The sequence below is a fragment of the Gopherus evgoodei genome, chromosome 3, assembly GCF_007399415.2.
Source record: "Gopherus evgoodei ecotype Sinaloan lineage chromosome 3, rGopEvg1_v1.p, whole genome shotgun sequence".
NCBI classification, from domain to species: Eukaryota; Metazoa; Chordata; order Testudines; family Testudinidae; genus Gopherus; species Gopherus evgoodei.
The window spans coordinates 170,451,858-170,589,976 of record NC_044324.1 but is presented as its reverse complement, the minus strand read 5'-3'; the positions used below and the strand labels follow the sequence as shown (position 1 = coordinate 170,589,976).

At 43.9% G+C, this 138,119-nt stretch overlaps 2 protein-coding genes across 4 annotated transcripts; one reads left to right on the top strand and one right to left on the bottom strand.

Annotated features, from left to right (window-relative positions):
* The first annotated feature begins 43,855 nt into the window (after window positions 1–43,855).
* MIXL1 (Mix paired-like homeobox) lies at window positions 43,856–45,241 on the top strand. The gene is made up of 2 exons (XM_030558362.1): window positions 43,856–44,284; window positions 44,618–45,241. Exons 1-2 carry the CDS (start codon window positions 43,856–43,858, stop codon window positions 45,239–45,241), a joined length of 1,053 nt encoding a protein of 350 aa, XP_030414222.1.
* A 9,226-nt stretch (window positions 45,242–54,467) lies between these two features.
* LIN9 (lin-9 DREAM MuvB core complex component) lies at window positions 54,468–128,522 on the bottom strand. 3 transcript variants are annotated; one of them, XR_003999701.1, is made up of 16 exons: window positions 128,406–128,522; window positions 112,654–112,686; window positions 109,488–109,582; window positions 103,822–103,926; window positions 102,533–102,666; window positions 98,817–98,942; window positions 87,363–87,520; window positions 85,975–86,108; window positions 83,978–84,097; window positions 83,698–83,799; window positions 65,044–65,124; window positions 59,765–59,890; window positions 59,255–59,437; window positions 58,963–59,060; window positions 56,421–56,653; window positions 54,468–56,223 (listed from the first exon to the last, which is right to left on the bottom strand). XR_003999701.1 is itself a non-coding variant. In XM_030557387.1 (16 exons), exons 4-16 carry the CDS (start codon window positions 109,488–109,490, stop codon window positions 56,548–56,550), a joined length of 1,476 nt encoding a protein of 491 aa, XP_030413247.1. In that variant the 5' UTR covers window positions 109,491–109,582; window positions 112,332–112,440; window positions 112,654–112,686; window positions 128,406–128,454; the 3' UTR covers window positions 54,468–56,547. The 3 variants fall into 3 exon arrangements, 2 of the variants coding, with proteins under 2 accessions (XP_030413247.1, XP_030413246.1); XM_030557387.1 differs by adding an exon at window positions 112,332–112,440 and having other exon boundaries at window positions 54,468–56,653; window positions 128,406–128,454; XM_030557386.1 differs by having other exon boundaries at window positions 54,468–56,653.
* Between the last annotated feature and the right edge of the window lie 9,597 nt (window positions 128,523–138,119).

The window sequence follows — 138,119 nt, the reverse complement described above, 5'->3', positions numbered from 1 at the left end:
AACACATCCTCAGTGTAAAAGGAACTGAATTTGTGACTGGACTTGTCAGGTTTGCCATGTTTTACTCAAAGGAGAGGAAATACTTATTTGCATTCTTAGATAAGTTTGTTTCCTTGCTCATTTTGGCCTTGTCAGGAAAAAAAAGTTGTGTTCTTACCTCACTGTTAGTTAAAGATGAAGTCCTAGTGAAGACAAAGCGATTTGTAGTTTTCCCACATTAGGTCAAGGTAAAGACTAAAGAAAGCCTAAAATTTACTTGGACCTGTTATGTCATTAAAAGTACAAACTGCCTTGTCTTTGAGTAGGATTTTATCTTGGGTTAGCTGACATGAGGGAAGACGACACCCTTTTTTTCTAGAGAAGATGCACCCTTGTCTCCTTTCTGCAATTTTTAGTAGTTTGTGAACCTCCAACTAGCCACTGAGTGTTTACTGGTCACATTGGGTTAATGCCCCTTTGTTTCAAGCTGCTAAATTACATTAAAGAAAGTAAAGGTACATTGAGGAATTATTAATGTTACACTTCCATGTGAACAATTGCTGTGGGTGTCCCACTGATGTTATGCAATTGCAACTGTGTGACCAGGGGATCTGCCCAATTATAAAGAGAAGGAAAAGTGTCCATGCAATATGGTATTAAGCTGCAGATTCACATTATGAAAGAGTTTAGGAAGCTACTGGCACTAGAAAATTGGTGAGAATATTCTCCAGAGGTGAATTTTTCAATTTGTGGACATGCACATTTTTTGCTAAAAAAAACCCCCAAAATTCTAATAGTTAAGTGACATTAGACAGTCAGGGAATATAAACCTGCCAGGAGAGCTATGTATCCAGTCAGCCATAAATAATACAACTCAAATTTCATATACCAAGCACTTACAATTAATACGTTTGCCATAAATATTTGACAAAATAATTCCAAATAGTTTATACATTTGAAGAAATGATTAGCAATTGGTGACTAATTCACAAATAGCATAGAAAGGCTATATCCACCAAATATATTATGCCCTCAGCTCTAGTAATCATTGATCCTGGAGAGGAAAAGAAATGCAGAAGAGGTCAGAATCTCTGAGAGGTCTGGGGGCAACAGCAGGGGCATCCATAGAAAAGCACAGTCCTGGAAACAAGATGTAACACAAAAGAAGTGATTTAATTATACAAACAGAGATAATAGATAAAGGCTCACTAGGTGCTTTATATCAAGGGACCAGCCCCTCCCCCCCCATCCCAAGATCCCATCAAATACTTTCGTACAAGACTGCCTCACTCCACCAAATGACTCTCCTAACAGTGGGATTGGGGGAAGGCAGAAGAAAGCCCTGTATTTAAAGGTAAAAGGCCCCTCCTCCCAAAGCAGTCAGAGTGAACACCCTGGCTCCTCCACCAGTCTGTACCTTCCTACAAGGAAGGGGGTTATGTTCCACCCATCCAGCAATGTCTAACAGAGGAGGAGTCTAGACCTCCTCTTACCCCACAAGAAGTGACATGAAGTACTCCTGTAATTTAATATGTCAGCTCTGCTAGAGCAAACTACGTATCTTTAGGGTTGCCAACTCTCCAGGATTGGCTTGGAGTCTCCTGGAATTGGCATTAATCTCCCAGGGACTATTGAAAGCAATCCAAGAGATTTTAATAGGATATTTTAAGAAAATGACATTATGTCATGTTGGGGGAAAAAATCTCCGGAATAGCTTCAGTCAGAGTTGACAACCCTAAGTATTTTTATTATCTCAACAGCGCATCTCTGAACAGCAAGCCTCTGCTGCAGGCTCAGAACAGTAAGAGGTTGAGGCAGTCAGTCAGTCAGTCATTCACAGAGGAAATCTGATGCTCAGCTGCTATGGCAGTCATTTGTCCCAGCCTTAGCAAGTGGGACAGCCATGAACACAATGTTCCTAGCAGCACTGGAATTATGCCAGGCCTGAGCTCTAGTAATGCAAGAAGGAAGCTCTAGACTAGTACCTTTTATTACAAGAGATTAAACTGAATGAGAGCGTCCCTGGCCAATCAGAGTGCCCTTCCCTCTCTCCCCCATTATGATAGAAACTCAAACTAAATGAAAGGGGGGAGTTCTGTTAAGCCTGGCAGCTACATTTCACACTTGAGTGGAATTTACCTTCTTCCAGAGCATTACAGTTCTGTCTCTTCCTATAGAATATTTCTGTTTTTCTTTGTTTCTTTTTTGTTTAGTTTGTTTGTCCCTGAGGGTTATGTTTTGTGAGCGCAATCTAAACTAGGAAGAGGAGCCTAAGCTTTTAGATCTTTTATCGACCTGAATTTTATGTGCCCCTTCCCTGCAGGGAATAGATCCCAACTATACTGTAAAATCAACAATGTTGACTATTATAATATGGCAGGCTCCCAAGGCTATTAAAGATGCAAAACAAAGACAAATTGAGTTTGTGCCTAAGCTACTTTATTGTGTATAAACGGTTGTTTTAAGTATTTTTTTTCTGCTTTTTTAAAGAAGAAATTTAGATTTCCCCACTTTGAAAGACTATCATAAGAAAGAGTTCTGCTACTGGAAAACTGCTAGGATTATGACATCACAGCACCAAAGAAGTGAAACTTGATTGAGAGGAATTTAAATCTCTGTTTTTCATAAACACCCATTTAATTCAATAGCCCTACAAATCTTGGGAAGAAAAATAAGTCTGTTAAGATGCAGCATCTCTTACTTCTCAATTAAAGCTGAGAGAATTCCTAATCCACATCTCTGAAACCGCCAACAAGTTCTAATGCAAAACATGGAAAGACCAGATTCAATAATCCTGATTTTACTAAGGTATAAAATAAGCTGCAGCAGGAGGAGGAAAAAAAAAAAAAGAGGGAGGAGCTTCTATGTAGAAGTGTAAAAAGTGCACAGCCCTAATTTCTTTTCATTTGCATGGTTTAGTCTTGCACTGTACACAAGATCAAAGAGTATTTTAATAGCGTCTCTGTATCACACTGCATCTTTGGAGTCTGCAAGGCTGTACTACAGGTCAGAAACCTAATTAAAACATAGTTCAGTCCCTTCTGGGTTCTAGGGAGGAAATTCAAGCAAAAAATTTCCACTAGTGCAGCTATTTTGGTGGAAGCACTGTTCAGTCCTACTGTTGCCCTGCTCATGTACTCACTTAGGTCAATGCAAAATGAGTGTAAAGCACTACCAGATAAGCATTTTACATCCACTTTCTAGGGTTACCATATTTCAGGCTCCCCAAAAGAGGACACTATGACAGGAGGGAGGCTGAAGGGGAGAGGAGGAGCTGGAGGAGTATAGGTGAAGGAGCTGGAGGGGATACCTGCAGCAGGGGACTCACTGGAGGTGGGGGGCAGTGTTATTCCCTGTCATGGGGGCATGGCAGCTAGTGCAAGCTCAGGATGCAGTGACAGACAGACAGCCACCAATCAGCACCTACCTGTGGGATCCCCTTGGGAGCTGGGGCCTAGGTGGGTGGGATCCAGTAGCTGTGGCTGCAGGGGAATGGACCAATCAGCCGCCAATTCAGGTGAGGGACTAATCGGGAAGCAGACTAAGCGGGGCTCTTTCTGATCTGCAGCGACTGCTCTGCAAAAATCCAAGACATTTTCTGTTATTTGAAAAATTGCCTGGATGGAGGCTCAAAGAAGAGGCAATGTCTGGGAAAACACAGACATATGGTAACCCTATCACTTTGCTCTAGTGAAAATGGTCTCACAAGGTGCAGAAGAATCACTATTGTTATGTAGATGACATTCAGGCTCTGGCAACAATTTTCAATATCACGTCCATTAACACAGACAGATGGGTAAATTTACACAGTGCAGCATGTGGCTGCTGGAGCTGGAGAACTGTCTACACCAAGGCCTTTCTTAAAAGGACCCTAGTGTAGACACAGTTCTACCAGTAGAAAAATGTCTATTTTTTCATGTACTGTGTATATATACCTGCCTACTGTATTTTCCACTCCATGCATCCGATGAAGTGGATTCTAGCCCGTGAAAGCTTATGCCCAAATACGTTTGTTAGTCTCTAAGGTGCCACAAGTACTTCTTGTCGTTTATACCAGTATAGTTTAGTCTGCTTTGGCCACGTGAAATAAGCTCTACTCTGGCTTTTGCTGGCATAACTAAGTCAGTAAACAACCACACCTGTTACTGACATAGTCATTTTGGTAAAACTTTCCTATGGCCTGATCTGTGCTCTGTGGAGGCAGCGCTTGCTTGACTGAAGTTCTTCTGTCTACCCTAGCTACTATCTGTTGGGAAGGTAGATTACCTTATGCTTGTCATAAACAGATAGCTAAGGGTTAATGTCTCTTTCACCTGAAACACCTGACCAGAGAACCAATCAGGAAACCGGATTTTTTCAACCTTGGGTGGAGGGAAGTGTGTCTCTGAGTCTTTTGTCTGTCTGCCTGTTTCCTCTGAGCTTTGGAGAAGTAGTTCTATTTTCTAGTCTTCTGTTTCTAAGTGTAAGGACAAAGAGATCAGATAGTAAGTTCTATGGTTTCTTTTCTTTGGTATTTGCATGAATGTAAGTGCTGGAATGCTTTGATTTGTATTCTTTTTGAATAAGGCTGTTTATTCAATATTCTTTTAAGCAATTGACCCTGTGTTGTATCATCTTAATACAGAGAGAACATTTGTATTTTTTCTTTCTTTTCTATATAAAGTTTTCTTTTAAGACCTGTTGGAGTTTTTCTTTACTTCAGGGAAATTAAGTCTGTACTCACCAGGGAATTGGTGGGAGGAAGAAATCAAGGGGAGAGCTGTGTGTTGGAGTGCTAGCCTGATTTGGCATTTCCTCTGGGTGAAGAGGAAAGTGCTTGTGTTCCAGGATTGGGAACGGAGAGGGGGAATCACTCTGCGTAGTTTCACAGAGCTTGTGTCTGGGTATCTCTCCAGGAGCATCTGGAGGGGGGAAGGGAAAAAGGATTATTTCCCTTTGTTGTGAGACTCAAGGGATTTGGGTCTTGGGTCCCCAGGGAAGGTTTTTTCAGTGGGACCAGAGTGCCCCAAAACACTCTAATTTTTTGGGTGGTGGCAGCAGTACCAGGTCCAAGCTGGTAACTAAGCTTGGAGGTTTTCATGCTAACCCCCATATTTTGGACGCTAAGGTCCAGAATCTGGGAATAAGGTTATAACATGGTGTGCAGCGGCGGGATATAGACAGAATCCAGAAGCCAGTAGGAATATTATATTTTTCTTTGCTAAGGGCTTTTTAGCAGAGAGAAACAGTTTGGTTTTAAAAGGGAACCAGAGAGAATTTTTTTTTCTGCTCTCTCTAGCAGTTTGTGGTTTGCATATTAAGCGAGAAGACTGTTAAGGGTCTTTTGTCATGCAATAGCCCTCCCATTAGGTGGCAAGTACCAGCACTTATATGCATGCAAATTAAGTGGTTTTTCTGGTTTCCCTTCATTGAACATTAGCTAGAGAGAGAAAAGGAAAAAAGCACTGTTGCTAGGCAGACTTCTGGAGGCAACAGAGCCTGCAGTTCAAAAGAGAAACACCGGAGGGCACCCCAACACAAGAAAACAGGAACCATGTCTACCAGGACAAAAATGGAGGCCGAAGACCAATTAAAAGAAGCTGAACACAGGCGAGAGATGGAAAAAAACAAACAGGAACTAGAAATAAAACAAAAAGAGATGGAGATAAAAGAAAAGGAAGAAAGCCTCAAACTGGCAGCCTTCCAAAGAGAACAGGCAGCCCAAGAGGCAGCACACAAAAGAAAACTAGAAGAAGAAGAGGTGGCCCACCGCCGAGAAATGGAAAAACAACAAAAAGAGAATGAAGAGAAGGAAAAACAGAGAAAACATGAACTGGACTTGGCAAAAGCTGGGCTGCATGTGCCAGCCAACCCTAACAACCCGGCGCCAATTATTGCTCCACAGCACAGGAAATTTCCCACCTACAAGGCAGGTGATGACACCGAGGCCTTCTTGGAAAATTTTGAAAGAGCCTGTCTTGGGTACAGCATCCCCGAAGACCAGTACATGGTAGAATTAAGGCCACACCTCAGTGGACCTTTAGCAGAGGTGGCAGCTGAAATGCCCAAGCCGCAAATGAATGACTATAAACTTTTTCAAACCAAGGCCAGATACAGGATGGGGATAACCCCAGATCATGCCCGTCGGCGCTTCAGAACCCAAAAATGGAAACCAGAGGTGTCATTTCCCAAACACGCCTACTACATTGCAAAAAACTATGAGGCCTGGTTAACAGGAAACAACATTCAAACCTTGGAAGAAGTGAACCTCCTCATACAAATGGAGCAGTTCTTGGATGGTGTTCCTGAAGACATCACACGGTACATACAAGATAGAAATCCCAAAACTATCGCTGAGGCGGGGGAGATTGGAGCCAAATGGATGGAACTGGCAGAAAGCAAAAAAGCTACTGTCAAGGGGAACGATTACCCCAGGGGGCACACAGACCATAAACCCTACAACCGAGGACAGCCAAAGACCCTCCATACCACCCAAGTAAAGCCACAGATACCCTACTCTTCAACCTCACCAGTCTCCAGTAACTCACCTCGGCCCAGTGACCCATCAGATGGAAGATGCTTTAAGTGTAATGAACTGGGACATATCAAGGCCAACTGTCCCAAGAACACCATGCGAGTGCAATTCATTACACCACCATCACCCCAAAGATCCCCAGGCCCAGATGCCTCTCAAATACCCTTGGAGCGAAGGGAAAATTTGAGAGTGGGCGGAAAGAAGGTTACTGCGTGGAGAGACACGGGGGCACAAGTGTCAGCTATCCACCAATCCTTCGTTGACCCCAAATTCATCAACCCAAAGGCCAAAGTTACCATTTACCCCTTCATGTCACAAGCTGTAGACTTGCCTACAGCTGAACTGCCTGTCCAGTACAAAGGCTGGTCAGGAATGTGGACCTTTGCAGTCTATGACAATTATCCTATCCCCATGCTACTGGGGGAAGACTTGGCCAACCAAGTGAAGCGGGCCAAGAGAGTGGGAATGGTTACCCGTAGCCAAACCAGGCAAGCTTCCAGACCCCTTCCTGTTCCTGAGCCATCCACAGAGGCCCCGTCTGTGTTACCAGAGACCCAGACAGAGGTAGTGGACCCGGATTCCATGCCTACCACTGAAACAGCCACAGCATCTCCAGTCCCAGGCCCGGAACTGGAACAGCAACCAGCACCAGCAAGTGCAACCACATCTTCAAACTCAACGCCAGAGGGCGCCAGCGAGCCAGAACTGGCAGAAGCACACGACAGCCATACCCAAAAGGCTCAGCCAGAGCCTGAAATACCCTCAGGTGCACCAGCGGAGAGCGGTTCACCAGCAACGGAAACAACCCCATCACCTACATCGCTTCCAGAGGGACCAAGCCCAAGTCCACAGTCTGAGGAAGAACTGGTGACCCCAGCCTCAAGGGAACAGTTCCAGGCTGAGCAGGAAGCAGATGACAGCCTTCAGAAAGCGTGGGCGGCGGCACGGAGCACCCCACCGCCTCTCAGCTCTTCTAATCGATCCCGGTTTGTTATAGACCAAGGACTTTTATACAAGGAAATTCTTTCTGGTGGACACCGGGAAGAATGGCAGCCGCAAAAACAGTTGGTGGTTCCAACTAAGTACCGGGAGAAGCTCTTAAGCTTAGCCCATGATCATCCCAGTGGCCATGCTGGGGTGAACAGAACCAAGGACCGGTTGGGAAAGTCCTTCCACTGGGAGGGGATGGGCAAGGATGTTGCCAAGTATGTCCGGTCTTGTGAGGTATGCCAAAGAGTGGGTAAGCCTCAAGACCAGGTCAAGGCCCCTCTCCAGCCACTCCCCATAATTGAGGTCCCATTTCAGCGAGTAGCTGTGGATATTCTGGGCCCTTTCCCAAAAAAGACGCCCAGAGGAAAACAGTACGTACTGACTTTAGTGGACTTTGCTACCCGATGGCCAGAAGCAGTAGCTCTAGGCAACACCAGGGCTAACACTGTGTGCCTGGCCCTAACAGACATCTTTGCCAGGGTAGGTTGGCCCTCCGACATCCTTACAGATTCAGGGTCTAATTTCCTGGCAGGGACCATGGAAAAACTGTGGGAAACTCATGGGGTGAATCACTTGGTTGCCACCCCGTACCACCATCAAACCAATGGCCTGGTGGAAAGGTTCAATGGAACTTTGGGGGCCATGATAAGAAAATTCATCAACGAATTCTCCAATAATTGGGACCTAGTGTTGCAGCAGTTGCTGTTTGCCTACAGGGCTGTACCACATCCCAGTTTAGGGTTTTCACCATTTGAACTGGTGTATGGTCACGAGGTTAAGGGGCCATTACAGTTGGTGAAGCAGCAATGGGAGGGGTTTACGCCTTCTCCAGGAACTAACATTCTGGACTTTGTAAGCAACCTACAAAGCACCCTCCGACACTCTTTAGCCCTTGCTAGAGAGAACCTAAAGGATGCTCAAGAAGAGCAAAAGGCCTGGTATGACAGACATGCCAGAGAACGTTCCTTCAAGGTAGGAGACCAGGTTATGGTCTTGAAGGCGCAACAGGCCCATAAGATGGAAGCATCATGGGAAGGGCCATTCACGGTCCAAGAGCGCCTGGGAGCTGTAAACTACCTCATAGCATTTCCCAATTCCTCACTAAAGCCTAAAGTGTACCATGTTAATTCTCTCAAGCCTTTCTATTCCAGAGACTTACAGGTTTGTCAGTTTACAGTCCAGGGAGATGATGCTGAGTGGCCTGACGGTGTCTACTACGACGGGAAAAAAGACGGTGGCGTGGAAGAGGTGAACCTCTCAACCACCCTGGAACGTCTGCAGCGGCAACAAATCAAGGAGCTGTGCACTAGCTTCGCCCCATTGTTCTCAGCCACCCCAGGACGGACTGAACGGGCATACCACTCCATTGATACAGGTAATGCTCACCCAATCAGAACCCCACCCTACCGGGTGTCTCCTCATGCCCAAGCTGCTATAGAACGGGAGATCCAAAACATGCTACAGATGGGTATAATCCGCCCATCTACCAGTGCATGGGCATCTCCAGTGGTTCTGGTACCCAAACCAGATGGGGAAATACGCTTTTGCGTGGACTACCGTAAGCTAAATGCTGTAACTCGTCCGGACAACTATCCAATGCCACGTACCGATGAGCTATTGGAAAAGTTGGGACGTGCCCAGTTCATCTCTACAATAGACTTAACCAAGGGGTACTGGCAAGTACCGCTAGATGAACCTGCCAAGGAGAGGTCAGCATTCGTCACCCATGCGGGGGTGTATGAATTCAATGTCCTTCCTTTCAGCCTTCGAAATGCACCCGCCACCTTCCAGAGGCTGGTAGATGGTCTACTAGCTGGACTGGGAGAATTCGCAGTTGCCTACCTCGATGATGTGGCCATTTTTTCAGACTCCTGGCCCGAACACCTACTCCACCTGGAAAAGGTCTTTGAGCGCATCAGGCAGGCAGGACTAACTGTTAAGGCCAAAAAGTGTCAAATAGGCCAAAACAGAGTAACTTACCTGGGGCACCAGGTGGGTCGAGGAACCATAAACCCCCTACAGGCCAAGGTGGATGCTATCCAAAAGTGGCCTGTCCCAAGGTCAAAGAAACAGGTCCAATCCTTCTTAGGCTTGGCCGGATACTACAGGCGATTTGTACCACACTACAGCCAAATCGCTGCCCCATTAACCGACCTAACCAAAAAGACCCAGCCAAATGCCGTTAAGTGGACTAATGAGTGTCAAGAGGCCTTTACCCAGCTTAAGGCGATGCTCATGTCTGACCCTGTGCTCAGGGCCCCGGACTTTAACAAGCCATTCCTAGTAACCACAGATGCATCTGAGCGTGGTATAGGAGCAGTGCTCATGCAGGAAGCAACAGATCACAACTTCCATCCTGTCGTGTTTCTCAGCAAGAAACTGTCTGAGAGGGAAAGTCACTGGTCAGTCAGTGAAAAGGAATGCTATGCCATTGTGTACGCCCTGGAAAAGCTACGCCCATATGTTTGGGGACGGCGGTTCCAACTACAAACTGACCATGCTGCACTAAAGTGGCTTCATACTGCCAAGGGGAACAACAAGAAACTTCTTCGTTGGAGTTTAGCTCTCCAAGATTTTGATTTTGAAATTCAACACATCACAGGAGCTTCTAACAAAGTTGCTGATGCACTCTCCCGTGAGAGTTTCCCAGAATCCAGTAGTTAAAAAGTGTTCTTAAAATGTAAAAGTCTGTTAGTTATATACATAGTAGTATATGTAAAGGTGCATGTGTTGTATTAATCTGTTTATTTTCAAGTTCTAGAAGGAAATTGCCGCCAGTGAGCTTCCCCACTGTCTGCAATTTGGGGGGCGTGTCATAAACAGATAGCTAAGGGTTAATGTCTCTTTCACCTGAAACACCTGACCAGAGAACCAATCAGGAAACCGGATTTTTTCAACCTTGGGTGGAGGGAAGTGTGTCTCTGAGTCTTTTGTCTGTCTGCCTGTTTCCTCTGAGCTTTGGAGAAGTAGTTCTATTTTCTAGTCTTCTGTTTCTAAGTGTAAGGACAAAGAGATCAGATAGTAAGTTCTATGGTTTCTTTTCTTTGGTATTTGCATGAATGTAAGTGCTGGAATGCTTTGATTTGTATTCTTTTTGAATAAGGCTGTTTATTCAATATTCTTTTAAGCAATTGACCCTGTGTTGTATCATCTTAATACAGAGAGAACATTTGTATTTTTTCTTTCTTTTCTATATAAAGTTTTCTTTTAAGACCTGTTGGAGTTTTTCTTTACTTCAGGGAAATTAAGTCAGTACTCACCAGGGAATTGGTGGGAGGAAGAAATCAAGGGGAGAGCTGTGTGTTGGAGTGCTAGCCTGATTTGGCATTTCCTCTGGGTGAAGAGGAAAGTGCTTGTGTTCCAGGATTGGGAACGGAGAGGGGGAATCACTCTGCGTAGTTTCACAGAGCTTGTGTCTGGGTATCTCTCCAGGAGCATCTGGAGGGGGGAAGGGAAAAAGGATTATTTCCCTTTGTTGTGAGACTCAAGGGATTTGGGTCTTGGGTCCCCAGGGAAGGTTTTTTCAGTGGGACCAGAGTGCCCCAAAACACTCTAATTTTTTGGGTGGTGGCAGCAGTACCAGGTCCAAGCTGGTAACTAAGCTTGGAGGTTTTCATGCTAACCCCCATATTTTGGACGCTAAGGTCCAGAATCTGGGAATAAGGTTATAACAATGCTGACAGAAGAACCCCTCCTGCCAGGTTATGTAGTAGTGTTTACAATGAATTACTACAGTGGCACAGCTGCAGTGGGGAAGCAAGAGCGTGCCTGGGGTGGCATGCCAGTCACTGGGAGAGCAGCAGTCAGGCAGCATTCGGGGGTATGCTTGCGGGAGGTCCGCCAGTCCTGCGGCCTCAGGGTGGCGGGTACGCTGAAGGCGCAGCACCGGCAGATCACCCGCAGAAATGCCGCTGACTCTGTGTCCCCAGCGGACCACCTGCAGGGATGCTGCCAAAGGCCACCTGACTGCCATGCTTGGGGCGGCAAAAAACAGAGCTGCCCCTGGGGGAAGCTGTGCCACTGTAGCGTTTAAAGTAGACAAGCCTAATGTTGCTAGTGCTGGTAGGAAGTTTGCTAAACAAGTACAAGATCAAACAATGTTTTAACCACATTGGGACACTCCTGTAGGGCAAGGAGCTCCTCTGATAGAGTTGACTTTATGGAGTAGCGGGTACTGACATGAATATTGTTCGCAAGTGCATAGTTTGGCTATCTGTCTCAGAAACAACTCTGTGAATCAATAGCCAGGGAAATGGTCTCCACCCTTGAAGTGTTTAGCACCTATAGTTGCTGATTTGAGACACACATTTGTGCTGGCTCAGGGTTAGCTTGAGAAGGGGCGTGACACCTCCACTTGTTTTCATTGACTAACCTGAATTTCATGTTTATGCCCTGAAAGATCTGAATAAATGGCTCTGCTCATAGAGGAGGAGGAGGGACCATCAAGGCAGGGCTTTTACAGCATCCATCAACAGGATTTGAAAAGGGCTGTCAAGAGAACATCTAAAGTGGCTTTGCTGGGACAACACTACTATAATCTTCTTCATGGTAAATGCTGACAGCTCCTCTTTCATTAGGTCCCTGGCTTCCACAGTCTCCTGGGAGATGCTCACTTCTCTGGTGCTGGCCAGGGCTGAAAAGTTTCATAGCCTTTGAGGTCCATTCCTAGATTGCATGGCAACAGGATATTAGTTACTCACTCTGGCGTCTGGGGTCTCCACACAATGCCTGGTACCAGACACAGCAGCTTTCAAACATGTCTTTCCTACTCTTTTCTTTGCACTTGCTTCTTCTTTTCTCCTGTACTCTGTTTCTTTTTAATTAAATTCAGATTATAAACTGTGCAGGGTAGAGACTTTTTCTTCATAGTTGACTGCAAAGCACCATACAAGTGTACGTAATATGGCTGAGTGATAATTTAGTGGCTTCCCCACCCCCAGGGGTGAAAGTACCTTAAAGAACTTACAGGTACGCAGGGCTAGGGTCCCGAGCAAGAGGTGGGGCCTCAGCCAGAAGACTTTAAATCCCTGAGCCTTTCAAATCAAAATTTAAAGGGCCCAGGGTTCCGCCTACAGAAGCAGCAGCCCCAGGCCCATTAAATCACCACCAGAGCCCTGGCCTTTAAATCACTGCTAGAGCCCCATGGTAGCAGTAGCTGCGGAGGTGGCCAGGAGCGCCAGGGCTCTGGTGGCGATTTAAAGGGCCAGGGGCTTCCAGCTACCACCACTACCCTGGAGCTCCGGCCAGGGCCGGCGCTACCATTTAGGCAGCCTAGGCAATCGCCTAGGGTGCCAGAATAATTGGTGGGCGCCATTTTGCTGGAGGGGGCGGCAGGCGGTTCCGGTGGAGCTGCCGCAGTGGTGCCTGCGGAGGGTCCGCTGGTCTGCGGCTCCGGTGGAGCTGCCGCAGTCGTGCCTGCAGGCAGACGGTCAGCTCCTCGCGCGGCTCCGGTGGACCTCCTGCAGGCACAACTGCGGCAGCTCCACCGGAGCCGTGGAGCACCGGACCCTCCACATGCACCACTGCGGTAGCTCCACCAGAGCCGCGGGACCAGCGCACGGGGCGGTGAAATTGCTGTCCATCTAGGGCGCTCAAACCCCTAGCGCCAGTCCTGGCTCCAGCAGTGGGGCTCTGGCAGCAATTTAAAGGGCCCAGGGCTCCAGCTGCTCCTGCCTGGTGCCCAGGGCCCTTTTAAATTGCTGGCCTGGGGAGGCTGCCCCCTGCCAGTATGGTCAGCTGTGTACCAGCTCTTGCCGATATGCTGTACAATACTGTACTGGCTTACTTTCACCTCTGCCCACCCCCTCTCTTGGTAGAGGTTGGGCTATAGTGCTTGATACTATACACCCCGCCCCTCTCTTTCAGGCAAGTAAAAATTAGCAAACATTTCTTAGCTACTCCAGTGAACCTCCCCCTTCTCCTTTGGCTGGGGACCTAACAGCTCTTACCTTTCCAGTAAAATGACTGCAAGGGCATGTGGACTGCTCATTGTTTTCAATGGAGATGGATAGTACAACCAATCCTGGCTCCCATCCATTCAACACTAGTTTTGTTTCTTCTCTATAAACTGAGGCCTGTTCTACACTATAACGTTTTGCTGACATAGCTACGTCAGTGAAGGATGTGAAAAAAGCACACACACACAGACACACACAGACACACGCACACACACAGACACACGCACACACACAGACACAGCTGACATAGCTATGCCGGCAAAACCCCCAGAGTAGACAACTCTGCTGACAGAAAAGTGGTTCTGTTGACATACATTGCATCTCCATTAGGGGGCTCTGCCAACATAGCTATTCCAGCCAAGGCTCTGTAGTACAGACCAGTGGTTCTCAACCTTTCCAGACTACTGTATCCTTTTCAGGAGGCTGATTTGCTTTGTGTATCCCCAGGTTGCACCTCATTTAAAAACAACTTGCTTACAAAATCAAACTTAAAAACATAGAGGTGTCATAGCACCCCCTTACTGACAAACGGCTTACTTTTGACCATATAATTATAAAACAAATCACGGGTTGAGAAACATTGGTGCAGACAAAACCTGAGAAGTGGCTTCACCCAACTAGTTATCCTTCAATTACTGTATTTACATAGTCAAGCTACTAAACATTTTGCTCTCCTCACAGTAGTTTGTCAGCCACAGATGACCATGTTCTCACCAGCAGGAAATAAAAGTGCTTCTCGGCATTACTCCACACACACAGCAAAAAAGCCACACAGACTCTCTGACAATACAAAGATAGGTGGATATTTCAACATCTCGACTGACTGGATTGCCTACCAAATGCTACTCAATAGGCAGGTTAAGCAGACTACCACCAACTAGTCATCACTTAGGCAAATGTCCCCGGATACATCCAGCAATGTAGATCTTACAGCTCCCTTCACCATGGAGAAACTGGACGCTGGCATGAGTTCCCTGAAAATGGGAAAAGAAGTAGGTTTAAATGACATCCAAACCAAACAAATCAAAAATGTGGACCCCTCACACATGGAAGTGGCTCCTAAATATGTTCAATCTCTCTTTCATCCAGCTCAAGATACCGAAAATCTGGTGGCAAACCAAGCTAGCAGCTCTTTTGTAGCCTGGTATGGAACCATCCAGCCCAAAAAAACTTTTGACCCATCTCACTGCTGTGTCATATTTTAAAATTGTCTGAGTGGTTATGGTCATGTTACCTTACACAAGTTATTGAACCACTGCTTATCAGTGAACAGGCTGGCCTTCACCCAGGTCAGTGATGGACTGGACAGCTTCTGAACTTGACACAACATATTGACGCTGGGTTGATTGGGAGCAGTGTTTGTTGATCTCTCAGCCACCTATGATTCAGTCAATCATTGTAAGTTTCTTGCCAAGGTACTAACGGTGACAAAGAACCACCAGTTCATAAACCTAATGCAGACCACACTAGAGAATAGAAAATTCTTCATGAACTTCTGTGGAAAACAGCCGATGACAATGACAGAAGGATGGCCTCTCCCAAAATAGTGTCTTAGCATCTACATTATTTAACATAGACACCAACAACCAGCCAAGCTACACTGGCACAAGGTGCATTATCTCTGCATCACCACACAACACAAGGAGTTTGGTGTGAGAGAGAGTATACTCTGGTGAATGCACATAACATCCTAGAAAGGTATTACGCAGCCAAGCAACAACGTGCAAACCCAGCAAATACACAAGTCAGTGCATTCCAGCCCCAAAACAAAGGCCAAATACAAACTCAGTATCAGCTGGGCTGGGACAGAACTTACTCGCTCCATAAATCCCGAATATCTTGGTGTTACTCTCAACCACATGTTCTCCTTTAAAGCCCACATTGAGAAAGCTAAGGTTAGAATGCAAAACAACACTCTCAGTAAACTGGTTACCCACTCTCTCTGCAATCAACAGCATTAGCACTTTGCTGCTTCTCTGCTGAATACACCTGTGTAGTGTGGGCAGGATCCCCTCACACAAAGAAGCTGGACTCTGTACTTACCACTGCCTGCTGCTATATTACAGGACACCTTAAGTCTATCCACATCAACAGCCTCTATCCTTGCTCCTCCTGATATATGCTGGGAAGTTGCTAATAGAGTTGAGCGCATAAGGCAATGCACAGATCCAAGACATCCGCTATATGATATAACATTGATGCTGAGTTGACAGAAGTCATGACAAAGTTTTCCTGTCACCGTTAAACCCTTCGATTTGTCTCACAAACAGACAAGGGATCAGTTATGACAAACAAGGCCCTGTAGCCTGTGTGATCCAGTTCCCAGTCAAGCATCCACCAACCGGTGCAGACTAGCCCTGGACTATAAGGCATTGCTTTAATTGACTCCACACTGGAGTTGGACAGTCTAGAGACGCAATGATCAAGTGGGCTACTTCATTGGCCCCAATATCTGGAACTGTGGCAAAGTGCCTCAAAAGATGGAGAATCTCCTGCAGTGCCAGCTGCTTGAGTGACTTGGTGGAATGCAATGACCGGGCAATTAAATATGCACAAACATGCTGGAAAGCAGCATGAGGACATGACAAGAAGATCTTGGAGCTAGCAGTAAAATTTTGGAAATGCAGTAGGAGAACTTGAATGAGTCAAGTACCAGATAGTTCCATCACACTGATCAGGCAATTGACACCAACATTTCTTTTTTTACCTCCTCTTCCTCCTCCCCAATTACAGCATTAGTAAGTCCTTTCATTTTCAATTTAAACCAATTTTTACAGAAAAAATCCCAGGTTTTACAAAAAGTATTATTTGTTTTTTTTTTCCGTTTTCACCCTTCTTTTGTATCATTCAAATATATATTAAAAATAACTTGTTTTATTAGGAAAATACAATACATTGTATGAGATATATGTATTCTGATAATACATTAGTCTGTGTGTATATGAAAAGCTGCCTGTTGAAGTAAGGCTATGGATTAGTCTAGAAGATACACACAAAAAACGAACAGACACGCACGCAAGCTCTGAAGTGTGTGCATATCTGAACGTACTGATGAATCTCACACCCATCACCTCACAACTTGAAATGTGTAGTGGATAACTGTTTAAAGATCTGACACACTAAAATGGGAAGAAAATGAAAATCTGTATCAGAATACATTTCAGAACACATGGAAATATTCAAAAAAGTTTTTAAAAAAACAACAACAGGAGAAAAGGATGGAGTTGAGTGTATGCAGTGCAAATGGTATGGCCTAATAATTAAATGTAAATATTTATAGGCTAATAGTTCTAAGTCAGCAATAGTAAACTGTTTATTCAAATGGAAAGTTGTATGTGGGGATTAGAGATATATTGTTTTCTTTAAACGCAGAGGTGTCATTGTGTTTTGAGTCCTGTTTTAGTTCTGTAGCAAACTACATTAATGCTTTGATGAATGGAATTCAATCTATTTAATACTTCCCCCCGTCCTTCCATCCACCAAAATAAACCCCGATATTTACCCAGAAAAATTATGAATGTTTTTCCCCACCAACTTTCATCTATTTTTGTTGTTGCAGTAATAAACACCAATAAATTCCTGGGAAACATTAAATAAAATAAAAATAAAAAATGAAGGGCACTAAGCATTTGACAAGACTCACTTCTTCCTTCTTAAAGGATCATAATTCCCAGCCCATCAAAGAGAACCGACAATAAGGTGGAAAGAGACAACATGCTGCGTGATGAGAGCAGGGAATCAAGAGTCAGATCACCTGAGTTCTGTTCCTGACTCATTGAGTGGCCTTGGCAAGTTAGTTAACCACTCAGTGCTCTCTAGTTTCTCCATCTGTGAAATGGAGATAATGACACCCTATCTCACACAGGTGTTCCGAGATTTAGTGAAATAATGTTTGCAAAGCGATTTGAGAGCCTCCCTTGAAAGATGTGTGGTCACTTCTGTATATGTGTGCACGCTGCTCCATTAACACCACCCTTCACTGGCCAGCAGATGTCCCTCTTTAAGAGAAAACGGCTACCCCTCCCAGCATGGCATTAGAGCAGCAACACATCTACAGTTGAGCAGCAGAGCACATCTGCAGTCTGAACTAGCAGCTCCTGCACAGATTTTTAAAAAACGCTATTAAAACAAAACCCTACACTGTGCACACAATTGTCTCCCTGGGGACTGTAAGCTAGAAAGCATCATAGAATCAAAGGGTCTGACAGGACGGCAAGAGTCGTCTAGTCTAACCCCTTGCCGAGATGCAGGATTTGCTGTTGCTAAACCATCCAAGACCAATGGCTATCCAGCCTGCTTTTGAAAACCTCCAAAAAAGGAGCTTCCACAACCTCCCTAGGCAGCCTGTTCCATTGTCCTACTGCTCCTACAGTTAGGAAGTTTTCCCAGAGATTTAATCTAAATCTTCTAGGCTGTAGTTTGAACCCACTGCAGCTTGCTTTGCCCTTTGTGGCAAGAGAAAACAACTTTTCTCCATCTTTTTTATGGCAGCCTTTCAAGTATTTGAAGACTGCTATCATATTCCCCCCCCCTCCTCCCGCAATCTCCTCTTTTCCAAACTAAACATACCCAGTTCCTTCTGCCTTTACTCGCATGGCTTGTGTTCCATCCCTTTGATCATCTTTGACACTCATCTCTGGATCCTTACCAGTTTCTTCACATCTCTTCTATACACTGGTGACCAAAATTGGACACAGTTCTCCAGCTGAGGCCTATCCAGCGCCGAGTAGAGCGGTACTATCCCCTCCCGTGATTTGCATGCTATGCTTCGGTTAATGCAACCTAAAATTGCATTTGCTTTTTTTGCAACAGCATCACATTTCTGACTCATGTTGAGGTTGTGATCCACCACAACTCCCAGATCCTTCTCAGCAGTGCTGCTGCCGCCAATTTTTCTTCCCTAAGTGTAGCTCCTCACATTTGTCTTTATTGAATTTCATTTTGTTGTGAATGAACCACATCTGACAAATGTTAGGCCAGGTCTACACTACAGACTTCTGCTGCCATAACTATGTTGGTCATGGATGTGATGAGCTGTGATCCCTGGCTGACATAGCTGTGCCAGCAGAGGACCCTAGTATAGATACAGCTATACTGGCAAAACTGTCTGGTTTTGCTCACAGGGGTGGTTTCACTATAGGTACAAAATGCAGCTTTGCTGCTATAGCTGCATCCTTGTCGTATACTGGTACCGTACTCCTAGGATAGACGTGGCCTTTGCCATGTTATTTCACGTGCTATTGGAAGGTGCTCAAGTACTACAGTGATTAGGACAGTTTGAGAGCCTGTACAGAATAGAACAAAACAGGAACAGGTGAAGCCACAAAGCAGCACTGGTAGGATGCTAAAAATAGCAGTGTGGCTGTTGCTGCACCGGTGGTGGCTCGGGCTAGCCACCTGAGCTAGGATCCAGGGGATTGGGTGCACTTGGCCTCATGCCACTAGACCAAGCCACTGCCCATGCCATAATGTCCACAATGCTATTTTTAGCATGATAGTTGAACCCTGTTAGCAGAAGTCTGTCTGCTCGGGCTGGGAGGTACGTTCCCAACTACAGTGTAGACCAGGGGTAGGCAACCCATGGCATGTGTGCCGAAGGCGGCACGCAAGCTGATTTTCAGTGGCACTCACACTGCCCAGGTCCTGGCCACTGGTCCAAGGGGCTCTGCATTTTAATTTATTTTTAAATGAAGCTTCTTAAACATTTTAAAAAACCTTATTTACTTTACATACAACAATAGTTTAGTTATATAATATAGACTTATAGAAAGAGACCTTCTAAAAATGTTAAAATGTTTTACTGGCACACGAAACCTTAAATTACAGTGAATAAATGAAGACTCGGCACACCATCTCTGAAAAGTTGCCGACCCCTGGTGTAGACATACCTGAATAGTGGAGGGACAATTAATCTGACCATCCTTCTGAATCCCCAGTTTACATACAAAGCCTGCATAAGAGCATGGAAAAGGTCAAATAGGTTCCCTGATCAGTGTGGAGGGTCACAGACATGGGATCAGAAGCCAAGGCTTCTGGCATACTGTGGCCATTGTACCAGACAGATATCTTCCCCTTATCACTGCTGCAGAATGTCAATAGAGTTGTCTTCTCTTCTCAGGACAACCAGCCCCCACAGGCAATGATTTACTCGTCACATTTTGAGGAGTGTGGAAGCCATTCTGGTGCCTCAATGCTTGAGACTGAGGTAAATGGAAGAACATCATAGTACTGGGCCCTATTCCTGCCAGATGTGGGACTAGACTGGAGAAAGCTCATCGCTTTGCAGGATGGAGCCCATGTTTATCAGAGGATAATGCCAGCCTCAGACGATCTACAGAAGATGGGAGGATGAGAACAGTCTCTGGCTGAGATGTTATTGAATGCACAAAAACTTATCCCCAGTGTCCTAAAAACAAACAAACAAAAACACCCCCCATGTCCTACAGTTCTATAGCAGCCCAGCTTCCCCTCCCACCCTATTATGTATGGACCACTGGACCCCAGCAATGCACCAGTTCCCCTGAGAGCATGTGGCTACAAACTCAGAGTTTTAACCCAGCACTGTTGACACAGCACACCCTTATTCTTCAGTGTGCGTGTGTGTCCAGATTCTGCCAAACTCTCATGAAAGAGCTTACTATTGGAACTACTGGTAGAATAAATACATCTCAGTGTGAACAAGAGTGTCAGGGTGAGTTCTATGAGGGTCAGTTGCACTTTCATTGCCTTCAGTTTAGACCTTATCTATGCAGGGGTTTTAGCCACTGGTGTAAATCATACATTGTTACAGCCGCACCGGTGGCTAAAACTCCAATGTAGATAAGGCCAACGGGTAACTAAGGAGCCTAAATCCTATTTTCAAAAGTGACTTAGGCACTTCAGAACCTAAATCTCATGGAAAGGCACTGGAACTTAGGCTACTAAATCGTTTAGGGGATTTTGAAAAATTTACTCTAAATCTCATTTACAGGGCTGTGATAACAAGACCCCACTACATAAGACACACTTTTCACTAGCAGCAGTCTGTTGTTTTCTTGGGAACAAAACCTTATCTGCTGTGCAAGGGGTGTAATTGTTCTTTGATAGCAGTACCTTTAGCCCAAGGATCCTAAAGCAACTCCTAAATTATATACATAGAACACCATTGAAATGCAGCCACCTCTGGGGAGGAACACAACTGTCTGCTGCACCATAGTGCAGGAAGGGAGAATGCTGACCAAAGATATTGGTGCAAATCCATGCTATTGCAATATTCAGCCTAGTCTATGCAGTTTTTTGTGCCAATATAACTATTTTGGTCAGCGGTGTACTTTTTTTGCCCAAATAGTGACATGTAGTGTAGATGCAGTTATATTGGTATGACTGTACCTACTCATACTGCTTATTGCCCTTCCCATATGGGAATAGCTATGGGTTCTCAAACTGGGGGTTGCGAGTTACTACATGGAGGGTAATGAGCTGTAAGCCTCCATCCCCAAACCCCGCCTCCCCCTCCAGCATTTACAATAGTGTTAAATACAAAAAAAAGTGTTTTTAATTTATAAAGTGGGGGGTCACACGCCAATGCTTGCTGTGTGAAAAGGGTCAGCAGTACCACTGTGAGAACCACTGGCCAGTACAAAAGCACCCTTTCCCAGTATAATTGTATCCACACTAGAGGGGTTGTACCTCTTTAACTATACCAGCATACTTAAAGCAGAATATCTTTTGTGTGTAGACAAGCCCTTTGTCTGCTCTCATTGACAGTGTTATCGGGGTTTTAACATCCACCTAGAGCAGAACAGAGCTTGGGTTTTAAGCTCTGCAGGTGCATCCACAACATCCAGGATGCTTCTGTTACTCCTATCCCATCAAAGAGCTGAGCCCTGTAGTGCGATACAGAGTTCCAGCAGCCCTGCCTTGACTTTGGTGAGTGTGGCAGTGGTCCGAAAAATGGCTGTGTGAAAATAGCACCTTCCTTGTGTATACTCAGACTCACAGCTGATTAGGGAGTTGGCGCATGCATCAAGAGAACTGTCCAGTAAACCCAGCTTATAACATCTCTGAGCCCGAGAAGGACTCATTTACTGGTGATGGTGCAGGAGGCAGAAAAAACCCAGCTTGGCTCTCAGATCCAGCAGGAGTTTACAGAGATTACAGTGGGGGGCGAGGGAGAAAATTTCTTTACTCTTACACTAAGAACATTGGATCTGAAGATGAACAGAATGCCACAATGCCATTTTAATGGTATGACCAGCATCTTATGTAGAACTATGTTGCCACAGAGCCTAGCTACCCTTTGGACCAACATGGTAGAAAGAAAGGCAGAGCGCTGGGCAAAGAGTCGCTCATTTGAAAAACAGCTCCCTTTGCCCCCTTTAATGCCCATGGTGACCACGCTGAAATGTAACTGCAGGAAGAGGATAACTGTGCTTATATTTTATCCATTCGCCCAGGAATAAGCTTTGCAATAGCCCAGCCCTGCTCTCATGACATTTCCAGCAGGGATAACAAACAGTTCAGAAAAAGGTAAATGATTGTACTGGAGAGATGGAGAGGAGGAATCGACATTTTTCAAATATGAGAGGAAAAATGGTCTTGTGTTAAAGCACTGACCTGAGATGCAGGAGACCTAGGTTCGATTCTGGCTTTACCATAGTCTTCCTATGTGACCTTGTGTAAATTACCTGATCACTCTGCGCCTCAACTTCCCCATCCATTCTTGTGTTAGGCACTCACACACTCTGGCTACAGGAAGGTAAGCACAATAGAAATGCCTACAAGTAAAATAACTACTATTCTAAAGACTTAGGGGGCCAAATTCAGCTATCTCAAGATAATTATTCTGTCACCATTCCATTGATGGAGCAGAGAGCAGAATCTGACTATAGACCACTACCACAGGGCAGTTATACCTCATCCACACCAATGGCACCACTGTGTTGTAAGAGACAGCTTAATAAGCACACACTCCTGTTTAGCACAACCCAAGATGTATTGACTAGGACTAGATGACCTCCTGAGGTCCCTTCCAACCCTGATATTCTGTGTAGCATAGACAGGATCACATCATGTCTGGTCACATTCTGGGTCTCTCTGTTTAGCATAATGATAATTTCTCTCTTTGCCTAACTGCCCCGTCACCTCTGGCTGCTTTAGTATTTGTCACCTGACCATTTCCTCTCAAATGCTGTGAGCATTCCACCACTTTACATGCTGCTTAGACATTGGCAGCACCATATTCCAGCCATGCTCCAAAGGCCCTAGCTACACCGCAAAAAAACAAAAACAACCTGGACACACCAGCATTGTCCTTCAACATGGCTCTGTCTTGCAGGTTCGTCCGTGGCTTTAGCATGATTCGGTCTGTTCTCATTCTGCACTGCACGGTGAGAGAGCGAGCGCTTTATCTAATTCACATGGGTGCTTAGAAAGCAAGTTGATTGGGGCCTTAGGAATGCCTAATATAGACAAACAGGTGACTGATTGGAGATGGACTCCCTCTTTCAACTGCTACAGCATGTTTCTTTGAATCTTGCTTATGGCTGGGGGAGCTGGTGTAAGACTACAGCTCCATCCCCCAAAGGCAAACTGGCTCTGAGGTAGGTCAATCATCTGGCAGTGATCTGGCCAAGTTTGCTGTGCTTCCTAGTTAAATGTGGAGCACAGCATCAGTCAGTCCCCGCCCCCAGGATATTCTCCTGTAAATTTCCTGATCTTTTCAAGATTCCATACCCTCCCTCCTCACATCACAGAGCATAGGAGTGTGTGCACTGGGCATTGGATGGGTTTGCATATCAGGTTACAAACGAAACTTACGGGTTTATCAATATGAACTCATGGGTTTCTCCATCATCTTATTCCTTGCTAATGAGTCGCAGTTTGGAGCCTTTAATCTGGCCAGTAAGTGACTGATAAATGGCATTTCCCAATGGGCTAATTGGAAGCATTTCATCGTAGTTCTCATGCTATTTCTTTTGAAAAACACTTTCCTGCCTCCTCCAAAGAAGCAACAGCTTTACAAAAATATTTGCACATTGTCTGGGCCCCTCCATTTGATTCTGAACTAATCAAATTCCATCATCAAGGAGTTACAGACCCTGTAATGTCAGGACACCAGGCAGTGATGTCTAGTGGCTAGAACAAGCAGCTAGGAGTCAGGACACACGGCTTCTAGTCCTAGCTCTGCCATTGACTTTTTTGTGCAATTTTGGGCAAGTCACTTAAACCCTTTGTGCCTCAGTTTCCCTATATGCAAAATGAGGACAATAATACATAGACAGCTTTGGAAAATGCTTTGAGATCCTCAACTGAAAGCTGCCATATAAGTGAAAAAATTGTTAAGGGACCATCTTAAATCCTGGGGACTAACACCTGGCCAAATGTTTGTTCAGATCTATAAAAGAATGAGCTTTACTACAGCATATAGAGAACTGGGCCTTCTCCAGCTTCATCAGTTAGAGATCAGCCACCTACTCCAGACAAGAATTTGTTTGTGTGTGTGGTATTCACAGCTAGCAGAATTCCAAGTGCATGGAACTAGTATGCTGACTGTAAATTAGTAAGTTCTATTTCAGAAATGAACATGTTCTTCTAAGATCCTGCTACTAGGGAAAGCCTAGGGTTAACCATGACCAGCTAACATTTTAAAACACAACTGTTCTTGTCTACTCTATGGGCAAAATCCTGTTGAACATGTTTGTTAACATGTTTTCTAATATCATGAATTTTCTCCAGTGTAAACAAGACCTAAATGAGTTTATGCTTGTCCAGTATTAACTGTTAGCAAAGCTACAGAAATGATACATTTTCCGGTCTCTATGTTACTACACAGGGATTGCTTATACCAGGGGTAGGCAACCTATGGCACGCGTGCCAGTGGCACTCACAGTGCCTGGGTCCTGGCCACTGGTCTGGGGATGCTCTGCATTTTAATTTAATTTTAGATTAAGCTTCTTAAACATTTAAAAAATCTTATTTACTTTACATACAACAATAGTTTAGTTATATATTATAGACTTACAGAAAGAGACCTTCTAAAAATGTTAAAATGTATTACTGGCACGCGAAACCTTAAATTAGAGTGAATAAATGAAGACTCGGCACACCACTTCTGAAAGGTTGCCGACCCCTGGCTTATACCATGTGCCCAATTCACAGGTAAAATCAGAGGATTTATACAAATCTAGAAGAAATTACTTTTGGATTGACATGATACAGCCTTGGATTCCTGCTTGTCAAAGAGGTGTCTGTGCTCTGAATTCCTTGAGTTATATAATAAGATGACTGCTATAACATTTTCTGTTGGTTGTGTTCACATGAAGTAGGCCTGACTGATAATGCACCAGAGTGTATGTGGAGCAGCAGCTGTTATGCTTTCAAAGAGCATTATTGATCTTTTTCAAGTCTGGCTGCAGATTGACATAACTGATAAATAGATGCAAGTCCTCAAATAAATTCTATCCCCAACATGCAACCTTCATGCATTGCTAGCAGGAAGGAGGTTCATAGGAAGCCTCTGTATGGTGACATAGGCTAGTAAAACTTATGCATTTGTTCCTTTCTCTTCCCCGCACTCAGGATCTGCATCTATTATGATTGGCACTGTGAAAGACTTATCCAGGGAGACTGGTTGCTTCAGGAGTAAAGTATCAGAGGGGTAACTGCATTAGTCTGGATCTGTAAAAGCAGCAAAGAGTCCTGTGGCACCTTATAGACTAAGGGACATTTTGGAGCATGAGTGTTCATGGGTGAATACCCATTTCGTTGGATGCATGTAGTGGAATTTTCCAGGGGCAGGTATATATATGCAAGAAAGAAGCAGTCTAGAGATAATGAGGTTAGATCAGTCAGGGAGGATGAGGATGGCTGTTGCCCAGTCTGTACCTGCCTTGTGGATATGCTCAGTCCATCAGTTTCCAGGATGATCAGGCTGGTATTGTTTACAAACAGGATAGTCACAGTTTAAAAAATGATGATGCTGGGTTTGGGGAAATGCATGTGGGGCCCAGAGGCACTTGGGGTAACGGAATAATTTTCACAGACAGTGAATTCACCACTTTGCAGAGCATCTCCACAAGGCCTGTGCCCCACTTAAGTCCAGAGGGCTTGATTTAGTATTGCCTTGGGGCCCCTTTACACTAGCTTGGGTGGCACAAAGGGGCCACAGACAAGCGCGACACCCCTAATGCCACTCAGATGCAGAATGGCCTCTGCCAGCTCTTCACTACCCCTTCTAGTCACATCCGGGAAGGAGGAGTTGGGGCCAGGGCAGCAGACCTGTCCTCCTACAAAACCCAATAGAGCTAATTGAAGCAGGAGTGTAAGTTAGGGCAGCCTCCTGGATAGAGGAGGCACAAGCTGCTTCCTCCTTGTTCCTGCACCAGAGTGGGGATCAGCCCTGACAGCTCTAGGCTTGGCAGTTCAGCCCTGGCACCTCTGGGCTTGCCGTGTCAGTTATGAAAGTAAAAAAAAAATTTGCTTGAGCCTCAGCACCTCTTTCATTAACAATTAAGCACTGGGGAGGATGTGGTCCACAGGGTTGAAATGGTGCACAGTAATCAAATAGAGTGGGGTGTGGTTTTTTTGGCAATTATACAAATTGTTGCTAACATTTCTTCAAAATCCCATTATAAGAACATAAGAACGGCTGTATTGGGTCAGACCAAAGGTCCATCTAGCCCAGTATCCTGTCTTCCAACAGTGCCCAATGCCAAGTGCCCCACTGGGAATGAACAGAACAGGCAATCACCACTTGATCCATACCCTGTTGCCCATTTCAGTTTCTATCATTTCATTTGCTCGCTGAGAACAGAGACTTAAGAACAACTTTCCCTCTTTTTTAAGTGATTCTCTTCTAGGAGAAAATTCAAGACACCCTCTATTTAGTTCCTTTTATCCCTTGTTTGTGTTATTTTCTGAACAGCACATGCAATAATACAACAATTGGAGCAACAATACAATTGCATCAAGATATCAAGTGTTGCTGAATAAGACATAGAGCAATGATTTAGGCATGCTGGCATTATGTGATCTAGCCTTGACAATATCCCGGCAGAGTGGGGACACCCACACGTTCCCAACAGAGGCGAGCTAGTGGGAGGTGGGGGTGAATGTGTCAAACCTTAGGGGGGCTATAAACATCTGATTAGCTGGCCCCGTCATCAAAAAAAATGGTGTCCAAGGTGTATACATGCCAGACGGTGATGAGCTGGGAAGGTGAGAATATTGCAAATACCTAACAATACTTTGTTGCACAATTCTTGTATAAATGCCTTGGGCTTGTTGAGGTACTTCCCAAGGTGGAAACACGTATCACTCTTCCCTTTTTGAGTTTCTAATCAAAGACCGATCTGTTCTCGGCTACAGTCTGCTTTGAAGTTCTGACACACACCAGAGCAGTGAAAATGCCCAGGTGACACCAGGCTCCCGATGTGCTCTATTTCACGCTCCGGTTTTAAGGCAATGAGGGAGAGCTCTATAACAGTTACAGTACATACTGAAGGACTATGAAGTGTATCCACGCACAGGTGCAGCAGCACCACTGAAAAGTAGCTTTCTATGTGAACTTGTGCTGCAGTGTGGGGAGGAGGAGTTTTGTTTTGGCCCCGACCACTTCTACAAAACGTGCTGCCATTGTCCAAAGACCCTTGAGTTTTAAGATACCATTTCACCGACCTAACCAGTAAACTGCTTTGAACACAGGCGTGTCTATGTTGACAAATGCTTCGCGTTCAAAAAGCTAAACCAACACACAAGTAGCATTATGATAAACATGATTTCGCCCTTTGTTTTGGCAAAGAGAGCACTGTTTAAAGACATGTTAGATGGTTCTGGTTAATGCTGCATGAAACAGGGTAGGCTCAACTGGTTAGTCATTGACTGCTGGAATTGGGGAAAATTCCCACTGTAGACAAGGCCTTTATTCCTGACTAACCATCAGCTTGTTGTGGTTTCTTGGTTTCCTCTCACTTAATTAGTCAGTTTTTTAAAAGTGAATTTCTTGCTGGTGGGACTGATAGGCCTGGAGAGAGAAGTCCTCTCTGCAAGAGCCACAGCAGTGCCGGCATCAGCCAACCCTGCCAATGAGTGTCATTGGTGGTGCTGGGATATGATATACAGACACTTCTCCACTGGGAACTGGACTAAGACCAATCCACTTTCTATACAGACCACTGAACCCCCAGAAAACACTGACAAATTTTGGTCACTGACTATCTTGTGTGGGTTTCGCCCAATGAAAAACTCTGCATCTCATTTCTAAACCCGTAAGCTATTCTTTCTAGTTTATTTTTCCATTGGAAAATGTATGTTACTTTTTCTATAAGAACAATTTTTCAGCTTGTGTGTTTAAGTGACTCATATTTGAACATCTTCCTGCACTTTTTCCAGGCTCTAAATGAAGAAATCTGGACCTTTTTATTACTAGATGAGAGTGGGCTAATAGACCACCATAGTTAAGGGTGAGATTAGTTCACTACTTAACAGCTGTTTTTCCTACATACTCTAAAATCCATATCATTTCTTGTCTTGAAAATTGCTGGGCCTCACGGGAATCAGGGGGAGGTATAGTGATCCATATCTGAGATTGTTTGAGCAGGAGTTCTTGCAATACATCCATACTCTTCCTTAAAAATCATATGATGTCAACATTTTATAGTTATTATATATATTTTTTGTACATACCTGGCTTAGACTAGGACTCTGATCCTCCCAAACTTGAGATCACCTGCTCAGGACTGATCTCAGCGAGTGTCCAGCATCCACTGCCTCTTTTGAAAGACAATATTTAAAAGGTTATTCAGAATAAAATTTGGATGTGCAGTGAGGCTTGAGCGAAGAGGCTGTGCTGGAGAAAGTCATCTGTGCTTAGTGTAGCAGGATTGGGGCCCTATTACAAGCCAGAGTGTTTGCAGGTAACCTGATGTCAGAGTAAGCGGGTGACTCAAGGTGAAATGCTGTCATCACTGAGCACAAGCAGGTCCATGTACCATGGTTCTGAGCCCTACCCTTGGAAGCTTTCTGAGTGTGTGTGTTGTGCACATTAATTGCATTCTGCAAGGGCCCCTTCTGTAATTTTTGCCATGAGACCAAATTTTCAGGTTTATTTCAAGTCCACATACACACTTCAGGTATGCCTACACAGCAGCTAGACACCCACGGCTGGCCCATGCCAGCCAACTAGGCTGGAGCCCGAGCTCTCCATCCTAGAGCCTAGGCCCCAGCTCAAGTGCAGATTTCAACTTTAGCAGTATTGTCAAAGAAAACAGCATTAATTAAATGGAGGGAAGATGAAAGACTCAAGTAAGTATTGCATTTGGGTAATGTAATGTAATCAAGACTGATCGTCTTCATTAAAGCATTTAGGTGGCACAGCTCCATCAGTGCAGCTGTTCCAATGCAGTATTTTGAGTGTAGACCTGCCCTTAAGTTCCCCTCCACTCCCCCTTGCTGCTGGTAGATATGCACCGCATAGCCATATGCACCGTAGCTGGTAGATGCACACCTCATAACTCAGCGACTACCCCATTCCTTTCTCCTTTTGGCCCCTTCAGCCCTACTGGGGGCAAGAAGGGGCCAGGAGGTGGGCAGACCTGGGAATTGAGTGGCAGGGAGGTGTTCCCAGGAATCCTCCTGGTGCCACCTCAGGTGCTCCTCTCACTACTGCTACTTCCTCAGAAAATAAGGGAAATTCACTGCCCATAAAGCCAACACATGACAGAAAATGACACCATTCCTTATGTCTGCTTATTGGAAGGCAGTCCTGGTTGACACTTACAGCTTATCCCAAGTGACTCTAGCCAGCTCCAGGGTGCAGAGCTAAGGTCAGAGTTAGCATGTACCTTAAACCACTGAAAAAGCAGGAAAAAAAGAGTTAAGTATAGGTATATTCAACATTTTGGAACTTTACTAGGCACTGTCAGTCAATCTTAACTCTGCATGAACAAAACCTATGGACAATGTTCCTAAGACAACAGTCTCAGAAACAGATTGCCCCCTTGTAGAAAAATTAAATTTTCAGCAGACAAACATTTTCCAGGAAAGTAGAAAAGAGTTTGAGGGGGAGTTGGAGAAATTTTCAAATATATGTTTGCATTTAAATCTATTTACCTTTCACATTGACCCCTTTGATTATTAAATAGATTTAATTTTAAAAGCTCATGCCTAAAATTCTAGGACAGGGGTAGGCAACCTGTGGCACGCATGCCGAAGGCGGCACGCAAGCTGATTTTCAGTGGCACTCACACTGCCCAGGTCCTGGCCACCAGTCCAGGGGGCTCTTCATTTTAATTTAATTTTAAATGAAGCTTCTTAACATTTTAAAAACCTTATTTACTTTATATACACAATAGTTTAGTTATATATTATGGACTTTTAGAAAAAGACCTTCTAAAAATGTTAAAATGTATTACTGGCACACGAAACCTTAAATTAGAGTGAATAAATGAAGACTCTGCACACCACTTCTGAAAAGTTGCTGACCCCTGTTCTAGGACATTGGGCCGCTTTTATGCTATTAAAGTCACACGTGAGTTACATTGCATCAGTTGCACAAAAGATATACCAAAAATAAGTCTCCCTTTCAACACTCCCTGACTCCTCCCACCCCTTAGGTGTTGCACCTCAATGCTCTGTGATACATTTATGTTATAGCAACACCGAAAGACCCAAGCAAGATCAGGACCCCAAAGTGATGGCACTGTGCAAACACATAGTGAGGGACAGCCCCTGCCCTAACGAGTTTACAGTGAGGGACAGGCAGAGCTAGTAATAGAACTCCCAGTCCACTGTTCTATTAGGCTTTGCTGTAGTGAGCCCCAAGAAACATCTACAGGCAGCTACGTTCCCTGCATCTTAGCTCCTCCCTTCACACTTTTAAGACCAATGACAGTTATTTTGCAGGTGTTTTCAGGCAATTCCGAGGGCCTGGGAAATTTCTGAAATGCTTGAGTCTCAGACAAAATTATGACGATAGGTGAGTATGTGCTTTCTCTGAACACACTGGCAGCAGTACTGAAAAAATATTTTCCCTTGGACTTCTTCTTCGTGATTTGGTTGCATTAGAGTGTGCAGCTATAACACCTAATTTTGCAGGACTTTTAATCGTGTGTGTGCATATATTTAAGAAAAAAAGTTTGCATAATGTGGAAAGTTAAAATAAAGGCAATGCAGATCTACAGAAGTGAAAGAAAATCTATGCAAGAATCTTCTTTTTAGGGCGAAAAAAAGTCATTCACTCTTATATAGTTTGCTCAGAGGGTTCTGCATCTGCTGAATAACATTGACAGCAGTTTAAGCATTAAACCTGTTAAATGTAGTAGAGGTTAGAAAAAGCACCTCAGAAATACCGCCACTGAGTTTCCATTAGCTTTGCATGTCTGCAGTTTTTGCATAGTCCTAAATCAAAACCAGATCTGAAAATAGCTTTCCCAGCTGGCCAGCAATGAAATGGTTATCATTATTAAGAAGGAAGCCCAGTTGTGGAAAGTTTAAGTGTGCCATTAAAATGAATATGATTAGAGTTCACACCTACCTTGGGTCTATTGTTAATATGAGAAGTGAACAAGACCACAGTGCATTGAATTATATAGTATAGGACCTTCTTACAACCTGGGGAGTTTCACCATTAACTTGAATGGGAGCATGATCAAGTCCTTAAACACTGAGGTTGAGTTCTGCAAGTAAACCCTGGAATTATTTTAATTTTCCTCCTGCCTCTACATGAATTTCTGGTGTTTCATCTGATGGGGAAGGCCTAAATGTGAAGATATCTCAGCCAAGGAACAAACACCAGTGGGAAATTCCTCGTTTTCTTACCTTCTCCCTTTGAAGAGCGTGTGTTTTTCCATCCTTGTAATGCAGCAGGGAAGACAGCCTTCGGAAATGCTGTAAAATGAACACCTTGAATGAACTATTTTGGCCCTGAACAAGTCACATGTTACAAAACAGCCAGGTAATATTGCAGCCAACTCATCTGCTATTCAGTTCTGTAGATTCCTGCTACATAACTAGTGACAAGGCCTCTCACATGGCCATTTTAGCCACTAATGGTGTAATCATGGGACCGCCCAGGTGCTAGCAATACTGGACGTGTTAATATGGACAGAGCACTGAGGTTTTTATATCTAACTGACTACCCCCCTCTATTCTGTTTTATCCCACAGCCCTCCCAAAACTGCATTTGGCAGTACTACCACAAAACTATGTTCAACAGGGAGAAGGAGCATTTCAAAGCTAGCTGTAGAAAACAGTTCTTGGGTCTGTATTGGCTCAAGATTTGGGATTGTTATTTTTCTGATTTAGAATAATAAATGCATTTGATGATAATTTGGGCATGTGTCAAGTGGCAGATGAAAACTTGGCGAAAGGGGGAGAAAACTCAGGATTCTTGGTTTCCCCGTGAGGCACACAAAAGGTGGATGGAAGATGGGCTAGCCTTGGTCACACACAAAAGCCAGGGGAAGAATCGGGGGGCGGAGTACTAGAGGGGAATGAGATTATAAATAGTAAACAGAGGGAGAGGGAGATGGAAAACTTTAGACAACAAAGGAGTGGATTAAACTAAAGAGGTGATAATGGTGTTCCTTTGACAAGTCAGGGCTAAAACAGATAACAATTAGCACAACAGAAATAAGAAGAGAAGAGAATGAATAATGGGGAATCATTTGAAATGAGAGGGGGGAATAAAAAGAAGCACTTCAAAGGAATGATCAGAGTTGAAGCATTTTTGTTGTAATTAGCTCCTAATGCTTCCAAGTGGAGAAAACATGACATCTGGATGGGGCACCTGATTCAGTAGGTTGTGTATGGTGGGGAGGTAGCGTAGATGCTACAGACTGGGTGTTTGTGGAGGGGAAGGATCATATTGCTTGTCTGGAGAGATGGAGGTAGGGTGGGAGGAGGGGGTTGCTTTCCTGTGCAAATATGCATGGAACAGATGGAGATATTGCCAGACTTGTACAAAATCATGAGTCAGACTGCAAAAATTATGACAGTGGCTTAAAAGTGTGAGATATTGAAAATAATACAAAACCCATGGTGGGTTTTGTCTGGTTTCTGAACCTTCAGGGTGCACTGACTCCACATGATCAAGTTTCCTCCACAACCAGGATGGCTGCTGGTTGTTTTTGTTTTTGTTTTAAGTGATAGTTGAGCTGCTCCATGCAATCCTTTAATTCCAGCAGCTGTGGCTTTAAGATGGACACCAAATATTGTGAGACTTGTGCTAAAACCACATTGTTTGTCAGATGATGGGAATAGCAGGAAAATGTGGAAGCTGAATGGAAGATCAGTTTCAGATACAGCTGGTTGGGATGGGGGGACAGTGGGTTAGGTTAGCAGTTCTCAACCTGTGGTCCCCAGACACCTGGGGGTTCATAGAGTATGTCTAAGGGGTCTGTGAAAGGTTAGAACAGTGGTTTTCAACCTGTGATCTGCAGACCCCTGGGGGTCCTCGGACTATGTCTAAGATTTCCAAAGGGGTCCACACCCCCATTTGAAATTTTTTAGGGGGTTGCAAATGAAAAAAGGTTGAGGAAGGATTATTAGATCGACTGCATGTGTGTGAGGGTTACATACAGAAGAATATAATTATTTTCTGTAGTAACTCAGAGTTTATCTAGAGTAGGAAAATTTGTACTGGTATAACCATAACAGTGCAAATTCCTACCCCTAAAAAACAATATAAACCAAGACTTGGTGCAGCTCACTTAAAGGCTTTGACTAAGACCGTAAGAATGGCCCATACTAGGTCAGACCAGTGGTCTACCTAGTCCAGTATCCTGTGTTCCAACTATGGATGGTGCCAGCTACTTCAGAGAGAATGAACAGAACAGGACAATAATTGAGTGATCCATCCCCTGTTGTCCAGTCCCAGCATCTGGCAATCAAAGGTTTATGGACACCCAGAGCATAGGCCTGCATCCCATCCCATCTTAACTAATAGCCACTGATGGGCCTATCCTCCATGAATTTATCTAATTTTTTTTTAACCCGGTTTTACTCTTGGCCCTCACTACATGACCTGGCAACGAGTTCCACTGGTTGACTCTCTGTTGTGTGAAGAAATACTTTCTTATATTTGTTTTAAACCTGCTGACTATTAATTTCTTAGGGTGACCCCTGGTTCTTGTGTTATGTGAGGGGGGTAAATAATACTTCCCCATTTGCTTTCTCCTCACAGTTCTTGATTCTAGCATAGACGGTGAATGAATCAGTAAGATTGTGACTTTTCATTCAGATATTTAATTAAAACTGTATTTGATATCTATTGCAAGTTTCAGCAGGAATACAGGGTCTGAGAGCGGCCTTAACCCCCTCAAACTTCCAGATGTGGTCTGAATATTTATTATTTAGTATTCATATTGTGGCAGCCTCTGCACAAAAGCATAGGAAGATGAGATTCTTGTCCCTTTCCTTAGTTCTTCTGTTTTTACTTCCCTTGTAATTCATTTACTGGGACCCAGTTACTTCCCTACCTCACAGGGTATTTGGAGGCTAAACTCATTAAGGACTGTGAGGTGCTTGGGTACTATTGTTACAGGGACCTTATACATATCTTAGATTGATTATTATTACAATAGCCCCTTTTAAAGAAAACACCCATAAAATATGTAACTGGCAAGATCCTGTATTCCATCTGCAAACCATGGTAATGAGCTAAGCAATGTAGTTTATCCATTCTAAGTGGTGGGAGCTGGTTCTCTCAGTTTTGTGTCCTATAAAATTAGAGAGCTGAATCTAGGACTAATACTTAAAAATCACTGTCTCAGGATGGGCTGTGGGTAAACCCACTTTAAGTGCCCAAAGGCCCCAGCCTGCTAACACTGAAGTCAGAGGGATTCTGGCCATAGACTTCACTAGGAATAAGATGGGCCCCAAGTGACTGTCAGTTATGTACGTTCGGTCTTTCCCAAAGCATCTCAAACTTCAAAGCCACAATAAGGTTTAATAGAGCCCAGGTTCACCAAAAATCCCCTTCACTCTAGATAGACTCTTCCCCTTAATGGACCTAATCCCCTTCTACCTCAAGACAGCTTCCTACTAGTTCTCCCCCCACCATACGCTCTGATCTTCCTCCCAAGTGAAGCAGGGAGCCAGCTGCCAGCAATCAGACATACTTTGCTCCTGCCTTCTTGCTCCGTTTGGGTCCCCTCCAAACCTGGGATCTCAAATCTGTCCCTGTTGAGGTTTAGAAAATGCTGCTCCTTGATCTTTTCATATGCATCTCTTGGATTCTTATGCCTCCCCCACTGCTGTTTTTTTTTAAGGTCTTCCTTATGTCTGAAGCTCTTATCAACTCTTTCGAACAGAATACACTATTGGTACTGTGGGAGACTGATGTCATGTCTCACACCTCCTGGGTCCCAGGTCACATCTATTTTCTAAGCAGAAGGCTCAAGTCACAAGATTCTACTTGTTCCTTACTGCTAAGGCCAAAGAACAAAATTAATAAGATTTAGGCATTTATTTTTTTAAAGAGTTTTGAATTATGGATGGAAGCAAGATATAATCAAGCTCTAACCAATGGAGATCAAGTCTCCACCTTTTGGAAAGGGCATGAATACTTGATGCACCGTATTTATTTTAATCTGCATATGTACAGCCCAGTCCTGGCAGCCCTGGACATCACTGGCTGGCAGAATTGTGCCTGTGCTTTGTGAACTGTAACGGTGCTTGACATTGCAACAGGTGCTGATGGCATAGTTTTAGCTCCAAGAAACAACAATTCTTGGCTTTTCTGGAGTGCTCTTTTTCTGTAGCTCTCAAAGCACTTTATAAAGGGCCGGGGGGAAGGGGTATAAACATAATTATTTCCATTTTGCAGCTGGGGTATATGGAGAAGTGACTTGTCCAAGAACATGAAACAGATCAGAGTCAGAGCTGTGCTTTTCATCCAGATAAAGCACCTTATTTATCACAGATGACCAAGTAACAGTATTGCCAACCTCAAATGCTAAAAAATCGTGGGACAGGCTCACCAAAAATCACGAGGTTGGCTTTAAAATCATGCAATTATGTAAAAATAATAGACTTGGTGTTCTTTTTATTTGCCTGTGGCTTTTTGAGCCTTTAGGGTGCACTAGGGTCACATTCTAACTTACAAGAGTTAAAGAAAAAGTAAGTAAAAAGTAAGTAAGTTTCTAAGAATGAAGGCTGGTGACCCACCTCCAAGGATTACAGAGTTAACAGTCCATCAAGATGAACAGAACTGTTCACACCTCTCAGAACTATTGTTTCAGGATGTTTGCAAACTCAGGCAGGTGTCACCCTCTCTGTTATATTTAAGTCACATTTTCAAGCTTTTCTTCTTCACAAGGATGAGGTTCATAATAAATATTTTTAAATGAAAGCTTATAGTTAAAAGCATGACGACATGAGATTCCAGGAGCCAGGACCCTATCTATAAGCCTATTGTACCTATGACTCAATATATAGCCCTACATATGTGTCTCTCTGTTAGGGGAATCTGATAACCAACTGCAAGTATTTGAACATAGTAAGAAGCATTGTTTAGGGTGTTGTATTAGTAGGAGTCATGGGATAGAATTAAGATGAGGAAGTCCTTAGCGTCCAACTGAATCCTTAGGTAGAAGAGAAAAACTAAGGCCAGTTCTACACTAGAAACTTTTCCTGATATAACAATGTTGGTTAGCGGTGTGATTTTTTTATGACATTTTTATGCTGGCGAAAGTCCTGCTATAGGTGCAGTTATACTGGCAAAAGAGATTTTGCTGGTATTGCTAATTTCATTTGGGGAATTGGTATAAACTATACAGGCAAATGGTCTTTTGGCAGTATAAGCTGCATCTACACTAGGAGGGTTTGCCAGTGTTGGGAAATGGCATTGTTATATATATTAAACATAGTAATATATGTAGTTCTCATGTAGCACTTTTTGTCATTAGATCACAACATGCTTTATAAAGGAGGTATCATAATCCTCATTTTATAGAAGGAGAAACTGAGGCACGGAGAAGGGGAGTGACTCACCCAAGGTCCACATCAATTATGTGATACCACTCAGTGCATGTAAGGACTGCTTAGAATTGTATCAGCTGATCACGGTTAAACTGCCTCAACTAGGCTGGAAAGCTCAATCATTTGTAAATGAATTCATCAATGGCTTTACACTAACTGAAGCACAAAATGATTACGTCCATCCACACTCCTCATGCTGTTATCATGATAATGACACTTGCAGTTTTGCCCTGTGCTTGCACTAGTAGTCAGCTAGACCAATTCAGCGGCAATGATTTCGGGCAACCTATACCACTGTTCCCAGCACAGTGCTTTTTGAGAGATATTGACAGACATCGTGGGCTATCTCTGTGGGCCCTGTGAGGAGTCATACACTCACCATTCACAGAACTCACCCGGTGCTGGCACTTGTTTGTGGTACAGTCTTTAGTTACAGGTTCACATGCTATTGCCTTATCCCAGTTGTTTCTACATCCAATAATGTGCGTAGCATTTTGTAGCAATGTACTGTACTCTGGATGCCAGATGGTCCATGAAAGTAATATCTATGAAAATTACACGGTAAACTTTACATGTTAGAATAATATAGGAGAAGAGTGAAAATCTTTTGCATAAGCTAAAGTTCACTAGTTAGTTAACTTCATTGATATTTGCCTCACTCCTTGAATCACACCTAATTATATAGTGCACAGGTGGTGGCAAAAAATAAAGAATTTAAAATACATACCTTTAGGAGAAAAGCACTTACATAAAGAAGGCTGTCAATAAATTCACATTGGACTATTCCTATTAGGACAATAAAATGAATGTAAGTATAAGAGAATGAACAAATATTGCAAGATTACATTGCAGATTTTACATGTGCATCTAGAGTTGTATTAAGAGCGCTCCCTCTCCTCAGACCCATTCAGGATTGCAAAGAAAGCTTCATCAGTTTTTGTTGGTATTCTGCTTTTACAGATCCAGACTAACATGGCTACCCCTCTGATGCTTGCTTATGGGACATCTTTGTAATAAATTGGATACTGCCCCCAAAACAGAAGGAAAAAAATACACTACACTCTTCCAGTGAAATAATGCTACCATAAAAGCTAAATCCCATAGCATTTTCCTGCCCTTCAATATTCCAGTTGTTTTCTCCCTAGCAAAAGCTTCTGGCATTGAGACCACAGTGAAGAATGATTTTAGTGGAAAGCAGCAATGGCTGGAGCAATGGCTGAAGCTAGGTTTATAGAACTGGGATCTAGCAATTAGACAGCACTAGAGGGAAGCATCAGGAACTAGATTTAAATGTGCCTTTCTCCCCTTCCAACTAGATCAATCATGGGCACCACAGCAAAGAAGTGTCCCTTGTGGGAACTGGATTCAAAATCATGAAAGATGAGCAGTGGTGGGTGGCAGGAGAGATGAGTTTTAATGGCCATATTTGTAGTCAGGAAGGAATTTCCCCCCAGCTCTTATTGGCAGAGACCCTGTAGACAAAGCTCATTACAGGATCAGGGCCCAAGTTACTGAGTTGTATGTTATAGGATATTATTAAGATGTGAAAATAGCACTTTATAAAGGAAATGCTGAGTTATTCTTAACCATAGCAGTGATAGCAGCCAAGTAGAATCCAGACTACAAAATGTGCCACACCTAGAATATAAAAGCAGCAGAGTGTCCTGTGGCACCTTATAGACTAACAGACGTTTTGGAGCATGAGCTTTCATGGGTGAATACCCACTTCGTCGGATGCACGTATTCACCTACGAAAGCTCATGCTCCAAAATGTCTGTTAGTCTATAAGGTGCCACAGGACTCTTTGCTGCTATTACAGATACAGACTAACACAGCTACCCCTCTGATACTTAACACCTAGAATATAATGTATTCTGTTCCATCTTTCTTCTATTTGCCTTCCCCTCTTTTTATAGTCTATATAAATATCATCTATGTCTCTTAATTAAAGGTTTGAAGTCTGTGAAGAGTCCCTCATAATTTCATTTTTTAGGAAAAGTATATTAATCATTACACGCTAGTTATTGGAGCTCCTGCTTCTCCCTTTCAATATCAAGATACAGGAAAGTGCAAGAGAACCCATGGAATCTCTGTTGCCCTAAGGATGTCACATAAGTGACAATTTACAAGGGAAGTGCCGAAAGATCAAAGAACTGAGCCCATTTCCAAATCTACAGGTTGGGAATAGGTCCATTATCTCCCAATACTAGCTCTTTCCTGGGTTTGTTTTCAATATACATTGATATAATGTCTGTCTTCATGGGAAGTCTGACCTGGAAAAGGAAGCATGTAGGTCCAAGGTCTGCCTTCAGTTACAGTGGGGCTGGATTGAGGCAAATGGGGATTTAGGCACACCCCCATGTGGGTCCCCCACCACTCTCCCCGCCACACCCTTGTGGCCCTGCCCCTGCTTGCACATTGGCACTCTGGTCCATGACTAGGATTAACAGTGACAAGGGTAAAACTCAAATCTGCTGGCTGGTAGAGAAGCTGGGCCTCCCTCATCTCAAAACTATCACTCCCAGTTACCAGGCAAATTAGTGTCCATCCCAGAGGAAGACTCAGCCCCATCTCTTGACAAGAGCATGATGAGATGGTGGCAGCAAGATGCTTTCCATTTCTCCCAGTCATCTCCCCTTGAGTAGCAGGGTTTGAAGTTAACAACCCATTTAGATGAATGGGGCAGTTAACACCTCTCTGAACAATTGTTTCATGTTCTTTGCAGGTTCAGGCAGAATGTCTTTTAAACAGGAAAATTATTCCAGAATAAGGTAGGATGTGAATTTAAAGTACTCTGGTTATTCCAGAATAACATGTTGTGGGGGCACTCTTATTCTGGAATAAACGGGCCTGCATGAATATATGGGGGAGGTACAAATTGTATATTAAAGATGTAAACAGAATTTAGTCCCTCCTTTATTTTGTATCATTGGGAAAAGGAGTCTTTACAAAACTGCATTGAGGAAACTGAAGTACTGTTTTTAAATTATGTGTTGGTGTCGTCATAAATTCAGAGATGCTAAGGCCAAAAGGGACCATTGTGATCATCTAGTCTGACCTCCTGTATAGAAGAGAACATAGAACATCTCCAAAGTAATTCCTAGAGTATATCTTTTAGAAAAAAAATCCAATCTTGACTTAAAAATTGTCAGTGATGGAGATTTCAAACGGGAACATATGCCAAGAAGGGCTACTAGGATGCATCCAACAAAGTGCGTATTCACCCACGAAAGCTCATGCTCCAATACGTCTGTTAGTCTATAAGATGCCACAGGACTCTTTGCTGCTTTTAGGATGATCAGAGAAATGGAAAACTTACCTTACGAAAGGAGACTTAAAGATCTTGGCTTGTTCAGCCTAAAAAAACAAGTGTTGAGGGAGATATGGTTGGTCTCTATAAATACATCAGAGGGATAAACATCAGCAAGGGACAGGAGTTATTTAAATTAAGACCCAATGTTAGCACAAGAACAAATGGATATAAACTGACCATCATAAATTTAGGTTTGAAATTAGACAAAGGTTACTAACCGTCAGAGGAATGAGGTGCTGGAACAGCTCTCCAAGGGGAGCATTGGGGGAAAAAACCTAACTTGTTTCAGGACTGAGCTTGACAAGTTTATGGAGGGGGTGGTATGATGAGATTTCCTACAATGGCATATGGCCCACCTGTGACTGCTGTCCCTAACAGCCTGAGATGGAGCACTAGATGGGGAGGGCTCTGAGTTACTACAGATGACTCTTTCCCAGGTGTCTGGTTGGTGGATCTTGCCAACATGTTTGGTGGGTCTAACTGATCACCATATTTGTAGTCAGGAAGGAATTTCCCCCCAGGTCCGATTGGCAGAGACCCAGGTTACTGGTTTTTTTGCCTTCCGCTACAGCATGAGACATGGGTGAGGTACTGGTTTGAACTATAGTGAATGGTGGATTCTCTGTAACATTAAGTCTTTAAATCAGTATTTAAGGACTTCAGTATCTCAGCCAGAGCTTACTACAGAAATGGGTGAGAGAGATTCTGTGGCCTGTGATGTGCAGGTCAGATGAGATGATCATGATGGTACCTTCTGGCATGGGTGGAGATTGGGGGGAGCATGTAGGGGTGTCACCCTCCTAACTGTATACCATAGATTTTCACACTGTGGGACATGCCCCCCCAAAGGGGGTGCAGAGGAATGTTCAGAGGGGTGAGCCCTGTTGTGCATGGCTGGCCCATTGCTAGGCATTGTTGTTTGCCCCACTAAGTGTTCCTCCAGGCCCCCACAGTGTGAAAACCTCTGATATACATTCAGGGAGGCAAGTGGCAAAGCGAGGCGGGTTGGGCCAGCCTTATAGGGGAAGAGGGAGGAGAGGCTTGGGTCTGCCCCACACAGGTGGACTTGGGGAAGGAGCACCACCTTCACCCCCGCCTCACTCATTAAGTACACCATAATTTAAGTGCCACTAACAATCAGTAAATCCAAAAGTTAGATTTATACCTATTATTAATAGTATTAAGCTCCTGCCCCAATTATAGAAGTCAAACTATGCCTTGTGGCCTTAAAGTCTGTGAGTCCATGAGAATCCACCACAATGCTTGGTAAATTCTTTCAGTAGTTAATTTCCCTCCAAAATTCATGCCTTATCTCCAGTCTGAATTTGTCTAGCTTCAACTTCCAGCCATTGTTGTACCTTTCTCTGCTAGACTGAGGAGCCTATTATTAAATATTTGTTCCCCACGTAGGTGCTTACAGGCTGTAATCAAGTCACCCCTTAACCTTCTCTTTGTTAAGCTAAATTGATTGAGCTAGAGTCTATCACTATAAGGCATTTTTCTAATCCTTTAATCATTCTTGTGGTTCTTCTCCGAACCCTCTCCAGTTTAATCAACATCTGTCTTAAATTGTGGGCACCAGAACTAGACACAGTATTCCAGCAGCAGTCCCCCTAATGCAGAATACTGAGGTGAAATTAGCTCAGTGAGATTCCCCTATTTATGCATCTCAGGATTGCATTAGCTTTTCTGGACATAGCATCTCAGTGGGAGATCACGTTCAGCTAATTATCCACCACAACCCTCAAATCATTTTCAGAGTCACAGCTTCCGAGGATAAAGTCCCTCATCCTGTAAATATGGCCTACATTCTTTGTTCCCAGACAACTGAGTAAGCAGTATACACCTGAAGCAACTTTCAACATTTTTGGCATTAAATCTGCATTGATCCCCTCCATCTGGGAAGCATTTATCAGACGTCCCTGTCCCTTGTACTCAACTGTGAGGAATTACACCCTTTAGTTGTGAGTGGGTGGGAGTAGGAGAAGAGATGTTTTAGTGACACAGGCCTCTGCTTAATATTTACCTATAGGAATTTCCAGATGTATGTAGCCTATATCTTAAAAACAGAGAACAAATCTTTGCTGCAGCAGGTATGTTATAAACCAACAAGCACAATTTACTGTGAGATACTCCCTAAACAAAACAGGAGAAAAGATCAATAGGAGATAACTTTATTTACCATTTCTCAGTCTGTAAGGTACATAAAGTCCTTCCACACCACTAAAGCATACCTTCAGTGTATATACTCAAGCACTAAAGACTGGTAGGAAAAGAAAAACTACATCCTCTAAGAATTCCAGGAGAATGTTTTGAGAAGGGCTAAGTGCCAAGGTGTCTGGCCTAACAACCTGGACAGGGACTTATTAAAGGCTCAGGCCTGTGAGAACACTGCTTAAGATGCTTGTTTGCATTTGCAGGACTGATCTCACAATGTGGGCATGCATTGTGGTCCATAGAGCTTTAAAATGAAGCCTCTGCTCTGCCCTGCCCTTCTCTCTCTCTAATAACTGCAAAGCAAGAACAAAGCTGATCACCAGCAATGAAACTGCAGTTGAACACACACCTATTACAATGATGCATGGCTCTCTGGCAATTTATCAATGAGGACTTGGGGTTGGGGACATCTGTGCATTAAATCAATTGACTGAATAGATTAACTGATTGCAAAGAAATGCCGGTAATCAATAAGCAAGGAAAGAAAAGGAAAGTTAGGCCAAAAGACAGAGTATAAATGCATCATGCCTGTTAGGGAATAGTGTTTACTTACAATCATTTGAAAACAAGGCACACAGTTTTGCTGGTAAATGTACAGATAGACAAACAATGCTATAAATGGTTATTGATACCTATTTAGCTGGAGCTGTGGTTTAAACAGTTAAAAGCTCAGTAGGGGCATGGCCAGAACTGCAAGATTCAAGGAGGGATGCACCTCCAGAGCAACCCACCAGCTTCACAATCAAGAAGCATCACTGTGTACTTTAATGGGTAAAATACATTGCTCAACAACAGTGCAGTAACAATCAATTTATAAGCCTCCAAGCCCCGAGAACTATTTTATTCAGGAAGTACCCTTCCAAAGGAAGGCAAAGGCATGTCATGTGAACCAAAGGGTCTAAGGAGAATCGTTAACTATTGTTAATTACAACAAACAACACAAGTCAAGTGTTCTGGTGGGTTTTGTGATGACTGCCTTCCCCCACACTTCACCAAACAACCATCAGGTGACTACACTTTCGGGTTACCACTTTTATTTATGATGGATTAAAGCCAGTTTCTTGCAAATGCATATCATTGTCGAAGAGAAAAGTTCCAGCACATCATGATGTAAAGGATGGGACTCCATAAAATACTGATTTGCATCTTCCACCTGAGGATTGTCCAGATTTCTAATGTTTTGTATAGGGCCAGCTCACATGTACAATTCCTTACCCGGAAATCAGAGCTTCCCCTCTGAATTTCCGCCCCAGAGAACTTGGTTTCCAATCATTACTTTTATTAAGAGTGACTGTTTTCGGCACGTATCAACGTTCGGATCGTTCAGCAAACCAGCTGAAGGGGTCTATTTCCTCTAAAGCCCCCCCCCCCCCCAACAGTTGCGTGTTAAACCAATCGAAACATTTTCTTCTACAGCCCTTCCCGAGCGTCCCGTTTGGCGGGAGTGCAGAATACAGGGCAGTCTGGTTACTCTACGTGTCTCAACCTCTCTCTCTTGACCTGTCCATGTCCAGGCGCCCATTCCTCCTGCTCACACGCTAGCGTTAGTGTTAGCAGCTTGGATTGCTCAGAAGACCCCTAGGAATAAAGCTCGCAGGGGATGGGCGCACCATAGGTTCGCACTTTTCTCCTTTTGAGTCAATCTCCGTCCTAAGGAAGCGACTATCATCTGTCTCTCTCCCGCCGCCCCCCGCCTGCATCCTAAAGAGATCGGCTGGCTTGGGAAGCCTTTGATCATCCGAGACCAACCTCCATCCACCCCCGGGGCGTCTGGCCTCTCTGCTCCCACTATAAAGAGGAGCTTGGGGAGGCAGCCTAGCGGACAGGGAAACCCAAACAGGCTGGTCTCTCCAGTCCGCTCAGCCACAGCAGCGCTGTGCATCCCGCACGTTGGGCGGAGCCCCATGGATCTCTATCCCACCCAAAATGCAGCTCACGGGGGGGGCCTTGCCCCACCGGAGGGCCGCTTCTCCAGCGCCTTCTCCACAGGTAGGTCCCAGCTCTGTGCGCATCGGATCCCCGCTGCGCCCCAGCCCTAGCTCGGCTCAGGCACCCGTGGCTGACTTGCATTGTGTCTCCGCAGACAGGAGTGAAGCGGCCGGAGGTGGCTGCCCTTCTCTGTCCCAGGCTCTCAGCCCGCCCGCCTCGGCCACTGTGGCCGCTGCCTTGCCTGCCCCGTTCCCCCGGGACGCGGCTGAGCTGGTGCCTTCCATCTCTCAGCGCAGGAAAAGGACCAACTTCACCACGGCTCAGCTGGAGACGCTGGAGCTGGTCTTCAACAACACCATGTACCCCGATATCTACTTGAGGGAGAAGCTGGCCGACATGACCCAGATCCCGGAGTCCAGGATCCAGGTGAGCAGGAGACTAGGGTTCTCGTGTCATTTGTAAGGGTGAGGCCAGGATCCCGCAAACTGTCCGTCTCCAAACTCCCCAGCCACTTCGTGTGCGCGCTTCCTTGCCTCGCCTTGCCACGCTGCTCCCTTCTCAGAACAAAATCGCTCGATCATTAGACATCAGGCCAGACCCTAACCCCCCAGATAACCAGCTCTTTGCAGCGGCGAACATGCTTTTTCGATGGGGCTGATCCTGCCAGCTCTCAATCGCAGGTCACTAGGCTTCATAACACTGCATGGTGATGGTGACACATGTCCACGTCCCTACGGCTAATAACTGATCTCTTCCCAGGTCTGGTTCCAGAACAGACGTGCCAAATCCCGGCGGCAGCGAGGGAAACCTTGCAGCAGTCCAGCAGCTGCAGAGCCTTTCCCTAGCCACAAGGCTCCTGCCAAAAATGCACATCCAGCGGTGGGCATTCAGCAGCACACCTCAACCACAGAGCCGCACCATTACTACCAGGCCCCTGGGGGCCCTTCAGGGGTTGCCTACGCTACCCAGCCTCATTTTCCCAGCAACGGTCCAAGCACTAGCGTAAAGGCTCTGGAGGATCAGCAACCTCATTACGCGCTGTCGGGAGTAGCCCAGATCATTCAAATAAAAGAGGAAAACGCGGGTCCGTACAAGTGGCCCTCCACAATGCCCTTACAGCCTGGGCTGCGGGTGGATTTTGAGGGCGTCCCTCCGAATAGGGCTATCGGATCTGAAATGAACTTTCTAGTGCCCTCTCTGCCCCTTTCCGCCGGGGCGAGTAGACATGGCGGCAGGGGGAAGCTGTGTGGTCCTCATGTCCAAACGCCGCAGACTATGTGTGGACAATATTCGCCCGTCTCTGATGCAGACGACACCAGCGGCTATTCCGAGTCCAGTTCAGAGTGGGAGGAGAGCACCCTAAGTGCCTTCAGAGGAATCTGAAACCATTCAAGATCCGCGCGGGTGTGGGGGAAAGCAAAAGGAAACACGTGTAAAAGTTACTTTTAAGTAACTTTTTGTAATCATGGAGTTTTGAAAACGGCGAATTTCGGGTGTATCTTTTAGAGTGATAGCAATAAGTCTTGTAAGGCACAGGCCCCTTAGGAAAAGGGCATTTATTTGTGAGCTCAGTTGTCTGGCAAACAAAACTGCTAACCAACCACCTACGCGGTGCAATTTTATCAGCCAGACAACCTTCACCTAATCCAACCTATTTTACCCAGGAAAGGGAGATATGGCAAGAATTAAGTCCGTGCTAATGACTGTGAAAGAAATAGAAAGCAATTTCTTAGTTTCCTTCTTTTTAAATAACTTACAGATAAACAACACTTGTCTGCCTTTTAGGCTACGAGTAAAAAATCCCAAAGGGGCGTGACTCGCGCAACGCCGTATCTTGTTTGCACAAAGCAACTGAGAGCGCCACTGGTGAAACCAACCAAGAGGGAAGCTGGAGGTTACCGTAATCCTAGAACTTTTAAAACCCAATTCTCTCTCACCTCTCTTCCTAAGTTTCCTAGCAGCAGCCGTTGAATAACATGTTGCAGAATGCCTGTCTTTCACTGAACCCTAAGAGGTTCCTAAAACTCCTTGCTGGCAGACGGGAGAGAGGGAGTCACACCCAGGTCACTGGTTTGTGTAATATAGGGTCAGTAAATGAATAAACAGTATTGGAAAGAGAGAGAGTACCACGTGCAATGTTATCTCTTCAGTGTAATTAAATGAAGCTTAGTCTTCTGAAATGTGTAAGACTTCAGATTATTTCATAGTTAAGATGACACTCTATCAACAAATTTGGGAGTGTACAGAAGACCCAGTATTTCTGGGCAGTTCCACTCTCCTCCCCCCTTGAGATACATACAAGTGTTATTTGAATACAGTGAAAGTGTGTGTAACAAATTACCATGATGCATACAAAACTGTTCTCTCGCTTGAGGATGAAATTAAGTGCAATAATAAAACTTTTTTACCTATTTATTTTAAATAAGTAGTTTTACAAGACTCACGCACCTATCAGATGAAAATATAGCTCGGTTTTTAAAGTAAGACTAGACTATGATCCTCAGTTGACCAAGCAAGGAAGATTAAAAAACAAAACAAAACACACTAGCCAATTTAATTCCACTAGTTTATTTATTTTTTGCATCTTTATTTAACCTTCTGTAGAAGGTTTAGGAAATTCCTGGTTCTATGTTTTGGAAAACCTGTGACATTTCTTTTTGAGAAGAAAAATAAATCATTTGTTATACTACCTTGCTTTTCCTTATGTGCCATTTTCTAAATTCCTGAAGGCAGGGACCAACTCCTCCACTATGTTGCATTTCTAGTATGGAACAGACTAAGAGGGGAGAGGTACTGGAGTATCCAATCTGCAGCTTCTGTTGCTAAATTAGGTCAAGAAACCTGCTTTGATAAAGTGCAGCTCAAGATTGAATTAGATAGCAGCTTTGAACAATAGTCAACAAAATGTGTTAATTTACCTCTGAGTCATAATTTGATTTAGCACAGATGTTGCTGGGGAGGGGGCAGGGGTTGGGTGGGAGAATGTAAGTCTTAACTGCCCTTCTAGCAGTGTACAAAAAGTTTGAAATGTTGAACCAGCAAATTATGTAAATCTAAAGTGCCCTACCACCCCATGAATTAGGTTAGATGTTAACCAAACCAATCTTTCTTCAGTTAGTGTCCCCTTAACAGGGATGGATAGTAAACTTTCTTTGCAAGGCTCTACAAAATTCCTCTTCAGAAGACTCTAACCTCTTGGAATTACTTAAACACAGATTTAGCTAAGTTTTAAGCATCTGAATAGTCCCATTTACTCTGATAGTGCTGTTCGCCTGCTTTCATGTGACTATATAATTTTCAGATTTAGTGTCTTGGAATCTAAACTGGGGTTCAACAAGTATGGGGAAAATTCCCACAGGTGAAAAGCCAGTGTAAACTGAACCTATGCTTAAAGCAAATTATAGTTTAAAATTTTAAAAACATCAGAATATCTTAAATAATTAATGAAGATTTCCCACAACAGATCTGTAATAGCTAGCTAGGTCAACCAGCTGTTCCTGTTACCTCAGATGAGGTGACTGGGAATTTTGTCACCTGTCTTTCCTCCAAACTGGCCTGGAGGAGCTTTTCAACAGTGGGAAAAAACCTCCAGGATTACATTACTTCTGCTACATTCCCCACCCAAATCATATCTTGGCCTACGGCAGGGGTGGCCAAACTCACTGGCCCTCTGAGCCGCATACACCAATTTTCAGACGTTTAAAGTCAGGGTTTCAGCTCTGCAGGAGATGCGTGATGGGGCTTGGGGTTTCAGCCCTGCTGCTATTGAAGCCCCACACCCTGGCAGGTGTGCCCTGTTGGGCTGAAGCCTTGAAACAACCCCCCCTCCACCCCACTGGGCAGAAGCCCCTAACCCACCACCCTGCTGCAAGGCAGAGGTCCCAAGCTCCCCCCAGTCTAATAGGTGGAGAACTGGGGGGAGGGGGGAAGTTCCACTAGCCGCATTCTAATGGTAAAAGCTGCATGTGGCTCATAAGCCACAGTTTGGCCACCCCTGGCCTAGGGTGACTGTGCACAAGGTTCATTTTCAGCTGGAGTGAGGAAATAAATGAAGGGCTAGAGTCTCTCTTGCACTTTGTCCCCTTTGCTTTGCCACCACTTTTTTGGCACAAAGAGGCCTTGATGACCCTCTTGTGGGGGAACCCCTAATGACTCTGTTGCCAGTGTAGATAGCTCCTATGGCAATCCTATTCTTGGACCAAGGGGAGGCAGTATGTCTGTAGCATGCTACATTCAAAAAAATCCCTGGAGGGCTGATGACTCTTTGGGGACTATTGCTATGCGGCATAGTGTAGAGATCCCTGGGTTGCTCTTAACTACACTGAGGTTGGGGCTAGCATAAAACTAGACAGCGAATCAAGAAGTCACAACTGTCTCCGATGACTCCCTTGCTTCTCTGCTGTGACATGTGGTAGTCCTGCTAAACAGAGAACCTGGGCCTACATTTCTAAGTGACTTGCCAAATGCTACACATGCAGGTGGTGGCAGAGTTAGTAACAGCTCCTGAGAAATCAGTTCGAAGACCCATAATTATCCACTAGACCATGGTGCTGCTTGTGCAACAACTTCAAATCTCTGTACCTAATTGGGCCAACTTAAAATAATAATGCTTACCTTTTTAATGTACTCTGAAATCTACAGATGGAAAAGCTGTGTGTAAATACAGAGCATTATTAGAAATATTTGTTGAGGGGGTTACTAAGGAATTGTTTACATAGGCAATTTGTCCTGGCTGTAGCCATTGATGGCCAGCTGCCAGCATAGCTGTGCTATGTAAATGATTACAGATTCCGTGGCCAAAGGGACATCTGTGATGATCTGCTCTTTCTATATAACAGCCCATAGATCTTCCCTGGAATAATTCCCGTTTGAACCAGAGTATATCTTTTAGAAAAACATTCTATCTTGATTTAATTTTTTTTTGCCAGTTGAGGCTACACAGGTAAAGCTACTATAAACAGCAACTTACAATGGTACAATGTACCTCCGTTTCAAGCAGGGGTAAGCCACCTGGGTAAAAATTGTGGCTTATAGCATCTACACTAACAGAGATTTTTGCTGGCTGTTCATGGCTGGAAACCAGTATGGACCAAGGGCTGAGTTCCATAGTAATATGTTTTATACAGTGTACACTGAATGAGGCAGGTCTCTTTAGGAGCCATTAGTAGTTTTGACATAGCTAATTCAATTTAATAATCTTATAACACACGCATTTCATCTATTTGAAATGGTCTTCATTTACTTACCTAGCAGGAAAAAATGAAGGATGGCAAAAAAAAAAAAAAAAAAAAACCTGCGGAAATTCCAAAATCAGTGAACTTTGTTTAAAATACCAGTAACAATTGCTAAGTGACAATGTTATAGTAACCTCTCACATCATTTAGAAAGCCCAGGCACTTAAAAGTAATTAAATGAGTAGGTAAGGATATCATTAAATTTATACTTCTCACATGATAAGACTAGTGTATGTTTTATTAAGTATAAAGAAATGGAAGATTTCTTACCCAATCATTTCTTTCTAGTAGTAGTATCCCCCAGAATCCATAATGAATGGACTAAGCCTTTTTTCTGCAGAATTCTGAAGTTTTTTTTTGTCAACAGGCTCCAGGAATAAAATCTGTCCCTCACTTGCTGCCACCAGAAGAGTTCTTCCAAAGCTGCAGAGATACTCAAGATAACTAAGCACAATATGAACATCATCACTAATGCACTTACCTTTATACAATTTTGTCAGTCTGGAAACCTAAAACACATTCTGGCAATCAAGACAACTGCTAGGGTACATCAGATTGAGATGGAATTACTACAAAGGAAATTGCCAGGTAAGAAATTTTCCTTTCTACTATATAGTCCATCCAATAGCAAGTGGAAGGTAACAGTGTATCACGTAAGTGAGGAGGGAAGAAGTAAAGCAGAATTATTAATTTTGTTTTCATTAAGGTAGAATAAAATATATAAATTCCTTCCTAAGACACTTTTTAAAATTAAGCAATTATTTGGTAATCAAATGGATGCCTCCACAAAAGAAGAGAAACCTCTTTTGTAGAGTTCAATAAATGTATGAATGAATACCATGATCCATGCCCTCCACATTTCCTGTTCATTGTCCCCTAGGAGCCTTGTAGAATGAGTCCTGATTCTCCTCAGGGAATGGACATCCCAGAAGCACAGTCATATAGTTTAAGGCCAGAAGGGACCACCAGATCATCCAGAGTGTTCCAAGTGAAGCAGGATTTAATTGTCTTGGGAAGGGCCATTTTGAGGCTATGAGGCCCTAGTGTTTTGGATGGAATGAGATAAACATGACCGATATGTATATGAAGAGGAGTTGTCAAGCATTTCAACCTGGAACCTCTTGTACATAAAAGTGAGAATCAGACTTGTAGACCAAGCAAGCTACTTGGAAGCAACTAAGGCCTGGTCTACACTACATGTTTAAACCGATTTTAGCAGCATTAAACCGATTTAACGCCACACCCATCCACACTACGAGGTCCTTTATATTGATATAAAGGGCTCTTTAAATCGGTTTCTGTACTCCTCCCCAACAAGAAGAGTAGTGCTAAAATTGGTATTACCATATCGGATTAGGGTTAGTGTGGCTGCAAATCGACGGTATTGGCCTCCGGGCGGTATCCCACAGTGCACCACTGTGACCACTCTGGACAGCAATCTGAACTTGGATGCAGTGGCCAGGTAAACAGGAAAAGCCCCGCAAACTTTTGAATTATATTTCCTGTTTGCCCAGCGTGGAGCTCTGATCAGCACGGGTGGCGATGCAGTCCCAAATCCAAAAAGAGCTCCAGCATGGACCATATGGGAGATACTGGATCTGATCGCTGTATGGGGAGACAAATCTGTTCTATCAGAGCTCCGTTACAGAAGACGAAATGCCAAAACATTTGAAAAAAATCTCCAGGCTACCCAGTGCTGCGTGACAAGCGTAACGGAAAGCCAAAGAATCAAATGGATGCTCATGGAGGGAGGGAGGGGTACTGAGGACTCCAGCTATCCCACAGTCCACAGCAGTCTCCGAAAACTATTTGCATTCTTGGCAGAGCTCCCAGTGCCTGTAGGTTCAAACACATTATCCGGCGTAGTTCAGGGTATAGCTCGTCAATTTACTCCCTCCCCCCACCACGTGAAAGAAAAGGGAAAGAAATCGTTTCTTGACTTTTTTCAGTGTCACCCTATGTTTACTGAATGCTGGTGGTAGACGCGATGCTACAGCCGTGAAGAGCCGTATCCGCTCTTCTCCCCTCCCCGGTGGCAGACGGTACAATATGACTGCTATCTGTCGTCACCATCAGCCCGTGAGTGCTCCTGGCTGGCCTCAGGTGAGGCTGGCCGGGGGTGCCTGGGTAAAAATAGGAAAGATTCCCGGTCATTCCCAGTAGATGGAACAGAATGGCTGGTAACCGTCCTCATCATAGCAACTAGGGGCTGAGCTCCATCAGCCCCCTCCCTTTCATGTGTACTGCCTGGACTATCATAGCAGCAGGATGCTGGGCTCCTCTCCCCCGCACCGCTTAATGTTCTGCCTGGACTGTCATAGCAGTGGGAGGCTGCCTCCCCCTCATTTTATCTCATTAACAAGTCACAGTTTCTTATTCCTGCATTCTTTATAATTTCATGACATAAATGGGGGGGACACTGCCACGGTAGCCCAGGGAGGTTGGGGAGGAGGGAAGCACGGGTGGGGTTGTTGCAGGGGCAACCCCTATGAATGGCATGCAGCTCATCATTTCTGTGGGATCTGATATGGAGCAGCTATGCTCTCTGATACACTGGTTCTCTAGTACACTTGCCCCATATTCTAGGCAGGACTGACTCTATTTTTAGATACCATAAAGCAGGGATTGACTTGAGGAGTCATTCCCATTTTTGCCTTTGCGTCCCCGGCCGACCTCAGCCAGGGGCACCCATGATAACAGCAGACAGTACAGAATGACAGATAACCATCATCTTATTGCCAATTTACAATGGCAGCAGACGGTACAGAACGACTGATAACCGTCTCTGCTATCATGCAAAAGCAAACGAATACTGCTGTGTAGTGCTGCAGTAATGCCTGTCAGCAGCATCCAGTACACATATGGTGACTGTAAAAAAAATGCTGAACGGGCTCCATGGTTGCCGTGCTATGGCGTCTGCCAGGGCAATCCAGGGAAAAAGAGCGCGAAATGATTGTCTGCCATTGTTTTCCCAGAGGAAGGAATGACTGACGACATTTACCCAGAACCACCCTTGACAATGATTTTTGCCCCATCAGGCACTGGGATCTCAACCCAGAATTCTAAGGGGCAGGGGAGACTGCGGGAACTATGGGATAGCTACGGAATAGCTATCCACAGTGCAACGCTCCGGAAATCGATGCTAGCCTTGGACCATGGACGCACACCGCCGAATTAATGTGCTTAGTGTGGCCGCGTGCACTCGACTTTATACAATCTGTTTTACAAAACTGGTTTATGTAAAAATCGGACTAATCCCGTAGTGTAGACGTACCCTAAGCTATTTGGTTTCCACCAAGCAGATCTTTATCAATGACAAGTCTAATTCTTGGTCTTTAGATTGTCACTCCATGATATAGCTCTTCTTGAAAGATATGAGGCTTTTAATCAGGGCTTGAATTAGGGGCTTGCAGAGGCTTGATGACCCAGTAAATTTTGGCTATTTTGTGCCCCAGAATCTAGGCCTTCTTGAAAAAAGAGTCTAGCCCTCATGCTTGAAGAGATATTTTTCCAAATGTGAACTAAATGTAAACTGAAGCAGTAACGCCTACCTGAGTATGTCAAAAAGCCTGAAACAATAGCTCTAAGAGCTCTTTCACTTCATTTAGTTTTAATTTCATTTAGGTGTTAATTCAGATGTCCAAAGATTACAATTTAAATGGGAACATTTCTATTTCCTTGCTGGTCAAAGCATGTAAGAAAAAGAGAGAAGTGGTCATATGAAGATCTGCAGTACTTGGAAAGACAACTTTTTTGGCATAAGGAGTGGACTGCACTTGGTAGAGTACCACCCCTTAGGGCTGGCCTGAATGCACTTTTTGTACTGATGTAACTATATTGGACTACAATTAAATCAGTACAAAAACAGTGCATAGACTCTTTGATATACTTAAATCAGTTAAACCCCCTATTGTAGATGCAGTTATATCAATATAAAATATTTAAATTTCAGTACATTTACTGAAATAAGCTTTATCAATAAGCACTTTTCTATTGCTATTGCTGTTTCCACATTAAAGGTTGCAACTATTTCACTTTTTAACCAATTTATTTAAATTCTGTAGATAAGCCTTACATTTACCCCACGGTCTGACCTGTGGTTCCAACAAGTCAGAGGGAAAAAGCAGGGGCCCAGGAAATAATCTGAGCATTACCAATGGATAGCCAATCCCACAGAGCCCAGCAGGGCATCCAAGTTCCACCAAGGAGAAGTCAAGCAAGGGGATCCAGTAAAGACCTGCAAGATAATTGTAAAGGTGAGCTAAGCCCAAAGAGACCAGCAGGTAATCAGAGTCACTCCGAGAGGAAGATCAGCCCAGCAGTGGCCACCTAATAATATTTTGAACATCTGCATGATGTAAGTGGCATTTCACTTCGGAGTCTTAAGTGGGTAGGACTCAGAAGAATACCACTCCCCATTGGTCAAGCTGATCCACGTTGCTAATGATGCCTGCTTAGCTGCTTACAAAGCTTGGGAAACAGTACAGACTACCCTTAGTCTTGTGGACTATGGGATCTTTTGGGCATAAGTCCCCTTCTAAAAGGGTGACTACAAAGAGCAAATGCTGTACCACCCTTCGGTACCAGTGATGGTTCCTGTAACTTATGAGATTTCCCTGTGGTTTAACTTAACATTTTAGTGTTACTTGCTGTTCCAATACACATTGCATGAGGTCCACTAAAGAGGAGAGTAGGAGAAGCCCAGCTTCAAATTCTGTTTGGAGGACAGATATTTCCCCTTAGTTTTGGGACCTTCTTCCTCTGTTTTGCCTTATCAGCCTTGCAGCTATAGTATAAAAACACACAAAGGAAGGAAAGTATATGGCTCTGTTGGCCTTGACTGAGCATGGGTGCTTCTCTGCTGCTGTGTACTCTCTTTAGTGGAGGGCACAGAGAGCCCAGCAGAGGCACTGAACTGGAGGACCCAGAGGGTTGAAGCTTCAATGCACAGGGAATCCCACAATGGAGAAGAGGGAAAGAGGAAGACTAGAAATTGAAATGGGATCATTACTGCCTGAGAATTGAATACAAATAAAAGGTATAAAGCAAACTGGTTGAGTTCTTCCAAACTACTAACTTGTTCCACTGCTGCAGGGAGAACTTAAAGTGGTGGAAAGTGTGGTGGGTCTTAGGGCCAGAGCCCCCAACACCACATGACCACCTCAAAACCCTACATGGAAGAGGCACTATCATTTCTTAATGATTGTGGGGGAATTCTAGGATGCATATTTCATCACAACACAACAATCGGATCCTACATAAATATTATTCTTATGTTAGTGATCTCAAGATTTAAACATGACATCCTTTTGGAAGAGTAATGTACAAAATTCATTTAAATTCACATTAAATACGCACATTGTTCAACCTTCAAATACAAGTGCACATGCATAGTTTTATCATAAAAATCAATATTATACAGTTTTTCCTATTACAATAAATATATTACTCTATCCCACAGCAATTATAGGTAATTCAACAAAAAACCCCCAACAACTTTCAATTGATATTTTCTGTATTCTTTGAAATAACATATTTAGACACCAAAATCAAGATAATATATAAAAACAATGCTATCATCACTCAGAGATAAGATTGTGGTATTGTGATGAAAATATGTCTCTCTTTATATTTGATAAGAGCAGCTATATTATGTAGACATTGCCTATTTGGCAGCCTGATATTTAGTATACTGAAGTCCTGATCCAAACATGCAAGTAGTCCCACTGACAGTAGTTAGTAAGTACCTTGATGCAGTGGGAAAGACTGAGCACCTTGTGGTTAACCCTACTGTCAATTCGAAGAATGTGGCTGATTGGTTCTGGCAGAGGACACTTTACCAGATGGAAGATAACACCACAAAGTAACAGGGAAGTAGGGGGGAAAGGGGAAGCATATAAAAATATTCTAGGGTAAATCCTCACAAAATGAGAAGTTTATGTTTAGATATGTAGATTTTCATGTGCAATTCATCAGGATTACCACTTAGTACTCCTCTGTAATTTCCCTTGTAGTTTTAAAAATCTCTCCTAAAAACACTCACCTTGCCAAGCAAACAAAATGCTGCATTTTTGTAAATTAAATTATCAACATTTTTTCTGTTCAAATGAAATTAGACCTACCTTTATGTGCAAGAAGTTTGCATTTTTGTAAAATATATCAACTCTCATAGGTCAATTTATTCAGAATTAGAAATGTAATTGAGAATAAAAGATTTATGGATTTCTTAATTAACAGAACAAATTTAGCTAAATATAAACTCTGCACTAAAGTTTTGCAGTGGCACAATACCATCACAGTACAGAAGCATTTTTTTAAACTATACAAAATTCCAAAATTGAAAATAATGTTTACATTCTCTTTATGCATTAACATATAAAAGACCTCATTTCATGAGGTATCCAAAAGAATCAAAACATCTCTACCGCTATCTCTGAACATTCAAATCTGGAAACAATTTATTACACTGAAGCTTTACAAAACTATTAAACAAACAATCCAATAACCACTTTTTACAAGATTAACATTCCAGAATACACTTGGAGGCATTTTTTAAAAACAGTTCACAACACTGGTTATCTCATTTGTTATCAAAATCTTTTTATTTATATATGTTGGGTATTGTTGAATAACCAGTTATCTAAGTTGAAAGTTGTGCAAACAATAAAAAATGGAAAACCAATATGTTATCAGTCATTTGTATAAAATATCAATTACAGGACCTTTTGCCCTGTATGGAGGGAAAAAGCCATATAGCACATATATTCCTGGGAATTTAGCAGTTATGTTTTTCTATTCCTTCATTAGACTCCTTATATAAGTTATGATAAATTAAACATTCCAAAAAGATATTAACTGATTTATAGAGCAGCCAGTATCCAAGTGTACAATATCTATTCACTCTCATTTATTTTCTGTCCATATTCTGCTGCTGTTTCGTAAGGTGAGGAATACACATACTGCTTCACCACACTGTAGACTGAAGTCTGAGATGGTGACTCACAGATACTAGAACTGTAGCTTTCAAGAACAAAGGACTGCCAGACAGCCACTGATTTGTACCATTTCCTCTTCATTGTCTTCAACACATCAGTAAAGTCATCTGCATGAGTTGGGCAGAATTTACCCAAACTTTAAAAAATAAAGTTGATATATTCTTAGTTGAAATTGTATGAAAGCATATGCATATACTTTCAGTTTAAAATAAAAAAATGTAGTTACTAATAGAAGTTAGCTCTTAGTAAAACTATTGTATGTATATAACAAATGGCAAAATCTAATGTACGCAGGCCAGTAATGCTGGTTTCTTAAGAAGCAGTACAGTTTACCTAAAATGGCCTTTTTAGAGGTTTTCTTTTCCCTTATCTTCCCAAAGTTAGGATATTTGGTGAAGCCTATGTAAAGGAAGAGGATTTCATAGAATTACATGCTATACACTTGAAATAGACAGCTTTTTCAGTCTCTGTTGGTGTTATTGGCTGCAAAGGCATGTAAATTTCCCATCTGGCTCAGGCCACTCTGAATGTGTGCAACATGGATCTCAACATTATTCTGAAAACAACTAAAGAAAAGAAAGAATGGTTAAATCTCACATTTTAAGACTCAATTTATTAACTTATCATACTTGAACATGACTATAATGAACACCGTCTTCAAGCCAAGGTATGAAATAGGAAGTAGTAAAAGTTTAGAAAGGCCAGTGTATAGGTTTTGCATGACTGAGTTCATGGAAATATAGGAATATAGTGGTTTCTGATGATGAAGTATGAAGAAGAAATGCCTCAAATTATTTAAATCCATTGCAATGTGTGATTTGTAATTCTGCTTATAGTGAAGTTTAGTTAAGAGTGCAGGTTTTCCAAAGGAGAAAAAACTACTATAATAAAGGATGCCACCACTGTACTGTGTTCTATGCTTTAGAGAATTTAGAATACATTTACTAGTGGAAAAAAGTGATAATTTTTCTTTTAATATTTACATTAGGGCTGTCGATTAATCGCAGTTAACGCATGCGATTAACTCAAAAAAATTAACTGCGATTAAAAACATTAATCACACTGTTAAACAATAGAATACCAATTGAAATTTATTAAGTATTTTTGGATGTTTTTCTACAATTTTCAGATATATTGATTTCTATTACAACACAGAATATGAAGTGCACAGTACTCACTTTATATTATTATTTTGATTACAAATATTTGCACTGTAAAAATGATAAAAAGAAGTATTTTTCAGTTCACCTCAGATAATATTTTAGTGCAATCTCTTTGTCGTGAAAGTGTTACTTACAAATGTAGGGTTTTTTTTGTTACATAACTGCACTCAAAACCAAAACAATGTAAAAAACTTTAGAGCCTACAAGTCCATTCTATCCTATTTTTTGTTCAGTCAATTGGTTAGACAAACAAGTTTGCTTACATTTATGGGAGATACTGCTGACTGCTTTTTATTTACAATATCACCTGAAAGTGAGAACAGGCATTTGCATGGCACTTTTGTAGCCGGTGTTGCAAAGTATTTACGTACCATATATGCTCAACATTCATATGCCCCTTCATGCTTCAGCCACCATTCCAGATGACATGCTTCCATGCTGATGATGTTCGTTAAAAAAATAATGCCTTAATTAAATTTGTGACTGAACTTCTTGGGGGAAAATTGTATGTCTTCTGTTCTATCTGCATTCTGCCATATATTTCATGTTATAGCAGTCTCAGATGATGACCCACCAGTTTTGTCAAAACACAAAGAAGGTACCAATGTGAGATTTCTAAGAACAGATACAGCACTTGACCCAAGGTTTAAGAATCTGAAGTGCCTTCCAAAATCTAAGAGGGATGAGGTGTGGAGAATCCTTTCAGATGTCTTAAAAGAGCAACACTACAATGCGGAAACTACAGAACCCAAAACAATCAAAAAGAAAATCAACCTTCTGCTGGTGGCATCTGACTCAGATGATGAAAATGAACATGCATCAGTCAGATCTGCTTTGGATCGTTATCAAGCAAAACCCGTCGTCAGTATGGACATATATATTCTAGAATGGTGGTTGAAGCATGAAGGGACATATGAATCATTAGTGCATCTGGCACGTAAATATCTTGCGATGCTGACTACAATAGCGCCATGAGAACGCCTGTTCTCACTTTCAGGTGACATTGTAGACACGACGTGGGCAGCATTATCTCCTGCAAATAGTAATCGAACTTGTTTTTCTGAGTGATTGGCTGAAGTAGGACTGAATGGACTTGTAGATTCTGAAGTTTTACATTGTTTTATTTTTGAATGCAGTTATTTTTTGTACATAATTCAACATTTGTAAGTTCAACTTTCATGATAAAGAGATTGCACTACAGTATTTGTATTAGGTTAATTGAAATATACTATTTCTTTTGTTTTTTACCGTGCAAATATTTGTAATAAAAATAAATGTAAAGTAAGCACTGCATACTTTGTATTCTGTGTTGTAATTGAAATCAATATATCTGAAAATGTAGAAAACATCCAAAAATATTTATCACATGATTAATTTTTTTAATCGCTTGACAGCCCTAATTTAAATCTTCTTTAAAAACAATTACATACATCAGTAACTACTTGTCCAAATTAAACGTACATTTTGAAAGACTGAATGGCAAAGGAGATTCTAGTTTATACTGGATTGATTTAAATAAATTTTTAATATTCTTTTCATATCTAGAGAAGTTAGGTAGCGTTTTTCAATAGGACTATTCTTATAAGAACTGCAGAATTAGACTCAATTATATAAATACAGAAACATTTAAACTCTGAAGTGTGTTAAGAATAGCTAATCATGAAAGATGCATGTAGGAAAAAAATGTATGTATAATTACTAAAAGTTAATACCTGATATTAGAAGAATCTATTGAATTCTTGATGTCATTTAATGAATCTGTTAGTGATTTAAATTCAAAGGAATTCAGGTCACCTCCTTCTGCTAGACACTAGAGAAAATTAAGAAACAAACTTAGAATTTAATTTACAATTCTACTACATAATTGTAATTTCTCTCAAATACAATTCATGTTATGACTTAGTTCAAGAGAGAAATTTGAGTGATGCCTATGGGTTGCCAAGGTTTTAAATGTTTGTTTATTATTTGAGAGGAAACATTAGAAATTTTTAGTAAACAATTTACCTTAATCTGCAGTAATATTGCTGTAAGCCTAGAGATCAGATCTGTCAGGTTTTCATTTTCCACACAAAGATGTCCTGTTGTTGATGCATTTGCTTGTCTAACTATCTCTTGAGCTTCTTCTTCACATCGGCGTCTCAGATCTGTTGGCTGGTCTGCAGGCTGGAGGCCTTGGTCCGGAGCAAGCTACACAGATATAATTAGAAGTAAAGATTAAGGGTCTGATTCTACAGCTGTTGTGTGTGTGAACTGGTAATCAACTTTAAAGGGAGTTTCGTAAGTGAAGAGCCTGCAGAAATAACCAGGCCCTCATACTTTTAACCAAAACTGTCCACTGAAATCAGTGAGAGTTACTGATATTCGGAAAGAAAGAGGTGAAAGCATATACGACTCCAGTTACTTAAAAGTTTGACATTTGTCTCTAAATGGTCTTTTTCTATGTATGACATTTCAGTTGACTTACTTATATGTTAAACACAACTCAAATAAACTAAGAGGTTAGTAACGTATTACCTCATAACAGTACTGCTGAACCTTATGCAAAACTTTGTTTAGGTCCTTATTCAGTTGTTCTAGGTCTAGAACAATAGTTGCATATCTTCTCTGAAACTCAATATTGATTGGCATAGAATAGGATTTCTGTGGAGAAGACAAAGCATATGAAGTTTATAAATCACAAACACTATACATCTGTATTTACTAAAGGTGCACTTTACTGTCTAGATGCTTCCCTTAAATGACTACTATCACCTTTATATTGTCCTTCCTGTGAAATTTTAAGTAGAAGAATTTATACACCAATCCTTTTCACCTACATTTGTTCTACTATTTCTCTAAAATACAAACAACTTAGCTCAGTGGTTTTCAACCTTCTTTCATTTGCGGACCCCTAAAAAAGCTTCAAATGGAGGTATGGACTCCTTTGGAGATGTTAGGAATAGTCTGAAGACCCCCAAGGGTCTGCGGACCACACGTTGAAAATGACTGTTCTATGGTAACAGTAACCTTTCGTGGACTTCTTAGGCTTGGTCTACACTATGCGTTTAAACCGATTTTAGCAGCGTTAAACCGATTTAACGCCGCACCCGTCCACACTACGAGGCCCTCTATATCGATATAAAGGGCTCCTTAAACCGATTTCTGTACTCCTCCCCGAGAGGAGTAGTGCTAAAATTGGTTTTACCATATCGGATTAGGGTTAGTATGGCCGCAAATCAACAGTATTGGCCTCCGGGTGGTATCCCACAGTGCACCACTGTGACCGCTCTGGACAGCAATCTGAACTTGGATGCAGTGGCCAGGTAAACAGGAAAAGCCTCACGAAATTTTGATTTTCATTTCCTGTTTGCCCAGCGTGGAGCTCTGATCAGCACGGGTGGAAATGCAGTCCCAAATCCAAAAAGAGCTCCAGCATGGACCGTACGGGAAATACTGGATCTGATCGTGGTATGCGGAGACAAATCTGTTCTATCAGAGCTCCGTTACAGAAGATGAAAGGCCAAAGCATTTGAAAAAAATCTCCAGGCTACACAGTACTGCGTGATAAGCGTAACGGAAAGCCAAAGAATCAAATGGATGCTCATGGAGGGAGGGAGGGGGTACTGAGGACTCCAGCTATCCCACAGTCCACAGCAGTCTCTGAAAAGTATTTGCATTCTTGGCTGAGCTCCCAATGCCTGTAGGTTCAAACACATTGTTCGGCGTGGTTCAGGGTATAGCTCGTCAATTTACTCCCCCTCCCCCATGTGAAAGAAAAGGGAAAAAAATCGTTTGACTTTTTTTTAATGTCACCCTATGTGTACTGAATGCTGCTGGTAGACGCGATGCTGCGGCAGTAAAGAGCAGTATCTGCTCCTCTTCCCTCCCCGGTGGCAGATGGTACAATATGCTTGATTGCTGCAGTACCATCATGTGCCCGTGAGTGCTCCTGGCTGGCCTCAGGTGAGGCTGGCCGGGGGGGGGCGCCTGGGTAAAAATAGGAATGACTCCGTCATTCCCAGTAGATGGTACAGAACGCCTGGTAACCGTCCTCATCATAGCAACTGGGGGCTGAGCTTCAATCAGCTCCCTCCCTTTCATGTGTAAAGAAAAGATTCTCTACTGCCTGGACTATCATAGCAGCAGGAGGCTGGGCTCCTCTCCCCTGCCACCATTTAATTCCTGCCTGGACTATCATAGCAACTGGAGGCTGCCTCCCCCTCATTTTATCTCACTAACAAGTCACTGTTTCTTATTCCTGCATTCTTTATAATTTCATGACACAAATGAGGGGGACACTGCCATGGTAGCCCAGGAAGTTTGGGGGAGGAGGGAAGCAACGGGTGGGGTTGTTGCAGAGGCACTCCCCGTGAATGGCATGTAGCTCATCATTTCTGCGGGATCTGACACGGAGCAGCTGTGCTCTCTGATACACTGGTTCTCCAGTACACTTGCCCCATATTCTAGGCAGGACTGACTCTATTTTTAGAAACCATAAAGGAGGGATTGACTCAGGGAGTCATTCCCAGTTTTGCCTTTGCGCCCCCTGCCGATCTCAGCCAGGGGCACCCATGATAGCAGCAGACAGCACAGAAGCACAGATAACAGTCATCTCATTGCCAATTTACACTGGCAGCAGACGGTACAGAATGACTGATAACCGTCTCTGCTATCATGCAAAAGCAAATGAATGCTGCTGTGTAGCGCTGGAGTATCGCCTCTGTCCGCGGCATCCAGTACACATACGGTGACTGTAAAAAAAAAAGAAGCTGAATGGGCTCCATGGTTGCCGTGCTATGGCATCTGCCAGGGTAATCCAGGGAACAAGGGCGTGAAATGATTGTCTGCCGTTGTTTTCCTGGAGGAAGGAATGACTGACAACATTTACCCAGAACCACCTGCGACAATGATTTTTGCCCCATCAGCCACTGGGCTATCAACCCAGAATTCTAAGGGGCGGGGGAGACTGCGGGAACTATGGGATAGCTACGGAACAGCTACCCACAGTGCAACGCTCCGGAAATTGACGCTAGCCTCGGACCATGGATGCACACCGCCGAATTAATGTGCTTAGTGTGGCCGCGTGCACTGGACTTTATACAATCTGTTTTATAAAACCGGTTTATGTAACATTGGAATAATCCCGTAGTGTAGACGTACGCTTAGACTAAGGGCTTGGCTACACTCGAAACTTCAAAGCGCTGCCACGGGAGCACTGCTGCGGCAGCGGTTTGAAGTGTGAGTGTGGTCGCAGCGCCAGCGCTGGGAGAGAGCTTTCCCAGCGCTGCACGTAATCCACTTCCTCATGGGGATTAGCTTGCAGCGCTGGGAGCTGTGCTCCCAGCGCTGCGGCACTGTTTACACTGGCGCTTTACAGTGCTATATCTTGCAGTGCTCGGGGTGTGTTTTTTTCATATCCCCCGAGCGAGAAAGTTGCAGCGCTGTAAAGCACCAGTGTAACCAAGGCCATAGTCTGTGGACACCTAATGGTCTGCAGACCACAGGTTAAAAACCATTAATGTACTTAGCTAAATGAATTTAAGTGGCTTATGTATTGTTTAGGTAACTGTGGCAGATACAACTAACTGTTCCCTTCAAAACAATGAAACTAAAAATGTACAATTGTGTGTATTAGTAACCCCTGTTAAGGAATCCTTTGCATTGTGTCATTTAGAAACTAGTACTATTGCCAGACACTAATGTACTCATTTAGGACTTGCTTTGAGTTTGGTTAAGCAGTTCCACGTACTATATATTAAACTGGTCACTAACTTGTAACATGATACAAAAGGATTCCCCTTTAACCAAAACCCACCATGTCATTCTGTTTCAGTTTAACCAAAATTATATCAAAATTAGCTAACTGATGAAGTCTTTAAAGAATTCACAAAAGTATTTAAATCTGTATATTATTTTGGTCATGTTCAAGAGTGGCAAGTGTTTGAGAAAAGATTTTTGATTAAATGAAACACATTTTAAAGGCAGAAACTGACTGAAGACGGGCTAAGAATGTAGCCCACCGGAAAGGTATCACCCTCCTTTAGTTTTATCAGAATAGCCATGAACTTTCACAAAAGTTATGTATAAGAGGCTTATTTACAAAGTAATGAATAACAGAGAAGATTCAAAATATCTCATATCACTATCGAGGCTAAACACACCTAAATATATCAAATTGAATATATATCCTTGTTCCCCTTCCCTCCTGCTGCTTCTTTGTTTGTCCCAATACTCTTTATTTTCCTTCTGATGCCTCTCATTTCTTCTGTCTTCATTAGGTTTAATTTGTGATTTAGTATTTAAGTTATGTTCATATTTTAAGGCAGTCACCTCTTGTAATGAGAGAAGGCCTTTATAGTTTATTTTTGTGTAAGTGTCAGACTTTTAGTTAAATTTTTAAAACAAACTTTAAAAAGCGATATATTTTTCAGCATTAGATTTAAAAATAGTGACAAACTTTATATGTAATTTATTTTAATCCTTTTTGCTACAGCTGCATAGATTTTAATGATTAAACTGTATAGCAGAAACAATTTTCTTTAAAAAAATTAAGAGAAAGCACAGTTAATGCACAGGAGAGTGAAATAATAATGCCAGCATTGAAGATGGGATGTGGGTGTGGGGTAGGAGAAGGGGACGGTGGACACAGGAATGGGGAAGCAGAGAATGGAGAGAGAGTGAGCGTACTTGTGCCCACAGGTGGCCATGGGGCAGGAAGGAGGCAGAGAGAAGAAATCTTTTATCCATATTAAAAACCTTAAATGCTTTGTGCAAAATTTTAAGCACTTAGGTCTGGGTCCTCAAAGGGACTTTGGCGTTAAGCATTGCAGTGCTCAGCATTGTAACTTTTAGGCACCTAGCTAATCATAGGGATAACGCTGTGATCACCAAAGCCTGAATTAGGTGTCTAGGCTCCCTACACAATGCAACTGGAGTGATAGGTGGCCTAGAATGTGGTCTACAAAAGCCAGGTGGGGAGCTGCCTAAGCTAGCAAATGAGAGATGCTTATGAGAATGGTGTAACCTCAGCCCTCTGCGTACCTCAGATGCTGAGCCTGATCTGGAAGGCGTGCTCATAGGCTGCTCACATTTACACAAAACAGCTGAAGGAGGCCCTCCCATATAACCTATAGGGCAACATATAGGGTATTCACCTAGAACATAAGGGAGCACTAGTTCAAGTCCACATTCTGTTTCATGAAGAAAAGGGATCTGAACAGGGATCTGCCACCATTCGGCCAAGTGCTCTAACCACTGGACTACAGAATCACTCTCACTTGCTCTCTGTCCCAGTCAATATCTAATTATTTAGCTAAGATGAAACAATTTCAAAAGGCAAGAATGAGACAGCCTCACATCAGGATATCCCACAGTCCAGTGGTTACAACACTCCCCTGAGAGGTTGTAGATAGTTGTTCAAATCTCTTCTCCATCAGGCAGTGGGGTGACCTAAGCCAGCGGTCTCTTACATCACATGTGAGTACCCTGACCACTAGGTTAAAGCTTATATGGGAGCTGCTGCGCCTCTTCCAGATCATCACTGTGTGTGGAGTTAGGCAGCCTCTGTAAGCTCAGGAAGTTATATTTAAAGATAAACACATTTTGAAAATTTTGACCATAGTGATTTGCATAAAGTCGTATCCCAGGCGGGAACAGAACCCAGACTTGTGCTTTAACCACATGATAATCTATTCCTCATTGATTTTTAGTACTATTGTCTCTGTTTGTATGAAGATTATTTTTCATTGTAGCAAATACCTATAAAACAGGATATCAAAACCCATTCAAGAACTGAAAAAACAACATGTTTTTACCAGTTTTTCTGCTTCTGTGTTCATCTCCCTTAACTGCTTGATGTGCTCCTTCTTAATCATAAGGATTTTTGATAACCTGGTCTATAGACAAAGAGAGGAAATTTTTTTTAGGACAAACATCTTTAAACAGTTTTAAAATTAATGATAAAATTATTGAAAAATATCAGACAGCTTTTGCTAAAAGTGTAAAGATATTTCTCAGACTGACTACAAATTAAGATATATAAATTAATTTTTTCCCCATGAAAATTATAAACAGTATTTTCAGGGAACCTTACCTGAATGAAGCCAAAGCACAATGGTTGAAATTCCCTACGCAAAGACTGAGTCAATAGGATTTGTGGACATATTTTGAGGATGAAGGGAACAGAATCCTTCCCTCCCTACAGCATGAAGATATAACATAGGACTTTTGCACAGCAAGGCTGTGGATATAATTATCATGGGCTACAGTAGAGATTAGCTGTTTTGCCATTGCCTTCCCCATAAGGTTTTCACTCTGTTGATGGACTCACTTGTCATGTCCCAGACTGGTCACAAACCCATTGTGCGCACTCCTGCAACAAGAGCTGAAACACAACTGGGTTTGCAGAAAACAAGAGGGCTCTGGAGGTTTTTCACTTCTTGGACTCTTCCTTTAAAACAGAAGTGCTCTCTATCTGCTGCATTTGGGGTGTAATGTGCCCACAGAAGGGGCTGCTAGATTTTTTCCAACATGCATCTAACTATTAGAAGTGTGGATTGCAGCTGGGACCCATGGGTGTAATCCCAGTGCCACTGCAGTCAACAGGAATTACGCCATTGATTTCAATAACGATAGAATTTCCTTCTGTATGATGAAGGTACCTATAATGGAATTCAGTGCACTTGGGAACAAGGTATACCAGCATTTTCTCAGTGATATATTATAATTGAGGACTAAATGAAAGGTAGTACTAAACAGTTTACTAGCTACTTTCAATTCCTAATCTTGTAGTACTCTTCATGAAGGCAGAACTACCACTGAAATTAAGGAAAGGAACACAGGAATAGGCTGAATTAATGTATGTTTCTTTGAGTTAGCAATTTATACTTGAATTTGAGTTAATACAGAACATTTATAGCCACATCAAAGTACTTTTAGTGTTTAAATATTTTACTCTATATTGTCTGCAATATCTTCTGAGAAGTTAGAAAAACATCAATTTTTTTCCCTACCAATTTTGTATTTTCCTATTTGTTTTACACACTCTCCCCTCCCCGCCCCATTTAAAATAGAATTTAGATTTGTTTCCTTGTATTCAATTTATGCCAGTGAGGAAAACATGCACAGTTCTGGGAAAATACTATGTTATTTAACATGCTCCCTCTACTGGACATGCAGGAGCACAGTTAAAAAAAAAATTTCTGTCTACGTTCTGGTTTGATTATATCTTAATTTTTAACTCTTCCTCAAAATAAGAAGGATACTGCTAATCATTTGGAAAACTAGGTTTTAACACTGCTGACAAACTGGGACCCCATGCAAAGGGAATCCCATCCATCAGTTTTGAACTGAAACGTAATAGATTTAAAATTGAATCCAATATCTCCAGAAACATTTAATGTTGTATGTGAAGATAAAATATTGTCATGATTTCCGTCAGTATTCCATTTAGATTGGATGTAAATATTAATGTACAAGAGATGGTCAACTGATATTATAGCAAATTCCTTTTGGAGCTACCATTTCTCTAATGTGTATAAACTTTGTCCATAATAAAAGAGATTACTCACCCTGTGCAGTAACTGAGGTTCTTCGAGATGGTTGTCCCCGTGGGTGCTCCACTTTAGGTGTCTTGGCTCCCTGTGCTTATAATCAGAGATTTGTAGCAGCAGTGCATGCCCCAGTTGGCTGCGCATGCGAGGCAGCCATCTTCCACCACTCTGAGTGACTACCTTGCATGCACAGCCAACCAACCCCCAGTTCCTTCTCTAGTCCAGAGGATCAGCATGAACATGGTATACAGCAGGTGTGCCATTAGGGCCCTAGCTCCCCTACTCTTCTTGCAGAAGCGATCGCAATAAGGAAGGAGACCTTCATTGATAGATGTAGCAATGAGCAAATCGCAAGGGGTTGCCCATGAGGGTATACAGCATGAGGTTATGGTCCCATATAAGAGTAGGGTGTTTTAGGGGAGGAGATGTTGGTCATGCCCTTTAAGAATTGTTTAGTTGTTGGATGAGCAAAGATCGTGGTTCCATCTACCTTATCATGTAGTGAGGTGATCACTGCTAAGTGTACCTTTATGGAGCTATTGGAGAGGCCTGCCTTTTTAAGGCATAATATATAGTCCAGGACTCTGGGTAGAGGGGCAGAATGAGGAAACATATGGTGAGCCTTGCACCAGCTGCATAAATGTACCCAAGAGCATATGTTTTACCTGTGCTTGGTTTGCGACTTTTCAAGAGAATGTCTTTAACCTCTTCAGAGTAATCCTGATCCAGCCCCGATAGCCATGGAGTAACCAGGCCTTGAAGCAGAGAACTACTAGGTTGGGGTGAATTACATGGCTGCCTTTCTGTGTCAGGAGGTGAGGAAGTTGGGAAGGGTTCGAGAAAGTTTAATTGCCATCTGTATTAAGTATGGGAACCACATCTGTCTGGGCCATGAGCCTGGCCTTGTCTTGTCTGATTTTGTGTAAAACCCAGCTCAGTAGAGGAATCAGGGGGTTGGAGGGGAGGGACACGTACATTAGTGGTGCTTCCCATTTTGTGAAGAGGGCATCGCCCAGTGAGTGGTGCCGGAGCCCTGCTCGGGAGCAATATTGAGGGCATTTTGTATTGTGAGTTGTTGCGAATAAATCAACAGTAGGGAATCTCCACTGGCTGAATACTCAAGGGTTGGGTAGTCTATCTCCCACTCGTGGGTTTGTGAAAAGTGTCTGCTCAGATGGTCTGCCATGGTGTTCTGAAGTCCTGGCAGGTAAGCTGCAGAAATGTCTATCTTGTTGGATATGCACCATTGCCAAAGGAGTAGTGCCTCAATGCAGAGAGGGTATGATCGAGCTCCGCCCTGTCCGTTTATATAAAACATGAAAGTTGCTTGGTCCATGAGGACTTTGATGGTATTGTTGTGGATAAGGTGAAGGAAGTGTTTGCATGCTTTTCTAACTGCTTGGCACTCTAGAATGTTTATCGGTAGGTTGGTTTCAGCTGGGGTCCAGCATCCTGGATGGTGGTGTTGTCCAGATGGGCTCTCCATCCCACGTGGGAGGCATTTGTGGTGATTGTTATAGTGGGAGCTTTTTGTTGAAATGGGACCCCGAGCAGATGTTTTGCGGTTGCATCCAAACACTTGAGGGAGTCCTTCACTCTGCGGGGCATAGTGAGCCGTTTGTAAAGGGAATGCTTGTGTGGTATATAGCAGGTGCGGAGCCAGACCTGTAGGCATCTCATATGCAGTCTGGAATGTTTGACTACATAAATTGTCGCAGCCATATGCCTAAGGAGTTGTAGGCAGGCCCTGGTGGATGTTTGGGGGCTGTCTGACATTGTTATCATCAGCCTGGTTAGGTTGAGGAATCGCTGTTGGGGTAATCTTGCTTGTGCTGAGAGGCAGTCGAGATAAGCCCCTATAAACTCTAGTTGCTGGACAGAGACCAAGGTGGACTTTTGGATGTTTATTTGAAACCCAAGGTTGGTGAAGAGGGTTATAGTGGTTTGTGTAGCTTGTACTGCCATCTGCTGAGTAGGTGCTCTTATGAGGCAGTTGTCCAAGAATGGGAAGATCATTACCCCTAACCTGCAGAGGTGAGCTGCCGCAACAGCTAGGACTTTGGAGAATACCGTTGGGGCTGTCAACAAGCTGAAGGGTAGTACCTTGTATTGGTAATACTGATTGCCTAGTGTGAAGCGCTGAAACCGTTGGGTGTGCTGGATGAATGGTGACATGAAAGTAGGTGTCTTCTACATTGAGGGACAAGAGCCAATCTCCTTTCTCTAACCAGGGTAACCATTTTGAAGTGCTGATCCTTATGAACTTGTTGAGTTTGCATAAATCCAGAATGGGTCTCCAGTCACCGTTCTTTTTCTGTGTGAGAAAATAACAGGAATAAAACCCTCTTCCCCTGTGTTGGAATGGTACTATTTCCACAGCACCTAGTTGCAGGACATAGTTTATTCCTAGTTCAACAGGGTTTTGTGAGAGGGGTCCCTGAAGAGGGATGGGGAAGGTGGGTGGGTAGGGGGAATAGAAATAAATGGGATAAAGTAAACCTTCTGACAATTTCCAGCACTCATTTGTCTGTAGTGCTTTGGGTATAAAATCTGCCCTGTTTTTTCTTGTGGTGGTTCTCGAGTCCTTTAAAAAGGTATGTAGAGATGCATCTGTGTGTTCCGCAAATAGTTTTCGTCCCCCTCAAGGGCAGGTCCTCAACTTTGGCTTGTACTTCCCTAGGAAATCCAGAGAGTTGAGCCATGATGCTTGATGCATGACCACGGATGTGGCAACAGAACAAAGTGCCGTGTCAGCGGAATCATGGGAGGCCTGCAGGGCAATTAAGGAGCCCTCCACAATGTTAGCTTTGTATTGCTCCTTTGATTCTTCCCACATTTGTTCAATGAAATTAAATTATGAAATAATGAAATCATTAAATGAGTTGTAAGTGCATTTTGCCAACAGAGCAGAGTAGTTTGCTATGCAAAATTGCAGTGAGGCCGAGGAATAGGCTTTGCATCCAAAGTGGTCAAGCCTTTTTCAGTCTTTGTCATAAGGGGTGGTTTTTGACTAGTGCTGTTTTCCCTTTGGTTTGCTGCCTCTATGACCAGTGAATTTGAAGCCCAGTGAGTAAATAAGAACTCAGCCCCTTTCGCTGGTACATAATATTTTCTGTCTGACTGTTTACAGGAGGGTGGGACAATGGCAGGTGTCTTCCATATTGTCTTTGCAGGATCCATTATAGTAGCGTTGGTGGGCAGAGCTATCTTTGCTAATGGTGATGCCTGCAAGACATCAGTAAGTTTGTGCTGGGTCTCTGGCAGCTCTGCTAAAGAGACGTCCAGGGATTCTGCAACTCTTTTGGAAGGACTTGAAGTCATCTCCTGTGGTGGGAGGCTGTGGCATAATTGTTTTGTCCAGGGACGAGGATGAAATATGGGTGAGTGGCAGTGTGTCGCCTTCAGGAGCCTCTTCTGGCTCGCTCTTCTTCCTCTTCCTCCTGGGCCTCCAATGGTGGTGGGTTCGTGGGTGAAGGGGATTGGGTGGCCCTGGATGCTGGTGGGTTGGAGGGTTTAAGATTTTAGGCTCTGGAGATTGTCCAGTGTGTCCCAGTATGGCTAACTGGGTGGCATAACAACAGGCGGTGGCACCCATAGCTGTGCCTGCCAGCTTTGCCCTTGCATAGGTGGCTGTTGGTGAGAGGGTCATGGTTTTGGGGAGAAATGACAAGAGGTATAAAGATTCTCTTCATCCTCATCACTAGATAGTGGAAGAGCAGATCCACTAGGAGTGCCTATTTGGATCGGTCCTGGTCTGACTGGGGTACTGTCACTGCCAAAGAGAGGGGGTTCCTAGGGTGGAGGAGATTGCCAGGTCCGCCTGTCTGGTAAAGGGTTCCAGTACTGGGAAGCTTGGTATCGTGGATGGCAGTGTAGTATGTTCTGACAGTGCAGTGGTCTTGTTAGGCCGTGTATATGCAGCAGGTGGTGCCATTACACTAGCCGATGAAGAGGCATTCTTCTGTACTGTCGGTGCTGAGATAGGGAGCTCAGCTTTCGCTCATGCACCTGAGGGTATGTCTACACTACGGGATTATTCCGATTTTACATAAACCGGTTTTGTAAAACAGATTGTATAAAGTCGAGTGCATCCGGCCATACTAAGCACAATAATTCAGTGGTGTGCGTCCATGGTCCGAGGCTAGCATCGATTTCTGGAGTGTTGCACTGTGGGTAGCTAATCCGTAGCTATTCCATAGTTCCCGCAGTCTCCCCTGCTCCTTGGAATCCTGGGTTGAGATCCCAGTGCCTGATAGGGCAAAAATCATTGTCGCGGGTGGTTCTGGGTAAGTGTCATCAGTCATTCCTTCTTCCGGGAAAGCAACGGCAGACAATCATTTCGCGCCCTATTTCCCTGGATTGGTCTGGCAGATGTCATAGCACGGCAACCATGGAGCCCGTTCAGCTTTTTATTTTTACTGTCACCGTATGTGTACTGGATGCCGTGGACAGAGGCGATACTCCAGCGCTACACAGCAGCATTCATTTGCTTTTGCATGATAGCAGAGATGGTTATCAGTCGTTCTGTACTATCTGCTGCCATTGTAAATTGGCAATAAGATGATGGTTATCTGTCGTTCTGTACCATCTATTGCTATGATGGGTGCCCCTGGCTGAGGTCGTCCGGGGGTGCAAAGACAAAAATGGGAATGACTCCCCGAGTCAATTCCTCCTTTATGGTATCTAAAAATAGAGTCAGTCCTGCCTAGAATATGGGGCAAGTGTGCTAGAGCACTAGTGTACCAGAGAGCACAGCCGCTCCATGTCAGATCCTGCAGAAATGATGAGCTGCATGGCATTCATGGGGGGTGCACCTGCAACAACCCCACCCATTGCTTCCCTCCTCCCCCAAACTTCCTGGGCTACCGTGGCAGTGTCCCCCCCATTTGTGTTATGACGTTATAAAGTATGCAGGAATAAGAAACAATGACTTGTTAGTGAGATAAAATGAGGGGGAGGCAGCCTCCAGTTGCTATGATAGTCCAGGCAGGACATTAAACGGTGGCAGGGGAGAGGAGCCCAGCCTCCTGCTGCTATGATAGTCCAGGCAGTAGAGAATCTTTTCTTTACGCATGAAAGGGACGGGGCTAATTGGAGCTCAGCCCCCAGTTGCTATGATGCGGACGGTTACCAGCCGTTCTGTACCATCTACTGGGAATGACCGGGAGTCACTCTTATTTTTACCCAAGCGCCCCCCCCGGCCGGCATCACCTGAGGCCAGCCAGGAGCACTCACGGGCACATGCTGGTACTGCAGCAATCAAGCATATTGTATCGTCTGCCACTGGGGAGGGAAGAGGAGCAGATACTGCTCTTTATTGCCGCAGCATGGCGTCTACCAGCAGCATTCAGTACACATAGGGTAACATTAATAAAAGTCAAGAAACGATTTTTTTCCCTTTTCTCTCACGTGGGAGGGAGTAAATTGACGAGCTATACCCTTAACCACGCCGGATAATGTGTTTGAACCTATAGGCCTGGGAAGCTCAGCCAAGAATGCAAATAGTTTTCGGAGACTGCTGTGGACTGTGGGATAGCTGGAGTCCTCAATACCCACTCCCTCCCTCCATGAGCGTCCATTTGATTCTTTGGCTTTCCGTTACGCTTGTCACGCAGCACTGTGTAGCCTGGAGATTTTTTTCAAATGCTTTGGCATTTCATCTTCTGTAACGGAGCTCTGATAGAACAGATTTGTCTCTGCATACCGCGATCAGATCCAGTATCTCCCGTACGGTCCATGCTGGAGCTCTTTTTGGATTTGGGACTGCATCGCCACCCATGCTGATCAGCGCTCCATGCTGGGCAAACAGGAAATGCAATTCAAAAGTTCGCAGGGCTTTTCCTGTTTACCTGGCCAGTGCATCCGAGTTCGGATTGCTGTCCAGAGTGGTCACAGTGGTGCACTGTGGGATACCGCCCGGAGGCCAATACTGTCAATTTGCGGCCACACTAACCCTAATCCGATATGGTAATACCAATTTTAGTGCTACTCCTCTTGTTGGGGAGGAGTACAGAAACCAATTTAAAGAGCCCTTTATATTGATATAAAGGCCCTCATAGTGTGGACAGATGCGGCGTTAAATCGGTTTAACGCTGCTAAAATCTGTTTAAACCCGTAGTGTAGACCAAGCCTGAGTGACAGCCTGGCCATGTCGGTGCCTTGGGTCCTCAGGATGTCTCGGTACTGGACATTCCCAGTGCCTCTCGGTCCGAGGTTCTTGGTGCCATCGGTACCAGGGCAGATTTCTGGCTAGGAGATAGCTTCTTTTTAGGGGGATCTCTCTGTGGTGATAACTGCGATCGATGTATGGTCGCCTTCTTAGGTGTAGGGTACTTAGACATGGTTTGTGTGGAGCCCCTGCCTGAGGCTGCTGCTGGAGACCATTGGCCAGGAGGAGTCCTAGACTCTGGGTTGGAGGCTAGCCTCAGGGATTTCTCCATTATTAGTAATTTTAGTTGGAGGTTCTCTGGCTTTCAGTGTCCTGGCAGATAATTTCTTGCAGCATGGACACTTCTGTGGTACACGGGTTTCCCCGAGACAGTGGATGAACTGAGCATGACCATCTGATACAGGAACTGATAGTCTGCAGGTCAGGCACCGTTTAAAGCTGGGGGAACCTTGCATGCCTGAGGAGGTCGAGGTCTGTAGAAAACGGTCATAGTGCAGTCACTGATGGTGGAGACCCATCAGTGGCAGAGATGGGGGGGAGGGAGAGCAAAATATATTTTTAAGTGGGTAAATGACGGGAAAATGGAAGAAAACTGACAAAAAAAGGATAAAGATGGGAATATAAACGATTTACTAAAATAGACATGAGTGCTGCTGTTGCTCCGACTCAAGCCAAAGGTGGTAGAGAAGGAACTGGGGATTGGTTGGCTGTCCATATGAGGTAGCTGCTCAGAGCGGCGGGCGACGGCTGACATGCACATTCAACTGGGGCACTGCTACTACAAATCTCTGATTACAAGTGCAGGGTGCCAAGACACCTACAGTGGAGCACCCACACGGCAGTCCGTAAAAAAGAACTAAAAAGATCATTTTAATACCAAAAGAAGAACGGTCAGTGAACATATTGATTTTATAAAGTGGGACCTGTCAGTCTTCATTGATAAATTACGGTAAAAATCAGTCTTACAAGGCCTTATTTTGGGCCACATTTCTTTTACTGAACCCTGACTAAATTTTCACTTGCAATCAATCGAGGGTGCAAAATTACTGGTGCAGGTCATGATGTCCTCACATCTAATCATCTAGTTGTGACCACAAATCAACTGTTACACATCCAAACATTATAATTAGTTCCCACAATTAATTGCAGAAACAAAATTAATGGCTATGTGGAAATCCCGTTTAAGATATATAACCTATTATATTTATTTTTTTCAAACTGAAATCTTCCAATGAATTTAATAAATTTTACTAAATAACTTGTCGAATACTTATATAACCACTATGTAATAAATGCATAACATTAACAGTGATACTTCATTTTTGTAAACACATTCCAATTTCTGAGGCGTTAGATTTTGAATCAGTAGGTAATCAATATGACTGATATAAGCGCCATCATCGTGAAGCATAGTTCTATCAAGCTCCATATAGATTTCTTGAGGAATCTGGTCTACAAACCACTTTAAAATATGCTGACCTTCTTTATGTACCCACCCATTGCCCTTTGGATGGAACTTGACAAAATCTGGTGTGTCAGGATCTAGTATGTCTGCATTCTTCCAGACCAGTGCCACAGATTGTATACCTGATTTTCTCTACTAGTTGTGGTTTGCATGAACGTAAAAGTTTTGGGTCACAGCATGGGATTCTATAAGGGGGACCTCTAATGATCTGGTACTTTCTTTTGTGTTATCGAATCATGTACCAATCATGACTCTCATGTCTGACTTTCCATATAAAGTGCAAATGAAACTTTTGATTGTTGTCCCGTCTGAGGAAATTTCAGCAGTTTATCAGCCCTAAGCATATTCTAAAACTTCTTTGGGATTTTCTATGAACTTAAGAGGACATATTTTTCCTTTGCACATGACTAAAGCATTGTAATTATAGCTTGAAAAAAAGCAATAAATGCAGGGAGAGAGAAGAGCAAAGGGCAAGTTCCATTTTTGCAGCAAGGCTGTAGTAACTTCTCGGTCCAAGATCCAGCCATATAATGGTAATCAACCTTTAACATAACAATATTACAGTACCTAGACTATATGTTTCTGTTACTCTCACAACAGTGCTGGCATCTGGCATCATGTGAAAGAAATGATTCACTTATAATACAACCAGTGTTAGCTTTTTCATAGCAACACCTAAGTTCAGCAACACTGCTTCAAATATCTTCAAATAAAATTCATTCATACTCTAGGCTTAAATATAATGTGTGGCCTTTAAGTAGAGCTTTTTTTAAAATCCCTTTCTCATTCCTTTATTAGAAATATGAATTGAGCAGTCCTGAAATGACCAGACAAGAGTCCACACTGGAAATTTTTGCTCTGATTTTGTTCAGGCACATTTTGGCAATCTCAGCATTAATAGCACTATTTTTGCTTGTTCAGTGTCCTTGAAAAAAATGCACTCAGAAGCATCACAGGCAAGGAACCCATGCTTCGTAAGCTCAGTTTACTTAACATGAGCAGGTGAATATAACCAAATATTAGTTGAAATTTGAAAGTTTTCTGATTTAAAATACAGCATCACCACCACAAAAATCAACTGTGATTGGATAAAAGACGGTTACTCACCTTTGTAACTGTTGTTCTTCGAGATGTGTTGCTCATATTCATTCCAGTTAGGTGTGCGCGCCGTGCATGCACGTTCGTCAGAAAACTTTTTACTCTAGCAACTCCAGTGGGCCGGCAGGTCACCCCCTAGAGTGGCGCCGCCACGGCACTCGATATATACCCCTGCCGGCCCACCCGCTCCTCAGCTCCTTCTTGCCGGCTACTCCGACAGTGGGGAAGGAGGGCGGGTGTGGAATGGATATGAGCAACACATCTCAAAGAACAACAGTTACAAAGGAGAGTAACCGTCTTTTTTTCTTTGAGTGATTGCTCATATCCATTCCAGCTAGGTGAATCCCAAGCCTTACCTAGGCGGTGGAGTCGGAGTGAGAAGTCGCGGCGTGGAGCACTGCCGAGCCGAAGGCCGCGTCATCTCTGGACTGCTGGACTAGGGCGTAATGGGAGGTGAAGGTGTGGACGGAGGACCAGGTCGCCGCCTTACAGATCTCCTGGATGGGCATGCGGGCGAGGAAAGCCATCGATGATGCTTGTGCCCTGGTGGAGTGCGCAGTCACATGGCCCGTAGGGGTGGGAGCCAAGTCATAACAGGCCCTGATACAGGACGTTACCAACGAGGATATCCTCTGTGAGGAAATGGGAAGCCCTTTAATTCGGTCCGCTACTGCCATGAAGAGCTGGGGAGGATTTGCGGAACGGTATGGTCCTCTCCACATAAAACGCGAGTGCCCGACGGACATCAAGCGAGTGGAGCTGTTGCTCCCTGCGGGACAAATGGGGCTTTGGGAAAAAGATGGGGAGAAAGATCTCCTGGTTGACGTGAAAGGCTGAGACCACCTTGCGGAGAAAGGCCGGGTGCGGTCTCAGCTGCACCTTGTCTTTATGGAAGACCGTATACGGGGGATCTACGATGAGGGCCCGGAGTTCTGACACCCATCTGGCTGAGGTGATGGCCACCAGGAAAGCAGTCTTCCAGGAGAGATAGAGCAGGTAGCAAGTCGCTAACAGCTCAAATGGAGGGCCCATGAGCCGAGTCAGAACCAGGTTAAGATCCCAGGTAGGGGCAGGGGGTCGAACCTGGGGGTAGAGGCGTTCCAGCCCTTTCAGGAATCTAGTTACCATAGGGTGAGAGAAAACCGAACGGCCATCTCCTCCCGGATGAAAGGTAGAGATAGCCGCCAGGTGAACCCGAAGGGACGATATCGCCAGGCCCTGCTGCTTGAGGGACCAGATGTAATCGAGAATACTGGTGATAGAAACCACCGTAGGGAGGGAACCCCTCCCCGAGCACCAACAGGAGAAACGCTTCCACTTGGCCGAGTATGTCGCTCTAGTGGAAGGTTTCCTGCTGCCCAGTAGTACCTGACGTACCGGGGTAGAGCACCGTAGTTCTGACCTGGTCAACTCAGGAGCCACGCCGTGAGGTGTAGAGACTGGAGGTCCGGGTGACGGAGCCTGCCGTGGTCCTGGATGATCAGGTCCAGGTAAAGGGGCAGGGGGACTGGTTCGGCCAGAGACAGGTCCAGCAACATTTGATACCAATGCTGCCTGGGCCACGCTGGAGCTATCATAATCAAGCGGGCCCTGTCCCTGCGCGTCTTCAGAAGGACCTTGTGGACCAGCGGAAACGGAGGGAACGCATAGAGCAGGTGAGTCGTCCACGGGATAAGGAAGGCATCCGCTACCGACCCTGGTTCCCGGCCTTGAAAGGAGCAGAACATCTGGCATTTCCTGTTCCCTCTGGACACGCAGAGGTCCATCCGGGGACAACCCCACCTCTGGAAGAGTGAGAGGGCAACGTCCGGGCGAAGGGACCATTCGTGCGAAAGGAAGGATCTGCTCAGACGGTCTGCCAGTGTGTTCCGTAATCTGGGGAGAAAGGAAGCCATGAGGTGAATGGAGTGGGCTATACAAAAGTCCCAGAGCCACATCGCCTCCTGATATAGGGGAGAGGATCTTGTGCCGCCCTGCTTGTTAATATAGTACATGGTCGTCGTGTTGTTGGTGAATACCGAGACACAGTGACCTTGAAGCTGATGGGAGAATGCTTGGCAAGCAAGACGGACCGCTCTCAACTCCCGTATGTTGATCTGGAGGGCCACTTCCTGCGGGGACCACTGGCCCTGCGTCCTCAGGGTTCCGAGGTGGGCCCCCAGCCCAGGTCTGAGGCATCCGTTGTTAGGGATACCGAGGGTTGGGCCAGATGAAACGGGAGCCCCGCACACACTATGGACTGGTCTAGCCACCATCGGTGGGAATCCAATACCTCCTGGGGGATGGTGATAATCGCGTCCAGCAGATGTCTGGCCTGACGGTACTGTGTGATGAGCCAAGACTGGAGAGGCCTCATGCGAAGCCACGCATAACCCGTAACAAAGGTGCAGGCCGCCATGTGGCCTAAGAAGGTTAGGCACGTCCTTATAGAGGTCAAGAGGGCCGTCTGTAGGTGCCGAATGATGGCCGACAGCGACTAGAACCTGGGAAGCGGCAGAACGGCCCTGGCCAAGGTGGAGTCCAGAATGGCCCCGATGAACTCTATCCTCTGCGTGGGGAGCAGAGTGGACTTGTCTACGTTGATAATGAGGCCCAAATCTCCAAAGAGCCTGCTGATCCTGTGGACGTGGCTGCGGACCTGCAACTCTGACATGCCTCGAATCAGCCAGTCGTCGAGGTAGGGAAATACGTGTATGCGACTGCGCTGAAGATATGCAACGACGACCGCCATGCATTTTGTGAATACCCTCGGGGCTGTGGAGAGGCCAAACGGGAGGACCGCAAATTGATAATGATGGCGGTCGACCACGAACCGAAGGAAGCGTCTGTGATGCGGAAAAATGGCTAAATGAAAATAAGTGTCCTGCATGTCAAGGGCGGCGTACCAGTCTCCAGGATCCAGAGATGGGATAATGGTCCCCAGGAAACCCATGTGGAATTTCAACTTTACCATATGTTTGTTGAGTTCTCGCAGGTCGAGGATAGGTCTGAGGCCTCCCTTGGCCTTGGGGATCAGAAAGTAACGGGAATAAATCTCCTTGCACTTCTCGTTCTCCGGAACCGCCTCTATGGCTCCTTTGTCGAGGAGCGTCCGCACCTCTTGAAGGAGGAATTGCTCGTGAGAGGGGTCCCTGAATTGGGACTAGGGTGGGGGGCAGGAGAGAGGGTGTGAAATAAATTGCAGACGGTATCCCGTTTGCATGGTGCGTAAGACCCAACGGTCGGAAGTTATTTGGGTCCACGCCGGGAGGAAGAACAAAAGGCGGTTGGAAAACAGGGGGGACGGATCCGTGGGGGAAACTGGTACAGCGTCCTCGGGCGCACCTTCAAAACGAAGGTTTTGGGCCAGGTGGGGCTTTGGAGGAGCCCTGATTCTGCCCCCCCGGTTGCCCGATTGTCTGTGCCTGCCATTCCTGCTTCGGCGCCTACTAAAGTCCTGCCGCTGGCGGTACAGGGGATACGGCCGGCGCTGCTGTTGCTGTTGCGGCCGGAAGGGTCTGCGCTGCGTCCCGGGCGTGTGCATCCCTAGAGAGCGCATGATGACCCGATTGTCTTTCAGGCTTTTCAGCCTGGGGTCTGTCTTCTCTGAAAACAGGCCCTGACCTTCAAACGGGAGGTCCTGGATGGTGTGTTGGAGCTCCGGAGGAAGGCCAGAAACCAGTAGCCAGGAGATGCGGCGCATCGTAACCCCTGAAGCCAGGGTTCTAGCGGCCGAGTCTGCCGCGTCCAAGGATGCCTGCAATGAAGTTCTTGCGACCTTCTTGCCTTCATCAAGAATTGCCGCGAATTCTTGATGCGCATCCTGGGGCAACAACTCCTTGAACTTGTCCACTGCCACCCAGGAGTTATAGGCATAGCGGCTAAAGAGGGCCTGCTGGTTAGAGACCCTAAGTTGGAGGGCGCTCGCTGAGTAGACCTTCCGGTCTAGCAGGTCCATATGCCTCGCCTCCCTGGACTTCGGTGCTGGGGCCTGCTGCCCGTGACGCTTCCTCTCATTCACAGACTGCACGACGAGGGAGCACGGGGTCGGGTGTACATGCAGGTACTCATATCCTCTGGAGGGTGCCACATACTTGCACTCCACCCTGCGTGCAGCAGGAGGGATGGAGGCCGGTGATTGCCAGATGGTATTAGCATTGACTTGGATAGTCCTGATAAAGGGAAGGGCGACTCTGGTGGGAGCATCTGCTGAGAGAATGCTCACCACAGGATCTTCAATTTCGGAAACCTCCTCAGCCTGCAAGTTTAAGTTTTGTGCTACACACCTGAGGAGGTCCTGGTGCGCCCTGAGGTCGAGTGGGGGAGGACTGGAAGATGACGTTCCTGCCACTGCCTCATCGGGGGAGGACAACGAGGAGACCCCCGGTAGGAGTGGGTCCACGGGGGGCTCCGTCTGTACCAGTGCCTCTGATTCCGGAGGGAGCTCAGGGTCCTGCTGGTTGGACCGGTCTTCCCCCGCCGGAGAGGGGGGAGGACGAGATAACGAGGTCTCCTGCACCCTGTGCTCAGACGTCACAGGCTGAGGTGGAATTTGTTGAGGGCCCTGGGCTTGATGGTACGCCCAGGGTGTCCAGAAACCCCACTGCTGTGGTCCCTGATCCTGCGGGGGAAGGTCATGGAAGAGGGCCGCGGGTTTGTCTGCGTCTAGAGCGTACATACTGTCTGTCTGCGATGAGACAGACGGCTGCCGGGAGGGCCATGGTGAGGCCGAACGTGGCTGGTAGGGCTCCCTTGGTCTTGACGCCGATGATCTTCTCCATGCCGGGGACTGGTACCAGGGATCGTACCGGTGCTGGGATCGGGACCCGGACCTGCCTCCAGCGCAGTGCCAGGAGGTCAACCGGGACCTGCCTCCGGCGCGGTGCCGGGAGGTCGACCGGGACCGGGACCTGCCCCCAGCTCGGTGCTGGGAGGTCGACTGGGGTGCTGATCGCCGACGGGAACGGCTCCTAGAGTCTCGGTGCCGGTAGCGGAGACTCGATCCAGACCGGTGCCGGGAGTAGCGAGACTGTCTGGAGGATGACCGGCGCCGCGAGTGCGACCGGTACCGCCGAGGGGAGCGGTGCCGGGACTGCGAGCGGCGCCTGGAGCGAGAATGCCCATGGCGTCGGGACCTCGAAGGTGATCGGTGCTGGCTGGGTGAGTCTGGAGACGGCGCTTGCATCGTCGCAGGCTTGCCTCTGGATATGACCCACACCGGGGATACCGGGGGTTGAGGCTGGGTAGGCTCCGTGAGAGCAATTAGGTCCGCGCCGAAGCGAAAGTCTCTGGCGTCGAAGGGACCAATAGCTCAACCCCAGATCTTATAGGGGAGCTAGGAGGGACCAGACTCAACGGACCTCCAGGGCCCGGAGTCGACGGAATCCCTGCTGGTGGTGTCGTGGCCAAGGTAGGCGCCGGGCGCTCCGCTCGAGCCTGCAAGGATGGAGTCGCAGACTTCGAGGGTCTTGCTTCGGGTCCCGGTGCCGGGGAAGGTCGGTGCTGGGGTGTCTTTCCGGTGCCGGCGTGGAGCCGGCGCTCTGTGTCGAGGTCACAGAATTAAGTGCCGCTTCCATTAGGAGAGTCCTTAACCTCTGGTCCCTCTCCTTTTTTGTCCTAGGCTTAAAAGCCTTGCAGATGTGGCACTTGTCTGAAATGTGCGATTCCCCCAGGCACTTCAGACAGGCGTCGTGGGGATCGCTGGTTGGCATCGGCTTTTTACAGGCTGAGCATTGCTTGAACCCCGGCGAACCAGGCATGGGCCCGGTGCCGGGCGCCGGGAAGGGCTACAGCCCAAACCCGCTAATAAGAATATACAACTATAGTACAATTAACAATAACTAACTACACTTACAACTATTTACAACTATGAGAGCAGTAAAACGAAGGAGAGCTAGGGACGTGGAGGACAGCTATGCCGCGCTCCACAGTTCCAACGACCGACACGGCGGTAAGAAGGAACTGAGGAGCGGGTGGGCCGGCAGGGGTATATATGGAGCGCCATGGCGGCACCACTCTAGGGGGCGACCTGCCGGCCCACTGGAGTTGCTAGGGTAAAAAGTTTTCTGATGAACGTGCACGTGCGGCGCGCACACCTAACTGGAATGGATATGAACAATCACTCGAAGAAGAACTGAGCTTTACTGGCTCTTCAGTTTCTTGGTCAGTTTGGCCTTATCACAGTTTTGCAGATCATTCTCCCTAGAACATGTTGATGAATCAGACTGAGAGGATAACTCTCAGATCAGGTGTAGCAGTAGAAACAAATCGCATGCCTTGCAATTAATGAATCTTCATATATCAGTGCCTTATTTTTACTGTATTTAATGTAATGTTCTTGACCTTACAAAACACTACCTTACCCTACTTATTACTATTTTTGGCCATTACGTTTCCCTTAATCCAGTGGTTCTCAAATGGGGATCTGTAGCCCCATAGGGGTCCATGATCTCTTAAGGGGGCTACGGGGCTCCGTGGCTGAAACCTAGAACCCGAGACCAGCACCCCCACCAAGTCTGAAGTCTAAAGCTGAGGCTGAAGCCCTGATCCCCGGAGCCCCCTGCAGGGCTGAAGCTGGGAGGCGGGGGGCTGAGTTCTGGAGCCCTGAGCCCTGGTGCTCCCTGTGGGGCAGAAGCCCTGAGCCCATGGGCAGAGTTGGGGACATGAAGGGTGTTGCCCCTCCCCACACCAAACTGCAGTGCAAGAGTAGGATAGTCCCAGGGGCAGTGCCACACTTCCCCCCCAACACCTTCTTTCCCTGCCTCTTGGCCAGGTCAGAGTCAGGAAGCTGGAGCCGGGCAGCGAGTGCGGGGAGCTGCTACTCTGGCTGGTGCCATGGAGCAGGGCAGGCACCTGCAGCATTCCCTTGTCTCCTGTTGGTGCCCCGGGTTGAAGCTGCTCCTCAGCTCCCAACCCCACTTTCTCACACAGCTGTTAAGTGCCGCCTGGTCTGGGGTATCCGGCTCCGTGGCTGGCAGAGCCCTCGGGGAACAGGGACTGCAGGGGAGCCCTCCTGGCACACAGACTCTAGCTACTCCCCTCCCTGAGTTGTTTTCAAACTTTTTGAACTAAGCCGCCCACTTTGGTTTTGGTTCCCCTCCTTCCTCCCCCCCCCCCCGACAGGCTGAGTGACCTGCTGAAGTGAGCCAGGGGGTGGAGGTGCTGCTCCCTCCCTGGACCCCGCCATGCTGAGCTGGCTTGAGCCCTGCTGGCCCCTGCTCCCCCAAAATAGATGTCAAACTACGCCTATGCCCAAGGCCCCATCCCTGCTGGGCCCTGGAGTTTTTAATAGCAGGTTTGGGGCATAGGGGTGTCTCAGAAAGAAAAAGGTTGAGAACCCCTGCCTTAATCAATCAGTTTTATTAAGCTCTCTGACAAGCAATATTTACTGCAAGTAATATGCACCATAAGTTGAATGGCCAAAACAGAAATATATTTTATATGAACTGAAGATAAAATTCAGTTCTTTAATCAGTTATGTAATCTTTAAGAACATTGTCAGAATATCCTGCAGTTCTTATTCGAGAATAGCCTGTTTTGATTCTACTTTATGCCAGTTTTTGCAAAAATTATAATGGAATTTAACTTCTTTCATTATAAAGTTGACCTTATTAATAATATTGTTTTGTTATCTAGAAAAACAACTTGCTTAGATTAGTTTCTGTGCTTCCTAGATCTCCACTTCCCAATATTACATTTTCACACTTTGCTGAACACATTCTCAGAATAAGCTAAACTATTATCTTCAAACACATAAGAGGAGGATAAAGATAGATTTGGAACACCAGAATTTACATCTTGAGGGATAGGAAGTGTTTTGTTTAGACATATCTTTTTCAACTCCCTTTGATTTTGGGACTGCAGAGTTGCCTCTCTTGTTCTCAAACTGAGCAGGACATCCTACTAGTTGTCCTGGCTTACACTTTTTAAAAAAAAAGGATATATTAATACCATGCAATGTGAAAATTAAAATCTTAAAAAGCAGTAACTGACAAAACAGTACATACAAAGAAGTTCTACATAGAGGAAAAAAACATCAACATGTCAAAACAAAGATTATGATTAATAATTCAAGACAAGTTCCTTTTTGATATTAGCAAGGCTCTTATGAAAATATCTAGTGTGAGTTAACTACACAAGAGTTCAACACAATAGATATAAAAAGGCCATTGCACATACAATTAAAAGAAGAGCAGTTAACACTCACCACTTGGATAAGAAATTCTACTGGAAAACCACCTAGTGTTTCGCTATCTGAGCCTGAAATTTTGTTTTTCCAAGAGGATTGTCCTAATAAAGGATCACTGTCCTATACAAGAAAGAAAGTTGCATTTAACAACTTATTTCTAGAAAGATTTTAAAAAACAAACAATTTATCTTGTTAAATATCCTCAGGTAATTTATTTCAATAATACACTGAATTACTATATTAATGTTTCATATATTGAATTATTAAGCAATGACATTTTCTGGTACATATTACTTACTGTAATTGGAGACTGGAGAGAAGGTGTGTAGTGTAATCGAGGAGGGGTCATGAAGAATCTAGAAGGCCGTTGTTTTTGTCCAAAAGCAGTAATTGGCATAGTTTCATGAGGCTCATTGCTCTGTTAAGATAGAAAAAGGAAGAAACAACTATTCCAGGGTGACTTTAAAGAGACTAAAAGTTTTATATACCTCTTGAACACCACAAACCCATGGATTTATATTTTAGGCTAAAACATGTTAAAAGGGTTGGTAGGCTAGCATTAATGTAATATACTGCTTTAGAAAGATCAAGCTTAAGATACTCTCTTCCCTCAATCCTTTCCTTCCAGGCTACAGTGGATGGAGAACATCACATAGATAACCTTTCCTTCCCAATAAAAGGTGATATGTGGCACTGCATCAGGGAATGCAATAATATTTTGAAAGGATGCTCCACTTTCCTCATTGAAGCAGTCGTAGATCAACACCGACAACAAGTAGGAAGATGCTCAAGACTGCCAGAACAGAACCTGATCTGTTAAACACCTACAGTTGCATTTGACACTTTAGAAGATACAAAAGAAAACATGGTCCCTGTTCTAAAGATCTTACAATCTAGTCTAGACCAACTCATAAGGCAGGAGAATTCCTTTAATTGCAGGTACACCAGTCAGGTATGATAAGAATACCTCCGAATTACATTTCAGGCCAAGGCACTTTTATTGTGACAAAAGGATCTGAAACAAGAGCGAAACAACTTATAACACTTGGTCCCAGTCATCAGAGGCATTTCCAGTTTTCAGCAAGTTGGGAGAGGACAGGAAAGGACAGGACAGAGCCTTCCCACTGTGTAGCTTTTCCTGAATACCCCCTAGGATGTCTGCCAGAATCCCATGGAAGAACTCCCTTTGAGGTTTTATTGTAACCATGGGCAATGGGTGAAACCCCGCTTCAGGGAGGCTAGCCCTGGCTCCACCCCAGGCCCCACCCCTCACCCGCTGGAGCCCAGAGGTCCACCCCCTCTGTGTGGCTGGAGGTGCCGCAGCTGAACTGCTGAGCCCAACCCTCGGGCCTACCCAAGCACTGGTCCGAGCCCCAAGCTCCAGGAAGATGGGGTGAGGAGGGATGCAGTGGGCACCCTTGTGGGGGAAGGAAGTGAAGGGATATGGTGGGTGGCAGGGGGGTCTTGCAGGAGTGTGAGGTGGAGGAGGGATGTGTTGAGTCTGGGGGGTTTCACGGGGGAGGACAGTGGAGGAAAGGAGTGACTCACAAGGCAGCGGTGATTAGTGGGGGCTTCAAGGAAAAGGCAGAGCAGGGAGGGGAAGAGAGGGAGCACAGGTGGGGCCACCGTGGCCCAGGTGTCCAGCAATGGGGTCCACGGCGGCTGCATCAGGGGAGGCTTAGCCTCCCCGTGCCTATTATACCCGCCGCTTATGACTGTAACCCTTATTTTACTTCATACTGAGCTTGGGATAACACATAGTTCCCAAATGTGATCACCTGATTCATGGTCATATGACTACAGTATGTTCAGACCGGAATGCCTGGTCTTAAAAGACCTAAGGACTGTAACAGGTACACTGGGGTGCAAGCATCTGCCCCAAGGCCCAGTGCCCTATTACAATGGAGTATGAGGAAGTTTAAAGGAAAAACTGTTGACCTTCAATGAAGGTCAAGGTTTAAGCCTTTACACACAACTGTCTCAATCTGAAGGTTTGTGCACATCTCCCTGGGCAAGGACAGCCATAAGACAGACAGCAGGGGAATGGGGAACCTGAAATTATATCTGTGCAACTCTTAATAAAGATATTAAAATAGCAGGAATTTATTTACAAAAAGATACTTTAATGGTCATTTTCTATGCTTTTGATTTGTCTTTTTTCTGCTTTATGGCCAATAGCATCTGGATTTTACTCCTGCACCATCTTTTGCTTAATTTAAATATACACATTGGTATATTTTGGAAAAAATCATTTTATATTCCAGCTAGTTTCACAAATGGGTAAATAATACTTACAAGAACTTCATAATCTGGGACTGTATGTGTTCCAAGCCCTGCCCTGTCAAAAGTTACTCTGTAAGTAGCATTAAGTGTGTCTACAGCATCTATCTGTCCAGTGAACAGTCCATCATGGACACCACGCAACCGTGCTATGAAAGGAAACACAAATATCAAAAATATTTATTTGAGGAAGATAGATGTTACGAAGTCTTTTGGAAGTAAGCACTGGCAATATACAAAATACCTTGGATGGCATATTCAATACAACACATACACATTAATGAAAAACACTGTAAACTCAGAAAAAGAACTCATATAATAGAAATACTGTCAAGTTTTAATCATAATTTATCTTTACAGGTCAAATGTAATATATAAAAAACACAATAATCACCACAGGAATCAATTTGAAAAGAAATTTTGCTTCATAACCAGTACCATCTACTACTCTGATTTTATGGAAAAAATGGATTTCTAAAAGTTTTAGAACACTAATTCTGCCCCTTTGCTCACTACCACTGATAAGAATGTATTAAGAGAAAATTAAGAATTGTGTTAAGATATTATGTAAGCACTAGGGAGCAAACAGCTCCAGGATGGAGTTACAGGAGACTATGGAAATGGCTACTATGATGTTATTTTTGTTATTATTTATTATTTGTATTGCTATAGAGCCTAGGAGTCCTACTCCTGGACCAGGACTCCATTTTGCTCGGTGCTGTACAAACAAAGAACAAAAAGATGTTCCCTGCCCCAAGGAGCTTACAATTTAAGTGTAAGACCAAAGACAACAGATGGATACAAACAGAATGACCATGGAGTACAAGGAAACAATGAGACAATATTGGTCAGCATGATAGACAGTCTCTGCACACCAGCAGCCTAACCACTGTCAAATTTTTGTAGGTATCATGACAAAAAGAGTTCTGAAGGTAGATAATGAAGTAGCTTTGTAGATGTTTATGCAAACGCCTCCCAGCGGTGTTATATTGGTTCTTGTGTGCCTGCTCTTCAACAAGAGTCAATGTTTGGATAACGACACCTAGTAATGGATTGTTTAAGATTTAATGTTTAAGGTCCAGATTAGGGACTGCAGAGATCTAGGTATTTAAACTGTTGTGTTTTTAGGATTTGATGAACTGTCTGGATTTTTAATAAATGAGATCACTTACAACTGACATAGTAGTAGTAATAAAATTATTAATTATATGATGTTTCTAAAGAAGTAGCATGGTTTGAAGATTTAAACATTAACTAATCCTCAAAACTTCCTGCAGTGAATTAAGAAAGGTAAAAACATAAAATCTTCACTCAAAAAATGAAATAATTAACTTATCTGAGCTATGTGTTAGTGGGCAGTATTTACTGATATATTTGCAAAAATATTTGTTTTTAAAAATTACCTGTAACTTTTGTTCCTATAACAAGTGGTAATGGAATTTCATCTGGAAGATCTTTAAATTGTGAAATATCTGCAACTTTTCGCTGTTGCAAAAGTCGGATTTTCTGCCGTTTCTGTTTTAATGCTGACCTCTCCTCCTCAAAGAATGCAGAAGAACATCTATAATACAAATAGGTAAAACTATATATTTATAGATTCCAAGGCCAGATGGGACCATCGTGATCATCTAGTCTGACCTCCTGTATAAAATAGGCCCATAGAATTCTCTAATTAATTATTAGAACATGTTTAGAGAAACATCCAATATTGATTTTAAAATTGCCATTAATGGAAAATACATCACAATCTTTGCTAAAAACTGTTCCCTCACAGTTAAATATTTACACCTTATTTCCAGTCTGAACTTGTCTAGCTTTAACTTCCAGCCTTTGGAGTGTGTTATACTTTTCTCTGCTAGATGAAGAGACCATTAACAAATTTTTGTTCCCCATGTAGGTACTTATAGACTATTGTTATGCTCATACGAAGCGCACGATCTTTATAGAGGAAGGCAAATACGGAGCATTTATTGAAAATACAACAGTTAGCATATGCTTTACACACACACTCTCTCTCTCTCTCTCTCTCTCCTGCCAGTGATGTTTATAGTTACCACTCTGTTGTGGCTTGAGTCAATCTAATGCCCAGTTAGATTGAGCACGAGTGTGGAGCTAGGCTCTTGTCGGTCGCTATTTGATGCTCCAAGGCTTTGCAGGACTGAACCCAGAATTCCATGGCAAAACACCCCAGCTTTATAACTGTAAATTTCCATTTGAGTCCATGCTTTTTGAAATGTTATTTTGTAATTATTAGTCCTTAAGTGGTGTCATTATTTGATGGTTATTATTGGGCTTTACATTTCTTATTTTTGTACTACAGCTCTCATCTGCTATTCTGTTACAAAAAAACAAACAAACAAAAAGAATCCAGAATCTTTCCGTATTCTCCTGATTTTGACTGCCCTGCTGCAGCCATGACTTGGTCTTAATTTAAAATGTTTTTTAAATATTGTAGAGAATCGAGTTACCCCTTAAGGGTTAAATGCCAAATCCCAAAGCCAAACAACACTAATTACCAGTGTCTGGCAAAAAGATCTGTCAGTTTTGCAACTTTGAATTAAAGAGAGTCAAATGGATTTTTAGTGGCATTATTACAAAACAAAATCAATGTATCTTAAACTACAAAATGGGAGTTTTACAAACCAGATGTGTTGGTTTAGGTTTTAAGAACTCACATATTTCCACAGACAGATAGATACGTACACATTTTCTTTTCCTTAACATTCCTTCTACACTGATCTGTTTTTACATATATTTTATTTCCTTTATACATTTGGGTCAGTTAAGTTCCAGTAGAACCCCCCTATGTTCTTAGCAAATATGACTAAATTGTCCATAGTCAAATGATGTCAATCAGATAGTCTCTTTACCTGGATTATTTACAGACATTCTTTTGGAAAAGGGCCCATTTTTCCTTCACAATGGTTGCAAAGAAACCAAGAATTCTCTCTCTCTTTAACATGGTCCTTCTTAACATTTTCGCAAAGTTTAAATGCTTAATTCTCTCCAGCCTCTGTAGAGTTAACTTTTCACTTTCTTTCCTTAAATTACTTGTTTATCTCCCAAAATGACACCTTTGTCAACTCAGGGCTTGTCTACATCAGAAAGTTGCAGCGCTGGTGAGGGAGTTACAGCGCTGCAACTTTGAAGGTGTACACATCTGCAGGGCACCACCAGCGCTGCAACTCCCTGTTTGCAGCGCTGGCCGTACTCCCGTTTTGTCTCGGGTGTAGAGGATCCAGCGCTGGTGATCCAGCGCTGGTAATCCAATGTAGACAGTTACCAGCGCTTTTCTTGACCTCCGTGGAAGGAGGAAGCCTCTGGTAATCAAGCTGGTTTCGTTTCCCGGTTTGCTCTCTCGGTCCCGGAGCCACCCAGCAAACCGCAGGGAAGGAGACCTGCTTGCTCGGGGTTCCGGGACCGAGAGAGCAAACCGGGAAAGGAGACCAGCTTCGCCGCGGTTTGCTCTCTCGGTCCCGGAGCCAGCCAGCAAACCGCAGGGAAGGAGACCTGCTTGGTCGGGGTTCCGGGACCGAGAGAGCAAACCGGGAACGCCGCGGTTTGCTCTCTCGGTCCCGGAGCCAGCCAGCAAACCGCAGGGAAGGAGACCTGCTTGCTCGGGGTTCCGGGACCGAGAGAGCAAACCGGGAACGCCGCGGTTTGCTCTCTCGGTCCCGGAACCCCGAGCAAGCAGGTCTCCTTCCCTGCGGTTTGCTGGCTGGCTCCGGGAACGCGAGAGCAAACCGCGGCGTTCCCGGTTTGCTCTCTCGGTCCCGGAACCCCGACCAAGCAGGTCTCCTTCCCTGCGGTTTGCTGGCTGGCTCCGGGAACGCGAGAGCAAACCGCGGCGTTCCCGGTTTGCTCTCTCGGTCCCGGAACCCCGAGCAAGCAGGTCTCCTTCCCTGCGGTTTGCTGGCTGGCTCCGGGAACGCGAGAGCAAACCGCGGCGTTCCCGGTTTGCTCTCTCGGTCCCGGAACCCCGACCAAGCAGGTCTCCTTCCCTGCGGTTTGCTGGCTGGCTCCGGGAACGCGAGAGCAAACCGCGGCGTTCCCGGTTTGCTCTCTCGGTCCCGGAACCCCGAGCAAGCAGGTCTCCTTCCCTGCGGTTTGCTGGCTGGCTCCGGGAACGCGAGAGCAAACCGCGGCGTTCCCGGTTTGCTCTCTCGGTCCCGGAACCCCGAGCAAGCAGGTCTCCTTCCCTGCGGTTTGCTGGGTCGCTCCGGGACCGAGAGAGCAAACCGCGGCGAAGCTGGTTTCCTTTCCCGGTTTGCTCTCTCGTCCCGGAACCCCCCTTGAAGCCGCCCAACAGCGCTGCAGTGTGGCCACATCTAACACCACTTGCAGCGCTGGTTGCTGTAAGTGTGGCCACTCTGCAGCGCTGGCCCTATACAGCTGTACTAATACAGCTGTAACAACCAGCGCTGCAAAATTTTAGATGTAGACATGGCCTCAGATTTCACCATCTTAAGTATTGTCCCAGGGATTCATGCCTGCACTTACTGCTTTTCTTACTCCTGCCACTATGCCTGTAGGGCTTCCAACCTGTTTTTCAAGTTCTCGATCTGTTGCTTGCTGGGCCCAATCCTGCTTTTTCCAATTAACCATTCCTTTCCATGGGCACAAGCTTTGTTCCACTACCAATTTTGCAAGGAAGGTGGGCTCCTTAACTAGCCCCCACCCTTCCTGGTCCCTTTCCTTAATCATTTCCTTTAAAATTGTGAAATTGCCACAATATCACTCACAAAAAATACTACACTGCCCCAACTCCTATATCCTTCAAAGTTTGGTTCAACAGAACAAGATCTGTATCTTATGTTTGCCTGTGCAAGTGTCGGGGCTTATGATTTTAACCCACTCTGAGCCAGAGGGAGAGACGCTAAGCTTCCCTCTGTATTGTTCAGCCTTCTTCCACCGAGGGTTCACACACCAAATATAAAAACCCCTCCTGGGGCAGAGCGAGAAACCCTAAGTTCTCCTCTTATGTTCAGTCATGCTACGGCCAAGGGTGTATGCACTTATAGTTTTTATAGTTTTCCCTGACAAACGGGTTGGAGCAAGGACTCTAATCCTCCACCTATTGCCTGGCACTTCTATGACCAGGGTTATACCCACCTTTAATTACTTCCCCCCAGCAGTCCGGGGTGGAGAGAGGGATGTTAAACCTCTCTCCTGTCTCTCAGCCCTGCTACGAACGAGGGTGTGTATACCTTTAATTATAACAAATTCTCAATTCATCAGATACCAAGAGTGAATACAATATTACTTTTTACTGCCCAGTATCTCTATGTGCACACCTGAATGATCAATCACTTAGCAGTATTGTCAATAATTACCACACATTTACTCTTCCCTCTTTCACAATTCTCCGCCAAAAATGTTATGTTCGTACAAAGCACACGGGATCTTTATAGAGGAAGGCAAATACGCAGCATTTATTGAAAATACAAGAGTTAGCATATGCTTTTCAGTCTCTCTCTCTCTCTCTCTCTCTCTCTCACACACACACACACTCCTGCCATTTGATGGTTATCATTTGATGGTTATTGCCAGGCTTCCCATCGTTATCTTCTATTTGTCATTTTGCCTTCGGGGGTGCCTGCCTCACCTCTGAGGTTGTCAATGTCAATGCTGCTAAGGTGTTTAGCATCAGATACCATGGATGTTTTCTGATTGTCTCTTGGTCTTTCCAACTTTTTCTTGATCATCTGGACATTTGTGATGGCTTTCACACCATATCTTTTCCTGATGCATGCACTCCTCATTTACACAAAATCTCTTACAGAAACCGTCAAAGGTGTACAGACAGCAGTATTGTCTATTCAGCAGAATACATTGTAAATCAAGCCTTGCTAAATTTTATAACTAAAACAATTCACATTGGGGCTTCAGGCCCTCAACATTTCTCTAATCTCATTAATAAAGATACAGTATAAGATCCTGTCTCTTACTTACTAAAACCTTAAAACAAATAAATGTATATTTAACTAGAGTGCCTAATTTGTAATAGGTATAGGAAACCATAGCAGACATTATAACTCATCCTAAAAAGAAGGGTGACCATAATTAGTCAGAAGGATTGTTCTGGCCTTATTTCTTTCTGCTATTCAAAAAGAGTGGCTGACAGGATGAAATCAAATCATACATTAATTCTTATAGGACATTATAAAATCCTGCTCCTACACTATAATCAATCACCTCATAACTTTATCTTTGTTAAGCTAAATAGATTGAGCTCCTTGAGTCTATCACTATAAGGCATGTTTTCTAATCCTCTAATCATTCTGGTGGCTCTTCTCTGAACCCTCTCCAATTTAATAACATCCTTCTTGAATAGTGGAAACCACAGCTGGACACTGGATTCCAGCAGCGGTTGCATCGGTACCAAATATAACAGTAAAATATAAAACGGTTACTCACCTTCTCATAACTGTTGTTCTTCAAGATGTGTTGTTCATGTCCAATTCAACCAGGTGTGTGCGCGCACATGTGCATGGCAGCTGGAAGATTTTTCCCCTAGAAGTATCTGTTGGGTCAGTCCAGGCGCTTTCCTGGTGCTCAAAATAGGGTCTACCAAACCGCCAGCCCCAGTTGTCAGACATGTGGGTATAGCCTGTTGAGATCTTTCAGGAAACGGCTGACCATACGGTTGGCAAAGACCGACTGGCCCTCTGCATCTGGATGGAAGGCAGAGACGGCAGCCAAGTGAACCCTTACTGATGACATGGACAGTCCTTGCTGCTTGAAGTGAAGAAGGTAGTCCAGTATGAGTGGCACAGAGGCGAGCGTCGGGGACGAAAGATGCTGTGTCAACCAGATTGAGAATCTCTTCCACTTGGCAAGGTAGGTAGCCCTGGTGGAGGGTTTTCTGCTGCCAAGGAGGACTTGTCTAACCAGGTCCAAGCAGGAGAGCTCCATGGGGTTCAACCACAGAGCTTCCACACTGTGAGGTGCAAAGATTTGAGGTTTGGGTGCTGGAGACAGCTGTGATACTGAGTTATTAAATCCGGGAGGAGTGGCAAGGTGATTGGGGCTTCCGCGGATATTTCCAGGAGAGATGTTTACCAGTGTTGGTGGGGCCAGGCTAGAGCTATCAATATCACTGAAACCTCTTCCCTGCGTATCTTGAGGAGCACCTTGTGAACGAGAGGGATGGGCAGAGATGCATACAGGAGAAAGCCTCCTCCCATTGGAGGAGGAACGCGTCCATGATGGAGCCTGGGCTGCGATTCAGGAAGCAGCAAAACTGCTGGCACTTCCTGTTGCGTCGTGTGGTGAACAGGTCTATCTGGGGAAAGCCCCACCATTTGAAGATTAAGTTTGCGATGTCTGGACATAAGGAGCACTTTAGGCCACAGAATGACCTGTTGAGACAGTCCGCCAACTCGTTCTGTACCCTGAGGAGGTGTGATGCTTGCAAGTGTATTGAATGCTCACAACATGGAATGCTCAAGTGTATTGAGTCCCACAACATGAGGGCTTCCTAACACAGGGGAGAGGAGAGTGCACCCCTGTTTATTGATACAGAACATTGCTGTGGTGTTGTCTGTTATGACTGATACACTCTCCCTGTCAAGCGGGCTCAGAAAGTCTGGCATGCCAGGCGCACCACTCTCAGCTTTCTGACATTGATGTGGAGAGCGAGTTCTGCCTGAGACCAGAGGCCTTGAGTCCTGAGGTCTCCCAGATGTACCCCTCAGCCCCAGCATCCGTCACTAGCAAGAGGGATGGCTGAGGACTGGTGAAGAGGACCTCTGCACACACTACCTATGGGTCAAGCCACCACTGGAGGGAGTCAAGGACTGGGCAAGGAAGAGTCATGACCCTGTCCAAACTGTCCTGAGCTGGCCAATATACCGAGGCTAGCCATGATTGGAGAGGCTAGAGTGTGAGTTTGGTGTGTTGCACCACATCACCACATAGGTACAAGTGACCACGTGCCCTAGAAGTTTCATGAAATTCCTTGCTGTGGTGGTGGGAAGCTGCCCTGAGACTTAGAAAGATGTCACCCAGGGCCCGAAACCTCACTTTCGGAAGGTATACCCTGGCCTGTGTTGAGTCCAACACTGCCCCTATGAACTCTGTCCACTGAACCAGGGACAGAGTCGATTTCCTCAAGTTGAGGACAAGGCCCTGTTCATCAAACAACATTCTCATGAAGTTGACTAGTGCCTCCATTTGAGCCCTGGCACGATTCTTGATCAGACAGTCATCGAGGTACAGGAACACCTGTACCTGGTGCCTGCGTAGAAACGTGGCTATGACTGCCATGCACTTGGTAAACACACGAGGTGCCGCTGACAGGCCAAAAGGAAGGACTGTGAACTGCTAGTGGTTGTTGCTCACCACAAACCTGAGGTACTTTCTGTGGGATGGTGTAATTGCTATAGGAAAGTATGCATTCTTCAAGTCAAGGGCGGCATACCAATCCTCTGGATCCAAAGAAGGGATGATGGAGGCCAAGGAGACCATGTGGAAATTGAGTTTCTTCATGAACCTGTTGAGCTCTCACAGGTCTACGATGGGCCTTTGGCTTTCGGTATTAGGAAATACCAGGAATAGAAGCCCTTGCCCTTCAGCTTCTGAGGAACCTCTTCCACTGCCTGCAGCCACAGGAAGGAGTGCACCTCCTATATAAGGAGTTGCTTGTGAGAAGGTTCCCTGACAAGGAATGGGGAAGGGCGGGAGGGCAGAGAATTGGAGGGAGTATCCCCTCTATCATTTGGAGCACCCAGCGGTCCGATGTGATACGGGCCTATGCAGGGTAAAAAGGGGATAGTCAGGATAAGAAGGTAAGGCGGGTTGGATCCAGTCCAAGTGCTGGTGCGTCGTCCTCATTTGCACCTTCAAAATGCCTGCTTCTGGCCAGATGAAGGTTTGGACGGGCCAGAGCCCTGGCCTGAGGACAGGTGCGGTCTTTTTCTGCCACTCCTGTTTCTTCTCCATGAGCAATCCTGCCTCTTCTGCAGTTGGTAGAACCGTCGAGGAGGTTGCGGCCTAAAATGCCTCCGCTATGTGGCAGGGGTGTGGAGGCCCAGCAGTATGAGGGTGGCTCTCGAGTCTTTTAGGCTATGTAGCCTTTCATCCATCTTTCTGGAGAACAGAGTCAAACCCTCAAAAGAAGAGAACTTGAATGGTCTGCTGGACCTCATGTGGCAGACTTGGAGCCAGGAACCCTGTCTCATGGCAACCCCGGTAGCCATCACATGAATAGCTGCATCAGCTCCGTCCAGGGTGGCCTGCAGTAAAGCTTGGGAGATGAACCTGCCCTCCTCAACCAGAGCCGAGAATTCAGCGTGGGAGTCCTGCGGCAGCAGCTCTGCGAACTTAGCCATTGCCCCACATGTATTGTAGCAGTACCTGCTGACAATGGCCTGTTGGTTAGAAATGCGGAGTTGCAAGCCGCTAGTGGAGCAGACATTTTTCCCAAAAGGTCAAGTTGTTTCACCGATTCTTTGGGGAGGAATTTTGGTAGCCCTAGCATTCATGTTGGTTAGGAGAGTCCCCAACCAGGGAATCTGGTGGAGGATAGGTATACAAGTGCTCACAGCCCCTGGACAGCACAAAATAGCATCTTTTATTGTGCTTAGCCACAGGGAGCAACAAAGCTGGGATCTGCCTCAAGGTTTTTGTGGTGTCGGCAATGGTCTTTATGAGGGGTAGGACAATACGCACAGGTCTGGAGGGGGCGAGAATATCCACCTTTGGATCTGTGTCCTCCACTACTTCCTCCGCCTAAATGCCAAGGCTTTGGGCAACCCTCCTCAGCAATTGCTGTAGGACTCTGTTGTCCTCCAGGGCTGGGGCTAACAAACTGCCCGCCAATGCCTCATCTGGACAGGAAGAGTAAGAGACCTCCGCAAGGAGTGGCTACTCTCTTCCCTCCATGCTCAAGGGGTCCCGTGGTATTGGGAGATCCTGGGCTGGAGCTGACGTGAACGGTGCCATACTCTCGGTGCCAAGGTTGTCGAAGGCAAAACCCATGATGTCAAGGCTGCTCTTGGTGCCAAGTCTTTCGCGCTGATACCACAGGGGATGAGATGGTGGCATCAGGGAGAAATGGATCTACCCCCAATCCTGCCAATGCCAATGGTGCCGGAAGCGATATGGAAGTGGCTCAGGCCATTGATGCCACCCTGGAATGTGACCCTTGGCTCCGCCCTTGGGCTTGGTGAAAAGTCCAGGGAGTCCAAAAGGGCAACTGTACTGGGGGCTGCCACTATGTGCCACAGTGCCAAGTAAGGTTGCAGGTCTCATGATGACCTGGACCGCCTGCTTCTGCTCCTATGAGATCACTAGGAGTCCGACTCCGACGTCTCCAAACAGGAGGATCATGGAGGAGTAGTACTTCAAGGTGCCGAGAGTCTGCGACAAGGGCTTGGGGACTGACAAGGCTGCTGACGCTGTTCTGGCACCGGGGAGCAGTGCCCCAGGGATTAGATGCCAGGACATCATTGCAGGTGTTCCACTTGATAGTACCGGGGGAGCGATCGGTGCCGGTGACCTACTCCATCTAGGCAGGGAGAACGGTGCTATGAGCTTGAGCAGGTCCCAGGCTGCCTTGAACATCTCTTGGGTAGATGAGAGGTGTAGTTGTCAGCTTGGCCTCGGTGCAAGAAAGGTCTGGACTCAACCGCCTTTCCATGCGGGCAGGAGTCGACTGTCTCTGGCAGTGGGGCCGAAGTAGTGAGGCCTGACTTGGGTCTCACATGGCCAGCTCCTTGGGTCTAGCTGGTGTAGGGGGAAGAGAGAAGATGACCCCTCTCCAGCCTCCTGTTTTGCGGCACTGGCAATTGAGACTGGTGCCTGCCTGTGGCATGAGAGGCGTGAGTGGAGCCATGATGGTGCTGAGAGTCCTTGTCTTTACTTGGTACCGATCCCTGTGCCAATGGTGCCGGGGCACTGTGTACTGAGGAGCTAAGTGGTGCCAGGTCTGCCGATCCGGGGTCAGACTGGGGTCAGAGTACTTCCATTAATAGGATCTTCAAGCGCTGATCTCTATCTTTCAGTGTCCTAGGGCGAAACTCCCTGTAGATCCTACAGCGATCCTTATGAAGGATCCATGAAGTGTGAGGCTTGCTTCTGGGCATACATTTGCCGCAGACTTCACAGGCTTTGAAGCCAGGAGACCGCAGCATGCCCTAGCACCAGGATAGTGCTGGAGGGGAACACTCCCCCTCCCCCACACACCCCCCAAAGGAAACGTAAGAACTAAGTAAAGTACCTACTAACTACTTAATGCTAACTACAAAAACTGATTAACTATATACAGACTGCTAAATACGCTTGTCAGGACAAGAGCAAGGGGAAGTTCTAGCTAACCGTCACTGGTGGTAAGTAGGAACTGTGGGTGATGGGTCGGTAGGGCCCAATATTGAGTGCCAGAAGGCGCCATTCCAGGGGGTGTGTGGACTGACCTGACGGATGCTGCTAGGGGAAAATTCTAGTGGCTGCTGTGCACACACAGGCGTACACACCTGATTGGAATTGACAAGAACAAGCACTCGAAGAACCACCTCTGTTTTCCTATTCAAGATTCCCATGTTTATGCATCCAAGGATCACATTAGCCCTTGTGGACACAGGATTGCACTGAGGAGTCATGTTTACTCGATTACCCTCTGCAGCGCCCAAATCTTTTAGAGTTACTGCTTTCCAGGATAGAGTCCCCAATGTGTAAGTATGACCTGCATTCTTTGTTCCTAGATGTATACAGTTAGCCATAACATGTTATCTGCTTGCATTTAGCTTACCAAGTGATCCAGATTGCACCGTATCAGTTATTTATCACTCTCCCAATTTTTTTGTCATCTGCAAACTTCATCAGTGATGACTTTATGTTTTCTTTCAGGTCATTGATAAAAATAGTAAATAGCATAGGGCCAAGCACAGATACTTCTGGGACCCCACTAGAAACACAGCTGCTCAATGATGATTCTCCATGTTTGAGATCTAACAGGTAGCCAGCATTTAACTGTTATTATAGTTTTTTAATCAAATGTTATGCAGTACCAAATCAAAAACCTTACGGAAATCTAAGAAGATTATGTCAATACTATTATCTTTAGCGACCACACTTGCAATCTTACCAAAAAAAAAAAGATATCAAGTTAGTTTGACAAGACCTATTTTCCATAAACCCATGTTGATTGGCATTTATATTACCCTCCTTTAATTTTTTATTAATCAAATCCCATATGAGCTACTCTATTATTTTACCCAGGAGCTAAGTCAGACTGATAGGGTGATAATTACTCAGGTCATCCTATTTAGCCTTTTTAAATATTGGTACAATGTAAGATTTCTTCCAGTCTTCTGGAACTTCCCCAGTATTATAAAACTTACTGAAAATCATTAATGGCCCAATGAGTTCCACAGCCAGTTCTTTTAGAACTCTTGGATGCAAGTTATTTGGATCTTCTGATTTAAAAATGTCTAACTTCAGTGGCTGCTGTTTAACATCTTAGTTAAACTCAAAACTGAAAATACACATATATGAAGAGATTAAAAAAGTTGTGCTGTAGAAAACAGCTTGGGCTCCATTACCAGATAACACTGGAACATGAGAGATAATTATTCCACTATTTTTTCATCCTGTTTTGGAAGGGCCCAATGATCTGTAGGTTTGGTAGCATTGTACGGGCTGGCCATACTCAAATAACTTACTTGGAATTAAAAAAAATACGATTCCTATATCCATTTCATACATACAAAGGTAAAGGTATGTTGCTTTATTCTCAATAATACCTATATTCAAAAGAGATGCAACCACATTTTAGTAAGATGATCCAGAAACAATTAAGAAAAAATATTAATCCTCAGAAAAGTGAATTAAAGGTAAAATAATATATATATTTTTACCTTCGTGGTTTTCCCATTAATCGTCTGATTTTTCCCCATTCCACTCTTGTTAATTTTCGGGTTTTCAGGTTTGGAAAAGATTCTTTCAGGCATACACAGAAATCATTATCTCCCTCAAATAATGGTCTGTTAAAACACAAGTGACACTCTGTTAATTACAAACCTGTTAACTACATCCGGAAAATGTCTGTCATGAGGAGCAAAGAAATCTCCATCCTCACAAGAAGAAATGTGTGGAACAAAGTTACTGAAAATGTTAGTGTTCCTTGCAGAGCAATTTATACTTTATCAACTTGAAATTAAGTCAATTAAAAAAAAGTGTACAAAAAAGTTTTAGGAGTTACATTTGCACTTGAATCCTCCTACCAATATATATGGGTTACAATGAATCACATTTTCTCTCTTTTTAAAATGTTTTTCTCCCTTGTTGCTGTGTGGAAAAACCCACAGAAATAGAGGCCCTGAATGTCCATTGTGAGCCATGCACATGGATTGCTAAATCTGGGTGGACCCTCACTGAAGTCAGTGAGACTCCATACAAGTGCAGCAGTCCACCTGCACAAATCACAGTAAAGGAGTGAGATTTTAGAGGAAAATGAGTGACTTACACAAAAGAAGTATGAAAATGTCTATGCACAAGGTGCTGTTATATGCAATAAGTAAATTAACTGAGAAAGAAAATATATTTTCTATTTCAATCCCTTTCAAATATAGCATGGATTCTCAGTTTGGGGTCACAAACAAGTCCAAAAGGGCTGAGACTACCCTGCTTTTTTCTATGGTTAGAAGGAAAGGGTTATCTATTGTAATGGAAGGTCATGGATGGTATGAAAAAACTGAGAACCACTGAGTTATTGTAGTTTCATGTGTTTCAAACAGAAATACGATTTTTAAATTGATGTAATTGGATTAAAATATTTTACAATGGTTAGATTAAAATAACTAACAATGGTTGTATACTGAGAAATGTATTGGTACTTGATGAAGACACTTGTGCAATTTCTAATTCTTGCTTCATATAAAATATTTATATTAGTATTTATTATATAAAAGAAAGGTCTAGATACCATTCATAAGAGAATAGCTCATTCTAGACAGTTTGTTAGAAGATAAGTTGTTTCTAAATAAACTACAATTGAAGCACTAATAAATTTATAGGATGGTCATATATATTATTAGTATTTATTTCAAATGGTGACAAATTTACTTTGATAATCACCATTTTCAGAGCTAGGAGACTTTGGGAATTATCTACTACATACCTCACATTTCAGTTAATGAACGGACTGAACAATGATATACATCATTATTACTAGTATAAGCTAAAAAGTTCTTCAAGGGACATTATCAAAGATGGTGAAATACAAATGTTACTTATGCAAAAATATAACAGTACTTTGTTCCCAGTATCCCAGTAATACATTTAACAAGACCATTTGTTGGAAAAACAAAACAACACAACAACAACCCTGTATGCTGTGAATTTAAAGCAAATTAAATAAGTGTAATTTTTATACCTATGACTGGCATATACATAATTCTTTTTCTCTGCTGTGCCTGGCTGCTGAGTTCAGAGAATATTGTCTCAACAATCCTGACAGAAGCTATTCTGATTGAACACTGGAATACATTTATGTATCCTGAACAAATGCTAAGGAAAAATATTGGTTAATGACGATGTGGTCTTTCAAAATAAAAAGTGGCAAAGTATTGTTCTGGCTTGTTTTCCTATGGTGGGTTGCTGGTTTCACTGCCGGGTCACACCAGTTTTTGAACAACACTCTAAGCTGCTACTGACCAATTTTCCAATGGTCTTGCATTTAGATTTGAATGGTTACAAACCTGTGATGGGATATACAAACCACACAGTAGGCAAGAAGGGGTTAAAGAGCAGCTTTGGGCTCACACAGCTCTGCCCTACTGTCCTTGCGAGGTATGCCAATCTTGGAGAAGACCTGAATTTCTCCCTTTTCAATTCAGAAGGCCCAGCCTGGTGCAGTGGACAGACCTGTAATCCTCAGTTCCCATGACAGAGAACCAAGCTATACTGACTGTGAACTCAGAAAAGCAAGATAGATAGCTGGAAGATCCTGCTGGGGCACAGAAGCTGGAGGAGCTCTTTATTTCTGTTAATTTATTTTCTCTTCCATTGTTACCTTGACGACTGAGACTAGGGGGTTGTGAATATGAGCCTTCTGAGAAGAAGGTGGCCACATTGTAGGAAGCAGCTTAGTGAAGAAACAAGAGATCTGATGAAACAGACCGTAACTGCTTGCAACCACTTGCCACAAGGCTCATTCAGCTGGAACCTAGGGTAGAAGGAAGGACTGGATTCCCCTACAGCCTCACCATTAGGACTAGCCAGAAGACCCTAGGCACAAGGGCATCACAAGGCAAGAGGGTACCAGTATCAGACTTTGGCAGCAGGACTAAAATTAATGCTGCTCCTAGCCACAAAATGCCCCCCAGCTGGTAAGTCACCTTGCCACAAGTGATGGAGAACGTAGGCATCTCTGCAGCCCTGCTAAAGGGTGTGACATTAAAAAAAAAAATTCCCTTAACCCCTTTAACAAGGTTGAGGTCTAGAAGCCAGTCAGATCTGAACCCATTTCCAGAGGGACAACTGCAGTTGTTGCAGCGGATAGCACAGCCGCACTGGCAGATGCAAGTGGTCCTTATCTGGCAGAGATTGATGCAGAAGGTGCAGATACAACAACCCCCCAACATGACAGGGGCTCTATCGACTGTGCATATGGAGAGGTGGGGACTGTGGGCCTGCAAGCAAAGCCAGGCTAAATTGCAGGTGAATGGAATGGAAGTGGTGGAGATGTTGGACTTGAGGTGTAACCAGGATCAGGAATTAGGTCCTGCAGCAGAGACAGACTCTGGGTAATCTAATGAGTGCATTTACTGTAGTAGGCTTATTGATTGGCTACACTGCCTGACTGGCTGAAAGGGTGAGCAGATCTGCTCTTGAGCAGAGGTAGAGCAGTTCAGCATCTATTCAAAGGATTTAACCACAGCTGCAATAGTCCCTGCCTGGACCCAGCCCTACTCCTGTGTTGCCTCACTCCAGGTAACCTGATTCTAACTGTGGGCTTCAAGTCCTGCCTCTGGCCCTGACCTGAGCCTCTGATATCTGGCTTCTGACTCCAGCTCTGACCCTGTACTCTGATTTCTGGTTATCAGCTCCTTCTCCAACTATTATACTTGACGCCTGCTCTGACCACTAGGCATGACTGCCCACATCCTGGTCACTGACAGCCAGACTTTGCTCTGCAACCAGCTGATTGGCTTAGAGAAAGTCCCCAGAAAATTTTTTTTTTTTTCCACATTGTGTCCATGGGTATGTGATGTTTACTCCATCCAGCAGGTTGAGCTGACAGTAGATATCTACTGGTAGGACTGACCCCAAGACTTGCTTATCCACTCATCCTATGCCAGGATGGGGAATCCTTCATAGAAGTGTTGGGCTGATCACTTGTGGGAAGGAACTTTGGAGACCCAGGGTAAAGCTGACTTGGAACCGATAAAACTGGTAGAGCTTGGTGAAAAAGAGGATCCCAGTGAAGAGAACTCCAGCCACTCAGCATCCTCTTCACATTCTTGGGCAATCAGGGACACACAGGCTGCCCCACTGTGAGAAAGTATCAATTCCAGGGAGTAACTTCAGTTTCTACAGTAATAAATAAAAATAAGAAAGAAAGAGTACGTACTTATCTATATTTGAGTAGAACCATTCATATATGCACCATTTGTGTGCTTTGGGAAGTTTGAGTAGATTACGTAACCGTAATCCAATCTTCTGTGATGCTTTCTTGTCTGGCGTTGGCATTGTTGCAGTAAACTTCTAAGCAATAAAATAAAGGAGAGTTTACTAGCAGCTGAACTTCCAAAGTGAAAATGAAAGCATTTGCAGCATTAAATGTGCTAAACAGTACAATGAATCAAACAAACAGGAGCCTTCTCAAATTCTTCAATTGTTTATTAAATATTCAGAATTCTTTAACTAGATAAGCAAAGTTCATTTTCTTGATAAAAATGAATACATTAGCAACTGAAATGTTTTAATTCAAATGTATTGTTTCATGGTTTCTTTAATTTTTATTACAAAGATAATACTAATATAAAATGGCAAAGATTATAACTATATAATAAAACACATAACTGATGCCAAGAGCTAGCAGAGATCATGCCCCAAACTATTAGCTGGTCAGAGTCTCTACATTAGGCGTTTTTGTGAAAATTTCCCACCAGCAGTTCAGCTCCAGTGGTGGTGGCACTCATATAGACAGGACTCCAGGTAACCTCTGATGTTTTAAGGTTAATCTAACTTTTCTCCATGCATGGCTATATGAACAAGATGGTTCACTCAAACTGAACCAGAAATGTTAATGAAATAAGCATACTATAGAGAAGGCCTCCTTGAGCACAGTTTCTGAATAAGTTTTTAATAACTGATAACCATGCTTGGTGTGGACACAAATCATGTTAGGTTGTGTCTGAAAACTGTTTTACAAGCTATAGTAAGGACAAGACGTTAGGTCCTATCTACACTACAAGAACTATGTTTCAACAGGCAGTTACAGTGGCAACATAAGGTGCCTGCAGCTCCTGGTGGTATTTTTTTTTTTAACCTCATTGAAGCTTCTACATTGCTGGGTCCATTTAGTCAGTGTTCTCCACTCTGCCTGATACAGTAAAGAGTGCTAATAGGATGAGTGTTCCAATAGTTCTGCCTATGCTTAGGTGGGGCATAAGTCAGCATTTTCCCCGACAGACTCAATGGTACAGGATCAGCATAAACAGAGCTGTGTCAGTGAGGGACCTACTTGTGGGGAGGAAAAGGGATGTATTAATCTATTTTGAGCCACAGCCTTTACCTAGGAATAGGTCCCCCCACCCAAAATTCATAAACTTATGATGTAAATTGAGAAGAAAACACAATTTATTTTAAAGGCTTGCTTTTCTTTCTGGTAATTGTCTCAGCATAACACATACATACCTGTGGAACCATTGCAATCTTCTGATTTCTTTTGGGGGACCTTGTATTTAACTGTCTGTCTTCTTCTTCACAAAAGAGACGACTCCGTTTTGAATTTCTGAAGGGCTATATATATCAAAATTAGCAAGCAATTATATGAAAAAGCTCATTTCTTCCTTTGATATACAGAACCCATAATAACACAAATATAATCTATTTTTCTTTGCTATCTAGATACCTTGGACACTTTAAGTGCCTCATAACACAGTTATGGTCAAAGATCCATTCATTTAATTATTTCTTTGTTTATAAAATGTCTTTTAAACAGCTTGCCCTTGTCTTAAAAATAAAAAGGAAGGGCTTTCAAACAATCTATTTATTGATTTTGATAAATTCTCATTAAAAAGCCAAGCTGGATAGAACAGTTATTTACAGAAATAAATGCATCCACTAGTATTTTTAACATGTGCTGCTGCCCAGCACTGTAATGGATGTGTGTGTGTGTAATGGACATTACTGTATGTAATGTCATCCATAATGGTATCACACAGTAGATTATTACAAAACACTTCATGATGTTGTTTCAAGGATCACTTGTGTATCAAAATATTTTGATAATTTTTAAAACTCCTACCATAAAAACTTCCCTCACACCCTAAAATGCTAAGAAACTGAGGAAATTGAACCATCATACACAATATTCAAATTATGTAAAGATCTAACATAAGAGAGGAAGGAATTTCAAATTTAAGGCTGTTCAATGCTAACTGTAACCCTTTACTGTGCTAAGATACTACAGTTGCAATAAAATTAGTGGAGGTTGCTGAAAAAAAAAGTAGAAAATCATATGTTGCAAATTTGTGGCATGAAGTTTTCAAACACTTAAATTTTAGTTATTTCTTAACAAAATTTCTTCATGTGTCAAAGAAAATTGTCCTAATTGAAGACTGAATGACAAATTGCAGCTCACTCTTGCACGGGAGTGATGAGTGCAAAGAGCTTCCTTCTCTGATGACCCAAAACAGGAGCTAGTCCCTAAACTCTGCCTAGCACAGGCACTTAACTCGGCTAGCTTCTCCTAGAATTCAAACTACTTACAGAGGAAGAGATTGATCTGGATTCAGATGTCACTGATTTCCTTGGTTTTCTGACACCCTGTGCCAGATAAAGAGAGAGAGGCAGAAACTCGAGGGCCAGTGGCGGAAAACAAAAGGTTAATATAGACCAGATGAAACAACAAATTCCTTCAAGTTTTATAGGGTTGTCAGCCCACAAGGATTGTCCTGGAGTCTCCAGGAATTAAAGATGAATCTTTAATTAAAGACTATGTCATGTGATGAAACCTCCAGGAATACATCCAATCCAAACTGGCAATACTACTATGCTGAGGCTGTATTCCAGGCCAAGAGAACCTTTCTATCACCACCTTCCTCTAATCTGCCAAATCTTGCCCCAAGGAGCTGTCCAGGGCGGTAAACTGTTTCCTCAGTCCTGAGTGTCTAGAAGCCTGCATCAGAACAGGGTGCTGAATGCTGTGAACTATCATCACGCTTTGCTGATAAAATTGTGCATATTTGAGAAGGATTCTCAAACAGCTTGGATCTGCTTTGCCTACACTCATGAACTAATAATCCTCCCACGTGAAGTTCAGTACACTCACTCATCGAGAAATTCTGGACACTCTAAAGGAGTCTCGACTCAAGACCAGTGAACCTGACACTCATCTTTCCTGGCTTGTGAAAGAGAGGCACGAGCAACTGAGGCCTCTCATGACTGAAATGACTGAATGACTCATTCAGGGAAGGAACTTTTCTTTCCTCCTTCAAATATGCAATAGTCTGACCAACACTGAAGAAACCCACTCTGGATATACTGGCTTTAGCCAGCCACTATCCACTGTCAAACTTCCTGTTCCTGAGCAAATTCAGAGAGAAGCTAGCCACTGGCCAACTTCAAGCTTGCCTAATGGAAGCTAATATTCTAGACTTGGCAGAATCTGGATTCTGGCCAGGATATGGAACCTAAACTACTTTAGTGGCAGTGATGGATGATCTCCTGCTATCAACAGATAACAGGGCAGACATCCAATATCATCTTTTATGACCTCTCTGCAGCATATGACACTGCTGACCATCAGATACTGCTGTCTTGCTGAAGAGAGCTGGCAGGAGTCCAACATAATAAAGTGGTTTGTGTCTTTTCTAAAGGGACACACCCAGCGAACTTCCACCACTAGACCTTTCACTTGTGGAGTCCACAAGGATCAATTATTTCTCCAATCCTATTCAACAAGTACATGCAGCCATCAGGGGAACTGGTCAGACGATGCTGTTAGGAGTTGGGTGAAACCTTTTATGGGACAATTTAAAACTTCAATGTTAAAATCAATCTGAGATTGAGGAGTGTGAACTCACCCTTCCATTAATATAACTGTAAGGATAAATGAATCACAAGTCCTTACCTAAGGTAAGTTTTGTGAACATAGCCTGGAGTTTTGTGTGAGTAGAGGGCCTTAGCTGGGTAAGTCTGTCTGTGAGTGAGTGAGTGGGTAGAACACTAAGGACCAGAGAGCTAGCCTATAGGAGCAGCTGAAAATAGTGTGTGACCCTGAATGAAACCTGGAGAGTGGTTCTTTGGCTCAGAGGTGTTGACTGACAAGAGTGTCCCTGGTGCTGAGAGCCAAAGAAGCTGTTTCCTGCTATTTGATTCCTTCTGTGTTCAGGAAAAAAGGCACATTCTTTGTAAATAAACAGAACTACATCGGAGGCTTTGTCTACACAGCTGCAGTGTAGTCGTAGCTCCAGCACTGGGAGAGAGCTCTCCCAGCACTGTAAAAAAAAACAAAAAAAATCCACGAGGGAAGTGGCTTCCAGCGCTGTAGCACTATCTACACAGCCACTTTACAGTTTTCACACCTCTGAGTGAGGAAAGTTTCAGCACTAAGTGACAGCGTAGACAAGGCCTAAGAAACACCAATCACCAATTTTTCTTCTTAACTGGAACAACCTAGTATACCCTAAATTATTGGCTAGCCCTCAGGTCAAAAGGGGTACTAATATTAACTCAAGTGCCAGCAATATGCAGATGACACACAGTTCTATTTATCACCAAGTATGACCATATCACTATCACTAGGGCCCTACCAAATTTATGGTCCATTTTGGTCAATTTCCTGGTCATAGGATTTTAAAAATTGTAAATTTCATGATTTCAGCTATATAAATCTGAAATTTCATGGTGTTGTAATGTAAGGATCCTGAACCAAAAAGGAGTTGTGGAGTGGTCGAAGGGGTTATTCCGGGGGGTGGTGTTTGCGGCACTGCTACCCTTACTTCTGTGCTGAGGCGGACGGCAGCACTGCCTTCAGAGCTGGGCAGCTTGAGAGTGGTGGCTGCTGGCCGGGAGTCTGCTCTGAAGGCGGAGCCACTGCCAGCAGCAGCACAGAAGTAAGGATGGCTTGGTATGGTATTGCCACCCTTATTCTGTGCTTCTGCTGGGCCCTCAGTCAGCAGCCGCCATTCTCTGGCCACTCAGCTCTGAAGGCAGCAGCACAGAAGTAAGGGTGGCCTGGTATGGTACTGACTCCCTTACTTTTGTACTGCTGCTGGCAGAGCGCTGTTTTCAGAGCTGGGCACCTGGCCAATAGCCACCACTCTCCAGCTGCCCAGCTCTGAAGGCAGTTCAGAAGTAAGAGTGGCAATACCATGACACCCCCCACAAAAATAATCCTGTGACCCCCTGGAATTCCCTTTTCGGTCAGGACCCCCAATTTGAGAAATGCTGGTCTCCCCCATGAAATCTGTATAGGATAGGGTAAAAGCACACAAAAGACCAGATTTCACAGGGGGAGACTGGATTTGACGGTCCATGATGCATTTTTCATGGCCATGAATTTGGTAACTACCATCAAGATGTCCCAGTGCTTGGATGAGATTAGCTAATGGATGAAGAACAGCTGGTTAAAGGCGAACCTGACTGAGACAGAAGTTATGCCGATGGACAGAGGAAAGCATTAAGAGTTTGCAGCCATAGTGCAGTTTCCTTTGGTTGATGGCACACACCCACCACTGGTTAATTCAGTTAATAGTTTAGGAGTCACCTCCGATTCCTCACTGCTGCTAAGCTCTTGTGTAACAGCATTTGTGAGTAATGCTTTCTACCATCTTTGGTCAGCAAAGAGACTCCATCTCATCCTGGAGGAATACAACCTGACCTCAATTATTATTGATGCTTCCATCAGCTCTCACCTGAACTATGTTGTTGGCAGGAACTCTTCAGTGCTTAGGAAACTGCAACTAGTAGAGCACATCTCCTCTGCAACACAGGCTACTGTGAGCACATCAAACCTGTTCTGTTTTCTACATTGACCTTCCATAGAATACTGAGTCAAGTTCAAGTCTCAGTCCTTTTCTTAGGTGTTCAAGGGCCTGGATCCAGGATATCTAAAAGTTCACACGAAGCCCCAGGATGACAATCAGGGTCAACAACTTTGCTCATCTGGTACAAGTGCAAAGTTCATCTGTGCAGGAGACACAGCTTTTTTAGGGGCCAGCCTGAGACTGTGGAATGAACTTCCCCTGGAACTAAGGACTATCACAAACCTCATCACTTTCCATTCCAAGAATAAGGTGCCTTTTTTGACCTACTATGATGGGGAGAGTGGTATAAGTTTATGCATAGAACTGAACAGAATTCCTCCTAACAATACATCACTTCCCTCAAGATAAATGAGCAGTTCGCTCATAAAATAAAACGAACAAATAAATAGATAATTTAGTCAGTTAGTTTCTTGTGGTAGTTGTGGAGGAAGTGGTCTTCAGGAGGGAGTTCAGAGAGAAGAGGCTCTGCATACTAGTTCATAAAAGATGTTGTGTATATGGGAGAGGGTGCCACGGACAAACAGGGAATCAAGACTGATAACACTGGCAGAATGAAATTGGCCAACTCAGAGGGGTTAGGAGACAATGCTGTACACAACAAAATAAGTAGGTTATGTAGGAAGTTGATGGTGATCACAAGAAGCTTGAACTTGATGCAATGGAGAAGATTTAAAGAGGGCAAGATGTGGTCAGATCAAAAGAAAGGGAAATCACTTGATAGGCTGCAAAACATTTCATAAAAGCAGTTTTGCTTTTTTGTTTTAAATAGCAGCTCTTTTTTAACTTGTTAAACTTCTCCCAATACCCGCCCCCTCCAAATGTTGCAGGAAACTCTGCTTCTATGCATTCATTTTTATTAGAACATCCCCCACAGAATGGCACAATAATGTAAGTGCATTATCGGATTTTCCTAAAGCACCAATAACCCTTCACTGCCAGAGGCAGAATATTAGAATAGGCAGATCAGATGGTCTGATCAGGAGTGGCAATTCTTATGTTCTTTATAGTACAGACACAAACAAAAAGGTAGCAAATAATTAAAAATGGTTCATTAAAACTTGAAACTGGTTACCAATTTAATTTTCATATTTATTTATAAAACATGCTTTCATTTCACATTAGAGTTGTATAAGCTACTTTATTCATAAAGGATATTCACTTAGATGATATTCACAAATTGTGAAATAAATACATTTTTAAGCAGATCACTTGATCTGTGACTATGAATGACTGTATGCCGTTACTATATGAACCCTAAACTTAATTGACTTTTTTTTAATCACAAGCATATAAATATTTACTTCTTACCATTTCTACAGCAGAACCAGCGTTCTTGCTTTTCCAAATAGGTGTTTTCTGTAGAGAACTGTACTTTTCATTCCATGTGCTGGATAAACTTCCCTCTGTCATGAACAGTGACATATTATTAATGCATTTTTAAAATTTAACTATGGTCAAAATGGCAGCAGTATACTCTCAAACACTACTTTAACGATTTTTTTTCCCTTCACTGTTTGTAATGTCTTCTTAAATGGCAATGCTAAGGGTTTAAAACTCCATCATCTTCAGCCAATTATGCTGAATGCCTCCACTAACCAGGCTATGAGACATTCAGAACATTTCTTCCCATCACAATGTTTGTCTCTCATGAAGTCCATCTAGCTTCACCTCCATTGTGACACCCATCTGGATAGCTATATTGCAGCTACCACAGAATCACACTGGAATATAAAGCCAGTTTATACAGATAAGTCTTTTTTAAAAAAGACCTTTTAAAAATAGGTCTTACTAAGCTCTGAAAATTTTGGCTCAACAAGGGCACCAGTAACAGGAAGGAGAATGAGCCAGACCCTCTGTTTCCCCACACACATTGTTGTTGATGCATCACTAGTCAAGGAGGAGTAGGATTCTGATTCATGCTTCTATCTTCTACCATGCTCCTTAGGGGGCCAAAAATAATCTTCCAAATGTTGGAAATTCTACCTATCTGACACTACAAAATGAGATCCAGGAGTGATACTCCTGCACAGATGGTATCTTTACTATATTTCCATTATTACCTTGCTTATGCTCATCAATTAGGACAGCATAATAGCTCTTGAAATATAGTTTGTTAACTTTTGAAGCACCATTTAATATACTGTGGGCCTTATATAATGAATGGTATTGTTTTATTACTTACATTTCTATAGGACAGATAGGTGCATTTATTTTTGAAGAAATAACAAAGACTGGTAAATCACTGATCCTCGGGGGTGGGGGTGGAAGCACTATCCCACAGCACATGCCAGCTGTGGGTCAGTCCCGCTAGCACACAGATCAGCCAGACTGGGGCAGAAAGAGCCAGGAGCCAGGCACAGCACCCTTGGGGCAGGTTTGGGGTTTCCTGCTCTGTTGTGTGAGGGCAGAGTATTGACAAAGGGTCAGATCCTCAGCTAGTGTGAATCAGCCTCCCGTGGTGTTTGCTGTGTTGCCTTATACCCAGTGGGATCTGGCCCTATATGCCCCTCCGTAGGGCTGGCTGCGTGGGATTCAGCTGGCCCAGTGACAGGGCTGGGCAGGAACTGAGACCAATAGGAGAGAAAGCCAGCGGATCTGGGGAATTAGCTGCCATGGCAGGGCTCCTTCCATGGGAGCTGGCAGCTTCCCTCGGCAGTGGAGGGGTTAATGAGCTGCCAGCCAGGTGCTGATGGCCCCACTGGTGCTGTGCCATGGGGACCTGTGGTGGCTCAGTGTGGGGCACAGGTGTGCCCGAGGCCAGGCCTCTCAGTCCTGCCACATGCAGCGTGCTGGGCCTGACTTTGAACAAGGGCTCTGCAGGGGCTGCCTTTGCCTGGGCTGTGCTCTCTGCTCCCCTCTGGGGGCTGTGGTGACAGAGAAACACTGCTCATCATTGCCCTGCCCTGGGCTGGTGCCTGTCCTGCCGGGGTCTGGAGCAGGTGTGTGCAGCGCCAGGAGGTGAAAATCATATCAGGCTCTGAAAACCATGAGAGTGGCTGAAAACTACCAGCTTGGAAATGCTAATGCACAGCTCGTCTCTCTGGGGCTGTGAGCTCACCTGGCTCCAGCTTCACGTCCCAGCTCCCAGGGCTAAAACATATTAAAGTTTGAAATGGAAGCCAGGGTTCTCCAGGATCTCCTGACTCCGGATGGATGGATCTAGACTGTTCTCATTGGTGGCAGATGACAGAACAAGGAGTAATGGTCTCATGTTGCAGTGTGGGAGGTTTAGGATATTAGGAAAAACTTTTTCACTGAGAGGGTGGTGAAGCACTGGAATAGGGTACCTGGGTGAAATCTCCTTCCTTAGAGATTTTTAAGGTCAGGCTTGACAAAGCCCTGGCTGGGATGATTTAGTTGGGGATTGGTCCTGCTTTGAGCATGGGATTGGACTAGATGATCTACTGAGGTCCCTTCCAACTCTGATATTCTATGAGTCTATGGTTTAGAATTCAGAGAACATTTCACATCTAATTATAATAATTTTAAAATAGATAAATATTTGGCCTGTAACTAATTGACATTTTCCCTTTAAAGTTAAGCTCTTCCAGAAGATATTTGACTATAGAATTTATTTCTTCCATAGACAGTATTCCTGGAATCCATTTTGATCATGTCAGTGTGAAATTAGTATGCTCAGGCATTCCTTTTGCCATAAAATAGCTTTTAATCTATGCTGGGAACAAAACGGTATTAGCAAAATTGTTTTTAAACAGTTTAGAACTTTTTAGGCTATAAACACAATTTGCCCAGCATGACTGCTCACAAAACGTGCTCTAGAAAATGATTTTTGAATGGACATGTGCTGCACAATAAAACTGAGTGATCTAAATTGCCTGCACCAAAATTTAGACTGTTTAAAACTGGTTCAGTAAACAGGTTTTCTCCCTAGTGTAAATGGGGACTTTATAAGATATAGCAACATTTCTGGCACTAGGAAGAGCGGAAGGATTCTAAATGTTGATGCAATATGCATATATAGAATTTTTCTCCAATGTTAAGATAATATAAGCAATAGCTCTGTTGCGTTGGCCCACTAGTTATTGGTAGAAGACAGTGAGATTACAAATTTCCTTTACAATATAAATTCCATCATAAGTAAAGGTCCCACTGATAATCCTTCTCTCTCATCCCCAAGAAAGGAAAAATTACCTCAAATTTCATGTCAGACCTGATGTCTAGGCAGTACTTAAAGTGGAAGCACCTATTTCAGAAATGGCACTCCAAAGGGTCTCATTCTCAAAAGCAGCACCCAAAGAGGCTGCAATATAAGTAGAGTTTGACTAGTGAGTATCAAACTACTCAGTCTACAGATATCTAAAATAAAACAATCAGCATATATTTTATAAAAGCTATCTTCATAATTTTCCTTTGGAGAGGCTTTCTGAAACCAGAAACTCTAGTTATGATCTGAAGTCAATTTACGTCTCTCATTTATACCACACCTAAAGAATACATTGTATTTATTTCTTACCTTTCAAGCTCACAAGTGCTTTTGCTGAAGAACCTGCAATTAATTAAAAAAAAAAAAAGTCCATATACATCATATTTTTCAAAGTTGTTTCACAACTGGTGCAATAGCTACATATCAATTATATATTTTTCTTCAGAAGCAGGGAACTATTCTGAAATTAACTCCTTAACTACTGAGTGGGTGAATCCAGTATGCTCTTCACAACACAACGTGCAGTATTGTGTGAGGTACGGCTCAGTAAGCATTGAAGACATATATTTAAATTTTAATTATTCCCTTTAGTTTTACATCCACAATGCTCCTTGAACTGAGAGCTATATAAATAAATGTATCCAACTGCAGGCAAACCTTACTTCTGAAACACACATTTCCATGTGGATGCACATATTTGATACTGTTTTATTTAGAACATGTAAACATTATTAGAGTGTCACCATTTTGTGGCAGAATTTAGTCTAACAAGGTTCCACAATTAAATTAAAAAAGGGGAGGGATTTCTTTTGCTTTTTCAATCTTGGGGAACAAGCAGGGGGATGATAGGATGGAAAGTTGTCTCTGTGGTACAATGCTCCCCTCCCAGAGATCCAGTAGATTCACAGATTTCAAGGCCCAGAGGGGACTTGATGATCACTTCTACAAATCAGGTCACAGGTCTCAAGTTAAGAACTAAAAAAGACACTCAGTTTGTGGTCAACTGTAAAAATTTGTTTTAAGGGACTTGCCCAAAATCACATAGGAATTCTGTGGCAGAGGCAGGGATAGCATTAAATTCTCCAGTGTGGCTTCAACTGCCTTAATCACAAACTATCCTTTCTGATCCCATGCCTCATTAGCTACACACCTTCCAACTTCTTCAACAAATGAGGCAGGGGTTCTAAAGAAAACACAATCTCATTCACTACACAAAACCCTGAAACACTGTTCATCCTGTAAACTGAAAGAAGATAGAAAAATAATAGCATGATGTGTTCTTGTAATTAAAGATGGTATCTGCAACATTAGCAAAACAGGGGTCAGCTCAGGTCTGAAGCCTGGCCAATTCACAGGAGTATTAGTATAAATCAGACGTTAAATGTATAAGTGCGTATTCAGATGTTTAAACTTCATGAAAACTAGGGGAATATTACTTGTATTGTGGTTCACTTATCTATATCTTGTTATAATGGAATGGCAAACTTTTACATTGTGTATACCTCTGTAACTAAGGGTATGTCTATACTATGAAATTAGGTGGATTTTACGGAAGTCGATTTTTTAGAAATCAATTTTATACAGTTGATTGTGTGTCTCCCCACTAAGCACATTAAGTCGGTGGAGTGGGTCCACAGTACTGAGGCTAGTGTTGACTTTCAGAGCGTTGCACTGTGGGTAGCTATCCCACAGTTCCTGCAGTCTCTACCGCTCATTGGAATTCTGAGTTGAGCTCCCAATGCCTGATGGGGCAAAAACATTGTTCTGAGTGTTTTTGGGTACATGTCATCAGCCCCCCCCTCCCTCCGTGAAAGCAATGGCAAACAATTATTTCTCGCCTTTTTTCCTGCGTTACCTGTGCAGACAACATGCCACAGCAATCACGGAGCCCACTCAGCTCACTGTCACTGTACATCTCCTGCGTGCTGCTGGCAGACGCGGTACTGCATTGCTACACAGTAGCAGCTCCTTGCCCTCACAGTAGTCGATGGTGCAGTATAACTGCTAGCCGTTGTCTCCTGGATGCTCCTGGCAGACCTTGGTGAGGTCGGTCAGGGGCACCTGGACATAAATAGGAGTGACTCCAGGTCATTCTCTTCTTTAAGTTTTATCTAATGGAGATTCAGTCCTGACTGGAAAATTATGCAAGTTGGAGGCTTCTGCCTCAGGCTGCTCTCCCAGCCGGCAGTACCGCACGGTCGCACCTACCCCAACCTACCCCTTGCTCCCATGGCTCATGCTTACAGTAGTAAGAAGCAGTTCAACTATAAGCTGAGCAAGTGCAGAATGGTGGCAGAATGTGCATTTGGACGTCTACAAGCTCGCTGGTGCTGTTTGCTGATTAGGCTGTTTGTGATTAGAAGAGCATAGCAAGGTATGCTGCGCATCACAGAAGCTTTGAAAACCAGTTTCATGACTGGCCAGGCTTTGGTGTGACAGTTGTGTGTGTTTCTCCTTTGATGCAAACCTGCCCCCTTTGTTGATTTTAATTCCTGGTAAGCCAAACCTGTAAGCCATGTCATCTGTCACCCCTCTCTCTGTGACAGCAATGGCAGACAACCACTCGGGACGTTGAAATGCCTATAATTATCCTTGGGGACCCAGCCTACCCCTTAATGCCATGGCTCATGAAGCCATACACAGGCACCCTGGACAGTAGTCAGGAGCTGTTCAACTATAGGGCTGAGTAAGTGCAGAATGGTGGTAGAATGTGCATTTGGACATTTAAACGCTGTTTGCCTCTCTGGTTCTTTGGTAGGCTTGCCTGAGCTCCTTAAGTTTCAGGCGGCACTGCTGCGGACCTCTGTCCTTCATGTCCTTGAAGATTTTCTCAAATATTTGTGCATTTCATCTTTTGGAATGGAGCTCTGATAGCACGGATTCCTTTACCTATATTGTGATCAGATCCACTACCTCCAGTTTGGTCTATGCTGGAGCTCTTTTGCGATTCTGGGACTCCATGGTCACCTCTGCTGATGAGATCTGCATGGTCACCTCTGAGCTTGCCATGCTGGCCAAACAGGAAATGAAATTCAAAAGTTTGCGGGGCTTTTCCTGTCTATGTGGCCAGTGCATCTGAGTTGAGAGTGCTGTCCAGAATGGTCACAATGGAGCACTCCGGGATAGCTCCCAGAAGCCAATATCATCGAATTGCATCCACACTACCCCAAATTCGACCCAGTAAAGTCGATTTCAGTGCTAATCCCCTCGTTGCGGAAGAGTACAGAAATCAATTTTAAGAGCCCTTTAAGTCGACAAAAATGGCTTCGTTGGGTGGATGGGTGCAGGGTTAAATCGATCTAAAGCTGGTAAATTCGACCTAAACTCATAGTGTAGACCAGGGCTAAATAACGCAAAGGAAAAAAATATTTTGGAATGCAAATAAGAACTTTAACATCAAATGCTAATTTCAAAGCAAGTGGTCATTGTGGGTGATGACTGAAGTCAAGGACTCTAAATGCATTCCTCACTCATTGTCATCAAAGGAAAAGCCCATGTGGGTAATGATACTGCTCAATTTCTGTGAGAAGCCACTATAAATTGGATTCATGGAAAGATCCTTTATCTCTATTTGAATTCTTACAGGGCAGTGTACCAGATGCAAAGCCGAGATCCCCAAACATAATAGGGAGTGGGATAGCTCAGTGGTTTGAGCATTGGCCTGCTAAACCCAGGGTTGTGAGTTCAATCCTTAAGAGGGCCATTTAGGGATCTGGGGCAAACTCAGTACTTGGTCTGGCTAGTGAAGGAAGGAGACTGGACTTGATTTTTTAAGGAAATCATCTGCAAACACTTGGAAGGTGGTAGGATTTGTAAAGAACAAATCTTGTCAAACCAATCTGATAGCGTTCTTTGATAGGATGACGAGTCTTGTGGATAAGGAAGAAGCAGTGGATGTGGTATATCTAGACTTTAGTAAGGCATTTGATACAGTCTCGCATGATATTCTTATCGACAAATTAGGCAAATACAATTTAGATGGGGCTACTATAAGGTGGGTGCATAACTGGCTGGATAACCGTACTCAGAGAGTAGTTATTAATGGTTCCCAATCCTGCTGGAAAGGTATAACAAGTGGGGTTCTGCAGGGGGTCTGTTTTGGGACCGGCTCTGTTCAATATCTTCATCAACGACTTAGATGTTGGCATAGAAAGTACACTTATTAAGTTTGCAGATGATACCAAACTGGGAGGGATTGCAACTGCTTTGGAGGACAGGGTCATAATTTAAAATGATCTGGACAAATTGGAGAAATGATCTGAGGTAAACCGGATGAAGTTTAATAAAGACAAATGCAAAGTACTCCACTTAGGAAGGAACAATCAGTTTCACACATACAGAATGGGAAGAGACTGTCTAAGAAAGAGTACGGCAGTAATGGGATCTAGGGGTTATAGTGGACCACAAGCTAAATATGAGTCAACAGTGTGATGCTGTTGCAAAAAAAGCAAACGTGATTCTGGGATGCATTAACAGGTGTGTTGTGAGCAAGACACGAGAAGTCATTCTTCTGCTCTGCTCTGCGCTGGTTAGGCCTCAGCTGGAGTATTGTGTCCAGTTCTGAGCACCGCATTTCAAGAAAGATGTGGAGAAACTGGAGAGGGTCCAGAGAAGAGCAACAAGAATGATTAAAAGGTCTTGAGAACATGACCTACAAAGGAAGGCTGAAAGAATTGGGTTTGTTTAGTTTGGAAAAGAGAAGACTGAGAGGGGACATGATAGCAGTTTTCAGGTATCTAAAAGGGTGTCATCAGGAGGAGGGAGAAAACTTGTTCACCTTAGCCTCCAATGATAGAACAAGAAGCAATGGGCTTAAACTGCAGCAAGGGAGATTTAGGTTGGACATTAGGAAAAAGTTCCTAACTGTCAGGGTGGTTAAACACTGGAATAAATTGCCTAGGGAGGTTGTGGAATCTCCATCTCCGGAGATATTTAAAGAGTAGGTTAGATAAATGTATATCAGGGATGGTCTAGACAGTATTTGGTCCTGCCATGAGGGCAGGGGACTGGACTCGATGACCTCTCGAGGTCCCTTCCAGTCCTAGAGTCTATGAATCTATGAAATCCCTTCCAGTTCTAGGAGATAGGTATATCTCCATATATTATAATCTGAGTACCCCCAAAACACTTTTAGGAAACAGGCAGATTATTACATCATTGCTACCATTTGGAATTACAAACTGTGATTCACCTGTTAACATATTTTACCTTCTTTAACCTCTCAATAGCTCATTTACTTTTCTTAGCTAATAAACCTATAGTTAGTTTACTATAGAACTGGCTGCCAGCAATTGTCTTTGGTGTAAGATCTGGAGTACCAATTGATCTGGGGTAAGTGACTGGTCCCTTTGGACTGGGAGCAATCTGATGTGGTACAGTTTTTCGTTTATCACAAAGCTCAGTTTGCCTGGGTGGCAAGAGACTGGAGAATCTAGGAGATTGTCTGTGACTCCACAGTAAGATTGGTATATTGGTCCAGAGTTCACATTTGTCACTAGTTTGGAGAAATCTGATTATAGAACATACACCAGTTTGGGGCACCTGTCCTGTTTTTTGACAGTTTGCCTGTGAATTAAAAAAACATCAAGATGCATAATTCACCTCTGGAACTCACTAATACAAGAAATCACTGAGGCCAAGAGCTTGCAAGATTTCAAAAGGGATTAGGCATTAATGTGGATGATGAGAAGATACATCATATATAATATTTTTTCAGTAGTGGATATGAATTCTCATACTTCAGGCCCTAAGACAATCAGGTGGATTGATTTAAATTACTATGAATCATGAGTTAAATCAGCAAGCAATAAACCTTGATCTAATTCAAAATCATCAATTTTAATATTGTTTTGCATTTGTTCTTTTTAGTTATTTTCCTAAAGATTTAGATTTTTCACCTAAAGATAACCACAAAAAAAAAAAAGTGGCTATCCAAGAGGTTACACTATAGCTACACATTTATTTAAGTAATTATATATCTTAACATGTATTCACAGGTTTAATTTACTTTTTTTATTATGTACTTATTTACTAGGCGATAAATCACAAATAAAAAATTAATGTCAAACTCTTGGATGAAAATTGCAAGTCAAGCAACGCACAAAAAAAGCATTTTAAATTTGTTTTTATTAGCTAAATAAAACTATCTTAAATATGCTGAATACATTAAAAAAGAAGTTTATCAAAACATGTTTTGCATTTAAAACTAACTGATGTATTAAACAATAGAGAATCGAAGAGATTGTTTCTGGTCACCGCGTTCTTCACAATTTTAAAACTAGTAGATCTCAATCTTTTCAACATTTAGGGCTTGGTTACACTTGCAAGGCACATAGAGCGCTTTGACTCCACAGCTACAGTGCTGCTGATACTCCACCTCGGCAAGTGGAATAACATTTGCTGTGTCCCCACTGGAGCGCCGCGGCGCCAGTGTGAATGAGGTGTTGCATTACTGAGCTCTGATTGGCCTCCGGAAATGTCCCATTATCCCCTTATGTCAAGTGGCCACTATTGTCTTTGTTTTGAGTCGCAGCAGGAATGCGGATATGCCCTGTCAAGGTTCCTTCCCCACTCTCAGCTTTAGGGTACAGATGTGGGGGACCTGCATGAGAAGCTCTAAGCTCAATTACCAGCTTAGATCTGGTATCGCTGCCACCGCTCACAAGAACTACTTTTCTTCCCTGGGTAGTCTTGAGAGACTTCACCAATTTCCTGGTGAACACAGATCCAAACCCCTTGGATCTTAAAACAAGGAGAAATTAACCATCCCTCCTCCTTTCTCCCACCAACTCCTGGTGGATTTAGATCCAACCCCCTTGGATCTAAAAACAAGGAAAAAATCAATCAGGTATTAAGAAAAAGGCTTTTAATTAAAGAAAAGAAAGGTAAAAGAAAACCCTCTGGGAGAGATTAGCATACCAGCTACTCTCACAGACAACAGATTCAAAACACTGAGGATGTTCCCCTGGACAAAAACTTAGTACACCAATGAAAATACCTAAATACCCAATTTGATTCTACCTCTAATTGCACAAGACAGGTTACAAAGAAAAAAACAAACCTATTTATTCCTTTCTAAAACTTACTATTCTGATAAGAGGCTGGTTCCTTGATCTTTTTCACTCCAGCTGAAACTGAAAACTAAACAAAGGAAAAAACCCTCCTTCCTTTTGAAACATCTTGTTCCCCCATTGGTTCCTCTGGTCAGGTGTCAGCTAGGCTAGGTGAACTTCTTAACCCTTTACAGGTAAAAGAGGCATTAACCCTTAACTATCTGTTTATGAAATGCCCTTTGAAAGCTCCATTTCTGACAGCCAGCTGCTTATCTGCTCCAAGACAAAGCAACCATTAGCGTGGAATGCTGTGAGCGAGAGAGGCAGGGGGGAGGGAAGGAGTGTTTGCTGCCCTCTGAACTTACAAAACAGCATGCTGACATGCTCTCAGCCTCCCAAAAACCCACTCTCTCCCCTCCCACATACACACAATACTCTCCCTGTCACACTCCACCCCACTCCTCCATTTGAAAAGCACATTGCAGTCACTTGCATGCTGGGGTAGCTGCCCATAATGCACCACTCCCAATGCCACTGCAAGTGCCGCAATTGTGGTCCTTCCAGTGCGCTTGCAGCTGTCAGTGTGGACAGACTGCAGCGCTTTCCCTACTGCGCTCTATGAAGGCTGGTTTAACTCAAAGTGCTCCACATCTGCAAGTGTAGCCATGCCCTTAGCTTGTATTTATAGATTGGAAGAGGAAAACAAGTTTTCCTTCTTTTTCAACTCCCAAATGGCATCTTAATGTTGAACAACAAATCACAGAACAGAACTAGATGAATAAAATGAAAGAAAGAAAATATTCTCTCTTCATCTGCAGAAGAGGCTACTGCTGTCAAAAGCTGGTTGCATTTCAACAAACTCTGGTTACAGATACTTAGCCAGCGATTTCCATCAGTACAGCAGTTTGACTTTTTTGGCCTTAACGTAGATAATTACAATTTCAAATTTAATTTTAAATATCTTTACATTAAATACACTTTTCTTTTTAATTTTTTTTAGTTTTTAAATCAATCAGTTTTTATTCATCCTACCAACTACTAACAGGGAAATTAGAAAAAAATTTCCTCTGAGGACTATTCCCTAATAGCCACTATGAAGTTTTCTGAACTTCCTCTGAAACATCTGGTATATTATCAGAGACCAAATATTAGATCAGATGGACTATTAGTCTGATCCAGCATGGCTCTTCCTATATTCAGGATGGGGCTCATGGGCCGGTCCATTAGTATTGAAGTTAGCGATCTCAGATACCACATGCAGCACTAAGGTTCAGTTTCTAGGTCTAATCTTTTGCTCTCAGCCCAGGAGATCACTTAAGAAGGCTTACAATGAAGATGATCTGTGAGCAACGTTAATGGGCTCAGACGGAAACTAGACCATCTTCTATGAAAGAAAGACGGATCTAACGTGGGGTAGGGTCTTTGAGATTCCAAGATGCACACAAAGGACTTGCTTAACACTACTTCTCCCCCAATGAAAAAAGTACAGTTTTGATAGTGATTATCCTTCTCCTCTTTTTGACCTAAAACTGAACTAAGCAGGTTCATAAAGTGTAGAGGCTTTGACACAATTTTCTACCTATACCCATGTGAAACAAACTAGTGTATTTGAAGTTTAAATTAAGCCATTTTCACAGCTGGTCCTACACGTTTATTTAAAATAAAAATACTGATGAGTGCTTGTTTAAAAATAGTTTTGGGAGAGCCCTCCTAGTGTTTTAAACTATCACTTGTAATATCCAACTGAGACTTTGAAAATAAACTTTTTAATATCTACAGCTTTTGTTCTTCCTTGTTAGCAAACCTAGATAACATGCATGCACAATCAAAAAAGGGGACTATAGAATTCAGATGAGGGACAGAAGGATGGAAAGCCTTTCTCCTCTAGGTTGCTATCCTGTTTGAATCCAGCCCTGACCAGCAGTGACATTACAACTTTCAAATAAGTTTGTAATCAATGTCATGGTTGGCTTTAGATGTTTTTTGTCCACATACAACATAGTAATACTCTAGGAGTAACCAGGATAACTCAGAGTTTCATTCCTGCTAGTGGCCTCAGATGGATCTCTTCCTGTAATTAAGTGGGCATGCTTTTTTCGTCACATCAGAGATGGGATCCCCTAGTCAGATCAGTGCAACTAGTTTGGCTTGTCCTTTCTCCCTGTTCTCTGCGGTGGAGGATAAACCAATGTGCATTATTCTATGTACTGTTGGTGTCACTCTGCTAGATGTCCTCCAAGACCTATGCCCTAGTGATTCAAGATGGGATAGCTCCCAGATTTTCCCAGAATGCCTGGATACAAACACAGGCAGTGCGACAGCTATGCACACGCAAACAGGGTTGATACAGTTGAACAAAACTCAACCATGTGTGTTATAAGCAGGTCAAAGAAAGAGTTAGAAAACATAGTTGTGCTTGTACCGTAGACAGAGGCAAAACTTATTATAATTTGATGGCTGGAAAGTAATATGTAGCAATGTGGTATCAGTTCGGTTATTACTGGTATATACTACTGATGGCCATTTCTTCAAACCACCATCACTGTAAATACTAATTATAACCCCTTATGGCTAGCCTCAGTAGAGATACCAAGCCTGAACAGACCTGGAAACTGAACTATGATCTCACCCAGAAGTGGCTGAGGAACATGGATGATATAATTCTGCTATCGGTAATGTACCTATATTGAGGATGAATAAGACTGTCACACCACCATACTTAAAAAGTAATACATTCATTGTGAAAAAAACAGAAGCTGACAGTACACAACTTCCTTGCTTATGCATCACACTATAGAAATGCCATCAGAACTATTCACAGCTCTAGGAACGGCCTGTTACTTTGCAGCTGCTACTCAAAGTCTGAAGAGCAAGCAAGTGAATTAAAACAACTTTTACGTAGGCTTTTCAAATATAGTAGCTTTTAAAATTATTTGACAGAGGTGTGGTGGATCAAACAAAAATATTTATGTAGAGTCTGGACATTCCCAATCATATTATAATCAATGTTTACATAGATCAAATTTTAATCAAATTAATCAATATATTAATACTAGCATGTAAGGGATTGTAAGTGTCTTCCTAAAAACTGTTTACTAAGTATATTTACAAGGACTGAAAGAAAACTACATGGAACCACACCCCAACATGGTCTTAAATTTTCCTAAATAAACTACACAATTTTAGAAGCTGAATATTGTAAAATTTTATTTATTTTTGTAGCACTTGTCCTCTTGACAGCAATGCCTCATACTTTCTGGTAGCATAAAATTGTTTTTTCCTCATGAACTCCCACAGTTTTCAGTCAAGAGACTGCAACACTGGCTCAAGGACCCCAGTAATAAAAGAACACCCGATTCACTCAGCCTCAAGTATACGTATACAGTATTTTACAAATTAGACTGACTAGCACTAGCAGCATAAGACAAGAGGTGCAGCAATCTTACTAAAGAATACAGCTATTTTTAATCTTACTTCTCAAAAGGATAGAAATCGATGCCACGTTCAGAACTTCAAAATCAAACATTTATCTCAGAGTTCCAAAATTACCAGGATATAAAATGAAAACAAATGCATTCATTTAGAAAAATTAGCACAATAATTCCTTGGGTAGCAGTCATACTATGCACACGATGCAGTCTTAAATATACAAATCCAATGACTACTATGCCTGAAATACATTTACTGCTACAGATCAGAATCTTTAAGGAAATATAATCAGGGCCCTTTGTATTCTGTGATTCTTCAGCTATAGGATCTGCCATTGACTCTACCTCTTGTCACAGAAATGTGCGCCACATTCTCAGTTTTCTAGCTCTCCCAGCTGTGAAGCCTTGAAAATATTAAGAGTATAAATTGCTGCATTGTTGTCTTTCAGAGTCTGCAGACAGCCTGAACCCATGAATCAGAAGTGTGAGTTTCTCTATGTTAATTTCAATGGAATATTAAATCTGAAACCTGAAGATAATAGTTTAACTACTTCACCTATGATAATTCTAGCAAAAGCATACAGCTAGTGTGTTCATCTTACAATTTCAAACTGCCCCCCATCCACATCTCTCCAGCTGTTTGGAGTCCCAAATGTTTCCTGCCCAGTTACCCCAGCCCCCTGACAAATTTTAGAACGCAATTAGGCATTGTCAAGATAAAAATCTTTGGCATATTCAAAACTGAAAAATGTCAGGATAGTGTATAATAAATTGAACTTATCAAATAAATAACAGGGTTACCAGCTGTATTCAATGCCACATTTAAATTGATTTAAAAAACTTCCATTAAAAAAAAAAAATGACGCTGCTGCACAATTTCTCATCTAGTGCAAAAACCAGTAATCATGAAGTAGAATTTAGGTCCATCTTGCCATAGAGAACAAGGGGTTTAACTACAAACTATTTTATATGAAAATTCACAACAGTAAATTCTGAAAAAAAAGCTAACAAAATGTAACGAACGTTCCTGAAATACACTTGGGTTAGTGGGCCATGCAGAAGACGGAAAGCATGGGGGTCTTACATTCTACTCCTATCTGACATTGACTGCTGTAATCCTTTGCACTGTTATAGCAATTTACAACAATATTTTGTAGATGTTGGTACTTTCATTTTACAGATTGAGAATCTGAAGCTCAGAAAGGTTAAGTGACATATCCAGTTATACAGAAAATCAGTGTCAGAACCAGGACTCTTAACATCTGTCTCTCCACCTCCAGTCTCATACTTAATTCACAAACAAAAACTATGTTTAGTAACACTTACTTAAAGTGACATTCCAGCCAACAAAGTCCAAAGAAAACAGAAAGAGGTAGTTAAGAAAAAAGCCTCCTGCATTTCTTGCTAACTTCATATTTCCTACAACTATGTCAATAACACATTCTAACACTCCATAAAGTTTTCACTTCCATTTTCAACAGATACTGAAAAGTAATACATATCCCAGCTTCAAACTTCCACTCGAACCCAAAACCTTAACAGTGACCTCAGCACTGCTAATAATACCAAGCTCTTACATAAAGTATATTAACTTGCCAAATATGTGGATTGTGCAACAGTCAGATGTGCCAAACTAGTCACATAAAATATACACCAATATACCACATTGCCAATAAGGTTTGTGCAAGTTTGATGAAGTTGAGGTACATATTGTTTTTCAGTTTATGCTGGAGATGGAAGTGAAAGTATTATGAAGTGTTAAAACGTGTTATTGACAGTGTTGTAGGCAATATAAAGGGTGGCAAGGAATACAGGAATCCCTTAATTTCTTTTCGAACTTCTAAGGTTTTGGATGAATGGTGTGTGTACTGATGCAACCTTAACTGTAAACTAAAAGCAGTTTTTATTTGTGTTAGTTTCCTAGGTGTTTTTTTTTAATAATTAAAACACATCAGTGGATAGCTCCCAAGGGTCAGGGAGAAGGGGAACTATACCTGCCTGGGAACCAAAAGGAGAAACTCCACTGCACAACCCATCGTAACTGTGTTGACCCTTCTGAAGGGTGTGAGAAACTGTAACGAGCCTTAGAAAGTTCAGTATCTCTTATAATCATTTTATGCTTGTTAAAAAAGTTAAGTATGCTAAGAGCAACCCACCATATTTAGCAGTGGCTATAAAACCAAACAGCTGGAGTGAACCTCTATGAAGGAGTTTGTGCCACTGTTTACCTCTTGAAACATACTTCAGCCTCTCATGGACTTGTGGAAATTAGATAAATATGGGAGCTGCAGCAGCAGCAGCAGGTCTGCCTATTGTGCTTCCCCCTCCCCTCAGTCCCCCAACCTTAACACAATAAAGCATAATTCTCCATCTTCAAACCTGCCAATATGTGACAGCCACTACCTTGGCTGACACCAGAGATTAACCAAAGATTTCCAGAGCTAAAGGCATGAGTTTTACAGCTTGTGCTAAATAGCCATACTTTCAAGTTGGGAACTGTAACAGGCTCTACCCTATGTGAACCAGATAAAAACGGGAGGTGTCTCTCTCTCTCTCACACACAAACTCCAGAGAAAAATAATAAAAAAACCCAACAATGATAAGTATATAAAAAGATTTCTGGGTCATTCAGAAGTGTCTGGCAGTTTGGATTTGGCCCACAGTCCACCTATTGACTACCCCTGGTTTAAATAAACAAAATGTGTGACACACGACTGAAATGTGAAAAAATGCATTTTGGCAATTTACACACTAATTTACTGTGCAAAATCAGTTTTAAAGAGGTATTCTTAATGCGTGAATTATACACAACCACACCATCCTCTCACAGTTGAGCAGCAGGATTTCAATACTGTGACCGTCAGATCCTCAGCTCACAGCTTTAATATTTCAGTTACTGGAGTAATTACAGCTGGCAGAGGAGTGTGGTTTATATTGGTTAGAAATAGGATAAGCAAAGTTGGAACAGTCAGTCAGAAAGGCAATGTGGTATAGTAGATATGACTGAGGTTTGCCATGTTGGAGACAGGAGTTCCATTCCTGACTGGCTATAGTAACCTTGCATAAGCTGTATCTTGTCAGATAGGGAAACAATGTATTGAAGGTGAGGCCACAGATTTCTACAGTCATATAATAATATTTTTATATTGTTTTCTATCCCATGGGTTCTCAGTCTGGAGGTCATGAACACCTTCCTTTTCTTCTGGCTAACTGGGATGAGGGTCCCAAACTTTTTCTGTTTAAGAAAGCGTTCACAAAGGGAAAAGGTTGAAATCCATTGCTCTGTCCTTGTTTTAATCTAATCTAAATTTTTGCTTATTTGGTTGAGCATCACTGTGCATCAGTTTTCATCAGGCTGTTCTAAATGAAACCATTTAGGATCGTTCCTTGCATTGTTACAGTTCATTTAGAACTCACTAGTGTGTATAAGTAGTTCAAATGGTTATTTCTGATGTACATTCCCTGTACTTCTCTACACTGACAATCTGCCAGCCTGTTGTCCAGTGCTTCTTTGCAATCTCTATTCTCCTGCCTTTCTGCTTCTGAGATATAAACAAGAAATTCTCTAAGTATCTTTGATTTGTGCTTCAAATTCTCAAATAGCCCTCCTAGTTTCAATTGCATGCTTTACAGGCTGTATCATATGCTCCTTTTTAATGGATATACCTTGCAGAGACTTACATGTTTTATAGAATAAACTCTTGTGCCTTTTCAATTAGCCCTACCATTTTTCTGTGCCTTCCTGCTTCCTTTCTTCAGTGTCTATTTGTATATCTATGTATAGTATAATCAGCAAAGAGAGTTCTGTGGCACCTTATAGACTAACAAACGTATTGGAACATGAGCTTTCGTGGGTGAATACCCACTTCGTTGGATGCATCCAACGAAGTGGGTATTCACCCATGAAGCCCATGCCCCAATACATTTGTCAGTCTATAAGGTGCCACAGAACTCTCTTTGCTGCTTTTACAAATCCAGTTTAACACAGCTACCTCTCTAATATGTATGATGTGCAAACTATATATATACAGACATGCATAACTCTTACAAACGAGCATACATCTCTATTTGTCTGTCCCTGTAGTTTTGTTTCTTCACAATCTGTATATGCAGTGGTTTTGTAACCACATTGGTCCCAGGATATAGAGACGCAGTATGGAGGGAGGTAATATCGCTTACCTTTGTTGGTGAGACAAGCTTTCAGCAGGGGCGGCTCCAGGCACCAGCATGCCAAGCACATGCCTGGGGCGGAAAGCTGCGGGGGCGCTCTGCCGGTCGCCGCGAGGGCGGCAGGCAGGTTGCCTTCAGCAGCATGCCTGCGGAGGGTCTGCTGGTCCCGCGGCTTCGGCGGACCTCCCGCAGGCATGCCACCAAATCCGTGGGACCAGGGACCTCCCACAGGCAAGCCGCCGAAGGCAGCCTGCCTGCTCTGCTTGGGGAGGCAAAATACCTAGAGCTGCCCCTGGCTTTCAGGCTAACAAAACACTCTTCTTCAGAGTAACAGAGCTCTTCTTACCAATACAGGAGATATTACCTCACACACCTTATGTGGTATTACCTCACATGCAGCAAGTCTAAACAGCATACAGCATATGTATCAACCTCTCTGTATGTTCATTTGTATCCACATATACAGTGCATGTCTGTGTCTTTGTATATAGTGTAAGCATGTGTGCCTTCATATTCCCATCTACTATGTTTAGTTTGCATCTGTCCCCACACGCAGTGTGTGTCACTGTCCAGCATGTATGTATCCCCATTCTTGGCATGGCCCTGATGCAGTTTACATGTCTCCATGACCCCCATTTCTCTGGTGCCTCTGTCAGACAGCCTTTAGTGTATGTGTGTCTTTGCTGTCCACCCCGCCCCCCGTCATCTCCATGGGTCATTGTAGTGCCCCCCCACCCCCGTACAATATGCATGTCATTATGTCCCACTCACAAGCCCCCCTAGTGGCAGTACACTTTCTTGTGTCACCCTCTCCCCACGTGCACTATTAGTACCTCCCCAGATACAGGGCACAGCAGTGCGCAGTTCAATGTAGTGCACTCATTGTGCCCCCCATGCAAAGTGCTCCCCCTTCTGCCTGGGCCGAGTCCCATCCCCCCAGTGCAGCGCTCCTGGCCCAGGCACTGAGCACCCCCGTCCAGGAGCAGCTTCCTGTGCCCAGGGGCAGTATCGGCGCTCGCAGCTGTACGGCGCGTCCCTATCTGTTGACAGGCGGCTCGCTGGCCCGGGTGCGGCCCGTCCGTGGGCCGGGTGTGGCCGTGGCCCCGGCCTGTCAGGCTGCGCCCGAACTCGGAGTGCAGGTCCCCGCCCGCCAGAGGGGAGGGGCGGGAACCCGGGGGTCGCCTGGCTTGGCTCCCTGGGCGGCCCCTCCCGCCCGGCCGGGGCAGGGGGTGGCGGGACCGGGGGGGGCCGGGCCGGTTCCAGAGGAAGAGGAGGAGACTCGGGCTCCGGCCCCGCGCAGCGCCCGCAGCATCCGGGCCCGGCCCGGGGGAGGCGGCCAGGCGGGGGCGGGCTGAGCCCCAGAGCAGCTGTGCCCCGCAGAGCGGGGCCGGGGCCGGGGGTCGCTACTCACTCTCGTCGGGCAGCTGATCCAGCTCCGCCATCTTGAACGAGCCGCGCCGCTTTTTCAAAGGCTGCCTCTCGCGGTGCATTGTGGGGAGGGGTCTGGGCCGTGCGCGAGGCGGCGCTGCCGGCCCGGGCTGCTCGAAAGCTGCGAGAAGCGCTCGCGCCGCCGGGCTGCTGCAGCAGCGGCGAGACAAGAGGGTGGGGCTCGGGGAGCAGCGGAGCCGGCTGCAGCAGCCCCGGCGTCTCCTGCTTGCAGGCAGCGTGTGGTGCACCGCTCTCAGCCGGAGCCCGTCACTGCAGCTGCAGGGCTCTGCCACAGGACTGCTCTGCACCTTCCCGCTCAACACTTCGCTGGGGGGCTGGCCCCACGGCCACGCTCTTTTATTGTAGAGGGAGGCTGCCTTGGAGTTGGGCAGCCTGGATTTACGGGGACGGGAGCCGCTGTTCATACTGTTAGCGGTACAGAACCACGGTCCTGTTCTGAGCATCCCTCCTACTTATTCCTTAGTTTTGCAAATAAGGCTCCCTCCCTCCTCTCCAAACTGTCCCCCCCAGCTTATTTACGCCCTCCTCCCGCGAGCCGTTGACATGAGGCTGTCAGGTGACGCTGTCCCCCTCTAATACCAGGCACTGCAGGAGCAGTCGAATCAATTTAGCTTTTAGAAGATGAGTGGCCCTACTGTGCCAGCCTAATGGTCCATCTAGTACAGTGGTTCTCAAACTTAATTGCACCATGACCCTATCTGACAACAAAATTGCTACATGACCCAGGGGGAGCAGAGCCAGGTCCCGAGCCCCACCACCCTGAGTGAGGGCAGAGTTCAGGCTTCAGCTTCAGCCCCAGCCCTGCCTCCCAGCAAGTCTAATAGGGGCCTGATTGAAAGGGAGTTGCGACTCATTTTTAGGTCTCAACCTATAGTTTGAGAACTCCTGCTCTAGGGCCTACTCTCAACATCATCTAGATGACTCTGCTTGCCCTCATCCCTGTGTGCAGAATGTCTAGAAGTACAGGACACTCAGCACCACTTACTCGTGGTATCAAGAGCATTGGCTATCCTGTCTAGTAGCTCTTGAAACCAACGATAGTCATCAGGTGAGGCGGGAGGATGTTGATGGCACAGCCACGTGTAGGGCCAACAAAAGGAATCTCCCTAGGTCCTTTGGCACCATCTATCCCCGATTCCAAGTGTCTACTCGACGAAGGATTGGGTGGTGAAATAGAGTCCTCCTGTGCCAAAATAGTGAGGCCATAAGCTCCAGTATGGCCATCTTGTTGATCCCGTTGTGTCAGTGTCCAAGGAACTGGAATCCAGTGGCTCCTTGGCTGAGATAACGGAGGGAACTGCCACAGTGCCGCCGGAACCCACTGGTAGTCATGTCTCCAGAACGAACGTGGCAGACCATGTCAAACAGCCGAATCCTCAGACTCAGAAAAACTGGAATCTACATGAACTGTGGTGCTGTCAGAAGGGGATGTATTAAAGGGCTGTGGCCAACAGGCAGTAAATCTAATGTAGGAGAGGGGGCCCTCCCAGCAGCTGGGCACACCAGAACACACCGAGACCTCTCTTTCCAGGGCAAACAGTTTTGTGCGGTCCGAGAGCACTGCCGCGTCTTCCCAGACTTAGTGATACCCAGTCTTTGGCTGGGACCAGGACTGGTAAAAGGATGTGTCTCTTGATCAACAATTCACAGGATGCTAGTGGAGCTGAAGCAGGATGGGTACATGGTTCCAGAACCACGACTGGTGGACCCAGTGAACAGATAAGCAGCCTCTTACTGCTCTTGTAAGCCTTGGAATACATTGCACCTCCGTGGCCAGAACTCATGGATGCTGCCGCATTCTTCTTGGATTTGGAGGAAGACTTACTGTGGGGTCCATAGCACTGGTACCAACGGAGCTGGACAGAGGCTCCATGGTAGGGGGAGTGCTCTTAGATTGTTCAGGCCGATGTACAGGGTGGATGTTCCCCTGCCAGGATCTGATTGCGGCCCCATGGTAACCTCCATGAGGTGCTTTTTGAGGCGAAGTGCTTGGCCTTCCCATGTAGGAGAAGGGAAGAAGAGGCAGATACTGCACCTGGATGCAGTGTGGGCTTCCCCTAAACAGTACAGTGCTGGAGTTTGTTGCTGATGGGAAACATGCAAGGGCAGGAAGCACAGACTTTGAATCCTGATGTTTTTGGCATAATCCAGTACCCAGATCCTGGTGCTGAAAGGGGAGTGGGTGGAAGGGAATTGTTTGGCCCCAAAACTGCCAAAGCGGCATCCCAAATCCTTAATCCTATAAAACTTCTAGGAACTAGAAAATTACTGTAAAAGCAAAATCTTAACTATGAACAAGACTAAAAGCAGTTTTTCTATAAAGTTTGGAAAATGCGTCACCAAGGGCAAGAGGCCAGCAGAAGCTCTGACGGGGGCCATGTGGTGGTGAGAAGGAACTGGAGACATGGTCTTGTCTGCCCTGCTCTTTATCACCTTGGGCAAAACCACATGGCAGGGCAAGGGTGCATGTGCAGACTGATGAGCAATACTGTTTTGAAAAGCTCTGGCTCTGGGTGCATGTGCATATCCCTCAGTGGAATACAGTAGGGAATCTCACTCAAAAAAAAAAAGGTGGATTCATACTGCTTGCCTAATTTCTTTTATATGTGAGCCTTAAATAGCTAAAATTATGAAGAATTCTGCAGTATGTGATCTACTACTGCGATCTGTGTTTTGGGAAGGAGATAGTTTGTTGGGGAAAAAACCCACCTGTGTGCTTAAACACAGTTTAGTTGAGCAGAATAAACAGCAGGACAGACATGATAGTCTGAAACTTAGCATCCAGTCTCCATCTATTTCAGAAACAATATTGCTTATCTAAAAAGGGAGCTATTTAACAGCCATTCTTCCCTTTATCTTCCAGATGGAGATGTATCAACACAAGCGTTCCACATTGCACAGTATGAAATGAAGTGATTGCAGCTGGGAGATACAAATGGGGATGGTTAGCTTAACTGCATTGTTTTATAAAGTGTTTTCATCAAATATATCATCAATAGAAAACATCTGATTATTATAGTTACACTGGTTATTACTGTAGAGACAATACTTTCCATCAAACAATTCACCTTGAGCAGAATATAGAAAGCAGTGGTCAAATAGAAGCAATATTTTGATTCGAAATACTGTTCAGTTTCTTTTGAATTGTAAGAATATTTCACTATTAGATGTTGAACTTAGGTTCACAAAGCTCTGCAGGCCTAGACGTTATAGGACAAGCACTGCATGGATGTTTGCTTGTTTAGGATACCAATAGTCTTTGATTTTAGACTATGGGTTAGTCTGTGCAGTGAGAGACAGCCCGTGGTGGTGAATCACAGACTCTGGGTCTACAGACTCAGGCTCACACAGCAGTGTTAATAATAGCTGTGTAAACGTTCAGGCACAGACTCTGAAGCCAAGCGGTCTGCTTCTAGCTGTGTAGACATACCCTATGTTATCATAGAACCAAAGAAATTCAGAATTAAGGCTGAAACTGTCCATACCTCACCATTTTCCCTCCTCATTATAGTAAGTGTGGAATATGAGATTGTTCCCTGTTTGGTAAAACATGTAATATTTAAGCACAATGGATTCTATAAAGGGTATACTTTAAATGCAAGATTTCCTAGGTTGTGTGGGCTAAGTTATGCTCTTAGCTATGTTTCTTCAATTTCTTCTTTTGGTACTGTTAATTTTCTTTGAAAGATGCTCTGGGGGCTTGGATTTTGTGCTAAAATTGTGGCAGCGTGTCTGACTGCTTCACACAGATAAGATGTTTGATTAATGACAATGAAATATCTTGAAAAAACTTCAGTTGAAACATAATTCTAAGTTGCAACTGGTAGCCATGCCTTAAGCAAAGAAGTCATTCACTTGGCAGTTTTCAATATAAAAATTTAGCTTGACTTGTGGCAAAATTTTTCATGGAAGTAGGAATTTGTATTCCCAGGAGTGGAAAAAAAGCCACTAGTACTTTGTTTCACAGGGACATTGGTGCTAGCACTTCATCTCCTGTACATGTTAAAAGGGCTCTGTATTCTCTTCTACTTCACTTAATCCAAGTGTAAAGGCAAACACAGATTGGTCACCTGTGCATGATATTCCCTGCTATTGCAGGTAGGGGAAATGAGGTTTGTTTATGAACATCTAGCTCCCTTAGGAGACAATTACAAGGCAACTAAAAAAGTGTTATCTCTTCTTTTAAAATGAAGGCACGGACTTGCACATTCCAACTGACATTTTGAAAGGTAACCTGTAATTTGTTTTTGCTCCTTTTATAAAGAAGGGTCCCCCTCCCCCCACTTGTTTTGCCATCTTAGAAATATCAGCATGCCAACTCTGGTTTTGATGGAGGACTTGCTGGGATGGCCTCTATTAAGTCTGTCACATTGAATCTTTAACGAAGACTTTCTTCAAATGCTAAGTAGGCAAAATCCAAAAATTTTAAAACTATTAAAAATTCTTTCCTCTTAATTGTAAAACAATCTCTTGGCTCCTAAGATATTTGACTAGTTTTCTAATCTTCACAGACCTCTACAACAGATTTTGTCTAAAATTTCCCTCCATCGCAGCTGTAATGGTGAGAGCTCTAGTGAAGGAGAGGTATTAGACCCACAGCATTAGAAAACATGGCAAAGACACCAGCAGTTGCCAACCCCCACTGGAGCTAGACTGGAGGGAAATTTTAGGGGAAAAAGTCTACCATAGACACAGCCAAATGGTCTGCAACTGTTGTTAGGACCTTAATTTATAATATTAAAAAAAGGAAGTACGATTAAAACCCCTTTTTAAAAGACACTTCCAGAGCTTCCACATCCCCCTTTGCAGGTCATCTTTACATTATTAGATCACAGGCTACAAATCAGCTGGACATTTCTTTAATGTTCCCTTCCTTCAGCTGCAGTTGCTGCTGTTACAGATTTTGTAAAACACATCCCTGTTACACAGCATGTCACAAGAGTAAAGAATAACTACTTTATAATTTGGATTCCAGCATTAACAAGTTTTTACCTTTTGGCCTTTCAAGAAAGCTACTATACCAGTGCATTCAAGCATTTTACAAATTTTCATTTCTTGTATACATAGTATTTTCTACAAAATGCTACATATACAGAAAAATACTATCAATCAGGTCAGGTGCAGTTTCTGTTGGCATTGATGATCGCAGTTCTTAGGCCCCACACCTGAGCTATTCATTTTATTTGATTGTTCATGTCCTTTTATAGCATTACAAACATGCCAATAGCTTACATTCAAATGGTACCATGTGTGATCACGGAGAAGAAAGGAGAGAACCTCAGTGAAGATCTCAGACTCAAGCTGCATGCATGGCAATGGCTCCATTTGTACTGACACACACATTATAGTGAAAAACAGATGTCCACAGTACTAGCAGCCTACCAGTCTATCATTAAATGTTGCTGACCACCTACCTTATACAGATGGAGATTCTCTAAATTGGCTTTGCTCATTCCTTTAAGAGGCTCTAAAGGGTCATAACAAGTTATTGAACTTAATGCCCTGAGCATCATCCTGAAGTCCCCCAGAGCCCACTCATCACCCCTATGTTTCAACTATGCAAGACACTGAGATAATGTAAATCACTGTATTTCACTATTACCAAAGTGTTCTGTATCTCTTTTGTATATAGCGCAAATGATGCTTTTTCCCAGGGGATGAAGAAAATTAGCTCAACACTTGCCCTTGGGAAGAAGGTGATGATAGGAGGAAGAACACGCTTCGTGTCAGGAACTGAATGCTCTCTGGTCAGTAACAGCACTCTTGATGGATATTCTAGTGCAAGCTCTTTATCCTGCTGTATTCACCACTGTTCTGGGCCATTCAACAGAGGCTAGAAATACCTTGGTTCACTTGTGACTAGCCAGCAGACCATGCTCTTTTCCTGGAGAGGCTTGCCACCTCTAGGACTACTGCACCACATTCTCAGTGGAAATTAATGTAATGGCCACACAGTAACTGAAGCCAGTTCATCATTCAGCATCCTGCCTCAAAATTGGGACAGATAAGACCAGTGCTCCACACTTTTTAGTGGCACCTGATCCAATTCCAGATATACTTCAAGGTTTTGGACCCTGATCTTTAAAGCTCTGAATGAACTAGGGACAAGTATCTCTGGGCTGGTCTACACTAGGGGGGGGAAATCGATCTAAGATACGCAACTTCAGCTATCTGAATATCGTAGCTGAAGTCGAAGTATCTTAGATCGAATTACCTACCGTCCTCATGGTGCGGGATCGACGTTCGCAGCTCCCCATAGACTCCGCTACCACCGCTCGCTCTGGTGGAGTTCCAGAGTCAACAGAAGCGCGTTCGGGGATCAATATATCGAGTCTAAATGAGACACAATATATCGATCCCCGAGAAATTGATTGCTACCCGCCGAGGGTAGTGAAGACATAGCCTCTGATTGCCACTCCCTCAAGTACCTGCAGTTAACATGAACATCGCAGCTAGTTGTTTGTAAGCACTGAATTCTTGGTAGAGGGCCCCAAGCTGTAGAATTCCCCCCTCCTAAATTATCAGGATGAACCACTGTCTCTGTACTTTAGCTGCTTGTTTTCATAGGGTCTCTTTTTCCTCCACAATTGAGATACAAAGTGGCTTGGCATTGTTCTATCTAACCATAGTTCTGAAATTCAGAATAGCAACTAAAACAAGCACAGGGTATGAAATCTAGCTCTTAGTTGGTGTTATGCTTATGCCACCTAGAAACTATGGTAACAGATGCTTTATAAAGCCAAGAAAAAAATAGCCTGACAGTAAATTTTTTACTACAGTGCATGAAGGTAGACAAAAAGACAAAACAAAAAACTTCAGGAAAAAAACAGCAAATCATGTCTTTATAGTTAAGAGCTTAATTTTATTTATATTTTAATCTTGTTATTTTACAAGTGGGGAAGACAGTTGAGCAGACCTAACTTCCTCTTTTCTTACTCCCAAACAGTGGAAATATTGAACTTTGTGCCCAAAACTTCTAATGCAAAAAACATTTGTTTCAGGGGCCTATCCTGCAAAAAACAGAGTACTCTCTGTGTTACATAGATTTCAGTGATATTGGCACATTGCAGGGTCAGGCTTTGGGTGAAATGGGTTTTCCATACTTTTAGATTAGAGCAGCCTGCAGGAAAACTGCCATAGCAATGTTATTTTAGCCACACTATGTGACCAGTCTTCTAGATGCCAGTGTATGAATGAAATGGAAATATTTTTTGGGAGGCAGCCCAATACTTGTTCAAAGATAGAAACCCAAGCTAGCTGCTGGCCAGATGTATGTAGTCCAGGGGTTCTCAAAGTGTGGGTCGGGACCCCAAAGTGAGTCATGACCCCCTTTTAATTGGGTTGCCAGGGGCAGTGGGGCTTGGGTAGGCTCAGGCTTCAGTCACCCCCCTTCTGGGATCATATAGTAATTTTTTTTGTCAGGAGGGAGGTCACGGTGCAATGAAGTTTGAGAACCCAGTGGAAACATCATTCTTTAGAGTCAAAGACATAGCAAAAGGGATGCAACATGTAGAAAAGAAATATAACAAGCCAGAGTTGGAGGTCGCCTAGTCTCACCAGTATTTTTCCTTTCATTTATGTGAACAGTGATTTCTTTTGTTTTTTTTTTTTAAAAGAAATTCTGTCCACAGGCTTTAGTACTAAAGTGGTTTAAAGGGGAAGGATGGATGTGTGGTTAAGGTATTAGCCTGGCACTTAAGAGAGCTGGGTTCTGTTCCAATCTCAGCCGGAGACTTCCCATGGGAATGTGGGCAAGTCACTTACCCTCTGTAGTTTAGTTTCCATTTTAAAAGGGACATCATATTTCCCTTTCTGCCTTGTCCCTTTAGATTATAAACTCTTAAAGGCAGAGACACTCATCTCTTACCATGTGTTTAAGTGAGGCACTGTACAATGACCAATCTCAGCTGGGCCCCCTAGCAATACCATAATACAAATAAATACCAGATTTATTCTTAAATGGCTTCTGCTGTAGTTCTCCTAATTCAGAAAATTCTTCATTTGGTAACACTAACATAATTTCTTCCCAGCACGTTTAAATTGGAATCATTCCTATTTTGATCTAAACTCCTTAACCCTCCAAAAAACCACCTTATTTAACGTTATAATTCCTTCTTTGAGAGTATTATAGTCAAATGCTGCCCTATACTTACTCAACAAGTCTGTTCCCTCCACATACACCTCTACCCCGATAAAACGCTGTCCTCGGGAGCCAAAAATTCTTACGTTATAGGTGAAACCACGTTATATCGAACTTGCTTTGATCTGCCGGAGTGCGCAGACCCGCCCCCCCCCCCCCCCCCGTAGTGCTGCTTTACCGTGTTATATCCGAATTCGTGTTATATCAGGTTGCATTATATCGGGGTAGAGGTGTATTCCAAATCTTATCTGGTATTTTAGTGACAAAATAGGTCTATGTTTTTCCTCTCATGTTAGTCCTGCAGAGTCCATACAGTTCAGGAAAGTGACTCACTCTGGTTCACACCATCAAAGAGGGGCTGCTTATCACTTACACTAAGGCACTCATGCCACGCAGGAAATATAACTACATGTATACCCACATTAAGGCCCTTCACACTGAACTGGGAGTAAAAGGAACTTAGAGAATCAGGCACAGAGCTTTTATCACTGATGGTGATATCAGCCCCCAAATCATGACAATTTTCTGATTCCATGTTGGGTATGCAAGACTAAGGTTTAGGAATTTTTTTTTTTTAAACTTGTGAACTGAGCAACTTTAGCATGGAGTCAAGACAGGCAACATGAAACCCCACAAAGCCAATTATTCAGAGCAGAATGTTCAGGGGTTCGGTTCATTTGATTTGACCTATAGGAAGTTGCAAGGTAAAATACACTGTGTTCAAGCTTATGATAGTTGGAATACACTGTAAATCTTCAATTAAACAGAAAATGCTCTGGAAAATTAATTTTAAACTCAAATTCCAGTCTGTAATAGCAGGTTGCAGTCCAATGAAATCACCAACAAAGACTTACACTAAAGGACACTCCTGTGTTGTGTCAATCTCCCTTCTCACCACCCCCAATGGATCAGTTTCCCCCCTATTCCCTTAACTCTTTGCAATTCTCCTCTTACCCTGGGAGGGGGAAGAGGCTGCTGCTACACCCAGAGGAAGGTCTTAGCTTCCCAGTTCCTGATGTACCTGCGCTGTTTCCCCCCCCTCCACCTTTTCTGAAAGGAACAACCAATCAGGGGCCACTCTCCTTACCTTCTCTCTCTCTCTCTCTCTCTCTCTCTCAAAAAAAATCTTATAGTACCAGCTACTCTGCTTCTCCAGTACCAGTGGTTTTTATGTCACATCACTTACCTGCTCCTTCGGCGTTTCCCACAGAGCAACAGCAGCTCTCAATGTTCCCTCTATTGGCTCTTCATGCCCCTTATTCATTCACTCCCAGCTGCAGCAGAAGTAGTCACGTAGGCAGCTTTCAGCCTTGAAACTCCTCTTTCAAAGGCAGTGGGACACCCCACGTTTTAGAAAGTACAAGTATCTAATGACTGGAATGCAACAAACCCAATGGGACACTTCAGAAAAAAATATCTCCCAGCAGCAAGCAGTTGAAAATCCCAGTGGACAATCCAATTTTAAATTCTACTCAGAACCATTGTGCACTGAAACCCAGTAATGCAGAGGCAGCAATCGATAGTTTGCCTTGCTTG

What these genes read in the sequence shown, in the direction of transcription:
- LIN9 (XM_030557386.1), bottom strand. Translation starts at nt 128,484, where the DNA reads ATGCACCGCGAGAGGCAGCCTTTGAAAAAGCGGCGCGGCTCGTTCAAG. An exon ending in TTAATGGGAAAACCACGAAG is followed by an intron (nt 87,521 to 98,816) that starts GTAAAAATATAT and finishes TTTGTATTATAG; the next exon opens with ATGTTCTTCTGCATTCTTTG. An exon ending in TAGAATTTCTTATCCAAGTG is followed by an intron (nt 65,125 to 83,697) that starts GTGAGTGTTAAC and finishes CTTTGTCTATAG; the next exon opens with ACCAGGTTATCAAAAATCCT.
- MIXL1 (XM_030558362.1), top strand. Translation starts at nt 43,856, where the DNA reads ATGCAGCTCACGGGGGGGGCCTTGCCCCACCGGAGGGCCGCTTCTCCA. An exon ending in TCCCGGAGTCCAGGATCCAG is followed by an intron (nt 44,285 to 44,617) that starts GTGAGCAGGAGA and finishes ATCTCTTCCCAG; the next exon opens with GTCTGGTTCCAGAACAGACG.